Source organism: Zalophus californianus, chromosome 8 (genome assembly GCF_009762305.2).
Source record: "Zalophus californianus isolate mZalCal1 chromosome 8, mZalCal1.pri.v2, whole genome shotgun sequence".
Classification (NCBI taxonomy): Eukaryota; Metazoa; Chordata; class Mammalia; order Carnivora; family Otariidae; genus Zalophus; species Zalophus californianus.
The window spans coordinates 87,218,363-87,362,541 of record NC_045602.1 but is presented as its reverse complement, the minus strand read 5'-3'; the positions used below and the strand labels follow the sequence as shown (position 1 = coordinate 87,362,541).

Here is a 144,179-nt window from a genome sequence, read left to right as displayed (position 1 = left end):
AGAGAGTGACACAGTGAGAGAGGGAACACAAGCAGGGCGAGTGGGAGAGGGAGAAGCAGGCTTCCCACTGAGCAGGGAGCCCGATGTGGGACTAGATCCCAGGACTCTGGGATCATGACCTGAGCCAAAGGCAGACGCTTAACGACTGAGCCACCCAGGCGCCCACCAGCTAGTATCTTTATAATCGTCATTCTGAACTCTAGTTCTGACATCTTACTAATGTCTGTACTGATTAGTCCCTGGCAGTTGGTACTGCCTCTTGTTATTTTTTTTTTTTGAAGTGAGTTTTTCCATCTTGTCATTTTGTCCAGAGGAGAAGAGATGAATGAGAGAACAAAATGCTAACAGGGTAACAATGACTCCAGAAAAATATTCACTAAACAAATCAGAAGAAACCCGAAACTGCGGGGCAGTGTTGGGGGGGGGGGGAAGAAAGGGAAAGAAAAAAAAAAAAAGAATATGTCAGGCTGTTGAATAGATCAGAGCCACACACTAGATTTTGGGCATGTTTTGGTCAGTTAGAAGAAACTGCCTCCCAAATTTTAAAGAAAGAAAAACTTATATATGTACAAAAATAAGGGTAAATTCGATGAAGGGATGGAATATGACTTAAAGATGAAAATTAAAAAAATATTTTTAAAAAGGCATTGATAAGGTAAGAAATTGGTTGAAAAAAAGAATGAAAGGAATTTAAAAAAAAATGAGAGAATGTGATTGGGGGGAGACTAGGGCAAAGTCATACACTAGATTTAGGGTATATTTTGGTCTGTTAGAAGAAACTATATCCCAAAATTTTAATGAAAGAAAAACTTATATATATATACAAAACAATAAGTTTAACTACAAAGAAGGAATAGAATATGACTGTAAAAATGAAAGTTTAAAAAAGATTTTAAAAAGGGAATTGATAAGATAAGATGTTGGTTGATTAAGGAAAGAAGAAAAATTCCAGTAAAAAAATAGAAGTAGAAAAAAATAAAGAGAATTTAAAAAATTAACTTTGAAAGACTAATGAATCATGAATTCTATGTGCTCTATTCCCTTAGCACTGGGATTTTGCAGTTCTCATTGATCTGTAGACTTGGTCTTGTCTGGCTGTCCTTGCTGATCTTCAGGGGGAGGGACCTGTTGCAGTGGTTCTCAAATGTCTTTGCTGAGTCGGAATTGCCCTGCCCTTGTCAGGGGCCAGGCTAAGTAACCTGCTCGGGTTTGCTCTTGGTAGCTTTTGTTCCCTGAACGCTTTCTATAGAGTTTTGGAAGATGACAATGAAAATGGCAGCCTCCCAGTCTCTGCCCTGGAGTAGCCGAGAACTCAGGGCCCCACTCCTCAGTGAGCCCCCAGAGAAAAGCAGTCAATCACTCCCATCTCCCCAGTCTCTGGCTGCACTCTGTGCTCACCCGGCCTGTGACCGAGCGTTTCTATCTCTGGCATACGACCCCGTGTGGAGTCTCCAAACCCAGCAGAATCCTGTGGTGTGCTCCCATGCTGCTCCTCCTGGGGGAGGGAGGGGAGTCTCCCTGGATCTGCCGCTTGTTGGGTCCCTGCTTGAAAAGCAGTGGCCTGACCGAGCTGTGGATCACAGTTTATGGCAACCCCAAGCTGAGAGCCCACTCCTCGGCTCCATCTTTGCAGCCGGCTTCCCTGCTCCAATACCTGGGAGCTCTGGTACACTCAGGCACCCCCAGTCTTTCTGTGACCCCAAGGGTCCTGAGACCACACTGTCCCAGCAAGAGTTCCACCCCCTGCTTAGCCGCTGGGGCGACGTCCCTCATGGAGCAGACTTCTAAAAGTTCTGATTTTGTGCTCTGAGGCTCTATCACTTGCTGGGATTGGCTGACGGAGGCAGCTCCCCCTACCCCATCTTCCCAAATATCGCCTCAGATTCACTTCTTTGCACGTCCTGCCTTCCAGAAAGTGGTCACTTTTCCATTCATAGAATTGTTGCTATTCTTTTCTTTGATCTCCTGTAGAGTTTGTAGGTATTCTGAATGGTTTGATAACTATCTAGCTGAATTCCTGGGACCAGAAGAAATTTAGGTCTCCTACTCCTCCACCATCTTGCTCGTGTCCTAACTTTTTGACTGGTGCTAATATATCTAGAGGGCCAGAGCCAGGATATGTGAGACCATCTTGCTCAGGTAACTCCTGAAGAGAAAGGTGCCATTCTTGTAATGGTGCCCTCGTGCCAGTTTCCCCTTTCCCTAGTACCCTGATAATGATCCCTGGGTGCTGTCCTAAGGCTCCTCTTATAGACTAAACTCTGGTATCACATTTGCTCAGCTCCTAGTTGTTTCCTATTCTGCACTAAAACCAATTTCTCCTTCTGCCCTTCCAAAATCAGAATTAAATTCACCCTTGAAACTTTTGTTGCTTTCTTGTTAGCTTATTTTCTTAACTCCATAGTGTTTTTTTCTGCCCAATCCAGGCTGCTTTGGGATCATCAGAGAGCCCTTCTCTTCATGGACTGGCTGTTTCTTTTTCAGGACTCTTGAGGGTGGTAAAGCCTCTCAAAGGAAGTCATGGGTGCCCTCTATCTATAGACTCCAACTCTGGCCTTGGCTTTGATGTTGTAGATTCTTTGAGCATCTCAGGAATACTGGGCTCCCTCAGATGTTGGTCCAAGGCATCCAAGGGCTCCTGCCAGACTTCCTTGATTCACACTCCAGACTTACCTTTTACACATGCCCTCACACTATGATTTTAACTCACCAGTAACTACCCCCTCTAGTCCCAGGAGAGCTGAATCCCACTACTAACCCATCTCCTGGAGTCCTCACTACTGCCTTATTTCCAGTGCAGTCTGATATCTGTCCTTCCATGGACCCTACCTGCAAGCCAGAATCTTCCAAGGTATGAATGTTGACCTCAGTGGGACCTCAGCAAACGTTGACATGGCTCAAGCAAGCTGCAGCTGGAATTATGTCCTATAGCCCTATATGAAATGTTGTAAATGGAGGGATATGCCCCCTAGATTTCCTTCTGAATGAAAGGGTTTTATTCCAGCTGCTGGGGGTGCTGCTGGCAGACAATCCTCAGCTATTCATTCCTTTCTGGGACCAAGTTCCTGCCCCTTTCCTGAGGCAGCTTACATGTGGTAACTGGCTGACACCTGGTCCTCTCACCCAAAGTGGCATGGCATCAGCTGTGAAGGGCCATCTCAACTTCAGAGCATTGGATGAGGCCCTTGCTGGGACTATGTTGAAGCTCAGTTTCTCCCTCTGCTCAATTCTACCTCCTTCTAGGGAGGAAGTAATCCCAAGAGCACTCCATATTAAACAGGACACACACTTATTTCTGACTCAGAGTCTGCCTTCCAGGGAACTGGCCTATGACATGGACAGAAAAAGGGCTCCTTTGGGAGTGAGGAACATGAATTAGGATTATAATAGGGCAACTCAGGTAAGTAGCAGATGGGTACCTGAACCTTGTGTAACCTTATTTGGAGTTAGGGTCTTTACAGAAGTAATAAAGTTAAAATGATGTCATTAGTGTGGGTCCTAATCCAATATGACTGGTGTTCTTAAGAAAGGGGGAAATTAGGAGACAGATATGCATACAGGGTGAACACCATGTGAACATGAAGATGGCCATCTACAAGCCAAGGAGAGAGCCCTGGAACAGACCCTCCCCTCACAGCCCTCATAAGGAACCAATGCTGATGACCCTTGATTTCTGAGCTCTAGCCACCAGAACTGTGAAAATGAATTTCTGTTGTTTTAGTCCTCCCGTGGCATTTGGTTACAGTAGCCCTAGTAAACTAATGTACTCCCTGCATTATAAGCACACTAGTTCAGTTTCTTCATTATACTTTCCTCCATCTAAATTAGGACCCACCAATATTCTTTCATTATACCCTTCATTTTTCCTTCTTATCCCTTATCACATGTTGTAATCAAAGACTTGTGCAATAATTTGCTTAATGGTGTGCTGTCCTTCTCCAGACTGCACTGGCAATACCAGCAGGGCAGAGATAATGAACATGTTGTCTATCATTGTGTCTGGTGCTGGTCTCTGGTGTTTAAAAGATTCTTTATGAATTACTGTTGAATGAGAGAAAAAAATTATTAGTATGGATGTTTTTACCTGTAGAATCTGTTTTGGCTGGTCTAAAAGATTTTATTTATTTATTTATTTGTCAGAGACAGAGAGTGCACAAGCAGGGGAGCAACAGGCAGAGGGGAAGCAGGTTCCCTGCTGAGCAGGGAGCCCAATGAGCCCGAACTCGATTCCAGGACCCTGGGATCTTGACCCGAGCCAAAGGCAGATGCCCAACCAACTGAGCCACCCAGACGTCCCTGGTTATATATTTTTAATAAATCAGCTGTTCCATCTCTAAAAAACCCTCTTAGAGTTTGATAAAAAAATTTTAGGTCCTTTGCCATTCTGTCTGATCTATAGACAAGGACACTGCTTTCCCCACTCTGAACTTCACTGCACTGACCTAAAAAGAGCTCAGACATGATATGTCTTTTGTTTCCCCCTTCTCATGTCTGTTTACATGGCTGCTTGGGTTAGGAAGTGATGATCAAGTCATCAGGCTTGGCTTGGATGTTCTAGACTTCATCCCAGATGTTGCGTAGCTTCTTCTCTAGCACAAACTTGTCAATTTGGGAAACTTCTGGGGGGAGAAAAGCCACTCTAACTCCATTGTCTCCACCACCTTATGCTTGGCTATTCCCTTGGTCTCAGGCACCAGCAGGAGAAAGTGAAAAGTAAATGAAAGTTAGGATTCATATAGGCTTTATATTCCCAGTGCCTATATCCACAGAACTCTTTTCATTTGTTAAAGGTATGTATGTTCAGGAAAACAAAGAGAAGTAATTTGCATGACTATCCTGAGTGAAACTGGAACAAAATCCTTAATGTTGTGCCAGAATGGCCTCCTGGACACTTCCTTGATGCTGCCAGAAGGAAAAACAGTGGGAAGATAGGTCAGCCAAGGGGACTTGCCCAAATCCAGGAGGTGATTTTCTGGTTCCCATAAAGATGGGGAATTGAGAGCTGTCACTAAAGGAATGTCTGGAGCAAGTCTCCAGGAACTACCCTTCCTTCCTTCCTCTCTTCACCTGGACTTAGTAAGTCTTTCTTCTGGGTTGGGTCATCCATGGAGATTTGGAGAAACACCTTACTGAGCAGAACTGAGTTTCTCTTAACCTGCCCTGTTTTTTTTTTTTTTAAGATTTTATTTATTTATTTGAGAGAGAGACAAAGAATGAGAGACAGAGAGCAGGAGAGGGAAGAGGGTCAGAGGGAGAAGCAGACTCCCTGCCGAGCAGGGAGCCCAACGTGGGACTCGATCCCGGGACTCCAGAATCATGACCTGAGCCGAAGGCAGTAGCTTAACCAACTGAGCCACCCAGGTGCCCAAACCTGCCCTGTTTTTTAAGGCATATGTTGATGTTGCCAGCTGGGACAGTCCAGTTTGGAATTCTATCCCAACTTCCAAGGCTGAAATAGAGTTACTTAATTCTCAGGGCTCTGTTCTATTTTGTAAGTGTGAGGTTAGACTGTAATATTTGATGACTATTACCAGATAGAATTTTTGAAAAATCAAAGCATAATATATAGTAAAATGCATAAACCTTAAATTACATCTTGATGAATTTTTATTTATACATACACCCATGTAACCCATCACCTCAGGAAGTTCCCTCCTGCTTCTTTCCAGTCAGTGCCTTACCACCAACCCATGCCCAAGGCAAGCACTATTTTGACTTTGATCACCACAGATAAATATTGCTTATTTTTTTATTCAAGTATAATTAACACACAGAGTCATATTAATTTTAGGTATACAATATGATTCAACAATTCTATACATTTCTTAGTGCTCATCAGGATAAGTGCACTCTTAATACCCTTCACCTATTTCACCCATCCTCCTCCACCACCCCCCCAGTAACCACCAGTCTATTCTTTATACTTAAATATAAAAGACTTAAAAGTCTGTTTTTTGGTTTGTGTCTTTTTTTTTTGGTTTATTTGTTCATTTGTTTCTTAAATTCTATATATGAGTGAAATCATATGGTATTTGTCTTTCTCTAACTGATTTATTTCACTTAGCATAATGCACTCTAGCTCCAACCATGCTGTTGCAAATGGCAAGATTTCATTCTTTTTTACTATTTGTTTATCTACTCTTCATTTGATAGACATATGGGTTGATTATAGTTTTTGGTGATTATGAATAAAGTTTCTATGAGATTTTTGTACATTTGTGTGTGTGTGTACATAAGCCTCATTTCTCTTGGATATAAGCCTAGGATCTGAACTGCTGAGTCATAGATAATGTTTAACTCAAGTAGAAACTGCCAAACAGTTTCTCTGTGCATAGATAAGTACACAGATTAATGAGAACCACCTGACCATCTGTCTGAATGACTTCCAAAAGCCTCTGAGATTCTTTCGGGTAGCGTGGGAGGAATGGCAGCCTTTTATTTATCTCACTTAGTTGCTGGTTCAGGTGGGTAACTGCCTAGTAGGATTGTGAAGTTTCACTCACTTTGGAGTGAATCCAGCATAGTCCCCAGGTCACCCAGTGTCACTCTGTTGGAGAGTCAGGCTTCTCCAGGCATCACCTCTGCTAGAATTTCTCAGCCTCAAGATTGACAACCAAGCAAGGGGATTCTTCTCTCTATCATCTTACAGGGATTTTAGAGCCCATACTTTTCATCTATTTTGTAGTATGTTTCCTTTGGCATGCTGGGCGTTGACATTAATCAGAAATTTCAAGCAAGCCACTAAACATGCCATTCGGGAAACAGTCATTTCTCAACAGTTGTTTCTCAACTACTACTACTGCTGCTGCTGCTACAGGTTCTGTGGGAACTTCAGCAGAGAAGACCTTCCACCCAGAATCCCAGAGTGGAGGTGGAAAGAAACGAAGTGTGTGCTAACTATATCATAGCTGATTGCTTCATTTCTTTTAGATAAGTCTAGATATTTTCCCAGTCTTTTTTTTTTTTACATGAGGTATATGTATTAGTTTGAACCATCCTAACTTGCCATTTTTGAGATTTAAAAAAGTCAGATATTGGTTGGCCCAGCCTTTAAATTTCTGCCTCTCATGTCCGAGTCCACCAGTCTGTGGTATTTTTTTTTTTTTTTTTTTTTTTTTTGAGATGCAGGGGTTGGAACAATGCAGTCCAGGTTTCTGCTTGGCTGGCTGGCCCCTCTGAGTCTCTGCAATAGGGATACTGAGAGATAAGAGGAAGAACCTTGATTTGCTCCCTCTGTAAGCAGGACCCCAAGCTGAGCTCTTTCTTCCTCCCGTGTGGCAGTTCCTTCCTGCAGCAGCAGCTGCACTCCATGTGTAGGTTATGTAACCTCACTCACTAATGCCACCATCCTCATTGTGGTCTCTTCAGGGACAGGAGCTGGGCCCAGCAGTGCTTCCTCCCCAAAGGTTGGAGTATCCTCTCCAGGTGCCCCATCTCCCAGCTTCTCAGTGTTAGTAATTTCAGTCATTCTGAAGTTGCTGCTGCTGTTGGGATACTTCAGTGTTTTTTCTTGATTTTTTTTTTTTTTTTGTGTGTGTGTGTGACCAGTTTCAAATGACTCAAACAGTATATTTACTTGCACATCTGAATTTAATAGTACAGATCACTCTAACAAAGGGAGAATAATGTTCTCTTTTTCAGTGAGAAGCAGACACTTGGCACATAAAAGACTTAATGGGGCCAATGGCTGTGTAAGAAAAATGTGGAGGGGCTGTCAGAGCATGGTGCAGGACCAAACCCTGTGGAGGAGAGAGAGGGATAAAAGAAAGGCCGGGTGAAAAGTCTTAGCCTGTGGTCTAGGTCTAAGAGTTTTAATGAAGCCACTGTGGAATTCTTGAGACACAGTTGCCCACTAGAGAAGCTACTCCTACTGGGAAGGTCAGGGCCAGGTGAAGGAAAACTTGGCCAGCAGGTCTCAGGAAATTCGTACCTTGCTTTAGAGACATAACCACCAGTCTCTTAAGTTCTACAGGTGCTGTTACATCTATGCAGTCTGTGTTTGAGGACCAGCCCTTTAGTTACCATAATGTTTTTATTTTCTAGGTGCATGCAAAAAGGAAAAAATGTACATAATTTCTAGTTCTTGCCTGAACAATTTGAGAAAGATCAGAAAGTCATTTCTAAAGGAAATCAATGATAAGGAAAATAAAGAAACATGAGATAAGGTAATAACATTTCCCCTGAGTATTCTAGATTTTGTCTTCCTCTCTGCAGAGTTCTGTGTGGAAGGTTGGGGAAGTACCAGCCATTTTCCTCTCTCAGTCTTCACTGGACCTTTCATCCTGTGCACTTTGAAATAATTCTTCCAATATCCCATCATCCCTGAAAGACGATGAGGTCATATTTGAGAGACTGAGTGGGAAGTCTATTCTGAATGCTTTCTCTTTGAAGTGAAATTTTACACACAACTTAAAAGCGCTAATTTTTATTACAAAAATATATCGCAATCTATTTTCTTTCAAATAATGGCTTGAGAAAATCTCAGAATTATTGGCAGCCTAGTGACAGTTAAAAGTTTAATGAGCATATTCCTTCCCAGAATATTAGCTATGCAATTATATTGTTCTCAAAGAACTTCATGATGGCTGGAAAGTACCTTCTGTCCTAAATGGGGAGATGGAGTGGTTGATAACTTTACAAGGCAAGGTTGTGTAGCTGGTCATTGGGTTTGTCTTCATGCCTGCAAGTGAAGTGTGCTGAGCAATCCTTTGATAGTTCTTTCTGTCTTCTTCCCCATAAGTGCTATTATCTTTTCATGTTCCTGGTTCTGTGTGGGGGCAACAAGTAATCATTAGGGGATTTTGGTAAAAGAATCAAGAAAAGCAAGGAAACAAAATCTGGGAGAAGTTCTCTCAATTCACCCCATCTCAGTATTTATGATCTTGTTGGTCTTGCTCACCTAAAGAACATGAGGTGCTCTTCATCTTGAAATTCAGGGGTATTACATTATCTTGACTTCTTTCTCTCTGTATTTCTTCTGCTTTTCTTACCAGTCAACTGTCTTCTTGTAGCTTCCCTGTCAGAAACATATGATGTCTTCCAGCAAAGGACTGAATTTTCACCCTGCTTTTGTGGGCCTGTGTCTCTGTTCTATTACCCCATCCTCCCTAATTCCTGCTCCAGACATAGAGCTAAATTCTTTTCCTTGTAGTTTCACTGAACAGTTCCTGCTCTGATGTTCCCCATTCCCATCTTTTCCTCTTACCCACAAAATTTTCTTTATCCTGGATTTTGTACTAGATACCCCTTCTCAGAAAGATATTTCATTAATATTCCATTTGGAATATCTCTTAGCTTATGAGTATGTCTTTAAATATTTATTTTAGTTTCTAAGGAGCATGAATGCTATGATTAATATGAAACATATAGGAAGATGACTTTCATTTCTGAATTTTTGAAACTGGAGGAAATAAAGTAGTGAAATCATCCACTTAGGTATTTTTATAATCCAAGTATGGCTTACCCAAGTATTAGGCAATATTTGTTTGCACCAAAGATTGCCAGAACCTTTCTCCAAGGAGTTGAACAAGTTAATCAATGGCTTTGAGCCAAACAGAACATCAGTAGGAGAAAAAAAACTGTTTTATGTGATTGACATGGATCTGATAAAGCTAGAAGCCAATTATCTCTGAGAACAAAGTGAGAATACAATTTGAGAACCAAGGTGTCTATAGAAGCCAGTTGCATAATTCTTGCCTCCAAGAACCTCCCAGAGAGTGAAAACTATTTTGGACTTCCAAAGGCCATCGTGGTTCAACCAGTTGACCCAGCTGTAAGGGTCTAGGAATCCATGTCTGGTTCCTGCAGCATGGTGCAAGACAGTGCATGTGCATATTCTATCCTGGTAGTTTGCTTGCTTTGCTAATATGTATTCAGTGAATGGGGAGGTGCATTGCCTCCCCTCTTTCATTTTCTTGTAGAAGCAGTACAGGATTAGATGCATACTTGGTCTTTCTCTTTCCAGCATCCGTTTTTACATGGTCATACCAGGAACCCCTGCACACTGAAAGAAAAAAAGAAAACATGGGAGTGGGCTCCCTTGCCTAAAAGCTGGTATGTCAAGGCTCCCTAGACTGGGGCTGAGGTGTCAAGGGGGAGCACTTAGTGAAGTTGGCTTCAGAGCTGGACTGTTTTTGTTTCCTTTATTCTCACTGTAGAGTAGACATTGCTAAGATTTCATAGGACCCTATGAGATCCACTCTCCCTATTCACAGATGCTTGAGAGTACTGATTCCCTGTTTTAGGGCCAGTGGGGATATAGTCAACCTATGGCAGTAATAGCAGGACACTGTCCTTGCCATTCCTTGCCATATAGGTTATTTGTAATGGTAGGTGAACCAGGGGTGAGAGAAAGAAAATTCTTTTTTTTTTGCAAACAAGTGTTGACACAAATAATAAAAAAATTCTATTATTTGTGTCATCACTTATTTGCAAATAAAAGACTGTTCCCACAGGGAGCAAACAAATGCACAGGGTCTCTAGCAGAATTTGAGGAGCAATTTGGTTCAGGAAATCTTTCAAATGCTCTTATTCCTGGTTTGTGCAAATTTAACATTTTTCTTCTTTGTTCAGGAAATAGAATAATATTCTGTTTGTTTCTGGCTAATACTGAATCTTCTGACAAATTTCTAGGGCTCTTGCTCAAGCCTGGGTCTTTTTACTTCCATTTTCTCTGTCAGAGGATCCAAGGACTCAACCTGTTTCATTTCTTTTTGAAAACTGACATTGCCCAAATTAGCTCTCTGTGGTGGTAGTGCTAATATGACTCTCCCAACTACTAATACTAATTATAGCAAAACAAAACGAAAACCCCACAAAGCTTACTGAATGCTTACAAGCTGGCTAGCTGGAGACTGTCCCAGGGGCTTTATATGCTCAGCTCATCTATTCCTCAAATTTTATGAGATAGGTATGAGTTTGACACCAATTCATGAGTGTTTTTTCCTACACCACCAGGTAATTCTCAGCCCCAGCAGGGTGTCCTACAATTCAACTCTCTTCTGACACTATCTAAATGGAGACAGTGTCAGATCCCACAGGTTAAGGACTCAATCTCACAAGACTATCCTCCCTACCCCCTACCTGAGCTATCGATTCCAAGTCTAGGTTGTTACCCAGGCCTATTGGCTAGAGATCAGAAGTTCCCATGGCCTCCTCCTTGGGTTCAATTAATTTGCTAGAGTGGCTCACAGAACTCAGAAAAACATTTTCTTTACTAGATTACCAGTTTATGTAAAAGGAACTCAGGAACAGCTAGAGAGAAGAGATATGTAGGGCTAAGTATGTGGGAAGGAGCTTCCATGCTTTCTGGGTCTACCACTCTCACAACATCTCTTCATGTTCACCAGCTTGGAAGTTCTCTGAACCCAGCCAGTCTTTTTGTTTTTTTGTGGAGGCTTAATTACATAGGCATGATTGATTAAATCATTGGCCACTGGTGGTTGAACTCAACCTCCAGTCCCTCTCCCATCCTCAGAGGTCAGGGGTGGGGCTCAAATTTCCAACCTTCCAATCACATGGTTGTTTCCCTGGTAACCAGCTCCCCTTCCTAGATGACTTAGAGACTTTCCAAAAGTCACTTCATTAACATAACAAAAACATTTGTGCTGCTCTCATCACCTAAGAAAGTCCAGGGTTTTAGGAGCTCTCTGCCATGAATGAGATAAAGACCAAATATATATTTCTTATTATAAATCACAGTATCATAGTCAGTATGCTTATTGACCCCATTTTCCAGATGAGGAAACTAAAGCCAGAGAGGTGAGGTGACTAGCACAAGGTTGCACATCTAATAATTGAAAGAGCCAGGGCTCAAACACCTGCAGCGGGTTCCAGAGTTTGCTACACTAGACTGCTTGTCCAGGATGACAGGGTCATTAGCATGCCCCTTTCACATGACCCTGAAGCTAAGCACATGGACACTTTTTATTTGAGAGTTTTATTGGTATTCACTGTGGGGAAGTAGTCATGGGACATCAATAAAACAACTTAAAAATTTCAAAAATTTAAGAAGTCCTAGCAAGTTCTGGCCGTATTTATGGCTAAAGTTGCAGATTCCCTTTCTTGGTGTGGAGCTTATGCAAACCTCCCCTGCTTCAGCTCCAGCCCTTCACTAGGTGTGATGTTCTCATCAGCTCCTCCTGCACTGGCCTGAGGGCAGGCACATCACAAGCCGCACTACGAGAATGAACTAGACTCCTAGCACCCACTCACTGTGAATTTCTGGGGACTTCCAGAATGAGTGATGCCCATCTCCTTGCTAAACTCAAAGGAAACTTTTTTCTTTCTTTTCTCTTATTCTCTCTATAAGTTGGCCACTATTGATCACTCCCTTCTTGATTTGTTCCCCCCTGTTAGTTTCCCACATTCATTTATTCATTCATCAAATATTTATCCAGCACCTGTTAGACACTGGGTATATAATACAGAATAAAACAGACATGATCCCTGCCCTGAGCGCACATAAATTCTAATAAGGAAGTCAAAGAATAAACAATTATTCAAATAATTAATTGAGTATGCTGTGTTTTGTAAAAATGGGAGAATTTTTGAAAGCTCCTTGGAGACACCCCTCCCTCACAAGCCATTAGAGAAATGAGAAAAAGGATCATTGACAGGACATCAAGGAAGTTGTGGAGTGGGTGTGAGCTGAACGAAACACAGATGACATGGTCAGCCTTAGGTGGGAAGGGGGTCCTATCTGTCCCAGAGACCAGAAGGAAGATCCAGATAGTCACTAGGGGACTTGGGGGTTCAGGCTTTGAGAAGTCAGAATAAAGTTTCACATAGAGACAGAAGGACATGGGGAAGCAGTGACTGTTCTGGCTGAGGAGAGACACTGGAATTTGCAGTGATTTCTGTAGCATTCTTACACAATTTTTGTCTAGCAGATCTGCAGTTTGAAAGGGAGAAAACTAAAGGTGAATGGACTCAGACCCGGGCATTTACAAGTTGAAGACAACAATTAAAAAACAGAGTAATTGGGGGACACCTGGGTGGCTCAGTTGGTTAAGCATGTGCCTTAGGCTCAGGTCATGATCCCAGGGCCCTGGTACTGAGTTCCACATTGGGCTCCCTGCGCAGTGGGGTGCCTGTGTTTCCCTCTCCTGCTCCCCCTGCCTGTGCTCTCGCTCTCTCTCTGACAAATAAATAGATTAAAAATCTTTAAAAATAAGCAGAGTAATTGGAAGTGATGGTGACTGAGCTAGAAAGAAGGGATTCCAATTCAGACAGGAGATTATTGATATTTAAAATGTTTGAGGCATAGCAATTAGTTGTTTCTCTTTAATTACCCCTTGCATTAAATGCAGAAAGGGCTAGTCTGTCTGTAAGCCATGGAAGAATTTCTAAGAGCCATTCTAAAGAATTTCTAAGGACTCAGATTCTTGAAAGTTGTGAATTTTTTTTTGTTTTATCTTAATTCAAGTTAGTTAACATATAGTATATTATTACTTTTGGGGTAGAATTTAGTTTCATATAAAAGCCAGTGCTCATCAGTTGCTTCAGTTGCATATAAAACCCAGTGTTCATTACATCAAGTACCCTCCTTAAGCCCATTGTCCAATTATCCCAACCCCCCACATACCCTGAATGCTGTGAATTGACATTGCCCTGGGACCTTAGGGTTGCCTATTGGTGTAATGGTCAAGGAGTTTATTCCATTGCAAACTATGATATGCTTTGGGGTATAAGTAGCCAGCAACATGGTACCCAAGGCCATTCCTAGAGCTCCTTTAAGAGACCTGATAACAACTGGGAATAACTCACAAATGTGAACTAGTGGAGAGGGAAGACATGCAAGTTAAAGGACAAGCTTAATTTCAGAATTACTTCAAAACAATAATGATGTATTACATTAAATTACATTTGATGAGTTAGGATAACCACTGATCAATCTTTTCAAGAAGAGGTCTTAACCAATTTTACTTAATAGCGTTTCAGTGTTCTCTATAATTAGCGACAGGGCATTAACTGTGCACATCACAGTTTATTAGTAAACATATGGAGAGGTTGATTTGTGTAGGAATAATGAACATATAAGAGTACTTCAGAACCATTTAATTCTGTAAATTGTAACTGGGTTATAACATTCCTTCTGAAATCTTGTTTATACAATTAATAGTTTAGCAAAACATTTTTCTTAAAAAGCAAACAAGCTCAGCCTAAATTTCTACAAATCCAGAATCCTTTAAATTAAATGGGCTTTTAATTTTCATAAAACAGCACTTTTTTTCCTGCTTCTTACCTTGCAGTTTTTCCCCCCAAATGGAAGGTGCCATCAATTGGAAGATAAGTTTTAATGATCTGTGGGAAGGCATTCCATTGGCCTTTTCTAAACTTGTGAACTGATTTTACTTTATTTATGTCTGTTTAAGAAACTTAATTTGAAGATGTTTCTATTTAGATGGTTTTGTTTGCTGGATGATGAAGGAGAATACTCTATCACTGACTACATTACCCCTGCATGTCCTGGGAGCTATGGTCACAGAGAGATACTCTTCTCTAACAGCCTGCCCTCCACAAGTCAGTGCTCTGGCCAGTCGATCGCACTTTCTTCACTTCATCAAAACACATCACTGCCATAAGTTCCCTTTATCACCACTCTTTCTCCCAATCTGTCCCTCCTTTCTGCCTTCATCCCTGCAGCTACTCTTGCCAGTGCTCTCAATGCCCTTGCTTTTTTTGTCCTTCCCTTTAATTAGGAGCTTGGATCAATATTGATCAATGTACTCTGCTTCCACAGGAGGGCCTTTTCCTCAATCAACATGCTCTCCATGGTCAATCGCAGCCTCTTTCATGGCTTCACTTCCTGGCCAAGTTCTGGTGACTCTCCTGTTTACTTCTCTAGTCCAGTGGTCTCTTTGGGTCCTGTCTCCACTAACACATTTCATGGGTGCCTCCTAATTCCCCAGGGAAGACTAAACCCACCATCCTCCCAGATGCTCAAGCTGGGGACCTGGGTAACATGGGAGGCCCAGAGAGGTTAATTAATTTGTCACACAGTTTATAAGTGGAAGAGTCTGAGGCTGAAGGACTTTCTCTTTCCACTGATCCACATCTTAGCCTCTCTTATACTTAGGAGTAAGGACTATTTTTCTACGCATCTTCAGGTCTCTAGTCATACATAGCCCAGTGCTTAGCACACTATAAAATTCAGTAAATTTTTATTAAAACAAAGAATGAAAGTATCTTAGAACATTCTCTTCCACTTCCTCACTATGTATGTAAGGAAATGAAAACCAGAGGAATTAGAGCATTTTCTCAAGCGTGTGAGGCAGGCTCACTCTTATCACTTCATATATATCACCAACTGACTGGGAATTGGATTGATTTCTCTTCTGCCTGTTCCATAATCAAGAGCTAATGGAAGAAGTAAGAAGATATGAGGAGAAAATGTAAAATAAAATAAGATTATAAGGAAACAGAGCTGAGGGAATGCTCAGAGTCAGGAAGTAGGAGGTTTAGGAAAATTTACTTCCACATGTACTTACCTCACTCCTGGGCAGGGATAGATGACACTGCTGCCTGACTCTGTATGGGTTTGTATGTGTATGCATGCATGTGTATATGTGTGTGCATATGTGCCAGTACTTTGTGTTTTGTTGCATATTGCCTAGCACTATTCAACTGCTGCTTGCTCTGCCAATAGGAATAACCAGAAGATTGGAGGTGACGTGTGAATATTAACCCTATGTTACACATGAGGGTATGTGCTTGAAAAGTCTTGGCTCTTTGACATGCTCTTTGGCTTCCCACAACCTGCCTTCCTATTTTCCTGAGCAATTTTGCACACCTACTTTAGGATAGGTGGCAATAAGATCATTAGGTCCAGCCTGGAAGTACTGGATTTTATCCCAAAAGGCGTACATGGCTTTGGTCAACAAAATTCCCTGTACATCATCCATTTTGGGGTGCTGAATTTGGCCTTTCTGCTCTGTGGCCATTGGGAAAAAGTATTCATATTTTTTTTGTAAGATTTTATTTATTTATTTGACATAGAGAGTGAGTGAGAGAGCAGGAGCAGGGGAGCAGAGGGAGAGGGAGAAGCAGGCTCCCCACTGAGCAGGGAGCCTGACACGGGGCTCCATCCAAGGACCCTGGGATCATGACCTGAGGCAAAGGGAGATGCTTAACCGACTGAGCCACCCAGGCGCCCTGTGGAAAAAACAAACAAAACAAACAAAAATAACAAAGAGAGCAAAATATTTTATTTTAGACAATGTAGGTTGTCTCACTAGAGATGTTCAGAAACGTACAAGCTTGTAGCAAGGTGCATGCAAGCTTGTCTGATTTGGGGGTGGTTCTAGCAGCCAGCTGGCTGGGAAGAAAGTGCCTCACTGGAAAGAGAGGATGGGGGGGGTATGATTTCACTTGCAGTGCTGTTGATTGTAGCTATTGATTGTAACTGCAATTTCTATTTTATCACATCATGACTAAGCACAATGGGAGATATTGTGTGTTAACTCCTGGCATGCTCTGAAATGGTTCACGAGAAGACCTAAGAACACATCTCATTGTGACTGGGCTGAGTAGCATTCTGGCTTTCTTTGTAAGTGATCAAGGGCCTGAAGCAATTTAAACTGGTCATGTGGGGTTAGGTAGCTTGTCCTTTCTTTTTGTTCTTTCTTTCCTTTTTATCTTTCCTTTTTCCTTCCTTTCTTCTCTTCTCCCTTCTTCTTTATAAATTAATCTTCATTGGAATCCTGCACAGTTTTACCATAGTTTTCTTTTGTTGAAAATTTCTATAAGTATTCTTTTGGTGGGGTGGGGGGCAGGGAAGAAGTGTTTTGCCTAAAGATGACCTACAGTTCCTGTACAGTTCAATTACTATATCATACCACTGATGTAATGTTTCATTTTCTTGATTCACTCTTGAGTTTTAAAACCATTACTAACAATTAGAGAAAAGAGTAAGTTTCCATTTTAAATTTAAAAATTTAAATTTCCATATTTTTCAAAATCAGCAAACTGTTTCCTACAACAACAAAACTTTGCACTTACTAAACAAAAATTTTATATCTTGCAGTTCACACTTCTTTAAATTTCACTATTTTAAATTGTGAATAAAAACAAAAACTCCGAGAAGTCACAAAGAATGACAGAATTGAAGAAATTCAAATTTTGCTTTTTTGTTCTTACAATCACTATGCTATCATTGTTCTGAATCTACTTCTGTTTAAACATAGGGATATTCATATGCAGCAGAGACACAAATTGTACCTGAAGTGAACTTGAAGGATCCTGAACTGTAATGAATTTAACCCTGAAAGGAAGCAGACCTAGCTGCATCTGTGTGTTAGTTACAGAGGCTGGCTCTATGCCTGGGTGTTCTCTGAATTAACTTCCATACAGAGTTAAATAGACATGAAACCAAACAGCAAAAAATATTAATCTAAAATTGCCAGTTGTGGGAGATATAGACAACTTTTTTACCCAATAAAAAGGTGTTAATTTGAAGTTACACAGATATGACTAAAACTTGGTAGTAACAAAGCAATTGTTTAGAATTTAGGGCTAATAGGGGCACCTGGGTGGCTCAGTCAGTTAGGCATCTGACTCTTGATTTTAGCTCAGGTCAAGATCTCAGGGTTGTGAGACTGAGCCCCACATGGGGCTCCTTGCTGGGTGTGGAGCCTGCTTGGGATTCTCTCTGTTCCTCTCCCTCTGTGCCCCCATCTCAAATAAATAAACAAACAAACAAACAAATAAATAAATAAAATAAATAGAATTTAGAGCTAATAGAAGATCTTCCCCCTTCACCCCAGAGTATTTTATCACTCACATTGTTTAGAATTGCCAGAGAAGGGTGATAATAAAAAGCAGTCAGAATTTTAGTTGGCTTAATTCAGCCTCTTATTGCCTTCTCCTGAGGCAAATTGCTTCTACTGCCCTCAGCTTTGGAATGCCACTAGTTGGAACTCAAAGTTGGGAATGTGTGATCTGAAATGTGCACGCCTTCCTGTAATTATTCATCTATGCATTCATTTGCTTATTTACCAAGGTGTCCCTTTCATGGTAATCAGGTGGAACCCCAGAACCTAGCACAGCTGGAGCTTTCTTTGAATGGCCAGGACAGATGTCAGAGATTTCATATTATCAATATAGATATAACCTAATATTTGCATATTTGTACCCAAGGTATTTTATATTACAGACTTAAAAAGGAGGATGCACTTTCCAGAATAATGGAGACCTAAAAAATCCTTGCAGTATTCAAGTCTTTTACTTTATTAAGCCACTTTATTTCTTACTTTGGAAAGAATGGTTGAGAAAATAGCATTAAACATGATCAGTCTAAAAAATAAAACTCGGGGTGCCTGGGTGGCTCAGTTGGTTAAGTGACTGCCTTCGGCTCAGGTCATGATCCCGGAGTCCTGGGATCGAGTCCTGCATTGGGCTCCCAGCTCAGCGGAGAGCCTGCTTCTCCCTCTGACCCTCTCCCCTCTCATGTTGTTTTTTTCTCTCTCTCTCTCTCAAACAAATAAATAAATAAAATCTTTAAAAAAAAATAAAACTTGTACATACTGTTAATAATCACAGAGACAGTGGTACCATAATTGTATACTTTTACAAAATGCTTTCAGAGATTCTTTGGGCTGGGCTGAAGGACTGAAGATCGCTTCCCCATTTTTGTCATCCACTTTCTATGTACGTCTTGCTCAGAGTTCTGTGAAGAAATTTGTTGATGTTCCTTCCATCTTTTGCCTATAGATTTCATCAAATCTCTCATTTTGAGCCACAGTGAAGTGGTTTTTCTAATCCCCCACAGTACCTAGAAGAGGAAAACCAAGATGGGGTTGTCACTCTGATTGAAAGTTTCTGTGGCCCAACAACATGCCTGCCTCGCTCTACCTTCCCTTCAATGCACACCTATCCTCTGCAGCTCTCTGCTCTGAGAAGGGCCCTGGGGTGCTCTGTGCAGGGAGTGGGCTCCTAGCTCAGGCAGACAATTCACACAAAGGCACTACTGCTTTGGCCCCACCTGTGGTATATTCACATAATGGACTACTGCACAGAAATGAAAAGGAATGAACTATAGACACAGCCCTATGGAGGAATCTCAAAGCATTACATTGAGTGACAGACAGCAGACATAAGAAGGTACATACTGTATGATTTCATCTATATGAAGTCCAAGAACAGACAAAATCAATCTATATTGACAGAAATAAGAAGGGTGGTTGTATCTGAGGGTAGAGATAGACAGGAAAGGGCATGCTAAAGAACTTTTGAGACATGAGAATGTTTCATATCTTGATTGGGGTGCTGGTATAACGTGTATACATTTTTCAACACATTCAACTGTATACTTCAGAGCTGTGCATTTTTTTGTATGTAAGTTACATCTCAACAAAAGAAAACTTTTGGGAAAAATGAGAATGAGATAGTACTGTATATGTATGAGCTTTTTCACTAAGCAGTAACTATTAAAATAATGTTAAAAAGGGGAAATACTCTGTCCTCCCTCTGCCTCTTCTGGAAAGTTGTGCAACAGAAATAAAAGCATTGGGACATAAGAACATACATACAAAGATGTTTACTGTAGCATTATTCATTAGGACAAAAAAAAGTAACTGTAGTGCCCTTCACTAGGGAAATAGTTGGATGAGTTATGATATATCTATCCATACTCTGGTACAACATGAGACCACTAAAAACAGTGAGCTACATGGACCTACATGCCTTGCCCTGGAGGGATGTCTGATATTCTGGTAAGTGAAGGAGTATATTATGACCACATTTAGCTTTCATCATGGTATATATCTTTGTTTGCACATGTATGAACCTGAGGGAATGAGGGTGTATAGAAAGATAGGTATGTATGGATCTAAAGAAGGGCTTCTTGCTAAATCATTGCCTTTGATTATCTGAAGAGAAAAGGAATGGCACTGTTTGGTTTGCTTAACTAGCATGGGATGCTGTTGTAGATTCTAAAATGCAACAAAATTCTTCTCCCTCTGTGCTCTCTCTCTCTCAAATAATAAAATCTTTTAAAAAATTAAATGCAACAAAATAAACTAATAAATTAAAAAAAGAAGACAAGTTGCAAAGCAGTAGCACACATGGTTCCCCTGGTGTGAAAAAGAAGTCCCTGTTTTTGTTTGTTTGTTTGTTTGTTTTTAGAGAGGGAGAGAGAAGGGGGAGGGGCAGAAGGAGAGAGAATTTTGAGCAGGCTCCACGCCCAGCATGAACCCACTGTGGGCCTTGATCTTACAACCCTGAGATCATGATCTGAACAGAAATCAAGAGTTGGATGCTTAACTGACTGAGTCACCCAGATGTCCCAGAAATCTGTGTTTTTAAACAGAGAGGGACTTCCATACTGTTGGTGGTCTCTTCTGGGGAACAGGGTTTTGGTGAAGAAAACTTTTTAAAATATAATTCCATGTTGATCTAATTTTTTACAGTGACATGTATTACTTTTTAAGTTAAAAAATGATAAAGCCCTTTTTTCCCCTCAAAAAGTATTAGCTGGGGCACTTAGAATTCCTCTTTTGGGAACTGGAACTAAAAAATATTAAGGGAACAAGGCAGTGCTCAACAGTAGTTATAGTTGAAGTCATGATGTAGAGCAGGTCTGACCCATGATCCGGACCAAGCTATGAGCAGAAGCTGAGTGAGCAGAAGCTATAAAGTAGGAAAAAGGTGTAATGGGCAGAGACAGGAAGCTAATCACTGGAGGAAGGCACTCATAGCAGACATATGGAGGGCAGCTGAGTCCTGTAAGTGGTGGAGCCTTCGAGCAAGGAGCTGTACCCTTCTGCTCCTGAGGTCCTAATCCTGAGATCCAGGGATGCCCATGAGGTCTGGACCAATGGTTGCTCCTGCTCTTAACTAGCTGTGAGAATACATTAGCCTTACACCAGCACATGACCCCTCCTAAAAAGCTCCTCGTATTGGGGCTGGCCAGAAGGACTCTCTGTTTCTTGCAACCAGATACCCCAGAGAGCTCTCTTCTGTAACAAGATCAAATCCCCATCTTATTAGCAGCAGATTATTTTTAATAGGCTAAATGTGCTGTCTTGAAACTAGTAAAACCTAACATCTTCTTGCTAAGAAGCAGACAGTATATTACTAGACAGTGTTTGATTGATATTTATATTTACATAGTATTTGAAGCCACACAAACTTTTTCTCATGAAGAGGGAAATGGACTGGTCCAGGATAGATTTAGGAACTATGGAACAATTTGTCATGGGATTTTCTTTCATTTTCTCAAATGATGTCTCCTGGACAATTTTATCTAGCACTGTTTCATCCAAGTTCTTTCCCATGAACTGCATCACTTTCTGAATTTCATGCTTTGGGTCCTGTGGTGACAGTAACATTGCATTAGAATGGAAGAAGGTATCAGGACATTCTTAAATTCTTCAGGCTGTCCCTCCCAGAAGCGCAGCCCTGAAATAGCTTGGAGTGGTTCTTCCAAAGGGCTTTTACTCACCCGTTTTATGTCCGCATAGAAGAGGAAGAGAATCTGGTATCTGTCTTTTATCTCCCACCATCCATTCACATGGTTATACCAGGAACCCCAGCCCACTATAATAGACACAGGAAACAGAAGAGTCTACAAAAGGATCACCCAAAGCCTCAGATATGTCCTGAGTCCTGATGTGTTTGAGTTGGAGGGTGATGTGGTATGGTACAGCCTTGGGGTAATTTATCCCAACATGCTACCTAAAGTGGCTTCATATTTATTGTGTATAATCATATATGCCCTGATATTGGGACAAGGATACCCTTTGGAATGCAGGTGACTCTACAGGTCAAATGACCCAGCATAAAGGCTTTCAAATCAGGTGAGAGGTTTTTGCTGGGACTGTGGGTATTCACTCTGAGCTCAGTCAGCCTGCTCCTCCCAGTCCCAGTCTGAGGTAGGACATGCCTAAGGAGGAACACAACCTTCTAAGGCATCAAAATGTTATGCTTGATTCCTAGACTGAACCTACCTGGAGTGGGCATGCAAAGATGTGAAGGATTATTCTTTATCTTTTCCACTGATGGTTTCAAAATACTCTTCCCAGGTACCAGGGTCAGGAAGAATTTGATTCATCCTTTGGAAATGGTAGTAGGAAACCATGCAGTCTTTGGCATTTCGAGCTACATAAAGGAACTTCGGGATAAGGAGAGAGGTGGGTAAAAGATGGTATGAAAAGTGAATTTTCACAGAATTCACTCAGGTGAATTCCATGCCAAGAGCAGCTTTGTACACCTGGCTCAGCTCTTCTGAGCTGGCAGTTCGACTTGGCTGGTGAACCCCTCCTCCTCTGGCTGTCTTTGCTTCTCTGCTGATTTTCCTCTATTCCAAACTCAGTCCTAGTAAGTAACCTGACTCCTGAGTGCCACTTTAGTTGTCAGGTTCCAATCATTCTGTAGCAACTACGGCATCAGACAGCAACTCCCACATGCATGTTGATGATCCTCCTAATACCTTCATCTCCATTTCCTGGAAAAGCAGGATGCTTCATGGTCTTATTTTTTCCCCTGTTGTCATCAACTCTATTATTTTCATCTCAGATCACTTCAACTCTTGCTCTACAAAGCATCCTGTTAGGTTTCATTTTGACAACAACCTTGTATCCTCCTACCCTCCCAGCCTTTCACTTTATCCAAATCTGACCTTTAATCTCATCATGACTGCTAAGTACTTGACTCACATTCGGACAGCATCATCCTGAGCTGGCCTCATTGACTAGCTACCTCAGATCTGTGACTAATCATTTCATGGTGATGCTGGTTTTTTACCATAAAACAGTTCTCAACTGGGAATGATTTTGCCTGCTAGGGGACATTTGGCAATGCCTGGAGGTATTTTTGCTTGTCACAATTTTGGGTGATAGTGCTACTTGCATCTAATGAGTAGAGGCCAGAGATGCTGCTCAATATTCTACAATACTCAGGGTAGCCCCTTGCCCCATCCCACCAAAAAGAATTATCTGGCCCAAAATGTCAATAATGCCATTTTCCATATTCTGATGCTTTGAATCAGAAGCGTTGCTGACCTTGCTGGGGCCTGGCCGACCCTGGATGGTCTGCCCCTAACAGTTATAGCTGGTTACTATAGATAGTAACAACTCACTATCAAGCTCACTTTTTACATGCAAGCCAACCAGTCCCGAGCCTATGCCTCCCCTATTGGGTTCTCACACTCTGGGCCACTGTCCACTTGCTCTAATCACCTTCCTCAGTCCCCGGGGGAGAGCCACCTGATGCTGGCAAACCAGAGACCTATCGTTGAATTTTTATAGCAAATGTTATATATTGTTTCAGTTACAGAAATCCTATTTAATTTAATAAGAAATTCTGTTTTAAAAATAGCATCTTTTATTTTTGATTCAATCTTTCATTTTCTTACACAACTTCAGATATTTTAATATCTGAAATCCTTGAGGTGTAACCCTGCTGTTTGTGCTTTTTGCACACTGTCTTTCTCGTGCTGGCTTGTTTCTTTGTGTATTTTGTAATGTGAGGCTTGAACTCAAGCAGGAACTCTGGCTGCCCAAGCTAAAGCTGTGTCCTCCCCATGTTTGTTTCTGCGGGTCATCCTGGGGGTGCTGGCAATGGTAACCACCTTATGCTGGTTTCTCAGCTTGGGGCTTCTTGGACAATGTAAGAATTACAACGTTGAATCTCCTCCCTGAGAGAGGAGGCCTATGGCCACACATTTTCAGAGCAGCTGAGAGCCCAGGTCAAGACAAAGAGGTTTCCTGGCGTCTGCCTTGGCCCCCTCCACCTATCCATTGAGGATGAAGCCCTTCAGCTGTCCCACCTTTGGTTCCTCACTTTTCTAGTTCCTTCTGCTCTGGGCTTGGACTCCATGCAGTCACTGAAACTCCAGATCATCCAGATCATTAAAGAACCCACAGCGCAGCTCCAATCTCAGTGACCTCTTCTCTAGTTTCAGCTCCCTTTATTGTGGAACTTAGGGATTTCCTTTACTCTCTGGATCTCAGTTACACATTTACAAAGGCAACTTGTTATGTGTTATGTGTTATTGCTAGATGTTTCATACAGAAGGTTTCAGGGCACTTGGTCATAATCCGGAAATGGAGGTTCTTGTTCCCTTATACAACTTTACTGAAAGGACTCCCATAATTGGTATTGTTCCCTAGAAATACGCCCTTCTAAGCCCTTTGTTCCCTTCATTCCCACCTTTGAGAAAACTTTCTTACCAATGCTCACTGACACCTCAGTTTCTTCCCTTGCCTCCATTCACTCTACAGCTGCTCACTTGTTATTCATTCAGCAAACACATTTTGAATATCCTCTATGTGCCAGGAACTGATTAGGCACAAGAGTGCAGAATAAATAAAGTCCCAGGATAAATAAAGTGAAGAGCCCAGAGTTTACCAGAGGCTGAGGTCAAGTGTTCCCCTTAAGAAATATTGCTCCATCTATTTACCCTTTTAAACGATCTTCAGGGCTTTTTTCTTTCCCCTCAGTTTTTCTTCTCTGCTCTATTATAAGTCTTAATCGCCCACACCCTTGGGTCACTGCGGACACTATCTCTAGTTCTTTCCAAAAATTCAGTCTGGCTTTTGCCTCCGTATTTTGCTTGCAATCGTTCAGGTAAATATCCTGTTGAGTATAGATAGAACTTTACATTTTCTCTTATTTGCTGATCAACAGTCAACATTTCCTTCAGAGATGGTGGAGGAGTAAATATGATGACACTGTAGGGACTAGAGCATTTCCTCCCAGGAGACCTAGTCTCCCACCTGTCTCCAGGGAAGCCGTTGCTGTCTTACCTTGCAGTTGTTTTCCCAGAAAGACAGAGGCAAGAGCTGAGTTGGAAGGTGAGTCCTTAGTATCTGTGGAGAGGGCATTGCTTTGGCTTTTTCCACCCCTTTAAGTAAATCAAGAGGAAACATCTGCATAGTATAGGTATTGCATGGGGGAACTTATATTCCAGGATCTGTCCAGAATGTCCCATCACCTCCCATCTTTCTCTTTATCTCTTGACTTTCCTTTGGGATTTTGAGATTACCATCACTTCTGTAGACTCCTACAGCTTGAGAGCTAGAAGGGAGCTTATATTAATCTGTCACTTTTAGGATGAGGAGATGGAAGCTGAGAATGGACAAGCTAGGTGTTGTGGAAGAGCGGGGGGAGGGGGTGCAGAGCACAGGCCTTTCTCACCTCCTAGCCAGTGCCCATCCCTGCGTGCCTGCAGCAGGCTGCCCATGTACCTGGCCTATGTGCTAGTCGCTTGTTTCATCTCTAAAAATATATATACTTGATGGCATGTGAGTCATGATTTCCACTCTGTACTCTAAAACATTGGGCACCTGCTTTGTGCAATCGTTGTGTTAGACTGAGGTTAGGGGATGTGAGATAATAGAAAGTTTATATTTGTCTCTGCCGCTGCTTCTTGGCATAGAGGTCCTGAAACCCCTGTTGATAGGGGTGATTAGGGGTGTCTTGTTCTTTTTTTTTTTAAAAAAAGATTTATTTATTTATTTGAGAGAACGATCGAGTGAGAGAGAGAGAGAGCAGGGGGAGGGGCAGAGGGCAAAGGAGAAACAGAATTCCAAGCAGACTCCCCGTTCACTGGGGAGCCTGATGTGGGGTTTGATCTCACGACCCCAAGATCAAGACCTGAGCTGAAATCAAGAGTTGGATGCTGGGGGCACCTGGGTGGCTCAGTCGTTAAGCATTTGCCTTCAGCTTGGGGCATGATCTCGGCGTCCTGGGATTAAGCCACCTGTCAGGCTCCCTGCTCAGTGGGAAGCCTGCTTCTCCCTGTGCCTGCCACTCCCCCTGCTTGTGTTCCCTCTCTCACTGTCTCTGTCTGTCAAATAAATAAATAAAATCTTAAAAAAAAAAGAGTTGGACGCTCAACTGACTGAACCACCCAGGTGCCCCAGGGGTGTCCTGTTCTAATGAGGTGACTCCAGGGAGTGCTCCTGGATGGGGGCTGGTCACCAGCAAGACCAGCCATGATTAGAAGCTTAGAATTTTCAGCCCTGCCCCCCATTCTCCAGAGAGGGGAGAGGGCTGAAAATGGAGTATATGATGGATCATGCCTGCCTGATGAAGCCCCCAAAGTCCAGGGTTTGGAGAGCTTCCCAGTTGGTGAACACATGGAGATTGAAGGGAGTGGTGCCTGCAGAAGGCATGGAAGCTTCTCATCCTCTCCCTATACTTTGTCTGGGGCATCTCTCCCGTCTGGCCAAGGAAGGGGTTGTGGCAATCCCTGATTGGTAGTCAAGTTGGACAGAAGTTGTGGGTAACCTGGGGACCTACTACTTGCAGTTGGCACCTGAAGTGCAGGGAGAGCAGTTTCGTGGGACTGAGTCCTTAACCTGTGGGATCTGATGCTATCAGCAGGTAGGTAGTGTCAGAATGGGGTTGAATTGTAGGACATCTGGCTGGTGTCAGAGAGAATCTGTTGTGTGTGAAGGACATCCCCTCCCCAGCCCACACCCACAAACTGGAATTGGGGCCTGAACCTAGTGCAGGGTAAAAGGCAACAAAGTTAAAGAAGACACGCTCCTTCTCTCTAAGAAGCTTCCATTCTAGTGGAATTAGAGGCTTATGCAAAGTGAGCAGAGTTAGTGCTGAGAAATGAGTCAGCATCAAAAGTTAGGCTCTGAAGCAGCCTTGCACACTGGCCTTCCACATGTCTTCTCCCCTGAGTACTGAGCCTCCAGTCAGTGCTTGGTTTTCCAAAGATGGGGGTGGGGTAGAAAGGAAGGTGTGGAGGAGATGCCTCTCTTAGCCCCTGACAGACATCCTGGGAATGCTGTTTGACTTTTAAAAATCTGGATCCCAGGGAAGGTCACTGTCAGTGCAAACTGCCCTCTGGCTGATATAAATTGTACATGTGGTCTGTCTGAGCATATGGCTTTGGTTATTCTCCCAGGCCTGGCAAGGAGGAAGAGTCTCTGCAGGTCCCAGTAAAGAGGAGGAAGACAGGGTCCTTCACCCTGGGAAGGAGTAGGTCTGGAACTGGTCTTGTTCCCTATACCTTAAAATGTAAATGTTCCCTGGTGCCTTCAAATTTTTGCTGCTTTTGAGCAGCTCAGACCCTGTGTCTCTTCTGTTTGGAAGCCTTCTATACTCAAGGTGATTTTTCACACTTGCTCCCCAAGCTGTATGTTTGAGGGGGCGGGATTCAGGGTGGTATTGAAAGGATGTGCTTCATTCTGGTCATCTTTGAGTTTGCTTACTTTGTGTGTTGAGAATCCTTAATAGTTTTTAAAAATTGTGGTAAAATACATATAAAGTAAAATTTTCCATCTTAATCCTTTTAAAGAGTACAGTTTAGTAGTGCTAAGTACATTCACGTTGTTGTGCAACAAATCTCCAGAACTCTCCATGTTGCAAAACTGAAACTCTGTACCCTTTAAACACTCACTCCCCATTGCACCCTCCCCCAGCCGCTGGCAGTCACCCTTCTTTCTGATTCTGTGGTTCTATGAATTTGACTACTCTGGATACCTCTGGATACCTCATATAAGTGGAATCATACAGTGTCTTTTTTTGTGACTGACTTATTCCACTTAGCATAATATCCTTAAGGTTCATCCATGGTGTAGCAGGTGTCAGAATTTCCTTCCTTTTTAAGGCTGAATAATCTTTCACTGCATGTATGTATCACATTTTACTTATCCATTCATCTGTCCGTGGACACTTGGGTTGCTTCCATCCTTGGCTGTTGTGAATACAGCTGCTATGAACATGAGTGTGCAAGTTATCTTTTCCAGTCTCTGTTTTTAATTCTTTTGGGCATATATTCAGAGGTTGAATTGTTGGATCATAGGGCCCAATAATTTTTTTTTAATAAAAAAATCCTGGTACTGAAAAGAAAAATTGGAAAACCACTGGTCTGTACTTAAAGTCCATATTCCTTATCAAGACCTATAAAACTGTCCTGTCTCTAGCAGCTTCCTGCTCACACGTTACCTTTCAGAGCTCTTTACATTTGTCCTGCTGTTCCAGGCCCCTCATCTTTCTTGTCTACATCTCTGGGCACCTGGTTGTTAACACTCGCTCTTTAGGAGTCTCTCCAGACACTTCCACTGTTAGCAATATGGTGGCCCAGACACTATGAAGACCTCTCCTGTTATAAAACACCTGCAAAATCTGACTAAAACATCACAAATATCCTTTAAGTGCATAACCATCCTTTAAATGCAAGAAACCAGGGGTCCAGGTGAGAAGGAAGAAGAAGAGAGAGGAAGGTTGTGATGACCTGAGCGTGTTTGCCCCTCAATTCCGGGGCCCAGTGACCCCTATGTGGGAAGGAGGTTGGTAGACTTGGGTTTTCCTCCTCTACATGCAGTCCTCCTGGCAGGCTTGACTGGCCTGCAGCTTCAAAATTTGCTGCCAAAGAACCCCTAGAGCAGAGAGAGATTCTGCGGGTTTAGGGCTTTACATAGAGCATTCCACCAATGTTTTCTTTCACAGGTTCAGGTATACTATACATTTTTTCTTCTCTCTCTCTCACTCTCTTCTCTTTCTGTCTCATATCAGTACCCAGAAGAGCTGGTTGGGATGGTCTCATTCCCTTGTCACTCTGCCATGAGTGCTCAGCCTCAGGGTTGAGAAGTGCAGGAGAGAGTGTCCATGAAAACACCTGAGGTTACAAAGTCTATTCCCGAGCCTGACCTGTGGAAGAAGGGGGCCAATGGAGTCATTTCCAGACCTCCTCATCTGCACAAGGAGCTTGCGGTCTGGCAGGAGAGACACAGCAACAGCAGTAGTTGCTTGTAACTGCAGGTGTCACCTTCTCCAGGCATGGGTCTTCCAGCACATTCTTCACCCTGACCATGGTGTCCTATGTTAACCTCCACCCAACATACTCACTGCTTGTCACCATATAGTCTGCATTTGCCTCCTCTGTTGGACCATGAATTATTGAGGGCAAGTGGAGGTGTGGAGTCTTAGAAGTGCAGCCCAGGGCATGTATTATAAATACTTGTTGAGCTGAGGGGGGTTATAACCTGTATACAGTTAGTTCACACACACACACACACACACACACACACACACACACACACACACACACATCTTTTAAAAATTTTCCCAGCCCTGCTCTCATTAGGTCACATATGCAATACCTTTGATGTCAAACAGCTGTGTAGCTGGGAGTTGGAGCAGGGGGTGTGGAAGGAGGCCTGGGAGGGAGACTGGCCATGTGGGACACAAGTTCACACTACATCCAGCAGTGTCCACCCACTCTTGAACCCTCTGAGGGTGGTTGGTATACTTGACCAATAACCATTAGTCTATTTCAGCAACCACCTTGCCCTCCTAATGGTAGTCCTTACCTCTGGTGGCAGGGACCATCTACCCTGAAATAAAACCACTGCCCAGCTGAGTCTCCACCTGGCCGCTGTTTGTAGCTGGAAAGACCATAAAGCCTGTAACTGTCACCTTTTTGGAAATGGGGCACCTTGGTTTTTAAAGAACCATCTTGTTTTGTATATGATGTGCCATGCTGGGCTATTGGTTATCATCCTTTCTTGAATTCTGCAGCTGCTGGCATTGCCTTGAGAGAAGTTCTATCCTGTTTCTTATGCTAACTTAGTGGCTGCACACTCTGCCCCCCACTGCCAAGGATGCCTCACTAGAAATCATGCTTAGGCTTTTTGTTCTCTTTTTAATGTCCCAAATTGTCAGAGGTAAGACAATGGTGGCAGCAGTGGGATGTAGAAGAGAGATCAAAAGCTGGGCATGGATGACCTAGGGAACATATGCCCTTGTGGGGCAAAGGATTTAGCCTAAGAAGTGGTCAGTAATACATAACACTTAAATAGGATCTACTCTGTGCCAGGCACTGCTCTAAGCTTTCTACACACATTAACTCATTTAATCCTCACAATGACTTTTCGAGGTAGGCACTAATTCTACTGACACCTTGCATCTGAGGAAACTGTAACAGAGAGAGGGTAAGTAACTTGTTAAAGGTCACTGAGCAGGTGGTGGCATCAGGACTTAAACCCTGGTTTAAGGGTTAAGGACTACCGTCCTTAACCATTATGCCATCCTGCTGCTCAAGGGATCAGAAGACCAGACACCAACAAAAATGGAAGGCCCTGACTACACACAGAGTGGGATCACAGTTAAGCAGGCGGAGAGGGCCCTGTGTGGGGTGGTCAGAGCCCCACGGGTAGTTCAGAGAAGGGGTCAGACCGGGCACTGGATTGCTAGGCTAGTGGTCAACCAGACAGACAGGAACTGAGGACCAGAGGAGTCTGAGCAGCTAAGTAGAACTATAAGGACAAGCAAATGCCTCAAGGCTGTTTTAACTTGGATGCACCCTTGTGCTGGTTTAAGGTATTATGGGTGTCAGATCAAGAACTTCTTTATCTTAAGGCATTCATAGATTTATCAGACTTTTATCCACAATTGCTCCAAGTTAGACTTCAACACTAGAGTTGTATTGCCTCTAATTTTGTAGCTCTAGCTAAGTGTGTTTCCACCTGAAACAGAGAAGTAGGCCTTCCTCCTATCCTTGTTCTGCAAAATGCTTCCAGCAGCTGCCAGTTACCTGGAATGGCTTTTTTCCCTTCTGGTTGTCTTTTGTCATTTTTTTGGTTTGAAGAAAAAAATTTCTAGGTTGAGTATTACCCTAAAAACTTTTCCCTACAGAGAGAAATAGTTGGCTGCAAATGCATTATGTTTGCTAGTTATCTGGCACTTCCTTGACTGCACTGAGCATTTGTATGGGTGGAGTAAGGAGAAGAGTGAATTGTTCCATAAATAGCTCTCCAACCTCTCTGTGTGTTCTACAGCAGAGGGAGCATTTAAGAAGAAAATAAGGCAGATTCCTTTTTACTTGGTGATTCACTTTTGGCAAATAACCTTAGGTTATTAGAATAACCTAATAGGTAGAAAGAATCAAAGAGGAAGAAAGGAGGAGAAAACACATGGTGACAGAAATGAGAGTGAGAGTGAGAGCAAGAGAGAGAGGAGAAGAAAGAGACAAAACAGAGGGGAGAAGACAGAGACAGGAGAGAGAAGAAGAGAAAGGAAGAAGGAGAGCCACCAGGAAGCCCTTCAGTAGGTGAATGGGTAAATAAACTGTGGCACATCTAAGCAATGCAATAGTAATCAGCACTGAAAAGAAATGAGCTCTCAAGCCATGAAAAGACATGGAGGAAACTGAAATGCACATTACTAAGTGAGAGAAGCCAGTCTGAAAAGGCCACATACAATATGATTCCAACTATATGACATTCTGGAAAAGGTAAAACTGTGGAGACATCTGTGGCTGTCAGGGATCGGGGAGTAGGGAGGGTGAACAGGTAGCACACAGAGGATTTTTAGGGCAGTGAAACTACTCTCTATGGTAGTGCAGAGCTGGATCCAGGTCATTGTACATTAGTCCAAACCCATAGAATATACAACATCCAGGACAAATCCTAATGTGAACTATGGGCTTTGGGTGATTATGACATGTCCGTGTAGGCTCATCAATTGTAACAAATGCACCACCTGGGGGAGGGGTGGAATATCGATAATGGAGAAGGCTGTGCATGTGTGGGAAATCTCTGTGCCTCTACTTTGTTGTAAAACTAACACTGCTCTAAAAAATAAAGTCTTAAAAGAAGAGAGAGAAAGGAGCCAGGACAGGAAGGGAGGAGCTCTCACGAGAGGGCTGGGGCGGCCGAGCCCACTCAATGAAAAGATGGCGGTGTTGAATGATGGCTCTCTGACATTTCTCCAAGTCTCCATTCTGCTCAATCATGTCCATAATTTCCTGAATCCATGTGGTCCCTGAGGCCCAAGTGGAAAGGATGAGAAGAAGAAACCAGTTAGACAATCAGTCTTAAGTGTTCTGGGGAGAAAAGGGGACATGTAGACTGATGGCTTTTGGTTCAACTTCCCCTCAGGTCGGGATCCTGTCAGCTACAATAGATGGATGTTCATGTGGGAAAAACCCACAAGGTCTCTATGGAGAGAAGGAGCAGCAGAGGCAAAGCACATGACACTGTCACCCAAGAGCAGCCCATGACAGAGCCCAGCAGGCTGGGTCCTCTAACCAGGGACAATTATGCTTGACCTTGGATAAACCCAGGACACGATCATCCCGAGATCACCTTGTCATGGTACAGAGAGAAGGAGCAGCTCTCCTTGAATGAGTGCAAACACTGTATGAAGGGGAATTCTAACTGTTGTGAGCTACCTTTGCTGACTCCACAAGCCGGAGTCTGGTTGTCCCCCTGGCCCCACTGTCACCTGATTTAGGGCAGGTACAGATGAGGAAATCATCCGGCTTGGCCTCAAAGTTCTGGATCTGGCTCCAGTTGTCCACAGTGCTAGGCTGCAGGGGAACCCCCGCAACCTCTCTCAGTTGTAGCTGTCCCTCCAACGCTGTAGCCAGGGCCATACTGTCTTGCAATGGGAGGGGGAGTCCCTGCGGGCAGAGGATAGAAAGGACTTTTAAAACAATTGTGGTAAAATACACATAACATAAAATTCACCATTTTAACCATTTTTAAGTACACATTTCAGTGCCATTAAGTGCATTTCCACTGTTATGCAGCCATCACCAACATCCATGTCCAGAACTTTTTCATCTTCCCAAAATGAAATTATGCCATTAAACACTAACTCCCCATTGCCCCTTTCCCCCCATCCCCTTCTACTTTCTGTCTCTATGAATTTGTCTAGGTCCTGCATATAAAGAGAATCATACATTATTTGTCCTTCTGTGATTGGCTTATTTCACTCAGCATAATGTCTCCAGAGTTCATCCATGTTGTAGCATGGGTCAGAATTTCCTTCCTTTTTGAGGCTGAATAATGTTCCATTGTGTGTATATGCCACATTTTGCTTGTCCATTCATCCATACATAGACACTTGGACTGCTTCTAACTTTTGGATTTTATAAATAATGCTGCTATAAAATGGGTATGCCAATATCTCTTTGAGATCCTACTTTCAATTCTTTGGAATTGGAATTGCTGGATCATATGGTAATTTTACATTTAAGTTTTTGAGAAATTGCCATGCTGTTTTCCACAGTAGCTACATCATTTAACATTCCCACCAGAAAGGCATGGGTGTTCCAATTTTTTCAGATCCTTGCCAACACCTGTTATTTTCTGTTTATTACCTATTTTATTTATTAAGTACATGTTTTCAAATTTTTTAATTTCTATGATAGCCATCCTTATATAGGTATGAGATGATATTCCACTGTGGTTTTGATTTTCATTTCCCTAATGATTAGTGATGCTGAGCATCTTTTCACGTGCCTATTTGTAATTCATATATCTCTTTTGGAGAAATGTTCATTTAAATTTTCTGCCTATTTTTAGAATCAGGTTTTTTGCTTTAAATGCAGAAAATGAGGAAGCCAGGAGAAGTGGGCCATATTACTCCAGAATAATGGGCTATTGAGATAGCAATGTGCTAGGCTTAGTGCCCAAATTCATTTTAACTATTGCATAAAATGAGTGCCAGGACTTTAGAGCTGAAAGGATCCTTACAGGAGATGTAATAGTGCATACTTATTGGAAATTGAATAATTTCCAATTATTGGCCCAGCCTTTCCAAGGAGTGGGTGAGAGGGAGTTAGTGCCATGTCGTGAGGTCTGTTTTCAAGGTGGCTTCTACTTTCAGAGTGAGTCAAGTCCCTTAGAATGGAGACTAAGTTTTCAGAAAATGAAAGATGAACCATTTCTGAAAAAAAATTTCAAGTGTAAGAAGCAGCTGTGTTGACAATATGTCAAAGAAAGTAGATTGGGTGATACCAAAAATATTGTGTGATCAACTTTGAGAGGAGGGAAGAGAACTAACACTCCTTAAAGCCCTCCTATGTTAGATCTAAAAAGCTTTTCTTTTTTAATTCATATTACGATTTTACTAGGAGGAATAATTAACACTCATAAATATGAGGGAGATAGGAGTCACATGATCAATGACTTGTCCAGGGTTGTAGCCAGTGTCTTTCTGCAAATGCCACTTTCTTTTTTAAAAAAACTACCCCTCCCGTTTTTTATTGTGAGCATATATAGATACCAGAAAATTTGGAATAAGCCCAAATATATGAAAATTCATCACCTAGGAATTATTATTTTGATGTATTTCTATCTTTTTCAAATATATATTGAGATATATGTATCTCTCAATATATATATTAATATATAGTATATATAATATAATATATAATATATATTATATATTATATTATATACTATATTATATATATTATTTTATATATAATTATATATATTATATATTTTATTATATATATTATATAAATATAAATATATAAAATATATAATATATTATATATTTTATTATATATAATATATAATACATATATTATATATTATATATTGTGTATATTATATATAAAATATATATAACATATTTTATTATATATAATATGTATATTTTATTATATATATAATAAAGAAAGGAGAAAGGAGAACCCTCCTACACTGTTGGTGGGAATGCAAGCTGGTGCAGCCACTCTGGAAAACAGTATGGAGTTTCCTCAAAAAGTTGAAAATAGAGCTACCATATGATCCAGCAATTGCACTACTGGGTATTTACCCCAAAGATACAAATGTAGGGATCCGAAGGGGTACATGCACCCCAATGTTTATAGCAGCAATGTCTACAATATCCAAACTGGAAAGAGCCAAGAGGTCCATTGACAGATGAATGGATAAAGAAGAAGTGGTATATATATACAATGGAATATTATGCAGTCATCAAAAGGAATGAAATCCTGCCATTTGCAACGACGTGGATGGAACTGGAGGGTATTATGCTGAGCGAAATAAGTCAATCAGGGAAAGACATGTATCATATGACCTCACTGATATGAGGAATTCTTAATCTCAGGAAACAAACTGAGGGTTGCTGGAGTGGTGGGGGGTGGGAGGTTTGGGGTGGCTAGGTGATAGACTTTGGGGAGGGTATGTGATATGGTGAATGCTGTGAATTGTGCAAGACTGTTGAATCACAGATCTGTCCCTCTGAAGCAAATAATAGATTATATGTTAAAAGGAGAAGAAGAAGATAGCAGGAGGGGAAGAATGAAGGGGGGAAATCGGAGGGGGAAACAAACCATGAGACACGATGGACTGTGAAAAACAAACTGAGGGTTCTGGATGGGAGGATGTGTTAGCCTGGTGATGGGTATTAAAGAGGGCACGTTCTGCATGGAACACTGGGTGTTATATGCAAACAATGAATCATGGAACACTACATCAAAAACTAATGATGTAATGTATGGTGATTAACATAACATAATAAAAAAAGTTAAAAGAAAAAATAGATTAGAACAGAAATCAGTGATATAGAAGTCAAAAAAAAGTATTACAGATCAATGAAACTACAAGCTTGTTCTTTGAAAGAATTAACAAGATGATAAGCCCCTAGCCAGACTTATCAAAAAGAAAAAAGAAAGGACCCAAATAAATAAAATTATGATTGAAATAGGAGAGATCAAAACCAACACTGCAGAAATACAAACAATTACAAGAGGTAATTATGAGAAATTATATGCCAAGAAATTAAGCAATCTGGAAGAAATGGATAAATTCCTATAAACGTATAAACTACCAAAACTGAAACAGGAAGAAATAGAAAACCCAAACAGACCCATAAGCAGCAAAGAAATTGAAGCAGTAATCAAAAATCTCTCAACTAACGAGAGTCCAGGGCTGGATAGCTTCCCAGGGAATCCTACCAAACATTTAAAGAAGAATTAATACCTATTCTTCTGAAACTGTTCCAAAAATAGAAGTAGAAGGAAAACTTCCAAACGCATTCTAAGAGACCAAAATTACCTTGATCCCAAAACCAAAGACCCCACTAAAAATTAAAGACCAATATCCCTGATGAATATGGATACAAAAACCCTCAACAAGATACTACCTAATTGGATCCAAAAGTACATTAAAAGGATTATTAACCATGAATAAGTGGGATTTATTCCTGGGCTGCAGGGATGGTTCAACATCTGGAAATCAATCAATATGGTACACCACATTAATAAAAGAAAGGATAAGAACCATATGTTCCTCTCAATAGATGCAGAAAAAGCATTTGACAAAATACAGCACACTTTCTGGATAAAAATCCTTCACAGTGTAGGGATAGAAGGAACTTATTTCAACATAGTAAAGACCATATATGAAAGACCCACAGCTAATATCTTCCTCAATGGGGAAAAACTGAGGGCTTTTCCCATCAGGTCAGGAACATGACAGGGATGGCCCCTCTCACCACTGTTCAACATAGTACTGAAAGTCCTCACCTCAGCAATCAGGCAACAAAAAGGAATAAAAGTCATCCAAATCAGCAAAGAAGTCAAACTCTCACTCTTTGCAGATGACATGATACTCTAGGTGGAAAACCCAAAAGACTCCACACCAAAATTGCTAGAGCTCATACAGGAATTCAGTAAAGTGTCAGGATATAAAATCAATGCACAGAAATCAGTTGCATTTCTATACACTAACAATGAGACAGAAGAAGGAGAAATTAAGGAATTGATCCCATTTACAATTGCACCCCAAACCATAAGATACCTAGGAATAAATCTAACCAAAGAGGCAAAGAATCTGTACTCAGAAAACTATAGAACACTTATGAAAGAAATTGAGGAAGACACAGAGAAATGGAAAAACATCCCATACTCATGGATTGGAAGAACAAATATTGTTAAAATGTCTGTGCTTCTCAGAGCAATCTATACATTCAATGCAATCCCTATCAAAATACCATCAACTTTTTTCACAGAGCTGGAACAAATAATCCTAAAATTTGTATAGAACCAGAAAGACCCCAAATAGCCAAAGAAATGTTGAAAAAGAAAACCAAAACTGGTGGCATCACAATACCAAATTTCAAGTTGTATTTCAAAGCTGTAATAATCCTCAAGACAGTATGGCAACTGGCACAAAAACAGACACATAGATCACTGGAACGTAATAGAGAACCCAGAAATGGACCCGCAACTCTATGGTCAACTTAATCTTTGACAAAGCAGGAAAGAATATCCAATGGAAAAAAGACAGTCTCTTCAATAAATGGTGCTGGGTAAACTAGACAGCCACATGCAGAACAATGAAACTGGATCACTTTCTTACACCACACACAAAAATAAATTCAAAATGGATGAAAGGTCTAAATGTGAGACAGGAATCCATCAAAATCCTAGAGGAGAACACAGGCAGCAACCTCTTTGACCTCGGCCATAACAACTTCTTGCTAGACACGTTTACAGAGGCAAAGGAAACAAAAGCAAAAATGAACTATTGGGACTTCATCAAGATAACAAGCTTTTGGCAATCAAGAGCTTTTGTATCAAGAGGCTGAAAAACGCATCTTCTCCTTCTTCCTGTTGAATCCAATTCTAGGGGTCGATTCCAAGGAAATCAAGTTTTAGGTGCTAAAATGTAAAGCTTACTTTTACAAAAATGTGCATCGCGGCATAGGGTTTAGGAATCCCTTGTGGCAGACCGACAACCATGTGTCCCTTATGTCCCGGCACGTGTGCACCCTCACGTCCTATGACTTCGATGCTCCTGCTATCCAGAGGTAAGCTTGATTGCTCTGTCCCTTGATTTTGGACCGGGTCTTGGGGCTTGTCTTGACCCAAAGAATAGAGCAGAAGTGACACTTTACTGGTTTCACAAGCCTACACCTGAAGAGGTGGTTCGCCAGCGTTCTCGACCCTCTTGGCATGCCGTCCTGAGACCTCCACGTAAGAAAACCAGTCTAGCTGACTGGAGCATGAGAAAACCAGTCTAGCTGACTGGAGAACAGAGGCAGCCCGGTGCTCAGCCGGCACCAATTGCCTGACGTGTGAAAGTTGACCCTCCGGCTGAAAGCCACTGCTTGAGTGAGCCCGGGGTAAACCAGCAGAACCCAAGGGGCCACCCAGGGCAAGCACCAGGAAATTATCAATAAAGAAATGATGTTTTGAGCCAAAAAATAAACAAAAACAAAAGGATAACAAGCTTTTGCACAGCATCAACAAACTAAAAGGCAACCTACAGAATGGGAGAAGATATTTGCAAATGACATATCAAATAAAGGGCTAGTATCCAAGATCTATAAAGAACTTATCAAAACTTATCAGAATTTATAACACCCAAAAAACAAAACAAAACAAAACAAAAATCCAATCAAGAAATGGGCAGAAGACATGAACAGACATTTCTCCAAAGAAGACATACAAATGGCTAACAGACACATGAAAAAATGCTCAACATCACTGAGCATCATGGAAATACAAATGAAAACCACAATGAGATACCACCTCACACCCGTCAGAATGGCTAAAATTAACAACTCGAGAAAAACAGATGTTGGTGAGGATGTGGAGAAAGGGGAACACTCTTACACTGTTGGTGGGAATGGAAACTGGTAGATCCACTCTGGAAAACAGTATGAAAGTTCCTCAAAAAGTTAAAAATAGAACTACTCTAGGACCCAGCAATTGTACTACTAGGTATTTATCCAAAGGATACATAGTGATTCAAAGGGGCACATACACCCCAGTGTTTATAGTAGCAATGTCCACAATAGCCAAAATATGGAAAGAGCCCAGATGTCCATGGACAGATGAATGGATAAAGAAGAGGTTATATATGTGTGTGTGTGTACACACACACACACACACACACACACACACACACACACACAATGGAATATTACTCAATCATCAAAAAGAATGAAATCTTGCTATTTGCAATGACATAGATGGAACTAGAGTGTATATGCTAAGCGAAATAAGTCAGTCAGAGAAAGACAAATACCATATGATTTCACTCATATGTGGAATTTAAGTAACAAAACAGAAGAACATGGGGGAAGGGAATGGAAATTAAAATAAGATAAAAACAGAGAGGGAGGCAAACCATAGGAGACTCTTAAGTATAGGAAACAAACTGAGGCTTGCTGGAGAGGAGATGGGTGGGGAATGGGGTAATTTGGGTGATGGGCATTAAGGAGGGCATTTGATGTAGTGAGCACTGGGTGTTATATGATAAATTCTACCCCTGAAACTGATAATACACTATGTATTAACTAAATTGAATTTAAATTTAAATTTTAAAAAAATATTGAGAACTCCAAATAGATTTCATTTATGTGGGTTATATCTAGCAATATTTTCCATATTAGAAATTAAAACTGAGAAATAAAATAATAAAATAAAATAAAACCGAGAAATGTTTAAAACACAGGCATACCTAATACTCATTCCATCATCCCATTTGTCATCAAAAGAATGGCATAGTCACAGATAATATAACTCCAGAAAACCACACCATACACTCCTAAAGAGAATGAGTATGTAAAACGCAAACATCATGTATTATTATAAAAACAGTTTTGATCTCACACACTCCCTAAACAGTCTCAGGGATCACCAAGGATTCCCAGAGCATATGTTGGGAAATTGCTGCTCACTGTTAAAGTCAAATAGGATTAGTCTCTGTTCCCCCAAATAGACCTCACACCTCCCAAGCTCCTCCTCTTCGATGAGGCTGTTTCCTTAGTCTGAGTCCTATCTGCCCCACTACCTCTAATCCACATCACACAACTTCTCTTTTGAAAAAGGAACTTCCATGTTATCTCCTTTGTGCAATTTTTCAAGATGGGCCACCACCGTGTGTGTGTGTGTGTGTGTGTGTGTGTGTGTGTGTGTGTGTGTGTTTCCTTCTTCACACTCTTCAAAGTATTTTATTTATGTCTCTTCTATGGTACTTATAACATGTTCCCTTCCATTATTGCTGCTTATGTATTTATCTTATTCTTTCCTTGTACATACCTGTTGTTCTCACCTTTCCAACACTAATTCCCCCTTCTACTATCACCATCCCAATTTTGCTTTAACAAACTGCCCCTCCCCAAGCGTATACAATTTCATGGGATTAACCATCAAAGAACCCCTCCTTTCTATGGACAAAGGGTAAAAACATGAGCCAAACTAGGCCAGTCAGATACTTAGCGCTAGAATTTTAAGTATGAGCAGATACTGGATTTATTTGGTGCTCACTCAACTTGAGAGAAGTGCCTTAAAGAGAGATTTTTCTTTAGGTATTCTACCTAGATTCCTAGAGCTGCTTCACTTCCTGCCTTAGTTCTCCCTCTTTTCTTTTGGTTTTGTGAGCTAACCTGTATCTTTCAAATAAAATATTTTTCTGTCTAACTTAACTGTAATCAGTTGCTGTTCCTTACAAACAAGCTCCTCTTCAGATTGCCCCCAGAGTTCTTCCCCCATCACACCTCCCCTAGTACAGCCCCCCACACCAGTAGCTAGACCCATCACAGCATGGTAAGACTGCCCCAGTCATCCAATCCACAAAATGAAGTCCAGGGGCTGTCTCCACCTACCACCTCCTCCTCTGCCTCCTCCTGGCATTTGACCATCATCACTTGTCATGGTTGGAGCTCTTGCTCATCTTCCCTCTAGGCTACATCCAATGTCACCTACCTTTGCCCCAAGTCCTTATGTTCCATTAATGCCTCCCTACCCTGCCACTGCAATTTATACCTGTTTCTGAGCCAAAGTATCACTGATCAATCGTACCCATAATCTGTAACACTAAGAATATAATTCTGGAAGCAATACAAAAAGGTATCCAGCATGTAAAGTAAAAGAGCTGTCTGAACCAGTTGCTAGACATGAACACATTGAAAATCATGTTGCCACCATCCTATCCTGTTGTACTGCTGTGGAATATAGTGATTCAGAAGATGATTCAGAATTTGTTGGAGTAGACTACTTGGAGTAAGAAAAATGCATTGGTGAATATTACAGAACAAAATGCAAGCATCCTTTGTGGTGCTTGTTCTTTGAAAATTCTTGGTCATTCTAGTGTTTTGCTTTCTTTCCCTTGTGATAACCCCTTTCCTCCATAAATTTTTATGTCTAAGAAAATATTAAAATACATTTCAAACTAAATGTTTTACATTGGCTTACCTTTTTTTTCCCCCTAAAAAGACCTAATTTGGTCAAATAAGCCACTAAGTATTAAGCATGGAAACCTCTTACTAGAGTAATAGGTTTAGTTTTGTGGTATACCTTAATTATGCACTCTGTGAGTTTTAATTTAAAGAAAATCAATGAGATTGAAATCTTAAGGGCAACTGCATTTATTTATAAGCCTTAGTGCATTTCCTGATATTTTAAAAGAAGAAGCACTGCTTTGATGATATGGACAATTCAGAAAGTACATTCAGCTTGTAGTGTTGAATTCTCTTAAGGAAATACTTGAAATTTTAAAAAGTATTATTTTATTGTTTTTTTAAATACTTACCTTATTTGAATGTTTAGCATTATCCCCTCCCCACTTATATACTTTTATGTAAACACCCAAAAGAAATAAAAAGGATCTGTTCACACAAGAACTTGCTCATGAATGTTCATAGGAGCATTATTTATAAGAGTCAAAATATTAGAAAGAACCCAAGTGTCCATCAACTGCTGAATGGATAAAGAAAATGTGGTATATACATAAAATGAAATAATATTCAGCCATAAAAAGGAATAAAGTTCCCACACATGCTATAGCCTGGATAAGCCTTGAAAAGATGACTAAATTGAAATCATAAGATTAAGAATATTATGAAAGAAGTCAGTCATAAAAGCCCACATATTGTATGATTCCATTTGTATGAAATGTCCAGAATAGACAAATTTTCAGAGACATAAAGGAGATCAGTGGTCACCTATAACTGGGGTGGGTGGGAAGACTGGAGGAGGTATCTAAATGGTACAGGATCTCTTTGGAGGTGATGAAAATGCTCTAAAATTGATTGTGGCACAAATGTGTGGACACTAAAGCCCCTAAATTGTACATTTTAAGTGGGTCAATTTGTGGTGTGTGGGTTACATGCAAATAAAACTGTTACATAAAGGAACCAAAAAGAACGGTGATATTACCTTGAAGGTGATGGCTGGCCAACTATATAGTGAGGAAGAAGGACAACAAAGAACCCAAAGCTACAAGTAGGAGGAAGTTTATCAAAAGTGGCTTTAATTCTAAATTCAAGAATTTTCTTTATTGTATATACCAGAGTGAGCAAACTATGGCTTACCATCTGTTTTTGTAAATAAATTTTACTGGAACAACCGTGTCTGCAATGACAGAGCTGATTGGTTGTAATCACCACTATATGATCAGAGAGACGATGGACTCTGAAAAACAAACTAAGGGTTCTAGAAGGAAAGGGGGTGGGAGGAGGGTTAGCTTGGTGATGGGTATTAAGAGGGCACGTTCTGCATGGAGCACTGGGTGTTATACGCAAACAATGAATCATGGAACGCCACATAAAAAAAGAAAAAAAAAAAAAAAGCAGTAGCAACATACAGGCTACAGCATTGCGAAGAATGTGGCCACCATTCCTCCATGGTGGGATCAGTGGTGATTGGACCTCCATGCTGCCAGTTTATCCTGGGTCAAGATGCTCAAACAGCCTGAAGGTGAAGACTGGTAAAAGTTTCTAAGGAAAATCTAGATCTGGTCCCCGACTTCCTTGCCTGAAGATACACTGCTTGCCTTTAAACACCAACTGTAAGTAATCATAAAAACGGAGGGAGAATGTATTTGTAGCTCTTCCTTTACTTAGTCCTTTAAATGAAATGGATTAAAACATTGAAAATGAAATATTTTATTAATTTTAAAAGGGGGGTAGGATTGTTAGCCGCTTAAAAAACAAGAATAAAGTTCAAGTGGACTTGACTACCGAAAAAAATGTTTTTTTTTTTACTTCTTTTATATTTTATTATTTTCCACCTTTATTGACATATAATTGACATATTACATTGTATAAGTGTAAGGCATATAGCATGTCGATTTGATACACTTATATGTTTCAAAATGATTACCACCATAGCATTAGCTACCACCTCCATCATGTGACATAACTACCATTACTTTTTGGAGGAGAGAAAATTTAAGGTGTACTCTCTTAACTTTCAAATTTATAATACATTATTGTTCACTATAATCACAATGCTGTACATTAGATTCCCAGAACTTATTCATCTTATAATTGGAAATTTATACCCTTTGACATTTTCTCTACCCTGCAGCCCCTGGTAACCACCATTCCACTCCGTTTCTAGGAGTTCAGCTTTTTTAGACTTCACATATATGTGAGATCATTCAGTAGTTGTCTTCATCTGACTTATTTCACTTAGCACAATGTCCTCAAGGTCAATCCATGTTGTCACAAATGGCAGCATTTCCTTCTTTTCTCATGACTGAATAATATTCAAGTGTGTCTCCCATCTTCTTTATCCATTCATCTGTTGATGGACACTTAGGTCATTTCCATGTCGTGGCTATTGTGAATAATGCTACAAAAAACATGGACTACAGATACCACTTCAATATTCTTTTTTCATTTTCTTTGGATGTATATCCAGAAGTGGAATTACTAAATCATAGGGTAGTTCTATCGTTAATGTTTTGAGGAAACTCCATATTGTCTTTCACAGTAGCTGCACCAATTTACGTTCCCACCAACAATGCACAAGGGTTCCTTTTTTTTTACATCCTTGCCAACACTTGCTATTCCTTGTCTCTTTGATAATAGCCATTCTAATAGGTATGAGGTGATACCTAATTGTGGCTTTGATTTGTATTTCCCTGACGATTAGTGATATTGAGCATCTTTTTGTGTACGTGCTGGCCATTTATAGGTCTTATTTAGAAAAATGTCTCTTCAGTTCTTCTGGGAAAGAAGTGTTCTTAAAAAGTGATATTGCTCCACACTCTGAACTATCAGAGTATCCTTTGCACTTAACACATAAGGCCACAAAGATGAGCAAACAATTCCTTTGGAGGATAAGATGAATTATAAGTGATTTAGAAATGTGGCCCAGAGAACATATGGGTAAGGGAGTCAGGAGTAGGCTGTTCCGTGAGAAAGTATCTGAGACGCTTTGTGTCCAAAAATTGAGCCTGGAGCTCTGACCTCAAAAAAAGTGTCCCAACCTGCAATATTCCTCATGTTGTACCAGTACTGCTACTCTACATTCACCAGGAATCTAAGCTTAGAAGATGGACTTAAAACATGGTGTAGTGTGTTTAAAAGCCTGCACTAGGGATACAGCCTGCTAGGGTTCAAATTGTGGCTCTGTTGCTGTGATCCAGAGTGGGGTATTTACCCCTCAAGTGCCTCAGTGTCATCATGCTGTGACACAACAGTAGCAGCTGTTTAGAGGTCTAAATTAAATAGTCTGCCTTAGGCTCAGGTCATGATCCTGGGGTCTCAGGATTTAGCCCTGCATCAGGCTCCCTGCTCAGCAGGGAGTCTGCTTCTACCTCTGACCCTCCCCTCTCTTGTGCCCTCTCTCTCTCAAATAAATAAATAAAAATCTTTCTTAAAAATTAATTAAATAGTAAAAAATGTGAAATTCTTAGAACGGTGCCATTTATATGGTAAGTCTTATATTATTATGCCATCATCACTTAATGTCATAAAAAGATTTCAATTTAAAGAAAGGAAGTTGCTAAACAATGAACTAAGGTGGTTTATTCAAGTTTGTTTAACAAAACACAAACACCTTGAAGAGCTGTAACTATAATGTCAAAACAAAACAAGAAACAACAACTCTACTCATATTGGCTGACATCCAGAGATAAAATACCAGCCTAGGTAAGTCTGCTGTGTACTTGGGACAGCCAATGACTATAACAATTTCTGGAGAGAAGTATATCAGAGTAGGAAGTCCTAGAAGAACTGAGGCTGGAGAAACAGCAGCAGTGACCAAGACCCTGTCACTGACCCTATAAACTGTTAGACTGAGAGGGACAATGACCCACCACCATGGGAGTCATCCACATTCTACCTGTTGTGAGGCACCAACCCAAAACATGTTCCTGAAGTTCTTCCTTCAGAAGTCAAAAATTCCGCCCTCCAGTTTACTCTCCACAACCTGTTTCTATGACATTACCCCATGTACTCTGAGGAACCAAAGTAAACCCACCATATTTATTTACAGAGATCCCTTAGTTCTGCTGGTAACTTTGGTTTCAGATGCAGAGCTGAGAAGCATTAAAAAATTTAAAAAAGAGTATGCTCTGGAGAAAAATATCATTATATTCTGATTACAAAAGAACATAAAATCAGTAGAAAATTTGGAAAATACAGAACAGCAGAAAGAAAAGGCAACTGTAATTGGATCCTAGTTACTCATGATCCCCAAAACATGATAAATCCTGTCTTTTTACTTTTACACATTCTGGTGGCTGGGTGGTTGCGTTTGTGATTTAATTTTTTATTTAATTTATTTTAAATCTTTATTAATTTATTGATTTGATCTATTTCTCCAGTAATTACCGATGTTAGTATCTTTTCATGTATTTCTTGGCCATGTCATTTTTGTGAAGTATCTGTTCAAAACTTTTGCCCATTTTTCTCTTGTATTGTTAGTCTTTTTCTCATGGACTTGAAGGAGTTCTGTGTATAACCTGGATATGAGTCTTTTGACAAATACCTTCTCCTACTTTGTAGATTGCCTTTTTAATCTCTTAACGTGTTTTTGACAAACATAGTTCTTCATTTTAATACAATTTTGTAATTGTTTTCCTTTATGGTATATATTTGTTTTAGTCTATTTAATAAAGTTTGGCTTTTACAAAGGTCATAAAAATGTCCTTTCATGTTTCCTTCTAAAAGCTTTATTGTTTTACTTCTCACATTTAGATCTACAATCCACCTAGAATTGATTTTCATGTATGGTATACGATGAGGTGAGAATTAAGCTTCTTCCAGCTGGATATCCAATTTCCAACACTATTTATTGGAAAGGTCATACTTTCCTCTTCTCCATTGCAGTGACACATTCTTCGTAAACCTGACGGCTGCCTCTATGCGGTTTTGTTTGTGGACTCTCTCTGCTGTCTCATCGGACTATTTGTCCTTGCACAAATACCACACTGCCTTAATTAATATGCTCTTATAATAAATCTTGATATCAGGTAGTTTACGTTAAAAGCATTCAGACTTTGGGCCATAAACAACCAGGGGATAACTTGATCTGAACTCATAAAACTTAATTTATATGCTAAGGGCATGGGAGACCAGACAAAAAGAGGCCAGAAGTGAACAGATCTGCCAGAAGCTTCTGCAATGTTACACTTCATCTGCTGTGGATGTGGAAGAAGCAGTCATGCACAGTAGTTTCTAACTAAAAATTCTTTGATTTAAAGATTGTAAGCAGTTTATTCACTGCTTACATTTGCATTCAGTAACTGTAGGTTAAATTAATAACTGACATTGTTAAGTAGGGTGCCTTCCCCATCCTTAGTCCAAGGTGATGCTTCAGTTGTGGATGATGGTGCTACCACAACCAGCAGAGAGCGTGGGGCAGGCAAAGCGTGCAGTGCCGGGCAGCCCTCATATTGGCAGAACGTTAGCAGGTGGTTGGAAATGAGGGACTTCACAGAGAAAGATTGTGAGTTAGTGCTGAGAACTTATGAGTCAGCCAAGGTTCCAAGATTAAAAGCACTGGAGTAAGTGAGGTTGTCAAAGAGAAGAGAGCAGAATGAAGCAAAATGGGTTGAGATTATAGAAAGAAAAAAAAAACTTTGGAAAACAGGAGGAAGAGGTGTCAGTGAAGAAGCATCCTGAGATTCAGAGTCAAAGAAGACAAGAAGACATTAGCAGGAGGGGTGGTTAGGGTGCCTGGTTATACTTAAATTCCAGAAAGAAAAGCATTGTGTCATAAATAAGGTTGGGAGTTGGCAGAACTATAGCATTTCAGAGATTATTTAATGCAGGGATTCAATTTCCAGATAGCCAAAGACACAAGGGAATATAATCTGCCTCCATGAAAGTATGCCCTCTGTAGGACAAGGCCAAGTATAAATAAATACACACTTAGCTAGGCTCTAGACTTTGGTTCTGTCCTCTATGCATTTAGGTTTGGTTGAATACAGTTTGGGAAGAAAGGCAAGATGAACCAGCATTTTAAAGTACTTACTATGTACAAGGCAATGTGTTTTCATTAACACTGCTGTTTTTAATCTTAAAACATTTGTTGGAGACAGGAATTGTCACCCACATGCAGGAAAGTGAGTCAGGCTAAGAAGCCAAACAAAGGAAGAACACTAAAGGAGAAAGTCTATTTGGAGCTGGATGCTTTTGCTCCTGAAGCCAAGTTCCCACTTTCCCAGAGGTCCAGGTGTTTTAGATTCCCTGCCAGACAGAGTCGCTACAGCAGCAGGAAATCCAGGTTCTCCTGCCAAGCTCAGTTACCGACAGGCGTGCACAGATGCTGGGCAGTGAACTCAGAGGAAGGAATAGTATGTTTGTCCAAACATCCCTCAAGTTTGCATAAACTCAAGGGGACTGAGATTTGCAGAGAGGGCAAAGCCACATTTGACCTTGTTTACATTTCTTCCACCTCAGGCGGGGTCACAGGTCCTGTTCCTGTTTAGTACCAGAACTGGTACTATACCTAAGTATAAACCAGTACTATAGTTAGTTTAGTAGTTAGGTTTAGTACTATACCAGTACTAAACCATAAGAACTGGTACTAAACAGGAACTGATGGCCAGAGCACCACCAAAAGGGCCCTTACCTGCTGAAGGCCCCGCGTGCCTCAGACACAGCAGTAATTTGAGCCTCTGCAATTGCCATACCCAGGGAATGCTGCCCTGCTTCCTTGGAATGCACTTTATGTGCCCACTGACCCTTCCTTGATCAGGCCTTTGGGCTGCTGATTTTCAGCTGGAACTTGAAGGTAAGAATATGGCTTAAAAAAAATCCCTAACTTACCGATTTTTTTATTTTTACTATGGTAATGTAGGTACTGCTGTACAGATAGAAGTGATTAACTAAAGCCAGAGACTATATTAAGGAACCTGAAAAATAAAAGGTAACACTACATCAAAAACTAATGATGTAATGTATGGTGATTAACATAAAATAAAATTAAAAAAAATAATAATAAAAGGTAGTTATAACCAACAGACAACAACCTAACAGTGTAAAGCCTAGAAACTCAGGACCCAGAGGCAAAAATCTCCAAAATCCCTGCCCTATAATCCCATCTCTCCGTCCCACCCAGATCTTCCCCTACACGCTGAGCTTGTAGGGGATTGGAGAGGGGATTGGACCAGGTCTCTGAGCTCCAGGAGGAGTAATCCTAGGACAAGTGGCAATTTTTGTGCCTTTGCGTCTGTAAGGGAAAAACTCATCCTGTGTTCTCCTTTATGCTACTTAAATAGCATACTTTATACTTCTGTGACCAGATATGGGTCGGGGAGGAAAGGGTTCCCCACACCAAGCAATCCTCAGATTCTCTGGATACTGGCAGGTCTACAGTTTAACTCAGTTCTGACACTCTTTATCTGGAGACAGCATCAGATCCCACAGGTTAAGGGCTCAGTCCCACAAGACTGCCCTCCAACCCTGACTTCAGATACCAATCACAAGTTCAGGTTATAGCATGTGTTTCTGACCAGCTGCCTTTAGATTGAAGGTTCTGATGACCTCTTCCTTGAATTTGAGTAATTTGCTAGAGTGGTTCACAGAACTTAGGAAAACACTTTACTTACTAGATTACAATACAATATATTATATTGATTACAATACAATATATATTATATTGAAATTATATATGATATATATATCATATATAATATATAAATATTATATATTATATATACTATATATATTAATATATATATCAATATATATTTGAAAAAGACAGATAGAAATACATCAAAAGAATAATTCCTAGGTAATGAATTTTCTTTATATATTTGGGCTTATTCCAAATTTTCTGGTACATATATTATAATATATATTATAATATATTATATATAATCTCAGTATTTATATATTATATATTTATATATTATGTATATATACTAAGGGGAACCCACAAATATAATCTATACTATACTATCTATACTATAAATATGCCACAAAAAGTTGGGGCTCGGAGAGCTTCCAGGCTGATGAACACGTGGAGCTGCTGGGAGGGTGGTGTCCCTGGAGAGAGCATGGAAACTCTGTACCCCTTCCCAGAAACCTTGCCCTATGCATCTCTTCCATCTGGCTGTTCCTGAGTTATATCTTTTATAATAGTCCAGTAATCTAGTAAGTAAAGTGTTTTCCTAAGTTCTGTGAACCACTCTAGCAAATTACTCAAATTCAAGGAAGAGGTCATCAGAACCTTCAATCTAAAGGCAGCTGGTCAGAAACACATGCTATAACCTGAACTTGTGATTGGTATCTGAAGTCAGGGTTGGAGGGCAGTCTTGTGGGACTGAGCCCTTAACCTGTGGGATCTGATGCTGTCTCCAGATAAAGAGTGTCAGAACTGAGTTAAACTGTAGACCTGCCAGTATCCAGAGAATCTGAGGATTGCTTGGTGTGGGGAACCCTTTCCTCCCCGACCCATATCTGGTCACAGAAGTATAAAGTATGCTATTTAAGTAGCATAAAGGAGAACACAGGATGAGTTTTTCCCTTACAGACGCAAAGGCACAAAAATTGCCACTTGTCCTAGGATTACTCCTCCTGGAGCTCAGAGACCTGGTCCAATCCCCTCTCCAATCCCCTACAAGCTCAGCGTGTAGGGGAAGATCTGGGTGGGACGGAGAGATGGGATTATAGGGCAGGGATTTTGGAGATTTTTGCCTCTGGGTCCTGAGTTTCTAGGCTTTACACTGTTAGGTTGTTGTCTGTTGGTTATAACTACCTTTTATTATTATTTTTTTTAATTTTATTTTATGTTAATCACCATACATTACATCATTAGTTTTTGATGTAGTGTTACCTTTTATTTTTCAGGTTCCTTAATATAGTCTCTGGCTTTAGTTAATCACTTCTATCTGTACAGCAGTACCTACATTACCATAGTAAAAATAAAAAAATCGGTAAGTTAGGGATTTTTTTTAAGCCATATTCTTACCTTCAAGTTCCAGCTGAAAATCAGCAGCCCAAAGGCCTGATCAAGGAAGGGTCAGTGGGCACATAAAGTGCATTCCAAGGAAGCAGGGCAGCATTCCCTGGGTATGGCAATTGCAGAGGCTCAAATTACTGCTGTGTCTGAGGCACGCGGGGCCTTCAGCAGGTAAGGGCCCTTTTGGTGGTGCTCTGGCCATCAGTTCCTGTTTAGTACCAGTTCTTATGGTTTAGTACTGGTATAGTACTAAACCTAACTACTAAACTAACTATAGTACTGGTTTATACTTAGGTATAGTACCAGTTCTGGTACTAAACAGGAACAGGACCTGTGACCCCGCCTGAGGTGGAAGAAATGTAAACAAGGTCAAATGTGGCTTTGCCCTCTCTGCAAATCTCAGTCCCCTTGAGTTTATGCAAACTTGAGGGATGTTTGGACAAACATACTATTCCTTCCTCTGAGTTCACTGCCCAGCATCTGTGCACGCCTGTCGGTAACTGAGCTTGGCAGGAGAACCTGGATTTCCTGCTGCTGTAGCGACTCTGTCTGGCAGGGAATCTAAAACACCTGGACCTCTGGGAAAGTGGGAACTTGGCTTCAGGAGCAAAAGCATCCAGCTCCAAATAGACTTTCTCCTTTAGTGTTCTTCCTTTGTTTGGCTTCTTAGCCTGACTCACTTTCCTGCATGTGGGTGACAATTCCTGTCTCCAACAAATGTTTTAAGATTAAAAACAGCAGTGTTAATGAAAACACATTGCCTTGTACATAGTAAGTACTTTAAAATGCTGGTTCATCTTGCCTTTCTTCCCAAACTGTATTCAACCAAACCTAAATGCATAGAGGACAGAACCAAAGTCTAGAGCCTAGCTAAGTGTGTATTTATTTATACTTGGCCTTGTCCTACAGAGGGCATACTTTCATGGAGGCAGATTATATTCCCTTGTGTCTTTGGCTATCTGGAAATTGAATCCCTGCATTAAATAATCTCTGAAATGCTATAGTTCTGCCAACTCCCAACCTTATTTATGACACAATGCTTTTCTTTCTGGAATTTAAGTATAACCAGGCACCCTAACCACCCCTCCTGCTAATGTCTTCTTGTCTTCTTTGACTCTGAATCTCAGGATGCTTCTTCACTGACACCTCTTCCTCCTGTTTTCCAAAGTTTTTTTTTTCTTTCTATAATCTCAACCCATTTTGCTTCATTCTGCTCTCTTCTCTTTGACAACCTCACTTACTCCAGTGCTTTTAATCTTGGAACCTTGGCTGACTCATAAGTTCTCAGCACTAACTCACAATCTTTCTCTGTGAAGTCCCTCATTTCCAACCACCTGCTAACGTTCTGCCAATATGAGGGCTGCCCGGCACTGCACGCTTTGCCTGCCCCACGCTCTCTGCTGGTTGTGGTAGCACCATCATCCACAACTGAAGCATCACCTTGGACTAAGGATGGGGAAGGCACCCTACTTAACAATGTCAGTTATTAATTTAACCTACAGTTACTGAATGCAAATGTAAGCAGTGAATAAACTGCTTACAATCTTTAAATCAAAGAATTTTTAGTTAGAAACTACTGTGCATGACTGCTTCTTCCACATCCACAGCAGATGAAGTGTAACATTGCAGAAGCTTCTGGCAGATCTGTTCACTTCTGGCCTCTTTTTGTCTGGTCTCCCATGCCCTTAGCATATAAATTAAGTTTTATGAGTTCAGATCAAGTTATCCCCTGGTTGTTTATGGCCCAAAGTCTGAATGCTTTTAACGTAAACTACCTGATATCAAGATTTATTATAAGAGCATATTAATTAAGGCAGTGTGGTATTTGTGCAAGGACAAATAGTCCGATGAGACAGCAGAGAGAGTCCACAAACAAAACCGCATAGAGGCAGCCGTCAGGTTTACGAAGAATGTGTCACTGCAATGGAGAAGAGGAAAGTATGACCTTTCCAATAAATAGTGTTGGAAATTGGATATCCAGCTGGAAGAAGCTTAATTCTCACCTCATCGTATACCATACATGAAAATCAATTCTAGGTGGATTGTAGATCTAAATGTGAGAAGTAAAACAATAAAGCTTTTAGAAGGAAACATGAAAGGACATTTTTATGACCTTTGTAAAAGCCAAACTTTATTAAATAGACTAAAACAAATATATACCATAAAGGAAAACAATTACAAAATTGTATTAAAATGAAGAACTATGTTTGTCAAAAACACGTTAAGAGATTAAAAAGGCAATCTACAAAGTAGGAGAAGGTATTTGTCAAAAGACTCATATCCAGGTTATACACAGAACTCCTTCAAGTCCATGAGAAAAAGACTAACAATACAAGAGAAAAATGGGCAAAAGTTTTGAACAGATACTTCACAAAAATGACATGGCCAAGAAATACATGAAAAGATACTAACATCGGTAATTACTGGAGAAATAGATCAAATCAATAAATTAATAAAGATTTAAAATAAATTAAATAAAAAATTAAATCACAAACGCAACCACCCAGCCACCAGAATGTGTAAAAGTAAAAAGACAGGATTTATCATGTTTTGGGGATCATGAGTAACTAGGATCCAATTACAGTTGCCTTTTCTTTCTGCTGTTCTGTATTTTCCAAATTTTCTACTGATTTTATGTTCTTTTGTAATCAGAATATAATGATATTTTTCTCCAGAGCATACTCTTTTTTAAATTTTTTAATGCTTCTCAGCTCTGCATCTGAAACCAAAGTTACCAGCAGAACTAAGGGATCTCTGTAAATAAATATGGTGGGTTTACTTTGGTTCCTCAGAGTACATGGGGTAATGTCATAGAAACAGGTTGTGGAGAGTAAACTGGAGGGCGGAATTTTTGACTTCTGAAGGAAGAACTTCAGGAACATGTTTTGGGTTGGTGCCTCACAACAGGTAGAATGTGGATGACTCCCATGGTGGTGGGTCATTGTCCCTCTCAGTCTAACAGTTTATAGGGTCAGTGACAGGGTCTTGGTCACTGCTGCTGTTTCTCCAGCCTCAGTTCTTCTAGGACTTCCTACTCTGATATACTTCTCTCCAGAAATTGTTATAGTCATTGGCTGTCCCAAGTACACAGCAGACTTACCTAGGCTGGTATTTTATCTCTGGATGTCAGCCAATATGAGTAGAGTTGTTGTTTCTTGTTTTGTTTTGACATTATAGTTACAGCTCTTCAAGGTGTTTGTGTTTTGTTAAACAAACTTGAATAAACCACCTTAGTTCATTGTTTAGCAACTTCCTTTCTTTAAATTGAAATCTTTTTATGACATTAAGTGATGATGGCATAATAATATAAGACTTACCATATAAATGGCACCGTTCTAAGAATTTCACATTTTTTACTATTTAATTAATTTTTAAGAAAGATTTTTATTTATTTATTTGAGAGAGAGAGGGCACAAGAGAGGGGAGGGTCAGAGGTAGAAGCAGACTCCCTGCTGAGCAGGGAGCCTGATGCAGGGCTAAATCCTGAGACCCCAGGATCATGACCTGAGCCTAAGGCAGACTATTTAATTTAGACCTCTAAACAGCTGCTACTGTTGTGTCACAGCATGATGACACTGAGGCACTTGAGGGGTAAATACCCCACTCTGGATCACAGCAACAGAGCCACAATTTGAACCCTAGCAGGCTGTATCCCTAGTGCAGGCTTTTAAACACACTACACCATGTTTTAAGTCCATCTTCTAAGCTTAGATTCCTGGTGAATGTAGAGTAGCAGTACTGGTACAACATGAGGAATATTGCAGGTTGGGACACTTTTTTTGAGGTCAGAGCTCCAGGCTCAATTTTTGGACACAAAGCGTCTCAGATACTTTCTCACGGAACAGCCTACTCCTGACTCCCTTACCCATATGTTCTCTGGGCCACATTTCTAAATCACTTATAATTCATCTTATCCTCCAAAGGAATTGTTTGCTCATCTTTGTGGCCTTATGTGTTAAGTGCAAAGGATACTCTGATAGTTCAGAGTGTGGAGCAATATCACTTTTTAAGAACACTTCTTTCCCAGAAGAACTGAAGAGACATTTTTCTAAATAAGACCTATAAATGGCCAGCACGTACACAAAAAGATGCTCAATATCACTAATCGTCAGGGAAATACAAATCAAAACCACAATTAGGTATCACCTCATACCTATTAGAATGGCTATTATCAAAGAGACAAGGAATAGCAAGTGTTGGCAAGGATGTAAAAAAAAAGGAACCCTTGTGCATTGTTGGTGGGAACGTAAATTGGTGCAGCTACTGTGAAAGACAATATGGAGTTTCCTCAAAACATTAACGATAGAACTACCCTATGATTTAGTAATTCCACTTCTGGATATACATCCAAAGAAAATGAAAAAAGAATATTGAAGTGGTATCTGTAGTCCATGTTTTTTGTAGCATTATTCACAATAGCCACGACATGGAAATGACCTAAGTGTCCATCAACAGATGAATGGATAAAGAAGATGGGAGACACACTTGAATATTATTCAGTCATGAGAAAAGAAGGAAATGCTGCCATTTGTGACAACATGGATTGACCTTGAGGACATTGTGCTAAGTGAAATAAGTCAGATGAAGACAACTACTGAATGATCTCACATATATGTGAAGTCTAAAAAAGCTGAACTCCTAGAAACGGAGTGGAATGGTGGTTACCAGGGGCTGCAGGGTAGAGAAAATGTCAAAGGGTATAAATTTCCAATTATAAGATGAATAAGTTCTGGGAATCTAATGTACAGCATTGTGATTATAGTGAACAATAATGTATTATAAATTTGAAAGTTAAGAGAGTACACCTTAAATTTTCTCTCCTCCAAAAAGTAATGGTAGTTATGTCACATGATGGAGGTGGTAGCTAATGCTATGGTGGTAATCATTTTGAAACATATAAGTGTATCAAATCGACATGCTATATGCCTTACACTTATACAATGTAATATGTCAATTATATGTCAATAAAGGTGGAAAATAATAAAATATAAAAGAAGTAAAAAAAAAACATTTCTTTCGGTAGTCAAGTCCACTTGAACTTTATTCTTGTTTTTTAAGCGGCTAACAATCCTACCCCCCTTTTAAAATTAATAAAATATTTCATTTTCAATGTTTTAATCCATTTCATTTAAAGGACTAAGTAAAGGAAGAGCTACAAATACATTCTCCCTCCGTTTTTATGATTACTTACAGTTGGTGTTTAAAGGCAAGCAGTGTATCTTCAGGCAAGGAAGTCGGGGACCAGATCTAGATTTTCCTTAGAAACTTTTACCAGTCTTCACCTTCAGGCTGTTTGAGCATCTTGACCCAGGATAAACTGGCAGCATGGAGGTCCAATCACCACTGATCCCACCATGGAGGAATGGTGGCCACATTCTTCGCAATGCTGTAGCCTGTATGTTGCTACTGCTTTTTTTTTTTTTCTTTTTTTATGTGGCGTTCCATGATTCATTGTTTGCGTATAACACCCAGTGCTCCATGCAGAACGTGCCCTCTTAATACCCATCACCAAGCTAACCCTCCTCCCACCCCCTTTCCTTCTAGAACCCTTAGTTTGTTTTTCAGAGTCCATCGTCTCTCTGATCATATAGTGGTGATTACAACCAATCAGCTCTGTCATTGCAGACACGGTTGTTCCAGTAAAATTTATTTACAAAAACAGATGGTAAGCCATAGTTTGCTCACTCTGGTATATACAATAAAGAAAATTCTTGAATTTAGAATTAAAGCCACTTTTGATAAACTTCCTCCTACTTGTAGCTTTGGGTTCTTTGTTGTCCTTCTTCCTCACTATATAGTTGGCCAGCCATCACCTTCAAGGTAATATCACCGTTCTTTTTGGTTCCTTTATGTAACAGTTTTATTTGCATGTAACCCACACACCACAAATTGACCCACTTAAAATGTACAATTTAGGGGCTTTAGTGTCCACACATTTGTGCCACAATCAATTTTAGAGCATTTTCATCACCTCCAAAGAGATCCTGTACCATTTAGATACCTCCTCCAGTCTTCCCACCCACCCCAGTTATAGGTGACCACTGATCTCCTTTATGTCTCTGAAAATTTGTCTATTCTGGACATTTCATACAAATGGAATCATACAATATGTGGGCTTTTATGACTGACTTCTTTCATAATATTCTTAATCTTATGATTTCAATTTAGTCATCTTTTCAAGGCTTATCCAGGCTATAGCATGTGTGGGAACTTTATTCCTTTTTATGGCTGAATATTATTTCATTTTATGTATATACCACATTTTCTTTATCCATTCAGCAGTTGATGGACACTTGGGTTCTTTCTAATATTTTGACTCTTATAAATAATGCTCCTATGAACATTCATGAGCAAGTTCTTGTGTGAACAGATCCTTTTTATTTCTTTTGGGTGTTTACATAAAAGTATATAAGTGGGGAGGGGATAATGCTAAACATTCAAATAAGGTAAGTATTTAAAAAAACAATAAAATAATACTTTTTAAAATTTCAAGTATTTCCTTAAGAGAATTCAACACTACAAGCTGAATGTACTTTCTGAATTGTCCATATCATCAAAGCAGTGCTTCTTCTTTTAAAATATCAGGAAATGCACTAAGGCTTATAAATAAATGCAGTTGCCCTTAAGATTTCAATCTCATTGATTTTCTTTAAATTAAAACTCACAGAGTGCATAATTAAGGTATACCACAAAACTAAACCTATTACTCTAGTAAGAGGTTTCCATGCTTAATACTTAGTGGCTTATTTGACCAAATTAGGTCTTTTTAGGGGGAAAAAAAAGGTAAGCCAATGTAAAACATTTAGTTTGAAATGTATTTTAATATTTTCTTAGACATAAAAATTTATGGAGGAAAGGGGTTATCACAAGGGAAAGAAAGCAAAACACTAGAATGACCAAGAATTTTCAAAGAACAAGCACCACAAAGGATGCTTGCATTTTGTTCTGTAATATTCACCAATGCATTTTTCTTACTCCAAGTAGTCTACTCCAACAAATTCTGAATCATCTTCTGAATCACTATATTCCACAGCAGTACAACAGGATAGGATGGTGGCAACATGATTTTCAATGTGTTCATGTCTAGCAACTGGTTCAGACAGCTCTTTTACTTTACATGCTGGATACCTTTTTGTATTGCTTCCAGAATTATATTCTTAGTGTTACAGATTATGGGTACGATTGATCAGTGATACTTTGGCTCAGAAACAGGTATAAATTGCAGTGGCAGGGTAGGGAGGCATTAATGGAACATAAGGACTTGGGGCAAAGGTAGGTGACATTGGATGTAGCCTAGAGGGAAGATGAGCAAGAGCTCCAACCATGACAAGTGATGATGGTCAAATGCCAGGAGGAGGCAGAGGAGGAGGTGGTAGGTGGAGACAGCCCCTGGACTTCATTTTGTGGATTGGATGACTGGGGCAGTCTTACCATGCTGTGATGGGTCTAGCTACTGGTGTGGGGGGCTGTACTAGGGGAGGTGTGATGGGGGAAGAACTCTGGGGGCAATCTGAAGAGGAGCTTGTTTGTAAGGAACAGCAACTGATTACAGTTAAGTTAGACAGAAAAATATTTTATTTGAAAGATACAGGTTAGCTCACAAAACCAAAAGAAAAGAGGGAGAACTAAGGCAGGAAGTGAAGCAGCTCTAGGAATCTAGGTAGAATACCTAAAGAAAAATCTCTCTTTAAGGCACTTCTCTCAAGTTGAGTGAGCACCAAATAAATCCAGTATCTGCTCATACTTAAAATTCTAGCGCTAAGTATCTGACTGGCCTAGTTTGGCTCATGTTTTTACCCTTTGTCCATAGAAAGGAGGGGTTCTTTGATGGTTAATCCCATGAAATTGTATACGCTTGGGGAGGGGCAGTTTGTTAAAGCAAAATTGGGATGGTGATAGTAGAAGGGGGAATTAGTGTTGGAAAGGTGAGAACAACAGGTATGTACAAGGAAAGAATAAGATAAATACATAAGCAGCAATAATGGAAGGGAACATGTTATAAGTACCATAGAAGAGACATAAATAAAATACTTTGAAGAGTGTGAAGAAGGAAACACACACACACACACACACACACACACACACACACACACACACGGTGGTGGCCCATCATGAAAAATTGCACAAAGGAGATAACATGGAAGTTCCTTTTTCAAAAGAGAAGTTGTGTGATGTGGATTAGAGGTAGTGGGGCAGATAGGACTCAGACTAAGGAAACAGCCTCATCGAAGAGGAGGAGCTTGGGAGGTGTGAGGTCTATTTGGGGGAACAGAGACTAATCCTATTTGACTTTAACAGTGAGCAGCAATTTCCCAACATATGCTCTGGGAATCCTTGGTGATCCCTGAGACTGTTTAGGGAGTGTGTGAGATCAAAACTGTTTTTATAATAATACATGATGTTTGCGTTTTACATACTCATTCTCTTTAGGAGTGTATGGTGTGGTTTTCTGGAGTTATATTATCTGTGACTATGCCATTCTTTTGATGACAAATGGGATGATGGAATGAGTATTAGGTATGCCTGTGTTTTAAACATTTCTCGGTTTTATTTTATTTTATTATTTTATTTCTCAGTTTTAATTTCTAATATGGAAAATATTGCTAGATATAACCCACATAAATGAAATCTATTTGGAGTTCTCAATATTTTTTTAAAATTTAAATTTAAATTCAATTTAGTTAATACATAGTGTATTATCAGTTTCAGGGGTAGAATTTATCATATAACACCCAGTGCTCACTACATCAAATGCCCTCCTTAATGCCCATCACCCAAATTACCCCATTCCCCACCCATCTCCTCTCCAGCAAGCCTCAGTTTGTTTCCTATACTTAAGAGTCTCCTATGGTTTGCCTCCCTCTCTGTTTTTATCTTATTTTAATTTCCATTCCCTTCCCCCATGTTCTTCTGTTTTGTTACTTAAATTCCACATATGAGTGAAATCATATGGTATTTGTCTTTCTCTGACTGACTTATTTCGCTTAGCATATACACTCTAGTTCCATCTATGTCATTGCAAATAGCAAGATTTCATTCTTTTTGATGATTGAGTAATATTCCATTGTGTGTGTGTGTGTGTGTGTGTGTGTGTGTGTGTGTGTGTGTGTGTGTACACACACACACATATATAACCTCTTCTTTATCCATTCATCTGTCCATGGACATCTGGGCTCTTTCCATATTTTGGCTATTGTGGACATTGCTACTATAAACACTGGGGTGTATGTGCCCCTTTGAATCACTATGTATCCTTTGGATAAATACCTAGTAGTACAATTGCTGGGTCCTAGAGTAGTTCTATTTTTAACTTTTTGAGGAACTTTCATACTGTTTTCCAGAGTGGATCTACCAGTTTCCATTCCCACCAACAGTGTAAGAGTGTTCCCCTTTCTCCACATCCTCACCAACATCTGTTTTTCTCGAGTTGTTAATTTTAGCCATTCTGACGGGTGTGAGGTGGTATCTCATTGTGGTTTTCATTTGTATTTCCATGATGCTCAGTGATGTTGAGCATTTTTTCATGTGTCTGTTAGCCATTTGTATGTCTTCTTTGGAGAAATGTCTGTTCATGTCTTCTGCCCATTTCTTGATTGGATTTTTGTTTTGTTTTGTTTTGTTTTTTGGGTGTTATAAATTCTGATAAGTTTTGATAAGTTCTTTATAGATCTTGGATACTAGCCCTTTATTTGATATGTCATTTGCAAATATCTTCTCCCATTCTGTAGGTTGCCTTTTAGTTTGTTGATGCTGTGCAAAAGCTTGTTATCCTTTTGTTTTTGTTTATTTTTTGGCTCAAAACATCATTTCTTTATTGATAATTTCCTGGTGCTTGCCCTGGGTGGCCCCTTGGGTTCTGCTGGTTTACCCCGGGCTCACTCAAGCAGTGGCTTTCAGCCGGAGGGTCAACTTTCACACGTCAGGCAATTGGTGCCGGCTGAGCACCGGGCTGCCTCTGTTCTCCAGTCAGCTAGACTGGTTTTCTCATGCTCCAGTCAGCTAGACTGGTTTTCTTACGTGGAGGTCTCAGGACGGCATGCCAAGAGGGTCGAGAACGCTGGCGAACCACCTCTTCAGGTGTAGGCTTGTGAAACCAGTAAAGTGTCACTTCTGCTCTATTCTTTGGGTCAAGACAAGCCCCAAGACCCGGTCCAAAATCAAGGGACAGAGCAATCAAGCTTACCTCTGGATAGCAGGAGCATCGAAGTCATAGGACGTGAGGGTGCACACGTGCCGGGACATAAGGGACACATGGTTGTCGGTCTGCCACAAGGGATTCCTAAACCCTATGCCGCGATGCACATTTTTGTAAAAGTAAGCTTTACATTTTAGCACCTAAAACTTGATTTCCTTGGAATCGACCCCTAGAATTGGATTCAACAGGAAGAAGGAGAAGATGCGTTTTTCAGCCTCTTGATACAAAAGCTCTTGATTGCCAAAAGCTTGTTATCTTGATGAAGTCCCAATAGTTCATTTTTGCTTTTGTTTCCTTTGCCTCTGTAAACGTGTCTAGCAAGAAGTTGTTATGGCCGAGGTCAAAGAGGTTGCTGCCTGTGTTCTCCTCTAGGATTTTGATGGATTCCTGTCTCACATTTAGACCTTTCATCCATTTTGAATTTATTTTTGTGTGTGGTGTAAGAAAGTGGTCCAGTTTCATTGTTCTGCATGTGTCCATCCAATTTTCCCAACACCATTCGTTGAAGAGACTTTTTTCCATTGGACATTCTTTCCTGCTTTGTCATACATTAGTTGACTATAGAGCTGAGGGTCTATTTCTGGGTTCTTTTTTATGTTCCATTGATCTATGTGTCTGTTTTTGTGCCAGTGCCATACTGTCTTAAGGATTATTAGCTTTGTAGTAGAGCTTGAAGTCTGGTATTGTGATGCCACCAGTTTTGGTTTTCTTTTTCAACATTTCTTTGGCTATTTGGGGTCTTTTCTGGTTCCATACAAATTTTAGGATTATTTGTTCTAGCTCTGTGAAAAATGCTTGTGTTATTTTGATGGGATTGCATTGAATGTGTAGATTGCTTTGGGCAGTATAGACATTTTAACAATATTTGTTCTTCCAACATATGAGCATGGGATTTTTTTCCATTTCTTTGTGTCTTCCTCAATTTCTTTCTTTTTATTTAATGAAATTAATTAATTAATTTATTTGAGAGAGAGAGCACAAGCAGGGGAAGGGGCAAAAGGAGAGGGAGAAGCAGGCTCCCTGCCCCGTGTGGGGCTCGATCCCAGGACCCTGGGATTATGACCTGAGCTGAAGGCAGATACTTAACTGACTGAGCCACCCAGGTGACCTCAATTTCTTTCTTAAGTGTTCTATAGTTTTCCAAGTACACATCTTTTACCTCTTTGGTTAGATTTATTCCTAGGTATCTTATGGTTTTGGGTGCAATTGTAAATGGGATCTATTTCTTGATTTCTCTTTCTTCTGTTTCATTTTTTTGTGTATAGAAATGCAACTGGTTTTTGTGCATTGATTTTATAACCTGTGATATTGCTGAATTCCTGTACCAGTTCTAGCAATTTTTGGGTAGAGTCTTTTGGGTTTTCTACATAAAGTATGATGTCATTTGGGAAGAGTGAGGGTTTGACTTCTTCTTTGCTGATTTGGATGTCTTTTATTTATTTTTGTTGTCTGATTGCTGAGGCTAGGACTTCCAGTACTATGTTGAACAATAGTGGTGAGAGGGGACATCCCTGTTGTCTTCCTGACCTTAGGGGAAAAGCCCTCAGTTTTTCCCTATTGAGGATGATATTAACTGTGGGCCTTTCATTTATGGCCTTTACGATGTTGAGGTATGTCCCTCTATCCCTACACTGTGAAGGATTTTTATCCAGAAAGTATGCTGTATTTTTGTCAAATGCTTTTTCTGCATCTATTAAGAGGATCATACGGTTCTTATCCTTTCTTTTATTAATGTGGTGTATCACATTGATTGATTTCCAGATGTTGAACCACCCCTGCAGCCCAGGAATAAATCCTATTTGGTCATGGTGAATAATCCTTTTAATGTACTATTGGATCCAATTAGCTAGTATATTGTTGAGAATTTTTGTATCCATATTCATCAGGAATACTGATCTGTAATTCTCCTTTTTAGTGGGGTCTTTGGTTTTGGGATCAAGGTAATGCCCAGCTCCTTTTGGTGTAAGGTTAGGTGTAATGTGGGAACCACTGGTGTATACCAAATGGGTAGAGAAATGGAAATATGCTGTGGTGGCTTTTCTAGTAAGGTGAGACTTTTCTTGCTTCTTGAGGAAGGCCTGTGTTGTTATATACTTCCCTCTTAGGACCACCTTGGCTGCATCCCAAAGGTTTTGAACTGTAGTGTTTTCATTTTCCTTTGCTTCCATGTATTTTAAAAATTCTTCTTTAATTTCCTGGTTGACCCATTCATTCTTTAGTAGGATGTTCTTTAACCTCCATGTATTTGTGGTCCTTACAAGTTTTTCTTGTGGTTGACTTCAAGTTTCATAGCATTGTGGTCTGAAATTGTGCATAGTATGATCTCAATCCTTTTGTACCAGTTGAGTGATGATTTGTGATCCAGTATGTGATCTATTCTCGAGAATGTTCCATGTGCACTTGAAAAGAAGGTGTATTCTGCTGCTTTAGGATGAAATGCTCTGAATATATCTAAGTCCACCTGATAGACCAGTGTTATTCAAAACCTTTGTTTCCTTGTTGATCTTCTGCTCAGATGATCTGTCCATTGCTGTGAGTGGGGTATTAAAGTCCCCTAGTATTATTGTATTATTATCAATGAGTTTCTTTAAGTTTGTTATTAATTGATTTATATATTTGGCTGTTCCCAAATAAGGGACATAAATATTTACAATTGTTAGATCTTCTTGTTGGATAGACCCCTTTATTATGATATAGTGTTCTTCTTCATCTCTTATTACAGTCTTTGGTTTAAAATCTAGTTTGTCTGATAAAAGAATGGCCACTCCAGCTTTCTTTTGATTTCCATTGACATGATAAATGGTTCTCCAACCCCTCACTTTCAGTCTGGAGGTGTTTTGAGTCTAAAATGAGCTTCTTGTAAGCAGCACATTGAGGGATCTTTTTTTTTTTTTAATGATTTTATTTATTTATTTGAGAGAGAGAATGAGATAGAGAGAGAGAGAGAGCACGAGAGGGAAGAGGGTCAGAGGGAGAAGCAGACTCCCTGCTGAGTAGGGAGCCCGATGTGGGACTCGATCCTGGGACTCCAGGATCATGACCTGAGCTGAAGGCAGTTGCTTAACCAACTGAGCCACCCAGGCACCCGGGATCTTTTTTTTTTTTTTTTTAAATCCATTCTGATACCCTGTGTCTTTTGACTGGAAACTTTAGTCCAATTACATTCAGAGTAATTATTGAAAGATATGAATTGAGTGCCATCGTATGACCTGTAAAGTCACTGTTCTTGTAGTTTGTCTTTGTTCCTTCCTAGTCTTTGTTAGTTTTGGTGTCTCTTTCTGCTCAAAGAGTCCCCTTCAATATTTCTTGCAGGGCTGGTTTAGTATTCATGAATTCCTTTAAATTTTGTCTTGGAAACTTGTTATCTCTCTTTGTATTCTGAATGATAGCCTTGCTGGTTAAGGTATTCTTGGCTGCATATTTTTCCCATTTAGCACATTGAATATATTATGCCAGTCCTTTCTGGCTTTCCAGGTCTCTGTGGACAGGTCTGCTGCCAGCCTTACGTGTCTACCCTTGTAGGTTAAGAACCTCCTCTTCAGAGCTGCTTCAGAATTTTCTGTTTATCTTTGTAATTTGCAAGTTTCACTATAATATGTCATGGTGTTGACCTATTTTTGTTGATTATTTTAAAAGATTTTATTTATTTATTTTGACAGACAGAGAGAGCACACATGCATACAAGAAAGCACAAGTGGGGGAGGAGCAGAGGGAGAATCGGGCTCCCTGCTGAGCAGGGAGCCCAGTGTGGGGCTCCAATCCCAGGACCCTGGTATCATGACCTGAGCCAAAGGCAGACACTTAATCGACTGAGCCACCCAGGTGCCTCTATTTTTGTTGACTTTGGTGGGAGTTCTTTGTGCCTCTTGGACTTGAATGCCTGTTTCCGTCCCCAGATTAGGGAAGTTCTCAGGTATAATTTGTTCACATAAACCTTCAGCGCTTTTTCCCTGCTCTTCTTCCAGGACTCCAATAACACAGATATTATTTTGCTTTATGGAATTGCTGAGTTCCCTAAGTCTAGTTTGTGATGTGATAGTTTTCTTTCCCTCTTCTTTTTAGCTTCATTATTTTCCATAATTTTATCTTGTATATCACTGAATCATTCTTCTGATTAATTCATCCTCATTTTTATGGCCTGCACTTGAGACTATATCTTGGTTATAGCATTTTTAATTTTGGCCAGACTAGATTTTAGTTGTTTTATCTCGACAGTAAGGGATTCTCTATTGTCTTCTATGCTTTTTTCAAGCCCAGCTAGTATCCTTATAATTGTTGTTTTAAATTCTATTTCAGATATCTTACTTATATCCATATTGATCAAATCCCTGCCTGTGAGTACTACCTCCTGTTTTTTTCTTTTGGGGTGAATCTTCCCATCTCATCATTTTGTCCAGAAAAGAAAAGAAGAAAGAAAAAGAAAAACAATAACAACAACAACAAAAACTAGATCCTGGTGTGTTTTGGTCTGCTTGTTAAAAGAAATTAGATATCAAAAGAAAGAAAGAAAAATATACATGTAAATAAAATACAATACAATGAAAGGAAACAAAAATAAAAATATATAAAGTATATATAAAAATAAAAATTAAAAAAGAATTGAGGGGTGCCTGGGTGGCTCAGTTGTTAAGCATCTGCCTTTGGCTCAGGTCATGATCCCAGGGTCCTGGGATCGAGCCCCGCGATGGGCTCCCTGCTCTGCAGGAAGCCTGCTTCTCCCTCTCCCACTCTCCCTGCTTCCCTCTCTCATTGTGTCTATCTTTGTCAAATAAATAAATAAAATCTTTAAAAAAATAATTGAAAAAAGAAAATAACTGAAATATAATAATTAAAAAATGAAGAATAAAAGTACAGAGAATGCTACATACTGTTTTCCCCAGAGCAGAAGTTTTGCAGCCATCTGTGATCGGTAAACTTGGTAGGAGTGAGTTGTTTGTGCTGATCTTCTGGGGGAAGGGCCTGTTGGGCTGATTCTCAGGTGGATTTGCCCTAGTGGAAAAGGGCCTCCAGTGCGCAGAGGCAGGGCTCAGTGTAATGTGGCTCTGGATTCCACTAGGTGGCACTGTTTAGTTCCCTGAATGCTTTTAGCATTGATTGGAGGGATGAATACGGCGGTGCCCTGCTCTCTAGCCCAGGAGCTGAAAATTTGGGCCCCCACCCCCACTCTTCAGTGAGCCCTCACAGAAGAGCCATCAACCACTCTTGTCACCCAGTTTCCGTCAGAATTCTGTGTTCATCCTGGTTGTCTGAGCTTTTTGATCTTAGGCACGAGACTGAGTTTAAAAACTCCAAATTTTAAGGACTCCTGAGGTGCAGACCCATGCTGCTCCTCCTAGGGAGGGGAGGCATCTGGCCATGCTTCTGCCTTTTGCTGGACCCCTCCTGGGAAAGTGGTGGCAGGACCATGCAGCAAGTCGCAGTTTATGGCAACACAGAGCAGAAAGCCAGCACCTAGCCGGCTTCCCTGCTTCTAAGCCTGGGAACAATGCTGCACTTAAGCATCACCCGTTCTTCTTGTGACCCCGGGGATCCTCTGACTATGCTGTCACACCTGGGATTCCACCCCACTTCACCCACCTGAGCACCTTTAAGCCAGGCACTTCCCTGGCTGTAGCAGACTTCTAAAAGTTCCAATTTTGCACTCCGCTGCGAATAATACTTTACGGTAGCCTCCTTGAGCAGGCTCCCTTCCCTCCACTGTATCCTCAGATATATCACCCTGGATTCGAGTCTCCACACCTCTTACCTTCTAAAAGGTGGTTGCTTTTCTACTCGTAGACTTGCAGTATTTGTTTTCTCAGAACTCCAATTGATTTCTCATGTGTTCAGAATTACTTGATAACATTCTAGTTGTATTTGAGGGATGAGTCAAACTTAGGGTCCCCCTCCTCCTCCACCATTGTAATTCCTACCCACCTGGAATTGGGTTCTCAATAATCTTTGAGTGTGTGGGGATCCTGAAATCAGAAAATGTGGGAACCACTGGTATAGACTAAATGGGTAGAGAAATGGAAATATGTTATTGTGGCTTTTTTAGTTTCTCAAGACAGACTGTGTGATTAGTTTGGTAGTCAGTGGATTACTGCTGAAGGGTTTGAGGAGGAGAATGACATACTTGGAGCTACTTTTTAAGAATAATATGAAATAGACTATAAAATGGGTTGGAGAAACCAGAGTAAAGGCTGGAATTACAAGGCTGTCCTAAGAGTCCAGGCAAGAGGTATGTGCTACTGAAGCAGGAGTGAGAGTGGAAAAGAGAAGACCAACAGAGGTGAACATTACTGGACCCAGCATGTGACTAACATGGGGATTGCTAAAGAGTGAGATATTAAGAATATATGACTTCAGATGCTTATGATGGTTAATTTTATGTGTCAACTTGCTTGAACCATAAAGTGCCCAGACATTTGGTCAAATATTATTCTGGATGATTCAGTCAGGTGTTTTTTGGATGGGATTAATATTTAAGTTGATAGACGGAGTAAAGTAGATTGCCTTCAGTCATGTGAGTGGACCTCATCCAATCAGTTCAAGGTCTGAATAGAACAAAAGGCTGACTTCCCCTGATTAAGAAATAATTCTCCTGCCTGAGGGGATTTGAACTGGGACACTGGCTCTGCAAGCCTCTGTAATTGCATGAACCAATTCTTTAATACATATACTGGTTCTGTTTCTCCAGAGAATTCTGACTAATAAGATTTTGATACAAAGAATAGTTCTGGAGGAATAGAATCTTTTTAAAAAATATTTTATTTATTTATTTGAGAGAGAGTGAGCGAGAGAGAGAGAGAGAGAGCATGAGCAGGGGGAGGGGCAGAGAGAAGGAGAAGCAGATTCCCCACTGAGCAGTAAGCCCAACATGGGACTCTGTCCCAGGAGTCTGGGATCATAACTTGAGCTGAAGGCAGATGCTTAACCAACAGAGCCACCCAGGTGCCCCTGGAGGAATAGAATCTTAACAATGAATTTTCCAAATTTGTTCTGGGAGTTTCTGGAATTAGCTTTCCAATCTGATAAGATTTAAAGACACTAATGATTCTGTTTCCAGTAGTAAAGAGAAGATTGACAGCCCATGGCAATATTTAGCAGTAGAGATTTACAAAATATCACCAATTGGATACTCCTAATCAAACACTTGGAAGAAACAAAGATCTGAGCAATCATGCATGCGGTATGTTCAAACAGTTGTTATTATAAACTGGTGAGTATAATGAGATTGTCTGGTTGCTTGCAATGCCACTGGACAAGGCTGTTGCTGGATGAAGTGGGGAATGAAAATGAGAAGTTCAGGAGCCTGAATTCCCAGCTCAAGTGCCACATACCTGACCTGAAAGCTTCTATGTCTTCCTTGAAAGAGACTTTTATCTCCTATAGCTGCAGGGCTAAGATGCTGAAAACCAAACCCAGAATCTCATCCTGCAAGTTTCTGGATTACAATGCAACCCAATGTAATTAGTATGATGCAAGTTGAATACCCAGCTTCGTAGTACCGGTATCTACTGTTAAAGTGAGGGTATTGATGGGAAGGAATGGGACTCTGAAAATTGGGAAGAGTATGTGTGAGGAGATCCTGGTGGAGCTGGAGACTTTGAGCCTAAATTCTGAGGAATCTTCTTTCTCAGTTGAATGGTCTCTCCACTTCCATTTGAGGGGATTGACCCTGCATTGCTTAAGGAAACTGCACTGGCTTCCCCTGGGGCAGTTGTCTTGCAAGACACTGCCGCTTCTCCTCAGGACTCACCTTAGCTCCCTCTGTGCTTCTAGACCTATGATTAGACTCAAGTCCCAGCAGGGCCCTTAAGGTGAGGTACAGTGTGACCCATGAGGGGGTACATTATACTCTCAAAGAACTACTTGAATTTTTTAGTTTATAAAAACTGAAATCTGGGGAATATGTGTAGGAATGGTTGTAAGGGTGAGGAGTAATGGTGGAAGGAACATAAAGTTTAATTAAGCCAAATTCACGCATGAGGGCCCACTAAGCAGAGATTCTGCATTTACTGCTGCAACTCTCGGGGTTAGGGAGGACTGCAACTGTCTGGATGGTTGCCTGAAGCATGCCCCAAGAAGTGACCCACTCTGAGAGAACGGGAAATGCTGGACCTGCATTGGTGTAATGTGTTAGAGTGGATTTGTCATTTAAGACCTATTCAGTCATACTGGGAGGGTCCAGAAGGCATCCCTTCCACCACAACTGTGAGGAATAAATTTATGAGGAGAGACCTGGCATCAGAGCTTGGTGACTGTAGGCCCCACATCACTGTGGGAACTGTAGTCTGTGAACTGGGGGCCAGCCTAATGCAAGGGGAATAATTGGATTCTGGAGTGGCAGGGCCAAGTGGTGGCACTCAACCACCAGAGACAAGGTGGGTATGGTTGTTACCAATCAATCTATTCCAATCACTAACTCAGGAAACAAATGGGTGAGCCCTGGTGCCCTGCTGCGGCCAACTGCTCTGACTTGGGGTATCTTGAGGGGGCTGGAGAAATGGAAAACACAGCTCCTGGCTGGGTTTGCCAACAATGTTGCTGAACAAACTCGGATAAGCTCATACCAAGAGAAAGCAATAACTCAGGAGATGAGGGCTTGGAAAAAAGAAAGGGAGAAATTTATTTTGGGTGCCAGCAGTTGGGAGAGGTGGCGGGTTCAACCCTGAACAACTAACCTCTCCAGCAGCAAGATGGACACCTACAGATTGTGCAGAGAATGCATGATCCACAGTGGGGGTTGGTATGTGTTCAGCACATGATCATGGGCAGGGAAGCGGACATGTCATATGTGGTCTTCTAGGCATTCTGTTGCTATCAGGGCTTTCCTGGGTCCAGTCATTGCAAAACGTCTTTGTCAATGTCTGAAGAAAGTGTGATAAGAAATAAGCACAATGGGTTTCAGTTAGAGATGAGTTAAGCGGTCTACTCTATTTCTGCCTTTAGCTGTTGGGGGCTATAGTTGAGCAAGATGGCTCACTGACACAGTTACCATAAAGGACAGCTGAGTCAAAGCAGAGCTCAGAATACTCTGATGTGTACAGACTTATGGCATTGGCTAGTGATTGTGGTGTCCCTAGAAGTGAAACAGACTGGAAACCTGCTAAATTCTGATCTGTATAAGAAGTTAAGTTCTAGGTCAAGTGAACAAAGTCTAACTTCACTTGTCAGAACAGGAAGTCAAGGCTCCTCAGTCAATTCTGAGACATGCATCAGTTTGCAGACCTAGAATCCCATGGAATGAAGGAAGGCCAGGTCCCCTTGAGGAGGGACTCTGGTAAACTATCAAAAATATACCATTGATCTTTCTTCCAGCCTTCCCCAAAGGGCCCTACAGCCATTTATTTATCAGGGTAACCATGCATTGGGGAAAAGGAAATAATCAGACCTGCTAGGGACTATTGGACACTGTCCCTAAACTGACACTGGTTCCAGGAGACCCCGAATATCACCATGGTCCCCCAGTCAGAGTAGGGGCTTACGGAGGTCAGGTGTTTGATGGAGTCTGTCTCAAATTGGTTCCATGGATCCTCAAACCCAAACTGTGGTTATTCTTCTAAACTCTGGAACGCACAATAGGCATACTTGGAAGCTGGATTCTCTTGGCAGAGAATCCATCCTCATGTTCTCCTGACCTGTGGAGTGAGGGCTATTGTGGTAGGAAAGGCCAAGTGGAAGCCACTAGAACTGACTCCACCCAGGAAAATAGTAAACCTAAAGCAATACCGCATTCCTGGAGACGTTGCGGAGATTAATGCTATCATCAAGGACTGGAAGGATGCAGGGGTGGAGATTCCCACCACATCCCCTTTCAGGTCTCCTATTTGGCCTGTGCTGAAGACCCCTGAGCTTGGAGCATGCCAGTGGATTTCTGTAAGTTTAACCAAGTATTAATTCTAATTGCAGCTGCTGTACCAGATGTGGCCTTCTTGCTTGAGCAAATTAACACATTGCCTGGTACCTGATATACAGTTATTGACCATGCAAATGCTTTTATCTCCATCCTTTATCTTCATAAAAACCACCAGAACATTTGCTTTCAGCTGGCAAGACTGGCAATACACCTTCACTGTCCTACTTCTGGGGTATATCAGCTCTCCAGCCCTATGTCATAATTTAGCCCATGTGGACCTTGATCACCTTTCTCTTCCACAAGATATCACATTGATCAATTACACTGGTGATATGCTGATAGGAACTATTGAGCAAGAATAACAACTCTTCTAGGCATATTGGTAAGACATTTGCATATAAGAGGGTGGGAAATAGATCCAACAAAAATTCAGTGGCTTTCTATGGCAGTGAAATTTCTAGAGGCCCAGTGGTGCAGGGCATGTCAAGAATTCCTTCTAAGGTGAAGGATAAGTTGTTGCCTCTGGCCCTTTCCACAACCAAAACAATACCTGGTGTGCCTCTTTGGATTTGTAGGCAACATATTCCCCATTTGAGTGTGCTACTCCAGCCCCATTCACTGAGTGACCCGACAAAGCTGCTAGTTTTGGGTGGGGCCCAGAATAAGAGAAGGCTCTGCTATAGGACCAGGCTGTTGTGCAAGCTGTTCTGCCACTTGGACCATGTGATCTGATAGATCCAATGGTGCTTGGAGTGGCAGTGGCGGAGAAGGATGCTGTTTGGAACATTTGATGGACTCTTACAGGTGAACTGCAACCATTAGGATTTTGGAGCAAATCCTTGCCAATAAATCTCTCTAAATAATTACTCATCTTTTCTTTATTTTTAGAGGGGGTGGGGAGAGGCAGAGGGAGAGGGAGATAATTTTTTTTAGGTTTTTTATTGATCTATTTGACAGAGAGAGAGAGCACAAGCAGAGGGAGAGGCAGAGGGAGAGGGAGAAGCAGGCTCCCCGCTGAGCAGGGAGTTGGATGCAGGGATCAATTCCAGGACTCCAGGATCACAACCTGAGCTGAAAGTCAGATGCTTAACCAACTGAGACACCCAGGCACCCCCGGAGAGAGAGAATCTTAATTAGGCTCCATGCCCAGCATGGAGCCCGACTCTGGCTTGTACTTGAGAGACAGGTAATGGTGGGAAAGCAAAAGTTGATTTATTTGGGAAGCTGGCAACCTGGGAAGATGGTAAATTAACATCCCAAAGACTGTCTTCCCTGTGCAATGGAACCAGTGGAAAGTGTGAGAAGTGGGGGAGGGGGCTACATGCAGAAGAAGTTGATGCTCAGCAGTTAATAATTTGCATTTGCAAGGCTTCCAGATTCCTCTGCTCTGCCAATAATCAAGTCTGCCAGGTGTCTCTCAGTAAAGGATACCCCTGCAGCTCAAAGAGCTGTGTCCTGGCAAGGCAGTCCAGACTCCTCCCCTTATACCAGGAATCAAGATTCCCAGGTGTCTCTTACTGAGGACCCCATGATCATGGTGGCTGTTTTGAGTGCAGTAAGGCCTTATCTTCTGGAAAGTCTGGTCCTTTGTTCCTCAAGGCCAGGGGTCTGTAGGATCTCAAGGGAAATATGTTAGTTCTGCTACAAACTATGGGGTTTAGGTTAGCATGCAAGGAGTGCATAACTTGAAGCAAGTTAATGCTTAAGACTGGTTGGAGTGCTGTTACAATATGATTTGCCTTCCCTGGATGCGTTTCTGCCAAAACTATTATCTGTGGACTTACAGAATGCCTTATCCATCACCAAGGCATTCCACACAGCATTGCTTCTGATCAAGGGAATCGTTTCTTGGAAAGTGGAGTGAATCGATTTGCTGCTCTTACCATTCCCACCATCTTGAAGCAGCTGGCTTGATAGAACTGTGGAATGACCTTTTGAAGACTCAGTTACAGTGCTAACTGGGTGGTAATACCTTTCAAAGGCTGGGGCAAGATTCCTCAGGAGGCTGTACATTCTCTGAATCAGCGTTCAATAGATGGTGCTGTTTCTCCCATAGCCAGGATTCATGGGTCCAGGAATCAGGGAGTGGGGATGGGAATAATGGCACCACTTGCTGTTACACCTAGAGACCCATTAGCAAAAGTTTTGCTTCCTGTTCCTGTAAGTTTGTGTTCTACTGGTTCCTAGAGACCTTAGTTCCAAAGGGAGGGATGATTCACCATCCCTCACCATCATCAAAAGTGATACCATTGAACAGGAAGTTAAGATTGCTGCCAGGCTATTGGGTTCCTCATGCCTCTGAGTCAACAGGTAAATAAAGTAGTTGCTTTGCTACCAAGGGGACTGTATGAAGGTGAGGAAGAGTCTGGAACACGGCACATCCCTTAGGACATCTTTTACTATTCCCACGCCCTGTGATTAAGGTCTTTGAAAAACTACAACAACCCAATCCAGGCAGGATGACTAATGGTCCAGACCCTTCAGGAATGGAGGTTTGGGTCACCCCACCAAGAACCACAACCTGTTGAAGATCCTGCTGAGGGCAAAGGGAATACGGAGTGGAAGAAGGTAGTTAGGAATACCAGCTATGACCACATTACCAGTTACAGAAATGAGGGTGGTAATTTTCATGAGAATTTCCTTCTTATCTTGTTATGAATGTTTGTGTTTATGTACACATATAATATTTATTTCTTCCCTCTCTCATCCCCTTATCATGTAGTGTAAGATGTATTGACTTTACACCATATTATTTAAGTATTAGCTTTATATAATAGTATTTAAGTTATTGGATATCAAGGAGAAAAATGACCAAGAAAATAGTGCTCTCATGAACAGCAACTGGAAATCAGGAGCAGTCAGTAGTTTATGAGGGGGAGGGAGCAGGGAAAGGGGAAGGGAATGAGTTAGGTTTTAAACATTTTTAGGACTGAAGTGCCATAGATACTGTAGGTGGGAATATCTACCCAGCAGTTGAAAATATAACAATCCTGGGGGTGGGGTGGGGTTTGAGACTGGAGATTTAAATGTGGGAGTGAATCACACAGAAGCACCATTTGGAAGTTTTTGAAGGGAGCAGAATATATTCAGATCTGAATTTTAAATCACAGATGCTAGACTGGAAGGAGCCTTGGTTGATTCTCTTGTTTAGTCCTCCAACCCAGATGGAAGCATGTGGTCTTTGGTCTCTCTCTTACAAAGAACCCCCAGTCTCCTAATAAGAAATATATGTACAGGGATTAGTTGACAGAGGTGTAAGCCTACTCTCTTAAGTTTGAGTGAAAAGCATGAGTCAGGTGTCTAAGAAATGGAGGACTTGCACTTCTGTCGATTGCCGACTTAGATTCATGACAACATTCCAGAAACAAAGCTGCAATCCAAGGTCTTTTATCATTCACCTTGCCAGGCTTGCTGTATGAAGCTTTGTGTACAGATTGCTTTATGATTTCAAAGTATTTGTTTTTCAGCTTGAGATCTTCTTTGACATAACTGCACATCAGCCCAAAGTCTATTTGTAAAGGCAAATCTTTGGAAGATAGGAACATCTTCCTGGGGTTGATGTGCCAGGCAAACGCTATCGTGAAATCTCATGGCCTGCAGGCATTAAGATATGCCCATGCAATCAAATACACTTTAAAACAGTTTCAGTTTTTTTCTCTCTAGCTCTATCTACCATCTATGTATGTATGCATCTATCTCAATAATAGGTTTCATTATAAAATTCAGTGTTAAGTGGGAAAGTATAAAAGTTTTAAAATTTTCAGCTTTCTCTTAGAAATTAAATATTTAATAAGTATGTAATATATCCAGAAAATAAAGCAGCATTTTGCCCCTTTAGTTTAAGGGGTGCTCATCTCTTGGTGAATTTTGCCATCAGCATACTTCAAGATTCTGGTATTTGCCCCCAGATCCTTTCTGGTGCTCACTTTCCCCACCCCTCCTGTCCCCTCTCCCTATCCCTGTGCTTCTTCAGCTTTGTATTTCAGTTGTGACCCACACTTGCGCCCTCTCTAGGACATCTTCTCTGGCCATCTTGTCTTAGTCCCCCGCTTCAGACTTAACTCTTGACTCTGTTCTCTTGATCATAGTAGGACTTGTATAGTAGGGGACATGCTTTCCAAGGACCCCCATTGGCTGGGACCCCCTACCCTCTGCCCCATGGAAGGGGATTAGAGTGTGTGTCTCAGGTTCCAGGTGGTTTCCACCTGAGTGGCCACACACTATGTGTGAGGGAGCAGGGTGTGGTGGGAAAGAAGGGGGACTTGCACCTGCAGCTGAAGGCCCTGCCTGCTTGGGTGGCAAAAATGCTGAACTGGCAGACCAATCCCACGCATGCACCCACTGCTATTCCTCATGCTGAACAGCCCCTCCTCACCCTGTGTTCACTTGACTACCTGGTTCCCAGCTTCACAATGAAGCGTTCCAATTATGTAGAACTCAAGGTTCTTGGTGGTACTGCTCCAGTGGTGTGCTTTTCACATGGGACTCAGAGGTGGGTTCCTCCCCACTAAAGTTCTCTGGAAATGGAGCAGTGCTTCTGGTGCCCTGCCCAGATGCCTTTGGATTGGCACCACCAACCTCTGCCTCATGTTACAGCTGTATGCTTCTTTCCTACAGGCCTTGGCCTGCTTCCTTCAGAGAAGGAAATCTGCCCTTGGGCACTGGGGTGGCTTCGCCCAGAAGCTCTGAGAGCACAGGAGTCTGGGAGCTGATATATCCCAGGGCAGCCACAGGGAGGGTTGAAGGCAGGAAAGGAAAGCCCAGCTCCCTGCCCTGCCTCTTGGAGGGACTCTCACAGGAGCCCCCTGAGAATGAGGTTGAGGCTGGGACTGTGCAGAATCCCTCCCCATCTTCCTTCCTCACTCTCTGATGATTCTCTCCTGGAAACACTTTTGAAATGTTACTTGCACAGGAATCCTCATCCAGAGTCTGCTTCCGGAAACCAACCATAAACAGGGGATGCCACAGGCTTCTGGAGAGCCCTGAGAACATTCTGCCTTGCGAGGCAGCCTGTGGTCAATTGCAGCAGGAAATTGCAGCTTCCTGCTGCTTCTTGAAGCAGTGTGGTGACCTGACGTTCCATCAAATCCCATCTCCCTGGGACCTGAGGGGTGCAGTGCTGGGACATGTTTCATGCTACTGTCTTGGGCTCAGAGCACAGGTTGCTGGGAAGGACACTTGAGCTTACATTTGGGTGTCACAGCCAACCCTGTGCACAGAGCTTCATGTGGGAAACTTGCCTGGCCCAACTTTCTGCATACCCCCTCTCTTCCCTGCTCTGCATTGCTGATCCTGGTAGCGGTCAGGGATGTTCTTCACCTTCCTGAAGCTCAGGGAGGAGCCAGTGGCCTTCTGGTTAAGGCCATGATGGATTGTGAAGTTTTAAGCACGGTGTGAACCAAGCCCTAGCCAGTCAGTCCAGCTTTTCCTGCCAAACTTTGGACCTGAGCCTTACCCCACCAATTACAGTTCCTGGGGGACTGGTTACCCATAAGACCCTGGCAATGCAGGGGTTCACTGGGGTGACCTAATACATGGAGAGCTATCCATTAGCCACCCGCAGACCTTCCTGGTCTTTGTCTTCTTCTGGCTGGGACCCTGTTCCTGCTACTGCCTGAAATCTGTTCCCTGTACTTACTTTAGAATCCCTGCCAGCCTGGTCCACATCCACCATGGATCTCGGCTATGCCCACCTGCTTACTCCTAGAACCCACAACATGTGTACTGCTTCTCAGGGGTATGCTCAGATGGCGTTGGTGGAGCAGACCCCACCTCAGGACCTGGACATCCCTGCTGACCTGGGCCCTCCCTGGGCCTACATGTCTGGAAGTACTACCCTCACAACTCTCAAATGAAGGTAGCCCCCCACCCCAAGTGCACACACTCTTATCGGTGGAGGTGCCCTTCGCTGTTTGTTGGGCAGCAGAAGCAGAAGCTCTGGCAATATATAGATTTCTGGGGCTTCAGTGTGATCCCATCCAGCACCTCTGCTCTCAGGTTCCAAATATGGGAGCGTGAGTCTTCACAAATATGGATCTTCAGGATGCCTCCAGACTCATTCACATAAGGTCCTGGCCCAGCTAAAGCAGACCCAGAAACTCAGCTCAGAGACTGGATAGTAGATGATATTTCAGGCTTTGTGGGTCATTCTTCTTTGTTGATGTTGTTTTTGCAACAACCTTTTTAAAATAAGAAAACCCTTCCTAGCTTCTGGGCATACCAAATGAATATGAATTTGGCTCAGGGGCCATAGTTTCCTAACCCCCCCACCCCCATGACCCTAGACCAACAAACCAGAAGGAAGAGATAAGGGGAAGGCACTGACAATGAAAGGATGGGTGCTTTTCCACTTAAAAGTAAACCTCTCAGAAGAAAGCTGGTCATTGGATTTTACCAGTAAAAACTTGAATTCCTCCAAGCCAAAAAAAAAAAAAAAAAAGAGTAGATACCTAGAAATGTTTAAGAGTTTTTATTCCCATGCCTTGACTTCCTTTCTCCATCGTTTGTCATTAGCATTTCACATATTTGAATTCAGGATATTCCAGCTTATATGGACTAAATTTGCCATGGACGTTTTGAAGTTCCATTATCAGCAAACCCTGCACAGGTTTATTATGAATGAGAAGGGGAAGGGACAGAAGATACGCAGATGCAGGATAGGGAATGAGATCCTCTCCTCTGAGGGCAGGCAATGGGCTTGTACATGTCGGGCTGGGGGACCCACAGAATACCTAAGAGCAAAAGAAGGGCCCAGAAGCCTGCAACAACAGATGGCTCTGAGGGGCGGATGGGCCTGGCAGGTTACACTCAACTTTGGGAAGGGTCAGCTTCTGCCCAGAGCTACCTCCCACTCACAGACTTTTCCATCACAATGACACTCTGATCCAGGGTCCTCCCAGGGAAGAACTGCCTTTCTAAAGCATATTTCCACCAAGGCTTGTTGTTTTTCTTTTTCTAAACATGCCAGTTAGGAAGGTTTTGAGATTTGTTAAAAAATCAGACAGGATTCCTGGAACCTCAAGTTGTGATGACACCAATCTGAGTGTCCAGAGGAACATTGCAAGCACCAGCTGCAGCCCAGGAGGAGGTGTGGGCCATGAGCAGGGTTCTAGGAGTATGCTGGGGAAAGGGGGCTGCCAGGGTGGGGACCCAAGTCCACCAGCTCTGCTGGCACTGGCCTGTGGAGTTGAGTCTTAGTCTCATCCCAAATGAGATCATTGGATGGTGTGACCTGATTCTCCGATTTCTCATTCTGAAGTTTCAGGATTCCAAGGTCGTCCCATTTCCCACTGTTGTGTATTTCTCTCCTTCTAAATGCATGGCTTCAAAGTCCCTTAACCATGAACATTTACAATGTGATCTTGCATGACTATGGTGTATAGAGGAATGTGTGTGTGTAAATGTGTAACACGTGATTAGAATAAAACTTATTTTAAATGTATCCATGTGGTTCACCTCATTACATCTTTCCTTAGAGCAGCTAAGCACTCTGCACAAATCCTGTAATGGATTATTTGTCACTGTGGTTAATGATTTTCATGCTTACCTTAGAAAGTAGAACCATGATAGAATGCAAACAGGACTTCTTTTGTTCCTGGGTGGGGTTGCTGTTTTCCTGTATCTGATGATTTAGTGGCACAGGAAAGCACCACTCCCACAAGCTGCACCTTCCTAACATTCTTTTAAAATAATACTTCTTAATACTTAAATACTTAATACTTAAAATAATACTGATCTTCTCACTACTTGTGTAAATGATGCTAGACACTTTCTTGAGAGGTTTTAATGACAAAAAAAAAAAGGAGCAGAACATGATTACATGTGTAGCTGAATAATTTGGCAATCCTGACAATTTTGCTAAGAGCCTCTTTTTATGAGGCATGAAATGTGATCCTTCCAGAAATGTGATAGTCAAGATTTTCTTAAAGTGCATGTGGTGCTGGTATTTTATTTTATTTGCGAGAGGGGAAACTGATTTCAGGACTTTTTCCCCCCTTTCTAAGAAGCTCATCTGAAATATAAGTTGTTTCCTGTCTTCCAGCCTTGTGTTGGCGTCAGAAGTGAACTGTTTCTTGTTTATCGTGTGCTGCTCATCAGTCATTCCCACTCCAGCCTTTCTCTTTGGTCTTGAGACCATATCCAGCTTGAGATTGTCTGAATCAGGCACAGCTCACTAGCACCATCTGTGCCTTACAACTTAATACTTCCAAGAGCTGGGCCATCCTCTCTGTCTCATTCTTAATGGTTAAGGATAAACCCTGGTTCCTTTACATATTCTCCCTGGTGTTCAATTCTCCTTTGCGTTTTGTTCACTTTCTCTTATGTTGAAGTTCTACTCTTATTTATTTCTCTCTTTTCATGAATTCTGCATCTGGGCAGCCAGGCTATTGTGAGCTAGTGATGGGGTATGTCATGTGTCTTTTGCATCCCACCATCCCTTCACATGGTCATACCAGGAACCCCACAGCACTGGAGGGAACAAGAGAGAAGGGGGGGCATCACTATCAACTTGAAACTTCCAAAATGAGCATGGATGTCTCAAATAAAAGGGACAAAGACAACGAAGACAAAGACCCTGGCCAGAATTCTTATTACACATCTCTTACCACATGAGATAACTCTGTAGTGGCCAGAGATCATAATCTTTCTTTCCCCAGCATCACTGCATAGTGCCTAGAATGTGTTACACAAGAGATAGGTGTCTATGTGAATGATCATGTAATTTAATTTTAAACTTCTATGCAGGATTTGATTACATTTGGATGAAATATATCATAGTGGCATAGAATCTATGGATAGTGTAGGAAAGGTCAGGATTAGAGGATGGGTATGGTAGTTTTAAGTATTCTTGATTATGAGGCTCAAATGTCTAAAATCTAGGAAGGAGGTTCTGACTGATGTATTACCCTGTTGTCCTCAGATCTCTGTGCGGAAAGTCAGGGTGCTCCCTGCCATCTTCTTCTGGTAGTCCTTGTCAAATTCTTCATTCTGAGCCACAGTGAAATAGTTCTTCCAATCTCCAGGCATCCCTGAAACAAGTCAAAGTCTCAGAGGTTGCCACAGGAGTACAGGGAGGAGGGAGCATGCATCCTTGGAGCCAGCACAAGAACGGGGTGGAGAAAAAAGTTTGCCTCTGAAAATTATGCAGTAGTGTCATTGATAGGAATGAATAATGGGGCATGAAACATTACTGGAAAATCTAAGCAGATCATGGGTACTACAGAGTCCAATCTGGTATTTAAGAATATAAATTTACATACCTTTCCTCATAAAAGGGGAGACAGATTGGTTCATGAGGACAGTAGGCACAGTGGTGTAGTTGGCCATTGGGTTTTGCTTCATTACATCGAAGGAGGTGTGATAGATGATTTTATTCAGGACTTCTTCGGGCATTTCTTTCTCTAGGAACTTCAATATCTTCTGAATTTCCCGCTTTGGGTCCTATATGTGGAAGAGTTACACAAAGCAAATAAATTTGGGTTTTCTTTTAGGGATGACATTCTGCTTGGACAAACAGTATTTGGGAGGAATTGAGTTAAGCGATCAGTTCAAATATATTCAACAACTATCCCTTAGGTGATGACTATGTGCAAGGCACTGTACCATCTCAGGTGCTGCCATGACACAAAGATGAGAGCCGTTCTTGCCACCAGGAGGCTCACCTTGCAATAGGGGGATAAATGTAGACATAACTAACTGGGCAAAACGTTGCCCAGAAAACATGCTGCTCGCACACAGACAGTATTATGAGATTTGTTGACAGGAACAATTATGTCTCCTGGTAGAGATTAGGAAGGTTGTATAAAGGAGGGGAAATGTTGCAGGTGAAGCACAGTATGACATACTCTAGTATTTGAGCAATAGAAGATGGCAAAAGAGCCTGTGAGTTTAATAGAAGGTTAGTAAGGGGATGAATACAGGGGATCTCAAGTTGACCCAGAAATGTAAATTCTTGTGCACTGGTTCTTTCTGATCAAAGAGTTGCAGAAAAGGAGCTATAGCTTCTTTTTTAAAAAAAAAGATTTGTTTTTTCATTTGAGAGAGAGAGAGGGCAGGGGGAAAGGCAGAGGGGGAGAATCCTCAAGCAGATGACCCGCTGAGCGCGGAGCTGGACACAGGGCTCATTCCCATGACCCATGAGATCATGACCTGAGCTGAAATCAAGAGTTAGACACTCAGTTGACTGAGCCACCCGGGTGCCCCAGGGAGCTATAGTTTTTGATTGGATTTCTCAGCGCTGGCATAATAAGTAGTTTGTAATTCTAGGATACTAATCCCTGGGGTCATGAGAGTGAATTTGTCATGCTTCTCATACACAGTGACTTGAAAAGGAGAAATCCGTTCTCTGTCACAATATGTGGGACCAATCCTGCCAACGTTTATATGGATTAAACTTCATTTGTGATGTGGGTCTGGGGTGTGGAACAGGGAGAAGGAAACTCTCCCTGATCATTCACTGAACACAACTAGGCACTTTACAAATGTGATCTAAAAAATCCTTATAATAATTTCATGAGATACAAAATGAGATGATACCCATTCTGTAGGTGAAGACACATGGTTCATGAGTGTCAGGATTAATTCAACCATAAAGGCATGTGATATTTCCTGAGGAGGAAGGATCTTCTGGAAATTGTGAACTGAAGCAAATAAAATTGAGAAGAGCAGAAAAGTAGTTAGAACTTCTGAGGATAAAACTGAGTTGGGAAAAATGTCATGGAGAGAAAGGACTTGCACTGAAGGCTCTTCTGTGGGCAAGCTCAAATGCCAGGGTCCCAAATGTGGTTTGCTGCACTGGAGAACATGGTGGGTCTAATGGAGATTGCACTGCCTTTTACCTCTTTCATGTCCTCATAGAAGAGGTAGAGAATAGGGTGCTGGTCTTTTGCATCCCACCATCCCTTCACGTGGTCATACCAGGAACCCCACAGCACTGGAGGGAACAAGAGAGAAGGGGGGGCATCAATATCAACTTGAAACTTACAAAATGAGAATGGTTGTCTCAACTAAAAGGGACAAAGACAAAGAAGAAAAAGACCCTGGCCAGAATTCTTATTTGCAGAAGACAGGGACTTTTTAATATTTAAGGAGATGATAAAAAGTATTCTGGATTCCTTGGTTTATATTTTTGCTCTTGAATTTACTACCACATGAGTTACTGTGTAGTGGCCAGAGATCATAATCTTTCTTTCCCCCAGCGTCACTGCATGGTGCCTAGATTAGTGTTATGCAACAGATCCTGTCCCTTAGTGGGCTGATTTTCATTCTGAAAAATCTATAATTACCAAATATTTGGGCACCTTTGCTCTCTCTCTCATGGTGACTGGGAGGAGGAGAGGTGCACTGGGTGTCTTTTGTTGGCCCTGCCAAATCCATTCTGTACCTTCCTCTACCCTGCAAGATTGACCTCTATGGACTGTGTCAATGGACTCCTTTGTCCTCAGGCTTCCACCTGGGATTTGCCAGCAAAAGGCACTGAAAGGCTTTTGGAGGCAGGAGGAGAGTGAGAAGGGTGTGGTTTATTTCCCTGATGCCCTTCCTGTTGGCTCACTGTGGTGGACTCTTTCCCCTATTAAGGGGCCTTGTCCTTTTTCCAGTAGACAATAGCTCCCTGCTGGTGTTCACGCCAAAACACTGCACTATCACCTGTTGGTTTCTTTAAACTCTGCCTGTAGCTTTCTAAATAGTCTCTTAGCTAAATTATCCCCAAATGACCCAGTTTCAATGTGCCATCCACATCCTCCCATGACCTTGGTGACCACAATCATTCAATGAAAAACTTTCCTTTCTGATGTCAATAGTGAACAAGGAAATGTGAAGAATGAATGAGGAAACATGAACCCATAATTTCCTTTTACTCACCTTTTCCAGCTTTGAATGCCTCAATATACTCCTCCCATGTACCAGGGTCAGGCATCATTTTATTCATTCTTGAGAAATGGTAGTAGGACACCAGAGAGTCCTTTGGATTTCTAGCCACATAGATAATCTGAAATCAACCAGCAAGGGAATTGAGACAGACAGCAAACAAAACAGAGAAATATTATTGCTCAGTGCAGAGGACCATGTTATTAGAATCTTAGACTATTCTGTGCTCGCTTCGGCAGCACATATACTAAAATTAGAATCTTAGACTATTCTATTTGAGTAACTGAACGTGCATGCATTTTCTGTAAGCAGGATGACCACATCTTCCAGTATGCCCAGACAGAGTTCCAGTGTATATCTGTGGTCTTAGATAATGATTAGGAGCATGCACGTATGCTCCTCTCTCTCAAGAGTATCCTGGTTTGCAGGATAAATACTACAGTCACCCTAACTATGATATTTCTGAAGACTAATGAGGCCACTGTGGTATTTTCCAGTGTGTTTGAAAGGTAGGTCCTCCTTGGCTTGCACTAAGCAAGAACTCTAACTAGGTTTTTGCACAGGGGGTAGCTAAAGCACTCAGTTGTCTAGTCTAGTCTCCTCTGTACATGATGAGCTGCAGCCTTACAGATGAATGATCACTCTTAACTTTTCATTTGTGGTAAGATTTCAGGACCTTTGAGGGCAGTGCTAAGTCTCCCTTTGGAACTGCTTGTGATGATTCTTCTCATTGGAAAAACAGGGTTGTGGTGTGGCTTGGGAGAGCTGACCTCTTGGCTTCTTGTCCTGTGGTTCCATGCCCACCTGGCCTCTGTGTGCATTCTCAGCAGAGCCAGGGAGGAGGAGCACATTAATGGTTTCTCAAGCATTTTCCCATGTCTCATTTACTGAACAGAATTCCTGTGTCCAACAGAACCACTCACCCAGTGACATTTCCCTTTCAGACAATTGGCCCAGGCTCTTGCTTTCTCTACTGCCTTTCCATAGACTGCTGCATTACAGGAACATGGACCAGGCCTATTTCTCTGCCTCTTTTCGTACCACTCAATTTTTCTCTGATATTTATGAGAGCAGGTAGGGAAACAAAAACTGTGACACAGCTGCACCATCTTGTCATAATGTAAATGTCTTTCTTTCTTTTCTTTCTCTCTCTCACTCTCTCTCTCTCTCTTTTTTTTTTGGTTTTATTTATTTGAGAGAGAGAGAGAGAGAGCAGAAGCAGGGGGAGGAAGAGGCAGAGTGAGAAGCAGACTACCTGCTGATCAGGGAGCCGGATGTGGGGCTTGATCCCAGGACCTGAGATCATGACCTGAACTGAAGGTAGACACTTAACCAACTGAGCCACCCAGGTGCCCCTGTAAATGTATTTCTTAATGCTTGTGTTGGTTATTGCCTTTCTGTAAGCCTGAGTAATTGTGAAAGGGCAGTCTGGGCTAGGCAGGGAACATATTCAGTGTGCTTGCGGCGAGAGTCAGATGACTGGGAGTGACCTAATGTCCAATACATTTTCTGCTGATCCAGCTGTGTGAGTCCCCTGTGGTGGCTGTAACAAATTCCCACAGATGTAGTGCCTGAAAACAATAAGAAAATTATTCTTATATGGTTCTGGAGGCTAGATTTCACTAGGCTCAGGTCAAGCTGTTGGCAGGGCTGGTCCCTTTTGGTGATGTTAGGGGAGAATCCCTTCCCTTGCTGTTGTTAGCATCTCAAGGCCACCTGCATTCCTCGGCTCTTGACCCAATCCCTGGCTTCACTTATCACATCTCCTACTTCTTCCTCTGATCTTCTTGCCTCCCTCTTATAAGGATCCTTGTGATGATATTTAGGGTCCACCTAGATAATCCAGGATAATCTTCCATCTCAAGATCCCCAATTTAATCACATCTGCAAAGCCCATTTTACTATGTAAGGTAGCATTCAGTTTTTGGTTATTAGGACATGGATATCTTTAGGGGATGATTATTTAGCTTATCACTGCATCATAAAATGCAAATCTTGGGCTAAGCTCTTTAAGGTCCTTTCCTACTCAAATAATCCACAATTTTGAGCAGATAAAGGGAGGTGCTGTCATTGAGATTTTTACATTTTACAAGGCCTGATTTTACAAAAAGAAGGTGCTAGTATGATGACTAACAAGATGTTATTTTGTCTTCTGACATTGAGTCTACAATAGCATTTGGAAATAATATTGCTTCTTGAGCAGCAACAGTCACATATGAGTGAAGTTATTTATCTGTGCGTATAAAGCAGGAAGTTTTCAAAAATGAAGGTGACCTAGATGTAATCCCAGGGAAGCAGATCAGGAATGGGATAGCATTTTGATATATGGAATCCTATTCAATTGTACTGTACCTTATTCAGAGATGGTCAAGACGAAGTGCTGGTGACTCAGAGAAGCCCAGAAAAATTAGAGTAAAAAACAATTACTTGCACTGTGTATCTGAGCACTGCACGGAGGAGAGAGTGTTTTGGCTAACAGACTTGACCCCTATGGTTTCCTTGGTAAGGGTTCAGTCTGGATTTCTAAAGCAGCTTGCTCACAGAGAGAAGACATGTTGGTCTAGCTGATATAAGCATTTGATTCTGCTGGATGGCTACACTTTTCATGGCAAATTTGTAAGTCAATATTTGACTTTAAGGCTCACTGATTAAGCATACATCAAAAAGAAACACCAGTATATTTGATGTACATTGCACATTGAACCTGAATTTGGAAGAGTCAAAATAAATGAAAAATTTTGGAAATGGAGGACATAGAGGTGTAATAGTTCCTGGGTGCTTGCTCCATGAAATATGCTCTAAGGGTGGCCAATGTAGTATCACCCTCCTTTGCCTTGCTCTACCTTTCTCTCCACAGGTTTTCCCTAAATAAATTCCTTTTATGTCTTCCTTGGCCGTGGCTTTTGTTTCTTAGATGATTTGAACTAAGATAATAGCCTTCTTCAGGAAATATGTGCTTTGTTTCACCAATTGCTCTCTTTGGATATGGCTTAATTGGCAACCAACCAGAATGATTTTGTCTGAAAACTTCCTAGTATGTACCCAGAAATAATATTTTGAAGGAAAGCTGGATACAGCATGGAGTATGTGGGAATGTGGGAGTAATGCCATCTGCCTTATACCTCCATTGATTATTTATTTTTCAATATCTTTGATTTTTTCTATTTAGATGGATACATTATCTACCCATACTGACCAAAACTGGGTTTGAAAAGTTGGCTTTTCCTACCTTTGAATTTTCTTTCCAGAAGGAAGTTGGCAGCAACTGAACAGGCAGGTGAGTCTTCATAGTTCTAGGAGAAGGCATTTTGCTGGCCAGATCCAGACCTGGGAAAGAAGGCTACACCATTTAGCGGAACACTTCTCATCAGCTCCATGAATTCAATATTATTGTTTTGTCAGATATCTGAAATGAGGTTTACCAAATAGCTGGCTCTGCCTAAAATTATGGTTTTTACATGTCTAAATGATTCCCTCCTAATGACACTTTTACCATCCATTCAGGTAAAGGAAAGCACTAATGAGATACTGGAAACCACTGAGGCAACATTACTCTCCTTATTTGCTGGGTATTGGTTATACTTGTGTGGGAAGATGAAGACGTTTTGGGAGGTGAGGTTGGTGCAACTATGTCCCCAACAAGCACTTGAATATTTTGTCCTTTGGGGTGTTCTATTACTGCAATGGGGAGTAGATTAAGGCAGCTGGAGAAGAGCTGGCTTCCCTCTTAAGGGAGGTGGGTTATTGGCCAACTCTACAAGGCTAGCAGTTCCATGTAAATAGCTTCATGCTTTCTTTTAACCTTTACTTTCCAGGCCAAGAACTGCAACAGCCACCAAACACCAGCACTGTGCTCTGTGCTGGGATGTATTTTCAGATGAAAATTTGAGCCTTACTGTGGTCAAGTAATTTCTCCAAGTTAGTAAATGTGACCGCCACGACTGGAAATCAGTTAGTCTGTGGGTGTGGAAAGCCATAGAGGGGGAGGCCTAAGAGACATTGTGGAAAGCAGCAGACAGACAAGGAACAACTAGATGAATCTCAGAAAAAATCCTCCTTGGAAACAGAATGTCCAATGCTGAGTGTTAAAATACCAAGTACAGGGGGCACCTGGGTGGCTCAGTCAGTGAAGCATCTGCCTTCGGCTCAGCTCTGATTCCAGGGTCCTGGGATTGAGCCCTATGTTGACCTCCCTGCTCAATGGGGTATCTGGTTCTCCCTCTCCCTTTGCCCCTCTGCCCCCCCTTGCTTGTGCTCTCTCTCTCTCAAATAAATAAAATCTTAAAAACAAACAAACAACCAACCAAATACAGACTGGGATTTGGCCACATGCAGCATGAAACTCAGGGGAAGGGGCTTGAAATTGCAGAGTAGCAGCCTTGGTTGGAGAAGCACAGCTTCTGGTGGAGAATCAGATATATAGAGAAGGGGAGGCACCCCCTGGAGACCTGGCAGTGATGGGAAATAAGGAAGTAAGAGGAAGAAAATTAAAAATCCTGCACAAGCAAAAGAAATAGCCTACTAATTCCTCACTGCCAACCACCAAGACCTAGGAGTAGTAAACCTCTCTATTTCGATTCCTTATAGTTTTTTCTTAAACTGAGGCTCACCAGCCTACCTGGGGCTCTACTAACAAATGTTATTTTAACAAAGTCACAAATGGCTTCACAATCAGGATGGATTGAGTCAGTTTGCCTTTGATAGTGAGGAATGTATTTTAGCTGCAAATGGCTTTCTCAGGTGGGTAATCCATTGGGGAGGAGTCCAACTGCGTGCTGTCTATTTAGAAGTCTGCCCCAAGTTCTCATCCCAAAAGTGAAAGCTCCAAAAAAAGCAACCAGAATTCTCTGAAACTTTAAGGGTATTGCTAATTGCAGCTGGTTTGAGGGGCTATAGATGCGTTTTCCATTTATTAATGTCCAGGGGGTACCTGCAGTGGGTGTTAGACTTTGAGTGTGAGTCTCAGCTTTTAGCACAGACCCCGCTACTGACTGTTAGGGACAACTGGCCAAGATTTTGGCAAGGTCTTATTGTCTTTAGTTAACAGAGGGGAACATATGAGTTGCACAAGTTGCCCAAGTGTGGGACCAGAGAAAGGTGCATTGCCCCTAAGAGGAGAGGGATACTCTCCTGACCTGATTGGCTTTGCTTGTGGGAGGCACTAGGACTCTGAATTCTAACCTGGATGATAGGGATGCCCACACTGAGGAAGTCATGGCCCCTCAAAAAGGCAAGAGTGACTGGGGCCTGTGGTCCCTCTGTCACTGCATACCTTGCTGCTGTGGCATCTTGTCCCCTGACACTATGGGGTATCATGGGTCCCACTCCTGGTGTGTAGTGGCACAAAATCTAATGGCCTAATACAAATGACCTGAACACCTGCTGTCTGCACCAATGAAAATGTCCAAGGAAATTAGCAAGCTCCCCACTACATGTGAAACACTCATAAAAGTGGCGTGGGCACTGATCAGTGTCGAGGTGTACCAACATGCCAAGGCACTGATTCTATACTGTTGGGCCTAGGGGCTAGCCCTGATCCTGCCACCACTGGGCTAGTGGAGGATGACCCCAAACCCAGTGAGGTGGATTGGGACACCCTGGAGAGGGAAGCAGCTGGTACTGGCCACTGGGGACATCTGCCAGAGTGACAATTCACAGGGTCAAATCCGTGGGGGGTAATAGAGAATTAGAAACAGAAATTTGAAACTTTACATGCCTTAAGATTAAAAATATTTTAAAAGACTGTAGGGCAGGAGGGAGGAAAAGGGGCTGGCTGGCTGTTGAGAGTGTTTAATACTGGCTCTGAGCTATTATGCAACCTATGGATGTGAGTCAACTAGCCGGTATTTACAAGAATCCCCAAATGCTTAACATTTTAAAAGACCCGCAACAAGCCGTGGGTGTTATACACAACCAATGAGTCGTTGAACACTACATCAAAAACTAATGATGTACTATATGCTGGCTAATTGAACATAATAATAAAAAATTAAAAAAAATAAAAAAAAATTTAGCAAATACAAAAACAAACACACAAACAAACAAAAAATAAAAGACCCACCCGCAAAGCCTGAAAGTGGAATTCTGGAGAGAGGCAGGTGACACACACAACCTCCAACCCATGACTAATTCAACCAGAGTTAAAGCAAAAGCTGCAGCTGCGGATGATCTCAGTGTCATAATTGGGATTTCTAATCACAAGGGAGAATCCAAACCCAAAGACACAAGCCCTAAAGATATAGAGGGAAAATCCTGTCTTCTGCTTACTTGGATTTTTATGGCTTGGCATGGAGCCTACCCTTCTATCATAGTTATTTTTTTTAAATTTTTTAAATTTTATTATGTTATGTTAGTCACCATACAATACATCATTAGTTTTTGATGTGGTGATCCATTGTTTTCATATAACACCCAGTGCTCCATGCAGTATGTGCCCTCCTTAATACCCATCACCGGGCTAACCCATCCCCCTCCCGCCCTCCCCTCTAAAACCCTGTTTGTTTCTCAGAGTCCATAGTCTTTCATGGTTCATCTCTCCCTCCGATTCCCCCCCTTCATTTTTCCCTTCCTTCTCCTAATGTCCTCCATGCTATTCCTTACGATCCACAAATAAGTGAAACCATATGGTAATTGACTTTCTCTGCTTGACTTATTTCACTTAGCGTAATCTCCTCCAGTCCCATCCATGTCGATGCAAATGGTAGGTATTCATCCTTTCTGATGGCTGAGTAATATTCCGTTGTATATATGGACCACATCTTCTTTATCCATTCATCTGTTGAAGGGCATCTCGGCTCTTTCCACAGTTTGCTATTGCGGACATTGCTGCTATGAACATTGGGGTGCATATGGCCCTTCTTTTCACTACATCTGTCTCTTTGGGGTAAATACCCAGGAGTGCAATTGCTGGGTCATAGGGTAGCTCTATTTTTAATTTTTTGAGGAACCTCCACACTGTTTTCCAAAGTGGCTATACCAACTTGCATTCCCACCAACAGTGTAAGAGGGTTCTCTTTTCTCCACAAGCTCTCCAACATTTGTTGTTTCTTGCCTTGTCAATTTTTGCCATTCTAACTGGTGTAAGGTGGTATCTCAATGTGGTTTTGATTTGAATTTCCCTGGTGGATAATGATGATGAACATTTTTTCATGTGTCTGTTAGCCATTGGTATGTCTTCTTCAGAGAAGTCTCTTTTCATGTCTTCGGCCCATTTTTTGACTTGATTATTTGTTTTTTGGGTGTTGAGTTTGACAAGTTCTTTATAGATCTTGGATACCAGCCCTTTATCTGTAGTGTCATTTGCAAATATCTTCTCCCATTCTGTGGGTTGCCTCTTTGTTTTGTTGACTGTTTCCCTTGCTGTGCAGAAGCTTTTTATCTTGATGAAGTCCCAAAAGTTCATTTTTGCTTTTGTTTCACTAGCTCTGGAGATGTATCTTAAAAGAAGTTGCTGTGGCTGATGTCAAAGAGGTGACAGCCTATGCACTCCTCTAGGATTTTGATGGATTCCTGTCTTACATTGAGGTCTTTCATCCATTTTGAGTTTATCTTTGTGTATGGTGTCAGAGAATGGTCGAGCTTCATTCTTCTGCATGTGGCTGTCCAATGTTCCCATCACCATTTATTGAAGAGACTGTCTTTTTCCCATTGTATATTTTTTCCTGCTTTGTCGAAGATTATTTGACCATAAAGTTGAAGGTCCATATCTGGGCTCTCTATTCTGTTCCATTGGTCTATATGTCTGTTTTTGTGCCAGTACCATGCTGTCTTGGTGATCACTGCTTTGTAATATAGCTTGAAATCGGGCAACGTGATGCCCCCAGCTTTGTTTTTCTTTTTCAACATTTCCTTGGCGATTTGGGATCATTTCTATTCCATACAAATTTTAGGATTGCTTGTTCCAGCACTTTGAAAAATGTCATTGGAATTTTGATTGGGATGGCATTGAAGGTATAGATTGCTCTGGGTAGCATAGATATTTTAACAATGTTTATTCTTCTGATCCATGAGCATGGAATGTTTTTCCATCTTTTTGTGTCTTCTTCAATTTCTTTCATGAGTATTTTGAGGTTCCTAGAGTATAGATTGTTTACCTCTTGGGTGAGGTTTACTCCAAGGTATCTTATAGTTTTTGGTGCTATTGTAAATGGAATTGATTCCCTAATTTCTCTTTCTACAGTTGCATTGTTAGTGTATAAGAAAGCAACTGATTTCTGTGCATTGATTTTGTATCCTGCCACATTACTGAATTGCTGTATGAGTTCTAGTAATTTGGGGGTGGAGTCTTTTGGGTTTTCCACATAAAATATCATGTCATCTGTGAAAAGAGAGTTTGACTTCTTTGTCAATTTGAATACCTTTTATTTCTTTTTGTTGTCTGATTGCTGAGGCTAGGACTTCTAGTACTATGTTGAACAATAGTGGCGAGAGTGGGCATCCTTGACGTATTCCTGATCTTAAGGGAGATCCTCTCAGCTTTTCCCCATTGAGGATGATATTCACTGTGGGGTTTTCATAGATGGATTTTATGAACTTGAGGAGTGTTCCCTCTATCCGTATACTCTGAAGAGTTTTAATCAGGAAAGGATGCTGTATTTTGTCAAATGCTTTTTCTGCATCAATTGAGAGGACCAAATGATTCTTCTCTTTCCTCTTATTAATGTGTTCTATCACATTGATTGATTTGCGAATGTTGAACCACCCTTGCATCCCGGGGATAAATCCCACTTTGTTGTGGTGGATGATCCTTTTAATGTATTGTTGGATCCTATTACCTAGGATTTTGTTGAGGATTTTGGAATCCATATTTACCAGGGATATCGGTCTGAAATTCTCCTTTTTGATGGGGTCTTTGCCTGGTTTGGGGATTAAGGTAATGCTGGCCTCATAGAAGGAGTCTGGAAGTTTTCCTTCTGCTTCTATTTTTTTGAAACAGCTTCAGGAGAATAGGTATTATTTCTTATTTGAATGTTTGGTAGAATTCCTCAGGGAATCCATCAGGCACTGGACTCTTGTTTTTTGGGAGGTTTTTGATCACTGCTTCAATCTCATTACTGGTTATTGGCCTATTTAGGTTGTCAATTTCTTCCTGTTTCAGTCTTGGCAGCTTACAGGTTTCCAGGAAGGCATCCAATTCATCCAGATTGCTCAGTTTATTGGCATATAGTTGTTGATAATAATTTCTAATAATTGTTTCTATTTCCTTGGTGTTAGTCATGATCTCTCCCCTTTCATTCATAATTTTATTAGTTTGGGTCCTTTCTCTTTTCTTTTTGATAAGTCTGGCCAGTGGTTTATCCATCATATTAATTCTTTCAAAGAACCAACTTCTAGATTCATTGATCTGATCTCTGTGTTTCTGGTTTCTAATTCATTGATCTCCACTCTAATCTTAATTATTTCCCTTCTAATGCGTGGCTTAGGCATCATTTGTTGATTTTTCTCTAGTTCTTTAAGGTGTAGGGTTAGTTGGTGAATTCGGGATTTTTCTATTTTTTGAATGAGGCTTGGATGGCTATGTATTTCCCCCTTAGGACCGTCTTTGCAGTATCCCATATGTTTTGGACCGATGTGTTTTCATTCTCATTGGTTTCCATGAATTGTTTAAGTTCTTCTTTGATTTCCTGGTTGACCCAAACATTCTTGAGCAGAGTGGTCTTTAGCTTCCAAGCGTTTGAATTTCTGCCAAATTTTTTCTTGTGATTGAGTTCCAGTTTTAAAGCATTATGGTCTGAGAATATGCAGGGAATAATCTCAATCTTTTGGTATCGGTTGAGACCTGATTTGTCACCCAGTATGTGGTCTATTCTGGAGAAAGTTCCATGTGCGCTTGAGAAGAACGAGTATTCTGTTGTTTTAGGGTGGAATATTCTGTATATTTCTTTTTTTTTAAATTTTTTTATTGTTATGTTAATCACCATATATTACATCATTAGTTTTTGGTGCAGTGTTCCATGATTCATTGTTTGTTCATAACACCCAGTGCTCCATGCAGAACGTGCCCTCCTCAATACCCATCACCAGGCTAACCCATCCCCCTACCCCCTCCCCTCTAGAACCCTCAGTTTGTTTTTCAGAGTCCATCATCCCTCATGGTTCGTCTCCCCCTCTGACATACTCCCCTTTTCTTCCTCTCCTGTTATCTTCTTCTTTTTCTTTTTTCTTAAAATATGTTGCGTTATTTGTTTCAGAAGTACAGAACTGTGATTCAACAGTCTTGCACAATTCACAGCGCTCACCATAGCACATACCCTCCCCAATGTCTATCACCCAGCCACCCCATCCCTCCCACCCCCAACCACTCCAGTAACACTCAGTTTCTTTCCTGAGATTAAGAATTCCTCATATCAGTGAGGTCATGTGATACATGTCTTTCTCTGATTGACTTATTTCACTCAGCATAACACCCTCCAGTTCCATCCACATCGTTGCAAATGGCAAGATCTCATTCCTTTTGATGGCTGCATAATATTCCATTGTGTATATATACCACCTCTTCTTTATCCATTCATCTGTCGATGGGCATCTTGGCTCTTTCCATGGTTTGGCTATGGTGGACATTGCTGCTATAAACATTGGGGTACACGTACCCCTTCGGGTCCCTACATTTGTATCTTTGTGGTAAATACCCAGTAGTGCAATTGCTGGATCGAACGGTAGCTCTAATTTCAACTGTTTCAGGAACCTCCATACTGTTTTCCAGAGGGGTTGCATCAGCTTGCATTCCCACCAACAGTGTAGGAGGGTTCCCCTTTCTCCACATCCCCGCCAACATCTGTCGTTCCCTGACTTGTTAATTTTAGCCATTCTGACGGGTGTGAGGTGGTATCTCATTGAGGTTTTGATTTGGATTTCCCTGATGCTGAGTGATGTTGAGCACTTTTTCATGTGTCTCTTGGCCATTTGGATGTCTTCTTTGGAGAAATGTCTGTTCATGTCTTCTGCCCATTTCTTGATTGGATTATTTGTTCTTTGGGTGTTGAGTTTGATAAGTTCTTTATAGATTTTGGATACTAGCCCTTTATCTGATATGTCATTTGCAAATATTTTCTCCCATTCTGTCAGTTGTCTTTTGGTTTTGTGGACTGTTTCTTTTGCTGTGCAAAAGCTTTTTATCTTGATGAAATCCCAATAGTTCATTTTTGCCCTGGCTTCTCGTGCCTTTGGCGATGTTTCTAGGAAGAAGTTGCTGCGGCTAAGGTCGAAAAGGTTGCTACCTGTGTTCTCCTTTAGGATTTGGATGGACTCCTGTCTCACGTTTAGGTCTTTCAACCATTTGGAGTCGATTTTTGTGTGTGGTGTAAGGAAATGGTCCAGTTTCATTCTTCTGCATGTGGCTGTCCAATTTTCCCAACACCATTTGTTGAAGAGACTGTCTTTTCTCCATTGGGCATTCTTTCCTGCTTTGTCGAAGATGAGTTGACCATAGAGTTGAGGGTCCATTTCTGGGCTCTCGATTCTGTTCCATTGATCTATGTGTCTGTTTTTGTGCCAGTACCATACTGTCTTGATGATGACAGCTTTGTAATAGAGCTGGAAGTCCGGAATGGTGATGCCGCCAGCTTTGCTTTTCTTTTTCAACATTCCTCTGGCTATTAAAGGTCTCTTCTGGTTCCATACAAATTTTAGGATTATTTGTTCCATTTCTTTGAAAAAAGTGGATGGTATTTTGATGGGGATTGCATTGAATGTGTAGATTGCTCTAGGTAGCATTGACATCTTCACAATGTTGATTCTCCCAATCCATGAGCATGGAACGTTTTTCCATTTCTTTGTGTCTTCTTCAATTTCTTTCATGAGTATTTTAGAGTTTTCTGAGTACAGATCCTTTGCCTCTTTGGTTAGATTTATTCCTAGGTATCTAATGGTTTTGGGTGCAATAGTAAATGGGATCGACTCCTTGATTTGTCTCTCTTCTGTCTTGTTGTTGGTGTATAGGAATGCCACTGATTTCTGTGCATTGATTTTATATCCTGCTACTTTACTGAATTCCTGTATGAGTTCTAGCAGTTTTGGGGTGGAGTCTTTTGGGTTTTCCACATAAAGTATCATATCATCTGCAAAGAGTGAGAGTTTGACTTCCTCTTTGCCGATTTGGATGCCTTTGATTTCTTTTTGTTGTCTGATTGCTGTGGCTAGGACTTCTAATACTATGTTGAATAGCAGTGGTGAGAGTGGACATCCCTGCCGCGTTCCTGACCTTAGGGGAAAAGCTCTCAGCCTTTCCCCATTGAGAATGATATTCGCTGTAGGTTTTTCATAGATGGCTTTTATGATCTTGAGGTATGTACCCTCTATCCCTATACTCTGAAGAGTTTTGATCAAGAAAGGATGCTGTACTTTGTCAAATGCTTTTTCTGCATCTATTAAGAGGATCATATGATTCTTGTTCTTTCTTTTGTTAATGTATTGTATCACGTTGATTGATTTGCGGATGTTGAACCAGTCTTGCAGCCCAGGGATAAATCCCACTTGGTCGTGGTGAATAATCCTTTTAATGTACTGTTGGATCCTATTGGCTAGTATTTTGGTGAGAATTTTTGCATCCATGTTCATCAAGGATATTGGTCTGTAATTCTCTTTTTTGATGGGGTCTTTGTCTGGTTTTGGGATCAAGGTAATGCTGGCCTCATAAAATGAGTTTGGAAGTTTCCCTTCCATTTCTATTTTTTGAAACAGTTTCAGGAGAATAGGTATTAATTCTTCTTGAAATGTCTGATAGAATTCCCCTGGGAAGCCATCTGGCCCTGGGCTTTTGTTTCTTGGGAGATTTTTGATGACTGTTTCAATTTCCTTAGTGGTTATAGGTCTGTTCAGGTTTTCTATTTCTTCCTGGTTCAATTTTGGTAGTTGATACATCTCTAGGAATGCACCCGTTCCTCCAGGTTATCTAATTTGCTGGCATAGAGTTGCTCATAATATGTTCTTATAATTGTTTGTATTTCTTTGGTGTTGGTTGTGATCTCTCCTCTTTCATTCATGATTTTGTTGATTTGGGTCATTTCTCTTTTCTTTTTGATCAGTCTGGCCAGGGGTTTATCAATCTTGTTAATTCTTTCAAAGAACAGCTCCTAGTTTCGTTGATCTGTTCTACTGTTCTTTTGGTTTCTAGTTCATTGATTTCTGCTCTGATCTTTATGATTTCTCTTCTCCTGCTGGGTTTAGGCTTTATTTGCTGTTCTTTCTCTAGCTTCTTTAGGTGTAGGGTTAGGTTGTGTATTTGAGACCTTTCTTGTTTCTTGAGAAAGGCTTGTATTGCTATATACTTTCCTCTCAGGACTGCCTTTGCTGTATCCCAAAGATTTTGAACAGTTGTGTTTTCATTTTCATTGGTTTCCATGAATTTTTTTAATTCTTCTTTAATTTCCTGGTTGACCCATTCATTCTTTAGTAGGATGCTCTTTAGCTTCCATGTATTTGAGTTCTTTCCTACTTTCCTCTTGTGGTTGAGTTCTAGTTTCAAAGCATTGTGGTCTGAAAATATGCAGGGAATGATCCCAATCTTTTGGTACCGATTGAGACCTGATTTGTGACCTAGGATGTGATCAATTCTGGAGAATGTTCCATGGGCACTAGAGAAGAATGTGTATTCCGTTGCTTTGGGATGGAATGTTCTGAATATGTCTGTGAAGTCCATTTGGTCCAGTGTGTCATTTAAAGTCTTTATTTCCTTGTTGATCTTTTGCTTAGATGATCTGTCCATTTCAGTCAGGGGGGTGTTAAAGTCCCCCACTATTATTGTATTTTTGTCAATGTGTTTCTTTGCTTTTGTTATTAATTGCCTTATATAATTGGCTGCTCCCATGTTCGGGGCATAGATATTTACAATTGTTAGATCTTCTTGTTGGATAGACCCTTTAAGTAGGATATAGTGTCCTTCCTCATCTCTTATTACAGTCTTTGTTTTAAAATCTAGTTTGTCTGATATAAGGATTGCCACCCCAGCTTTCTTTCGGTGTCCATTAGCATGGTAAATGGTTTTCCACCCCCTCATTTTCAATCTGGGGTTGTCTTTGGGTCTAAAATGAGTCTCTTGCAGACAGCATATTGATGGGTCTTGTTTTTTAATCCAATCTGATAGCCTGTGTCTTTTGATTGGGGCATTTAGCCCATTTACATTCAGGGTAACTATTGAAAGGTATGAATTTAGTGCCATTGTATGGCCTGTAAGGTGACTGTTAACTGTCTGTTGTCTGTGTTCGTTTCTGCTCTTTGCTGCTTTTAGGTTCTCTCTTTGCTTAGAGGACCCCTCTCAATATTTCTTGGAGGGCTGGTTTTGTGTTTGCAAATTCCTTTAGTTTTTGTTTGTTCTGGAAGCTTTTTATCTCTCCTATTTTCAATGATAGCCTAGCTGGATATAGTATTCTTGGCTGCATATTTTTCTCGTTTAGTGCTCTGAAGATATCTTGCCAGTCCTTTCTGGCCTGCCAGGTCTCTGTGGATAGGTCTGTTGCCAATCTAATGTTTCTACCATTGTAGGTTACATATCTCTTCTCCCGAGCTGCTTTCAGGATTTTCTCTTTGTCTCTGAGACTCGTAAGTTTTACTATTAGATGTCGGGGTGTTGACCTATTATTATTGATTTTGAGAGGGGTTCTCTGTGCCTCCTGGATTTTAATGCCTGTTTCCTTCCTCACATTAGGGAAGTTCTCTGCTATAATTTGCTCCAATATACCTTCTGCCCCTCTCTCTCTCTCTTCTTCTTCTGGGATCCCAATTATTCTAATGTTGTTTCATCTTATCATATCACTTATCTCTCGAATTCTGCCCTCGTGATCCTATAGTTGTTTCTCTCTCTTTTTTTCAGCCTCTTTATTTTCCATCATTTGGTCTTCTATATCGCTGATTCTCTCTTCTGCCTCATTTATCCTAGCATTTAGTGCCCCCATTTTTTATTGCACCTCATCAATAGCCTTTTTGATTTCGATTTGGTTAGAGTTTAGTTGTTTTATTTCTCCAGAAAGGGTTTCTCTAATAACTTCCACGCTTTTTTCAAGCCCAGCTAGTATCTTTAAAGTCATGATTCTGAACTCTAGGTCCGACATCGTACTAATGTCCGTATTGAGTAGGTCCCTGGCTGACGGTACTACCTCTTGTTCTTTTTGCTGAGGTGATTTCTTTCGTCTTGTCATTTTGTCCAGAGGAGAATAGATGAATGAGAGAACAAAATGCTAACAGGCTTACAACGTCCCCAGCAAATATACTGTATACAAATCAGAAAAGACCTGAAACCAGGGGAAAAGAAAGGCAAAGAAAGAAAAAAGAAAGAGAAAAAGAAAAAAAAAAGATAAAAACAAAAACAAAACAATACAAAAAAGGCAGAATATGCTCAAATATGATCAGGCTAGTGCATAGATCAGTGCCACACACTAGATTTTGGGTGTATTTTGGTCTGTTAGAAAAAAGTGCCTCCTAAAATTTTAAAGGAAGAAAGACATATATGTACAAAATAAGGGTTGCTACAATGAAGGGATGGAAGATGACTGTAAAGATGAAAATTATAAAAGATTTTATAAAAGGACTTGGTAAGATAAGTTGTTTGAAAAAAGAAAGAAGATTTAAGAAAAAAAAAAGGAAAAAGGGAGAGAATGTGATCAGGCAGGAGACTAGAACAAAGCCATACACTAGTGATTTAGGGTATATTTTGATCTGTTAGAAGAAACTGTACCTCAAAATTTTAAAGAGAGAACAACTTATATATATATGCCAAAAATAATGGTAACTACTATGAAGGGATAAAATATGACTCTAAAAATGAAAAATAAAAAGGTTTTTTTTTTTTAAAAAAAGGGATTTATAAGATGTTGGTTGAAAAAGGGAAAAAGAAAAATAAAAAAAAACAGTCAACAAAAATTAACTTTGATGAAATAATGAATCATGGTAAAAAAAAAAAAAAGCCATGAATCTATGTGCAGTATTCCCCTAGCGCTGGAGTTCTCCTATTCTCCTTGATCGATCAACTTGGTCTTGGCTTGCTGGCTGTTTGTGCTGATCTTCTGGGGGAGGGGCCTGTTGCTGTGGTTTCCAAATGTCTTTGCCGCAGGCGGAATTGCCCCGCCCTTGTCGGTCCGGGCTAAGGAAGCTGCTCCGGTTTGCTCTCAGGAGCTTTTGTTCCCTGCAAGCTCTCGGTACAGCTTTGGAGGACCAGGGCAGAAATGGTGGCCTCCCAATCTCCACTCGGAGGAGCTGAGAACTCGGGGCCCTGCTCCTCAGTGTGCCCCCAGAGAAAAGCAGTCACTTCCGTGTCCCCGGTCTCCGGCCGCACTCCGTGCTCACCCGGCCTGTGATCGAGCATTGCTATCTCTGGCACCCGACCCCGCGCGGAGTCTCCAAACCCAGCAGATCCCTGCAGTGCGTTCCCGCACCGCTCCTCCCCGGGAAGGAAGGGGAGTCTCCCCGGATCTGCTGCTTGTTGGGTCCCTGCTGGGGGAGCCGTGCCCCGACTGGGCCGCAGATCACAGTTTATGGCAACCCCGAGCTGAGAGCCCGCGACTCTGCTCCGTATCTGCAGCCGGCTTCCCTGCTCTGATACCTGGGAGCTCTGGAGCACTCAGGCACCCCCGGTCTCTCTGTGACCCCAAGGGTCCTGAGACCACACTGTCCCGGGAGGATTCCACCCCCCGCTTAGCCACTGCAGCGACGTCCCTCCACCGTGGCAACTTCTAAAAGGTCCGATTTTGTGCTCCGCGGCTCTATCACTTGCCAGAAGCGGCCGGCGGAGGCCCCTCCCCCGCCGTCTATCCTCCCGAATATCGCCTCGGATTCACTTCTCCGCACGCCCTACCTTCCAGTAAGTGGTCGCTTCTCTGTTCAGAGAGTTGTTGCTACTCTCCTGTTCGATCTCCTGTTGAGTTCGTAGGTGTTCAGAATGGTTTGATCCCTATTCAGCTGAATTCCTGAGACCAGACGAAATCTAGGTCTCCTACTCCTCCGCCATCTTGCTCCGCCTCCTATTCTGTATATTTCTATGAGGTCCTTCTGGTCCAGTGTATCATCAAAGCTCTTGTTTCCTTGTTGATTTTCGGCTTAGATGATCTGTCTATTGCTGAGAGTGGAGTATTGAGGTCTCCTACAATTAACGTATTGTTATCAATATGACCCTTTATTTTGGCTAACGGCTTATTTGGATGGCTGCTTCCATATTGGGGGCATAGATATTTACAACTGCTAGATCCTCTTGTTGGATAGACCCTTTAAGAATGATATAGTGTCCTTCTGTTTCTCTAACTACAGACTGTAGTTTAAAATCTAATTTGTCTGATATCAGAATTGCTACCCCAGCTTTCTTTTGAGGCCCGCTGGCATGGAAGATGGATCTCCATCCCTTCACCTCAGTCTGGATGTATCTTTAGGTTCAAAATGAGTCTCTTGTAGACAGCATATGGATGGGTCCTGTCTCTTTATCCAATCTGCAACCCTGTGCCATTTTATGGGAGCATTTAGGCCGTTCACATTGAGAGTGATTATTGAAAGATATGAATTAATTGTCATCATGTTGCCTGTGAAGATGTTGTTTTATACATTGTCCCTGTAAATTTCTGTTGTATATCACTCTTGGGGTTTTCTCCTTTTATAGAACCCCCCTTAATATTTCTTGCAGGGCCGGCTTAGTGGTCACATATTCCTTCAGTTTCTGCTGGTCTTGGAAACTCTGCATCTCTCCATCCATTCTAAATGATAGCCTTGCCAGATAAAGTATTCTTGGCTGCATGTTTTCTCATTTAGTACCCTGAATATGTCTTGCCAGGCCTTTCTGGCTTGCCAGGTCTCTGTGGATAGGTCTGACGTTATTCTGATGTTCCTCCCTCTGTACGTAAGGAATCTCTTCCCCCTAACTGCCCTTAAGATGGTTTCCTTGGTTCTAAGATTTGCCAGTTTTATTATTACATGCCAAGGTGTTGGACTGTTTTCCTTGATCTTGGGAGGGGTCCTCTCTGCCTCTAGGATGTGAATGTTTGTTTCATTCCCCAGATTAGGGAAGTTCTCAGCTACGATTTGCTCAAATATATCTTTTAGTCTTCTCTCTCTCTCTCCACCCCCTCCACGATTCTAATCATTCTGACATTGGAATGCTTCATGGTGTCACTTATTTCTCTGATTCTATTTTCATGGATTCTGAGTTGTTTTTCCCTGGCCTCCTCTTTTGCTTTTTTATCTATTAAATTGTCTTCTAGGTCACTGATTCGTTCTTCTGCCTCACTTACCCTAGCTGTTAGATTATCTAGATTAGATTGGATCTCACTGATAGCATTTTTAAGTTCTGCTAATTCAGTTTTCATTTCTGCCCTTAGAGACTCTATGTTGCCATTAATTGATTTCTCCATTCTAGCTATTGTCTTCACAATTGCTAGCCTGAATTCCATCTCCGACATCTTGGTTATATCTGCATCCATTTGTAAATCTCCAGCATAAATCATAATCTCTGAGTCTTTCCTATTTTGGGGGTTCCTCCTCCTAGTTATTCTGTTGATGGGTGGTTGAGGGAATGTATAGAGTCCAAATTATTGACCACAACCAAAGCAAGATGCACCTATTTTCTAGGGAACTTAGGGTTTCTGGCTTCTTGTTCCCCCAGCTTGACTTCTGGGGGAGGTGCTTGTAGCACTGTTACTCAAGGAACCCTGTTTGGGCAGAGTTGCCCTGTCCCCTGTGGTGGGGGATGGGCTCAGTGGGAACCGGTTTTTTTGGCTTTGTTGAGGATATGCCAATTATGGCCACTCATGTCTATAGACACATGCCAACAAACATCAGAAGCACATTATAATAACATTGTAGACTCCTTAACCAAATTACACTCTTGTTATGAAGGCTTGCATGAGCCACCTCCCAGAATACCAGACACAGCCCCCAGGTAGCTATTCCCCCAGAGATGCCATGCCACTGGCCCATCTTGCATCAGGCCACAGGGGAGTGACAGCACTTGTCTTCCACATGTTGGCAACCTGATCAAGGGTCGGTTGTGCAATATAAACCTCTCCTAATAGTCCAGTGGGACAAACCTTACCAAATTACTTAGGAGATCATGATTATAGAAATTTCATTGGCTCAGAGGACTGTCCAGTATCAGCCACAAAGCTAAGGCCACTGGCTTTGCTCGCTATTCTGGTTATAAAGGCTATTTCATTAAATTAAATTCATAAAAAGTTTAGTAGGAGATTGATATTATACCTCCAGGGTCAACTAGTGGAACTGTGGATCTGAGAGAGAGGAAAAGAGGTGTTCTGCCTAGTGGATGCCAGTCACATTAGGAAATGAAATCCACAAAGGAATCCCAGAACCCAGTGGTCACTCTCTGTGGACGCAGGCCAAATCCCTACCCCAGCATAGATGAAGAGGTTTATGAGCTCTTGCTTCAAAGCAACTGCGTGCCTCCTTTAGTCGGTATCCAGATTGCTTGCCTTGAAGAAAACCCACAAGCTAGCCAAATGCAAATGCTCTCCTTTATTGTGGCCAGCCTGGATAATAGGGTTGTTGGTAGATCACTCCAGTCTTTCTTTCCAACAAAGTAGAAAGAATGCAACTTAAAATTTAGAGTAAGATTATTGGTAGTTTTATATGTAACAGGGAGAGTAAAAAAATTCCTTTGAAACTGGCAGATCAGGTAGTAAAAGTGTAAGTAAGAGAAAAGAGGATTAAGTACTTATAAAAAGTGATAATAATACACAGGCAACCAAACACTAGGAAAAAAATAAAAAAATTCTTAAAAACAACAACAAAAAAACCCCTCAAAATAAAACAAAATAGAAAAGTCCTACACAAAGGCATCCAGATTGGTAAGGAAGAAATAAAACTTTCACTATTTGCAGATGACATGATACTGTATATAGAAAACCCTAAGGACTCCATCAAGAAAATACTTGAACTGATAAATGAATTCAGTAAGGTCACAGGATACAAAATCAATATACAGAAATCTGTTGCATTTCTATATACTAATAATGAAGCAACAGAAAGAGAAATTAAGAAAGCAATCTGGTTTGCAACTGCACCAAAAAAATAAAATATCTAGGAATAAACAACTAAGGAGGTGAAAGATCTGTACTCTGAAAACTACAAAACATTGATGAAAGAAATTGAAGACAACAAAGAGAAACCAGAAAGCTATTCCATGCTCATGGGTTAGAAGAACAAATATTGTTAAAATGTCCAAACTATCCCCCAAATCTACAGATTTAATGCAAGCCTTATCAAAATACCAACTGCATTTTTCTCAGAAACAAAACAAATAATCCTAAAATTTGTATGGAACCACAAAAGACCGTGAATAGCCAAAGCAATTTTGGGAAAAAGAAGAACAAACCTGGAGGTATCACAATTCTAGATTTCAAGTTACACTACAAAGCTGTAGTGATCAATACAGTATGGTACTGGCACAAAAATAGACACATAGATTAATGAAACAGGATGGAAAGCCCAGGAACAAACCCACAAATATATGGTCAATTAATCTTCAATAAAGCAGGAAAGAATATCCAGTGGGAAAAGGACTGTCTTTTCAACAAATGGTGTTGGGAAAACTAGACAGTTATATGCAAAAGAATGAAATTGGGCCACTTTCTTACACCACACACAAAAATAAATTCAAAATGGATTAGGAACCCAAATGTGAGACCTGAAACAATAAAAATCCTAGAATAGAGCACAGGCAGTATTCTCTCTGATATCAGCTATATCAACATTTTTCTAGATATGTCTTGTGAGGCAAGGGAAACAAAAGCAAAAATAAACTATTGGGACTACATCAAAACAAAAAGCTTCTGCACAGCCTAGGAAACAATCAGCAAAACTAAAAGACATCCTACCAAATAGGAGAAGATATTTGCAAATGACATATCCAATAAAAGGTTAGTATCCAAAATATGTAAAGAAGATATGAAACTGAACACCCCAACCAACAAACAAACTGACTAAAATGGGCAGAAGACATGAACAGACATTTCCCCAGAGAAGACATCCAGATGGCCAACAGACACATAAAAAGATGCTCAATATCACTGATCATCAGGGAAATGCAAAAACTACAATAAGACATGAGATATCACCTCATACCTGTCAGAACGGCTAAAATCAACAGCCCAAGAAACAACAGGAGTTGACAGGGATGTGGAGAGAAAGGAACCCTCTTGCACTGCTGGTGGGAATGCAAACTGGTGTAGCCAATGTGAAAAACAGTATGGAAGTTCCTCAAAAAATTAAGAACAGAACTACTCTACAATCCTGTAATTACACTACTGAGTATTTACCCAAAGAATACAAAAACACTAATTCAAAAGGATATATGCACTCCTATATTTATTGAAGCAGTATTTACAAAGCCAAATTATGGGAGCAGCCCAAGTGTCCATCAAGAGATGAATGGATAAAGAACTTGTGGTATATATACACGATGGAATATTACTCAGCCATAGAAAAGAATGAAATCTTGCCATTTGTAATGACATGGATGGAACTAGAGAGTATTATGCTAAGTGAAATAAGTCAGTTAGAGAAAGACAAATACTATATGATCTCACTAATATGTGGAACTTAAGAAACAAAATGAACAAAGGAAAAATAAAAAAGAGAGAGACAAATTGGGAAATAGACTCAACTATAGAGAAGAAACTGATGGTTACCGGAGGGGAGGTGGATGAGGGGCTGGGTTAAATAGGTGAAGGGGATTAAGAGCACACTTATCATGGTGAGTACGGAGTAACATACAGAATTGTTGAATTACTATATTGTATACCTGAAACTAATATGACTCTGTATGTTAACTATATTAGCATTTAAAAACTTAAAAAAAGAACAAAACTCCCACACATTTTTTTAAAAATGAGAAACGAAAAGGAAATACCAAATAGGGAAACAGTAAATATTACTTATTGCACATGATATTATTTTCACCAGCTAGACTCAAGGACCTGACCTTTACTGCCCACTTGCTTGTACCCACCAACCTTTGTCCCACATTTCTCTTTAAACTCTTCTTTTCAGCTTATATCTTAACTCAGGCAAAAGATCTAATGAACATAGCATCCTGGTGATGGAAAACAAAACTACCCCTCAAGCAATAATGACTGCCCGGTTGATGAGCTCCAACTGGCCCAAACCACCCGGACCAGCGTGAGCTAAACCCCCAACTGACATCTGTGCAGATGGACGATGCAGTGACCCATGGAGTGACCAACAGTTACCTTTACCTCATTATAATATTAAAACCTCGACCCAAGGAGAAGCACAGGCCTCATTAACATAATATGCAATGTATGTATAGGCATGCTTCCTTAAGGCGCATGTGTGACCTTACGTCTCCTCCTTTACATACATGACAAAACTCTCTTTCTGAATATTTATCCTAACCCTAAGTAAAATAAACCCATTTATCCTTGTTCTGAGAGTCATGGCTTTGAAAATTATTCCCCATGACTTCCTTATTTGCTGCAAATAAAGTTTCTTTTGTGTGACAACTCTACCTGGTGTAATTTCTATCTGCAACTCACTAAGGAGTAAACTCATGTTAGTTTGGTTTCAATATGATATAATTGTGACCAAATGTATCAGTCATATCAACAAACGTGAGTGGGATTGAATCACCTATTAAAAATGTTTAAGGGGCAACTGGCTGGCTCAGTCAGAAAAGCATGTGACTCTTGATCTCAGGGTTGTGAGTTTGAGCCCTAATTTGGGTATAGAGATGACTTAAATGAATAAAAAAAAATTGTTCAAATTGGCTCATAAGGGAAAAGGCAACCATATGCAGCATGGAAGATACACCTAAAACACAGAAAGAGTAAAAGTAAAAGGGTGGATAGAGATATAAAATGCATTTGGTAACTATAAAAAAGTATGGATTGTGATGCTATCAGACAAAGTAGGATTCAACCCCAAAAGCATTATGGACGACAAAGAAGGAACTTTATATTGCTAAAGACTCCATTCTATCAATGAAATATAAAAATCATAAATATGTATGTACCAAATAACAGAATAACTGCTTATATAAGACAGAAACCACAGTAGATGTAAGGAGAACTAGAAACACACTAAAAACTGTACACTTAATTTTCTGTATAAGCTAAGAGGACAAAAAGAAAAAAAAGATATAAAAGATTTAAACAAAATAAAGAATATATTAGATCTTTCAGATAATAGAGAATATATCTTCTCAAGTGCACATGGAAAATTCATAAAAGTTGATAATAGGGCAAAAATAAAAGAGTAGTTTTAAAAAATGTGGAACACTACAAACAATACTCTTTGATCACAAGTTCAACACAAAGTAAAAAAGAAAAAGGGATGCTTGGGTGGCTCAGTTGGTTACATGTCTGCCTTTGGCTCAGGTCATGATCCAGGGTCCTGGGATCGAGCCCCACATTGGGCTCCTTGCTCAGCGGGGAGCCTACTTCTCCCTCTGCTTGCCGCTCCTCCTGCTTGTCCTCTCTCTCTCTCTCTCTGTCTCTCTGACAAATAAAAAAATAAAATAAAATAAATCCTCCCATCTGGAAATTAAAAATATCTACTAAATATCTCTGGTGTAAAATTACAGAAATTCTGAAAAATGTGGTAAAATGAAATGTAAAGAAAACACTACATATCAAAACCAAGAACACTTAAAATAGCTTTCAGAGAAAAATGTATAGCCATAAAGAGAAAATGGCTGAAAATGAATGAAATGAATGAAAATGAATCCCCAGCTCAAATAACATTGACAAAATTCAACAATGATTTACGATTAAAAACTCTGAGAAAATAAGGAACCGAAGGGAACTTCTTTGCCCTGATAAGAACATCTACAAAAAAACTGCAGCTAGCATCATACTTGATGGTAAGACCTGAATGCTTTTCCCTTAGGTTCAGGAACAAGACAAGGATGTCTGCACTCATGATTTCTGTTTGACATTGCACTGGAAGTTCCAGGGAGTGCAACAAAGTAAGAAAAACAAATAACAGATAACCAGACTAGAGAGGAAGAATTAAAACTTTATTCACAGAACACATGATGGTTCATGTAGAAAACCCAATAGAAAGTACAAAAAAGTTACTAGAACCAATAAGCTAGGCTGCAGGGTACAAAGTCAAAATCAAATATCAATCATATTTCAGTATACCAGCCACAAATAATTAAAAATTAAAATACAAAAATACCATTTATAATAGCATAAAATAAAACTATTTATGGTTAAATTTGATTGAAGATGTGCCAGACTTAAGTGATGGAAGGTATAAAACACTGTTGAGGGAAATTAAACAAGGCCTAAATAATTGAAGAAATAAACCACACTCACAGATCAGAAAACCTGATTTTGTTAGGGTAATAGTCCTCCCCAAATAGATCAATAGATTCAATGCAATCCCAGCCAAATACCAGATTTTTTTTTCTGTAGAAAGTTACAGCCTGATTCTAGAATTTACAAAGATCCTAAAATAGATAAAGCAAGTTTTAAAAAGAAGAAAAAAATTGGAGAATTTATGCTACCTAATTTCCTAACTTCAAAACTTATAAATCTACAGTAATCCAAAGGTGTGGTGTTGGCATAAAGATAGACACACAATGGAAAGGAACAGAATAGAAAGTACAGAATATACCCATGTATATGTAGTTAGTCAATTTTGGAAAAGGAGCCAAGGTTATTCAATGGGGAAAAAAAAAGATTTTTTTTTCAACTAAAGGTGCTAGAATAGATGACTCAATCAATAATGGGTTTTCAATAGGTATTACTTTATAAATGAATATAACATTAGGTTTTGAGAGTTAATCATTTGCTCAATGTCACCCGGATAAAATATTTGAAGCTGAATTGTTTGATTCCAAAATCTGCGGCTTTTCACCACTGGGTTGTCTCTTATTACAAAAGCTACTGTTTGCCACTATTTACTTTATAAAAACATGCCCTTTATTCCTAATTGATTTCAAGCTCTTCAAGCGTTCTGTATCTTGTATTTCTTAGTATCTTTGTTGTGAAGTGTAATTGTTGATGGTAATGCTATTATATATGTTAGTTTGATTTTGTGGTAGACAGGTTATAGATAAAATATATACAAAGACAATCCTCTGTGAGAAGGAGCACAATGACAGAGGAATATGGTTCTTAACCACTGGGTGCTAGGAGTCCTCTCCTTGCCTTCTCTGTGTTACACAGTCATCATCACTTTTGAATTCCCAATCACTAGTGGGAATGTGCTCTCTCATGCTCACCAAATATATATTTTAGAAGATAGATTTAAAAGCCTTGTTTCCCAGTTGAAGTGAGTACATTGACTTTTACCTCTTTCCCAGTGTCCTTTGGAAATATTTTCCAGAAGGCTAACTATAGAAACAATTCTCTTTTCAGGTGCAAACTGACCGAGCACAGTGGTCATGGGTCTTAGTTACAGCCTCATGGGTTTTTTTTGGGCCAACTTACCTGAGTTGAGGGGTGGGGGTAGAGCCCACTCGATGAAAGGATGCCGGTCAAAGGTGTTGGCCCTCTGGCACTTCTGCACATCTCCGTCATTTTGGATCATGTCCACAATCTCTTGTGTCCAGGTTGTGCCTAGAGCATTAGTTATTATCAATTTCATCCACTCACTGCACAATTTAATTCATTTCCTTGATTATTTATGTATTCAGTAAAATTCACATATGCTGAGTGTTAAGCGGAATCAGCTCACTTATCACCTCCTCTTTAATCCCCAGTGCCTCACATAAGGGCTTTGCACCTAGTAAATGTAGTTTCAGCAAATGCGTATTGAGTGAAATGAATGTAGGGAGATACAAAGATGAATTAACCACTGTCCCTGTCCTAACCAGTTTACAATCTTTTTGGAGGAGATAAGTTAGGACAGAGACTACCTCTTGCCTAGCTTATATCCATTCTTCCCTTCTTTCTCAAATTAATAAATTTTTAGCTGAACATACAGCTACTTGCCTCAAAGGTAATGTTTACCAGTCTTTCTTACATGATGGGGCCATGCCATTTTGGGAAGTTGTCTTTCAAGAGAAGGAACACAACCTATTCCTCCCTTCCTACCTTCTTTCTGCTTTTTGGAATGTGTGCAGAAAGTTAGAAAGAGCCAGGGTCTTTGATGATCAACGTAGCCACCACTTCAGCCCTGACTGCTAATCTCCAGACTGCTTTTTCTTTTGGGTTTTCTGACACTTGTAGCCAAATTAAATCCTAATGGATACAGAAGAGAAGTGCAAATAGGCATATAGGTCAGTAAAGAGCTAGATTCTGCTCACTGTCCACCAGATATCCATTTTCCTTTTTCCACCAAAAGTATTTGGTGTTTCTCTGGCTCATAGTCAAACCTGCTGCTCACTGATAAATATGACATATACACAGATAACTAGAAGATGAACAGTGTACAGTTAGAGACAAAAAGGATGTGCAAAGGGCTACAGGAGTTCAGAGGAGGAGGGCCATCTTGGTGCAGAAGGGGTCAGTAAGGCTGAGTTCAGATGGTGGTTTTGGAGTGAAGAGTTGAAACAGTACCGGAATGTTCATCTGCATTAAGAAGCCAGGGCATCCCAGGCTCCCAGGTGGGGGGGGGGCCTCAGGAACCAGGATAAAGACAAGTCACATTTCTGAATTGGTAAGTGTAAGTGGGCTCACAGCAGGTAAGAGGTGGTGGGAGAGGTGAGGGAATAAGGCTGGAAACTTGGGGACCATCCTGAGCGGCCTTGAGATTGACTGCATAATTTCAAAGGTGAGCTGAAAAATTCCTTCTCTGAGGTGCAATGCAAATTCAAGTTCAGTTCTAACCAGAAGTGTCCAGTACAAACCAGACAGAAAAGGAGATACTTGAAGAATTGAACCCTGCTGACAGGAAGTGCCTGCCCTAGTTTTAAGTAATGCTAAGTCCTGAGAAGAGAGTGAGGCTAAGGAGCGACTTCCCAAACACAGAGGACAGAAACAGTCCAAGGAAGGTTGGGAGAATGTGGTGAACTGATTCTTTTCTGAAATCTTTCTGGTTATGAATACCGAGAGTTCCTCTTACGGAGTTAAATGGCCGGTGAGAGACCTTCCCAAACTGGTTACAGCTTCAAGTTTATCACCTCACTTGGTCACATGGCTTGATGTTACAAATGCAGGTATTGCAGGGAGATTGTCATTCTATTGGCCTCCCCGGTTAGGATATTCTTTGTTCCTCCACCCCTGCACAAGCCTCGAAACCCCTTGCACTTGCAGACCCTCACTTTTGTCACAGCCTCCTCTTCATTTTATAAGATCCTGGTAAGTGTCACCTCCCCTTTCCCAGATCCTTCCGACTGTACTTGTGTGGGTGTTGGACCCGAAGCTATTAGAACGTTTCATATTGGGGTGAAAGCCTTTTTTCCACATTGGTGTCCCCCCACTAAGAGATGCTTCTTATGGGCAAGGGTTGTGCTCACTTCCTAGATTGCTTGGCTGATGGGAACCAGGAGTGGCTGGGTTGGCAAGATTACTGTGAGAACCTCTGTATAATTTTTTAGACTCTGCATTTAAATAATCTTGTAATTCATTAAGTCCTTTGAGGATCTGGGATTCTACCTAAGTAAACAGGAGGACCTTGGATCCTGAGGGATTGGAGCTCAGAAGCAAGTCTGGTTTCATTTCTCCCAGGGTCAGGCCTGGTGAAAATCTGCATTTTTATATTTTTATTTTTTTAATTTTTTATTGTTATGTTAATCAACACACATGACATCATTAGTTTTTGATGTAGTGTTCCATGATTCATTGTTTGTGCGTAACACCCAGTGCTCCACGCAGAACGTGCCCTCCTTAATACCCATCACCAGGCTAACCCATCCCCCCACCCCCCTCCCCTCTAGAACCCTCAGTTTGTTTTTCAGAGTACATCGTCTCTCATGGTTCTTCTCCCCCTCCGATTTACTCCCCTTCATTCTTCCCCTCCTGCTATCTTCTTCTTTTTTTTTTTTTACTTAACATATATTGCATTATTTGATTCAGAGGTACAGATCTGTGATTCAACAGTCTTCCACAATTCACAGCTATCACCATAGCACATAGCCTCCCCAATGTCTATCACCCAGCCACCCCCTCCATCCCACCCCCCACCACTCCAGCAACCCTCAGTTTGTTTCCTGAGATTAAGAATTCCTCATATCAGTGAGGTCATATGATACATGTCTTTCTCTGATTGACTTATTTCACTCAGCATAACACCCTCCAGTTCCACCCACGTCATTGCAAATGACAAGATCTCATTCCTTTGATGGCTGCATAATATTCCTTTGTGTGTATATACCACATCTTCTTTATCCATTCATCTGTTGATGGACATCTTGGTTCTTTCCACAGTTTGGCTATTGTGGACATTGCTGCTATAAACATTGGGGTGCACGTACCCCTTCAGATCCCTACATTTGTATATTTGGGGGAAATATCCAGTAGTGCAATTGCTGGATCATATGGTAGCTCTATTTTCGACTGTTTGAGGAAACTCCATACTGTTTTCTAGAGTGGTTGCACCAGCTTGCATTCCCACCAACAGTGTAGGAGGGTTCCCCTTTCTCCGCATCCCCGCCAACATCTGTCATTTCCTGATTGTTAATTTTAGCCACTCTGACTGGTGTGAAGTGGTATCTCATTGAGGTTTTGATTTGGATTTCCCTGATGCCGAGCAATGTTGAGGACATTTTCATGTGTCTGTTGGCCATTTGGATGTCTTCTTTGGAAAAATGTCTGTTCATATATTCTGCCCATTTCTTGATTGGATCATTTGTTCTGTGGGTGTTGAGTTTGATAAGTTCTTTATAGATTTTGGATACTAGCCCTTTATCTGATATGTCATTTGCAAATATTTTCTCCCATTCTGTCGGTTGTCTTTTGGTTGTGTGGACTGTTTCTTTTGCTGTGCAAAAGGTTTTTATCTTGATGAAATCCCAATAGTTCATTTTTGCCCTTGCTTCCCTTGCCTTTGGTGATGTTTCTAGGAAGAAGTTGCTGCGCTGAGGTCGAAGAGGTTGCTGCCTCCTTTAGGAGAACCTGCTGTTCTCCTTTAGGATTTTGATGGACTCCTGTCTCACATTGAGGTCTTTCAACCATTTAGAGTCTATTTTTGTGTGTGGTGTAAGGAAATGGTCCAGTTTCATTCTTCTGCATGTGGCTGTCCAATTTTCCCAACACCATTTGTTGAAGAGACTGTCTTTTTTCCATTGGACATTCTTTCCTGCTTTGTCAAAGATTAGTTGACCATAGAGTTGAGGGTCCATTTCTGGGATCTCTATTTTGTTCCATTGATCTATGTGTCTGTTTTTGTGCCAATACCATACTGTCCTGATGATGACAGCTTTGTAATAGTGCTGGAAGTCCGGAATTGTGATGCCGCCAGCTTTGCTTTTCTTTTCCAACATTCCTCTGGCTATTCAGGGTCTCTTCTGGTTCCATACAAATTTTAGGATGATTTGTTCCATTTCTTTGAACAAAGTGGATGGTATTTTGATGGGGATTGCAGTGAATGTGTAGATTGCTCTAGGTAGCATTGACATCTTCACAATGTTTGTTCTTCCAAACCATGAGCATGGAACGTTTTTCCATTTCTTTGTGTCTTCCTAAATTTCTTTCATGAGTATTTTAGAGTTTTCTGTGTACAGATCCTTTGCCTCTTTGGTAAGATTTATTCCTAGATATCTTATTGTTTTGGGTGCAATTGTAAATGGGATTGACTCCTTAATTTGTCTCTCTTCTGTCTTGTTGTTGGTGTATAGGAATGCCACTGATTTCTGTGCATTGATTTTTATATCCTGCCACTTGACTGAATTCCTGTATGAGTTCTAGCAGTTTTGGGGTGGAGTCTTTTGGGTTTTCCACATACAGTATCATATCATCTGCAAAGAGTGAGAGTTTGACTTCCTCTTTGCCGATTTGGATGCCTTTGCTTTCTTTTTGTTGTCTGATTGCTGCGGCTAGAATTTCTAATACTATGTTGAATAGCAGTGGTGATAGTGGACATCCCTGCTGTGTTCCTGACCTTAGGGGGAAAGCTCTCAGTATTTCCCCATTGAGAATGATATTCTCTGTAGGTTTTTCAAAGATGGCTTTTATGATAATGAGGTATGTACCCTCTATGCCTATACTTTGAAGAGTTTTGATCAAGAAAGAATACTGTACTTTGTCAAATGCTTTTTCTGCATCTATTGAGAGGATCGTATGATTGTTGTTCTTTCTTTTGCTAATGTATTGTCTCACGTTGATTGATTTGTGGTTGTTGTAACAACCTTGCAGCCTTGGGATAAATCCCACTTGGTCTTGGTGAATAATCCCTTTTTTTTTAAGTTTATTTATTTATTTATTTGAGAGAGAGAATGAGAGAGAGAGAGAGAGCATGAGGGGGGGAGGGTCAGAGGGAGAGGCAGACTCCCCGCTGAGCAGGGAGCCCGATGTGGGACTTGATCCTTGGACTCCAGGATCATGACCTGAGCCGAAGGGAGTCGCTTAACCAACTGAGCCACCCAGGTGCCCCGGTGAATAATCCTTTTAATGTACTTTTGGATCCTACTGGCTAGTATTTTGGTGAGAATTTTTGCATCCATGTTCATCAAGGATATTGGTCTGTAATTCTCCTTTTTGATGGGGTCTTTGTCTGGTTTTGGGATCAAGGTAATGGTGGCCTCATAAAATGAGTTTGGAAGTTTTCCTTCCATTTCTATTTTTTGGAACAGCTTCACGAGAATAGGTATTAATTCGTCTTTAAATGTTTAGTAGAACTCCTCTGGGAAGACATCTGGCCCTGGGCTTTTTTTGTTTGGAGATTTTTGATGACTGCTTCAATTTCCTTAGTGGTTATAGGTATTTTCAGGTTTTCTATTTCTTCCTGGTTCAATTTTGGTAGTTGATACATCTCTAGGAATGCACCCATTTCTTCCAGGTTATCTAATTTGCTGGCATAGAGTTGTTCATAATATGTTCTTATAATTGTTTGTATTTCTTTGGTGTTGGTTGTGATCTCTCCTCTTTCATTCATGATTTTGTTGATTTGAGTCATTTCTCTTTTCTTTTTGATAAGTCTGGCCAGGGGTTTATCAATCTTGTTAATTCTTCCAAGATCCAACTCCTAGTTTCGTTGATCTGTTCCACTGTTCTTTTGGTTTCTATTTCATTGATTTCTGCTCTGGTCTTTATTATTTCTCTTCTCCTGCTGGGTTTAGGCTTTATTTGCTGTTCTTTCTCTAGCTCCTTTAGGTGTAGGGTTAGGTTGTGTATTTGAGACCTTTCTTGTTTCTTGAGAAAGGCTTGTATTGCTATATACTTTCCTCTCAGGACTGCCTTTGCTGCATCCCAAAGATTTTGGACAGTTGTGTTTTCATTTTCATTGGTTTCCATGAATTTTTTTTAATTCTTGTTTAATTTCCTGGTTGAACCATTCATTCCTTTGTAGAATGCTCTTTAGCCTCTATGTATTTGTGTTCTTTCCCAGTTTCCTCTTGGGAGTGAGTTTAGTTTCAAAGCATTGTGGTCTGAAAATATGCAGGGGATGATCTCAATCTTTTGGTACTGGTTGAGACCTGATTTGTGACCTAGGATGTGTTCTATTCTGGAGAATGTTCCATGGGCACTAGAGAAGAATGTGTATTCCGTTGCTTTGGGATGGAATGTTCTGAATATGTCTGTGAAGTCTTTTTGGTCGACTTTACTTTAAATGTAAAGTCTTTATTTCCTTGTTGATCTTTTGCTTAGATGATCTGTCCATTATTATTGTATTTTTGTTGATGTGTTTCTTTGCTTTTGTTATTAATTGGCTTATATAATTGGCTGCTCCCATTTAGGGGCATATTTACAATTGTTAGATACTGTTGTTGGATAGAACCTTTAAGTAGGATATAGTGTCCTTCCTCATCTCTTATTACAGTCTTTGTTTTAAAATCTAATTTGTCAGGGGCGCCTGGGTGGCGCGGTTGGTTAAGCAATTGCCTTCGGCTCAGGTCATGATCCTGGAGTCCCCGGATCGAGTCCCGCATTGGGCTCCTTCTCCCTCTGACCCTCCCCCCTCTCATGTGCTCTCTCTCTCTCATTCTTTCTTTCTCAAATAAATAAATAAAATCTTAAAAAAAATAAAATCTAATTTGTCTGATATAAGGATTGCCACCGCAGCTTTCTTTTGATGTCCATTAGCATGGTAAATGGTTTTCCACCCCCTCACTTTCAATGTGGGGGTGTCTTTGGGTGTAAAATGAGTCTCTAGCAGACAGCATATTGATGGGTCTTGTTTTTTAATCCAATCTGATAGCCTGTGTCTTTTGATTGGGGCATTTAGCCCATTTACATTCAGGGTAACTATTGAAAGATATGATTTTAGTGCCATTGTATTGCCTGTAAGGTGACTGTTACTGTATATTGTCTGTGTTCCTTTCTGGTCTATGCTGCTTTTAGGCTTTCTCTTTGCTTAGAGGACCCCTTTCAATATTTCTTGGAGGGCTGGTTTCGTGTTTGCAAATCCTTTAGTTTTTGTTTGTCCTGGAAGCTTTTTATCTCTCCTAATTTCAATGACAGAGTAGCTGGATATAGTATTCTTGGCTGCATATTTTTCTCGTTTAGTGCTCTGAAAATATCATGCCAGTCCTTTCTGCCCTGCCAGGTCTCTGTGGATAGGTCTGTTGCCAATCTAATATTTCTACCATTATAGGTTACATATCTCTTCTCCTGAGCTGCTTTCAAGATTTTCTCTTTGTCTCCGAGGCTCGTAAGTTTTACTATTAGATGTCGGGGTGTTGACCTATTTTTATTGATTTTGATGGGGGTTCTCTGTGCCTCCTGGATTTTGATGCCTGTTTCCTTCCCCACATTAGGGAAGTTCTCTGTTATAATTTGCTCCAATATACCTTCTGCCCCTCTCTCTCTTTCTTTTTCTTCTGGGATCCCAATTATTCCAATATTGTTTCATCTTATGGTATCACTTATCTCTCGAATTCTGCTCTTGTGATCCAGTAGTTGTTTATCTCTCTTTTTCTCAGCTTCTTTATTTTCCATCATTTGGTCTTCTTTATCGCTGATTCTCTCTTCTGCCTCATTTATCCTAGCAGTTAGTGACCTCATTTTTGATTGCATCTCATTAATAGCCTTTTTGATTTTGATTTGGTTAGATTTTAGTTCTTTTATTTCTCCAGGAAGTGTTTCTCTAATAACTTCCATGCTTTTTTCAAGCCCGGCTAGTATCTTTAAAATCATGATTCTGAACTCTAGGTCCGACATCGTACTAATGTCCGTATTGAATGGTCCCTGGCAGGTGATACTACCTCTTGTCCTTTTTGCTGAGGTGATTTTTTTCATTTTGTCATTTTGTCCAGAGGAGAATAGATCAATGAGAGAACAAAATGCTAACAGGTTAACAACGTCCCCAGAAAATATACTCTCAACAAATCAGAAAAGATCTGAAACCAGGGGAAAAGAATTGGAAAGAAAGAAAAAAGAAAGAGAAAAAAAAGAATCAGAAAAAGATAAAAAAGAACAAAAACAGAACAAAAAAAACCCCAGAATATGATTAATTATGATCAGGCTAGTGCATAGATCATGCCATATACTAGATTTTGGGTGTATTTTGGTCTGTTAGAAGAAAGTGTCTCCTAAAATTTTAAGGAAAGAAAGACTATATATGTACAAAATAAGGGTTGATACAATGAAGAGATGGAAGATGACTGTAAAGATGAAAATTATAAAAGATTTTATAAAAGGAATTGATAAGATAAGAAGTTGTTTGAAAAAAGAAAGAAGATTTAAAAAAACAAAGGGAGAGAATGTGATCAGGCAGGAGATTAGAACCAAGCCATACACTCCTGATTTAGGGTATATTTTGATCTGTTAGAAGAAACTGTATCTCAAAATTTTAAAGAGACCAACTTATATATATATGCCAAAAATAAGGGTAACTACTATGAAGGGATAGAATATGACTCTAAAAATGAAAAATAAAAATTTTTTTTTCAAAAAGGGATTGATAAGATGTTGGTTGAAAAAGGGAAAGAGAAAAATTAAAAAAAAAACAGTTAAAAAATTAACTTTGAAAGACTAATGAATCATGGTAAAAAAGCCATGTATTCTGTGTGCAGTATTCGCTTAGTACTGGTGTTCTCCCATTCTCCTTGATCGGTAAAGTTGGTCTTGGCTGGCCGTTCATGCGGATCTTCTGGGGAAGGGGCCTGTTGCCATGGTTCCCAAATGTCTTTGCTGGAGGCGGAATTGCCCTGCCCTTGTCAGTCCGGGCTAAGAAATCTGCTCGGGTTTGCTCTCAGGCGCTTTTGTTCCCTGCAAGCTTTCGGTACAGCTTTGGAGAATGAGAGTGAAAATGGTGGCCTCCCAATCTCTGCCCAGAGGAGCCAAGAACTCAGGACCCTGATTCTCAGTGTGCCCCTAGAGAAAAGCAGTCAGTCACTCCCATCTCCCTGGTCTCGGCTGCATTCCATGCTCACCTGGCCTGTGAGCCAGTGTTTCTATCTCTGGCACCTGACCCCGTGTGGAGTCTCCAAACCCAGAGATCCCTGCGGTGCGCTTCCGCGCCGCTCCTCCCAGGGCAAGAAGGGGAGTCTCCTCGGCTCTGCCGCTTGTTGTGTCCCTGCTGGGGGAGCAGTGGCCTGACTGGGCCGCGGATCACAGGTTATGGCAACCCTGAGCTGAAAGCCCGCGCCTCGGCTCTGGCTTACCCACTCCGATACCTGGGAGCTCTGTTGCACTCAGGCACCCCCGGTCTTTCTGTGACCCCAAGGGTCCTGAGACCACACTGTCCCACGAGGGTTCCACCCCCAGCTTAGCTACTGGAGCGATGTCTCTCAGCGGAGCCGACTTCTAAAAGTTCTGATTTTGTGCTCCACGGCTCTATCACTTGCCAGAAGCGGCCAAGGGAGGCCCCTCCCCCACCGCCTATCCTCCCGAATATCGCCTCAGATTCACTCCTCCGCACGTCCTACCTTCCAGTAAGTGGTCGCTTTTCTGTTCAGAGAGTTGTTGCTATTCTTTTCTTCGATCTCCTGTTGAGTTTGTAGGTGTTCAGGATGGTTTGATTCCCTATTCAGCTGAATTCCCGAGACCAGATGAAATCCAGGTCTCCTACTCCTCCACCATCTTGCTCCACCCCCCGAAAATCTGCATTTTTAAAATAGGGGTGCCCTTCCAGACATCACCACTCCTCTACAGCTGGCTTCTCCACTGCCAGTTTCCCAAACCTACCTGCCTTTGCATAGGTTGCAATGAGGAGATCATCAGGTTTTGCTTGAAAATTCCAGATTTTGTCCCAATTATTACTCATTATCTTGGTCATAAGGACTCCATTCACTTCCTTGGTTTCTGGTTGTATGTATTTTCCCACCAGCTGGAGATCATTTATTTCTTCACGGGGCATCTTTGCCATAGGCTCACCAGACAGATCCTTAAAAGAAAAGTATGCTTGTGTCAATGCTCAAAACAGTCATTCCTGTCAAGAAAAATATTCTCTGAGAAAGTTAGGAGAGGTGTAGTGGCCATTCATTACTGTGCTCAATGTTAATTTAAGTGAGAGAGTCAAAACAGGGAGAGCCAGAAGCATTTTCAATAGCTTCATTTCAGGGTGTCAGGATGGTAAAGACAGGAACGTATTTCAGAGGAAGGCACACTGGGAGATGTGCTAGACGAGATGGGTTTTGATGGGACTTTTAGAGATGGCCTGAGGACTGAGTGACAGGGGGGGACCAGGTCAAACGACTAAGCTCACAGGTCCTTGTCAAGTCTGAGCAGTGAGAGAGGACAAGAATGGAATCAGCACTTAGGCTGGCCATCTACAAAGCAGCATTGAAGCAGGCTGCAGGTGGGTTGGCGAAATCACATGTGACCTAGACAACTCTAGAGCTAACACAAGTCACTGATGGGGGCAGAAGTCAAGACATATTAGGGTTCCCTTTCCACACAATGACATCAAAACGTTTCAGTGTGGCAGATCTAGATTACATGAAAGTCTCTCTGTGCATCCATAGCTCCAGGTCTCACTCCCTGCTCCAAATCCCTGGCTGGAGAGCAACATATGCTAGCTGAGGAGGTAACACCAATTTGCTTGGGGGAGTAACCCTCACTGGCTTGGGATACCATAGCTGTTCCCTTTGTAGATAATTGTGTTTCAGTTTCTTGAAATCTTACATTTATTATAGAAACATAGCACACTAAATCCAACCACTGCATTACTAGTTTTAAGAGTAATCCTGGGGGGGAGGAGCAAGACGGCAGAGGAGTAGGAGACCTTAATTTCATCTGGTCCTAGGAATTCAGCCAGATAGTTATCAAACCACTCTGAACACTGACAAACTCAACAGGAGATCAAAGAAAAGAACAGCAGCAACTCTATGAACAGAAAAGCGACCACATTCTGGAAGGTAGGATGTGCAAAGTGAATCTGAGGCGATATTCAGGAAGATAGATGACAGGGGAGGGGGCCTCTCTCAGCCACTACTGGCAAATGATAGAGCCACGGAGCACAAAATCGGAACTTTTAGAAGTCGGCTCCACTGAGGGGTGCTGCTCCAGTGGCTGAGCAGGGAGTGGAACCCTCGCTGGGACAGTGTGGTCTCAGGACCCTCGGGGTCACAGAAAGAGCAGGGGTGCCTGAGTGCGGCAGAGCTCCCAGGTATCAGAACGGGGAAACCAGCTGCAGAGACAGAGCAGAGGAGTGGGCTCTGAGCTCAGGGTTGCCATAAACCGAGATCTGCTAGGCAGTCGGGCCAGTGCTCTTCCGGCAGGGACCCAACAAGTGGCAGATCCGGGGAGACTCCCCTCCTCCCCCGGGAGTTGCAACATGGGAGCACACCACAGGACTCTGCTGGGTTTGGAGTCTCCACACGGGGTCGGGTGCCCAGAGATAGAAACGCTCAGTCACAGGCCGGGTGAGCACGGAGTGTGGCAGGAGACCAGGGAGATGGGAGTGATTGACTGCTTTTCTCTGGGGGCTCACTGAGGAGAGGGGCCCCAAGTTCTCGGCTCCTCCGGGGCAGAGATTGGGAGGCTGGCATTTTCAGTCTCCTCCTCCAAAGCTGTACGGAAAGCTTGCAGGGAACAAAAGCTGCTGAGAGCAAACCCAAGCGGATTGCTTAGCCCAACCCGGCAAGGGCAGGGCAATTCTGCCTCCGGCAAAGACATTTGGGAACCATGGCAACAGGCCCCTTCCCCCAGAAGATCAGCAAGATCAACCAGCCAAGACCAAATTTACCAATCAATGAGAACAGCAGAACTCCAGCACTAGGGGAATACTACACATAGAATTCATGGCTTTTTCCCCCATGACTCAATAGTCTTTCAAAGTTAATTTTTTAAATTTTCTTTATTTTTTTTACTATTTTTTAAAATTGTTCTTCTTTCCTTTTTCAACCAACATAGTATTTTATCAATTCAATTTTTAAAATCTTTTTTAATTTTCACTTTTCCAGTCATATTCTATCCCTCCTTTGTAGTTAACCTTATTTTTTGTATATATATAATTTTTTCTTTCTTTAAAATTTGGGATACAGTTTCTTCTAGCAGAACAAAATATACCTTAAATCTCTAGTGTATGGCTTTATTATAGTCTCCTGCCTGATCATATTCTCCCCCCCTTTTTTCTTCTTTCTTTTTTCAACCAACTTCTTATCAATTCCTTTTATAAAATCTTTTATAATTTTCATCTTTAAAATCATACTCCATCCCTTCATTATATTTACCTTTATTTTTGTACATATATAAGTTCTTCTTTCTTTAAAATTTTGGGAGGCAGTTTCTTCTAACAGACAAAAATACACCCAAACTCTAGTGTGTGGCTCTGATCTATTACCAGCCTGATCATATTCCTTTTCTTTTTTTCTTTCCCTTTCTTTTTCCCCTGGTTTTTGGTCTCTTCTGATTTGTTTAGTGACTAATTTTCTGGGGTCATTTTTACCCTGTTAGCATTTTTTTCTCTCATTCATCTATTCTCCTCGGGACAAAATGACAAGATGGAAAAACTCACCTCAAAAAAAAAAAAAAAGGGTGCCTGGGTGGCTCAGTTGGTTAAGCGACTGCCTTCGGCTCAGGTCATGATCCTGGAGTCCCGGGATCGAGTCCCACATCGGGCTCCCTGCTCGGCAGGGAGTCTGCTTCTCCCTCTGACCCTCTTCCCTCTCGTGCTCTCTATCTCTCAGTCTCTCTCAAATAAATAAATAAAATCTTTAAAAAAAAAAAAAAAAGAACAAACAGCAATACGAACTGTAAGGGACCTAATCAGTACGCACATTAGTAGGATGTCAGACTTAGAGTTCAGAATGACGATTATAAACATACTAACTGGACTTGAAAAAAGCATGGAAGATACTAGAGTATCCCTTTCTGGAGAAATAAAAGAACTAAAATCTAAGTTGAAATTAAAAAGGCTATTAGTGAGGTGCAATAAAAAATGGAGACTCTAACTACTAGGATAAATGAGACAGAAGAAAGAATTAGTGATATAGAAGGCCAAATGATGGAGAATAAAGAAGCTGAGAAAAAGAGAGATTAACAACTACTGGATCACAAGGGCAGAATTTGAGAGATAAGTGATACCATAAGATGAAACAATATTAGAATAATTGGGATCCCAGAAGAAGAAGAAAGAGAGAGAGAGGGCCAGAAGGTATATGGCAGCAAATTATAGCTGAGAACTTCCTGAATTTGGGGAAAGAAACGGACATCAAATTCCAGGAGGCACAGAGAACCCCTCTCAAAATCAATAAAAATAGGTCAACACTCCGACATCTAATAGTAAAACCTACAAGTCTCAGAGAAAAAGAAAATCCTGAAAGCAGCTCCGACAAGAAGTCTGTAACCTACAAAAGTAGAAACATTAGACTGGGAGCAGACCTATCCACAGAGACCTGGCAGGCCAGAAAGGACTGGCGTGATATATTCAAAGCACTAAATGAGAAAAATATGCAGCCAAGAAAACTATATGCAGCTAAGCTGTCATTGAAAATAGAAGAGATAAAAGCTTCCAGGAAAAACAAAAACTAAAAGAATTTGCAAACACCAAACCAGCCCGAAAAGAAATGTTGAAAGGGGTCCTCTAAGCAAAGAGAGCGCCTAAAAGTAATATAGACCAGAAAGGAATAGAAACAATATACAGTAACAGTCACCTTACAGGCAATACAATGGCACTAAATTCATATTTTTCAATAGTTACCCTGAATGTAAATGGGCTAAAAGACACAAGGCATTAGATTGGATAGAAAAACAAGACCCATTGATATGATGCCGACAAGAGACTCATTTTAGACCCAAAGACACCCCAAGATTGAAAGTGAGGAGGTGGAAAACCATTTACCATGCTAATGGACATCAAGAGAAAGCTGGGGTGGCAATCCTTATATCAGACAAATTAGATTTTAAAACAAAGACTGTAATAGGGATGAGGAAGGACACTCTATCCTACCTAAAGGGTCTATCCAACAAGAAGATCTAACAATTGTAAATACCTATGCCCCTACTATGGGAGCAGCCACTTATATAAGGCAATTAATAACAAAAGCAAAGAAACACATCAACAACAACACAATAATAGTGGGGGACTTTAACACCCACCTCACTGAAATGGACAGATCATCTAAGCAAAAGATCAACAAGGAAATAAAGATTTTAAATGACACACTGGACAAAATGGAGTTCACAGAAATGTTCAGAATATTCCATCCCAAAGCAAAGGAATACACATTCTTCTCTAGTGCCCATGGAACATTCTCCAGAATAGATCACATCCTAGGTCACAAATGAGATCTCAACCGGTACCAAAAGATTGCGATCATTCCTTGCACATTTTCAGACCACAACGCTTTGAAACTAGAACTCAATCACAAGAGGAAAGTCGGGAAGAACTCAAATACATGGAGGCTAAAGAGCATCCTACTAAAGAGTGAATGGGTCAACCAGGAAACTAAAGAAGAATTTTAAAAATTCATGGAAACCAATGAAAATGAAAACACAACTGTTCAAAATCTTTGGGAGGCAGCAAAGGCAGTCCTAAGAGGAAAGTATATAGCAATACAAGCCTTTCTCAAGAAACAAGAAAGGTCTCAAATATACAACCTAACTGTACACCTAAAGGAGCTGGAGAAAGAACAGCATATAAAGCCTAAACCCAGGAGGAGAAGAGAAATAATAAAGATCAGAGCTGAAATCAATGAAATAGAAAGCAAAAGAACAGTAGAACAGATCAACGAAACTCGGAACTGGTTCTTTGAAAGAATTAATCAGATTGATAAACCCCTGGCCAGATTTATCAAAAAGAAAAGAGAAATGACCCAAATAAATAAAATCATGAATGAAAGAGGAGAGATCACAACCAACACCAAAGAAATACAAACAAGTATAAGACATATTAGGAGCGACTCTGTGGCAGCAAATTAGATAATCTGGAAGAAATGGATACATTTCTAGACATGTTTCAACTACCAAAACTGAACCAGGAAGAAATAGAAAACCTGAACGGACCTATAACCACTAAGGAAATTGAAGCAGTCATCAAAAATCTCCCAACAAACAAAAGCCCAGGGCCAGATGGCTTCCCAGGGGAATTCTACCAAACACTGAAGGAAGAATTAATACCTATTCTTCTGAAACTTTCCAAAAAATGGAAATGGAAGAAAAACTCGTTTTATGAGGCCACCATTACCTCGATCCCCAAACCAGACAAAGATCCCATCAAAAAGGAGAATTACAGACCAATATCCTTGATGAACATGGATGCAAAAATTCTCACCAAAATACTAGCCAGTAGGATACAACAGTACATTAAAAGGATTATTCACCATGATCAAGTGGGATTTTTCCCTGGGCCACAAGTTTGGTTCAACATCTGCAAATCAATCAATGTGATACAATACATTAAAAAAAGAAAGAACATGAACCATATGATCCTCTCAATAGATGCAGAAAAAGCATTTGACAAAGTACAGCATCCTACCTTGATCAAAACTCTTCAGAGTATAGGCATAGAGGGTACATACCTCAATATCATAAAAGCCATCTATGAAAGCCTACAGCAAATATCATTCTCAATGGGGAAATACCGAGAGCTTTATCCCTAAGGTCAGGAACATGGCAGGAATGTCCACTATCACCACTGTTATTCAACATAGTATTAGAAGTCCTAGCCACAGCAATCAGACAACAAAAAGAAATCAAAGGCATCTGAATCGGCAAAGAGGAAGTCAAACTCTCACTGTTTGCAGATGACATGATACTGTATGTGGAAAACCCAAAGGACTCCACCCCAGAACTGCTAGAACTCATAACAGGAATTCAGTCAAGTGGCAGGATATAAAATCAATGCACAGAAATCAGTGGCATTCCTATCCACCAGCAAGACAGAAGAAAGAGAAATATAGGAATCAATCCCATTTACAATTGCACCCAAAACCATAAGGTACCTTGAAATAAATATAACCAACGAGGCAAAGAATCTGTACTCAGAAAACTATAAAGTACTCATGAAAGTAATTGAGGAAGACACAAAGAAATGGAAAAACGTTCCATGCTCATGCATTGGAAGAACAAATATTGTGAAGATGTCAATGCTACCTAGAGCAATCTACACATTCCATGCAATCCCTATCAAAATACAATAAACTTTTTTCAAAGAAATGGAACAAATCATCCTAAAATTTGTATGGAACCAGAAGAGACCCCGAATAGCCAGAGGAATGTTGAAAAAAAAAAAGCAAAGCTGGCGGCATCACAATTCTGACTTCAAGCTCTATTACAAAGCTGTCATCATCAAGACAGTATGGTATTGGCACAAAAACAGACAATGGAATAGAATAGAGAGCCCAGAATTGGACCCTCAACTCTATGGTCAACTGATCTCGACAAAGCAGGAAAGAATATCCAATGGAAAAAAGTCAGTCTCTTCAACAAATGGTGTTGGGAAAATTGGACAGCCACATGCAGAAGAATGAAACTGGACCATTTCCTTACACCACACACAAAAATCGACTCAAAATGGTTGAAAGACCTAGATGTGAGACAGGAGTCCATCAAAATCCTAAAGGAGAACACAGGCAGCAACCTCTACGACCTCAGCCACAGCAACTTCTTCCTAGAAACATGGCCAAAGGCAAGGGAAGCCAGGGCAAAAATGAACTATTGGGATTTCATCAAGACAAAAACCTTTTGCACAGCAAAAGAAACAGTCCACAAAACCAAAAGGCAAATGACAGAATGGGAGATGATATTTGCAAATGACATATCAGATAAAGGGCTAGTATCCAAAATCTATAAAGTACTTCTTAAACTCAACACCCAAAGAACAAATGACCCAACCAAGAAATGGGCAGAAGACATGAACAGACATCTTTCCAAGGAAGACATCCAAATGGCCAATAGACACATGAAAAAGTGCTCAACATCGCTTGGCATCAGGGAAATCCAAATCAAAACCTCAATGAGATACCACCTCACACCAGTCAGAATGGCTAAATTTAACAAGTCAGAAAATGACAGATGTTGGCAGGGATGCAGAGAAAGGGGAACCCTCCTACACTGTTGGTGGGAATACAAGCTGGTGCAGCCACTCTGGAAAACAGTATGGAGGTTCCTCAAAAAATTGAAAATAGAGCTACCCTATGACCCAGCAATTGCACTACTGGGTATTTACCCAAAGATACAAATGTAGGAATCCGAAGGTGTACGTGCACCCAGGTGTTTATAGATGCAATGTCCATAATAGCCAAACTGTGGAAAAAGCCAAGATGTCCATCAACAGATGAATGGATAAAGGAGATGTTATATACCCCCCCCCACACCCCCACACAGATACACACACAATGGAATATTAGGCAGCCATAAAATAAGAATGAGGGTCACCTGGTTAGCTCAGTCTGTAAAGCATGTGACTTTTGATCTCAGGCTTGTGAGTTCTAGCCCCACATTGGGTGTAGGGATTACTTAAAAAAAGGGGGGGGGAATAAAAGAATGAAATCTTGCCATTTACAACAACATGGATGGACTTCAAGGGCATTATGCTAACTGAAATAAATTGGACAGAGAAAGACAAATACTATATGATCTCTCTTATATGTTGAATCTAGAAAAAAATATGTATTTTAAAAACTAGGCTCATAGCTAGTATCCAAAATCTATAAAGAAATTATCAAACTCAACACCAAAAGAACAAATAATCCAATCAAGAAATGGGCAGAAGACATGAATAGATATTTTTCCAAAGAAGACATCCAAATGGCCAACAGACACATGAAAAAGTGCTCAACATTGCTTGGCATCAGGAAAATCCAAATCAAAACCTCAATGAGATACCACCTCACACCAGTCAGAATGGCTAAAATTAACAAATCAGGAAACAACAGATTTTGGCAGGGATGCAGAGAAAGGGGAACCCTCCTACACTGTTGGTGGGAATGCAAGTTGGTGCAACCCCTCTGGAAAACAGTATGGAGGTTCCTCAAAAAGTTGAAACTAGAGCTACCCTATGACCCGGCAATTGCACTACTGGGTATTTACCCCAAAGATACAAATGTAGGGATCCGAAGGGGTATGTGCACCCCAATATTTATAGCAGCAATGTCCACAATAGCCAAACTGTGGAAAGAGCCCAGATGTCCATCGACCGATGAATGGATAAAGAAGAAGTGGTATATATACACAAAAGAATATTATGCAGCCATCAAAAGGAATGAGATCTTGCCATTTGCAACGACGTGGATGGAACTGGAGGGTGTTTAATTTGTCTGATATAAGGATAGCCACCCCAGCTTTCTTTTGGTGCCCATTAGCATGGTAAATTGTTTTCCACCCCCTCACTTTCAATCTAGGGGTGTCTTTGGGTCTAAAATGAGTCTCTTGCAGACAGCATATCAATGGGTCTTGTTTATTTTATCTCAATTAAAAAAAACTGTAAAAGAAGATATTCTTGGGACAGTTGGGGAACTTTGACTATGGACTATTTAATGATGTTATGCTTATGCAGAAGAGCATTTGAGTAGCTCTTGCTGACTTATTCTCATCACTGTATTGTGGGTCAATATTCAATGAAGTCTGCTCATTTATTCATTTATCTGCTCATGTGTGATATCTGTATTATTAATAATCTTCAATAGCTTTACTCTACTTTGTCTGATTCAACATTTATGGAATAGATAGCCACTAAGATTATAAAATTTGCCAATTTCTTCTTGTATTTCTCTCAATTTTTACTCTTTATACTTTGAATCTGCTAATGAGTGCATTCTAGTTCAAAAGTTTAACCTTCTGAGTAAATTTTTCCTCTTATTATTATGAAATGCCACCTTTATCTCTGATATTGCTTTTTTCTTAAAGTTTTGTGTGTCTGATACCAATGATCACAATAGTAGCCACTTTTTAGATAGTATTTTCCTGATATACATTTTCCTAACCTTTTATTTTCAACTTTACTCATTTTATTGTTTTCTGGTTTCTTTCTGCTACCAAGAAATCTTGGTATTTTAAATAATTCTTTTTTCCCCCTCCTAATATGTCTTTCTTCCCTACTTTGTAGAATATTGTTTTATCTGGTGTTCTCAAATTTCTGGGACAATATATAAACTTATATTTATTCTTATTTATCTTTCCTGGAACTTGTACATTCGATATCAAGGATTTGTAAGTTTCATAGATTTTGGAACATTTTCAGCTCTTCACATATTGTCTTTCTCCCACTGTTTTTGTTCTTACCGTGTGGAACTAACATGCCTTTATGTCTGACCTTCTGATTCTGTCTTCACATCTCTTAGCCTCTCCTTCACCTTTTCCTTTGCTTTGCTTCTCTGGCTCCAGTCTATGTGATTTCCCCAGCCCTACCTTTTATTTTATGAATTTCCTTTTCAGTTGGAGAGCAGCAGTGTGCCATCTGGCTGGTAGCACTGGTTACCAAGGATGGCTTGCTGAGCTCTGGTGGTACAAATGGCCATGCAGAGTGGGTTGCCCATGACAGGCCTCTTCTCTAGTGTTTTTGTGACTCATGGGCAGTTGCTAACGGTCTCTGGTTTGGTCAGGCCAGTGGCAGCTGCACGTTTTTCACATTCAAGGCTGTCCTATTTAGGGTGCCTTAATTTGGAGGGACATTGCTCAGGGACCAGTCACAGTGAAGATTACCCATGTTTCAGCACATACAAATGACCACACCAGAGGCTGTACTTAACCACAAGGCAGATGCCTAATCCAGGTCACCAGCCTTTTGGGGCTCTCAACTTCTGACTCTACCAACAACTCTGCAGGCTCCACCCTCCACCACAAAACTATAGCTTACCAGCGTCCCCCCATCAATCCGGGGGGGCTCCTTAGCTCCACCATGCCAGCCTGTCATAGTTTCCCTTCCCACATTCCTTATTGCTCCCATGTCTCTGCAGGTCATGGGCAGCTGCAGCCACAGTGGTTTGGGCCCACTGCAGGGCACTATACTTATGGCAGCCCTTACAAAATGCATTGTTTTGAATTGCAAATTACACTCCTAAACCAAACACTGGAAATGGTCTGGTCATGCTTCCATTCAGGGAGGGGACCACCCTTTCAGCCACTGGTAATCTGATTTCATAGGACCATTGCCTCTGTCATAATATTGAAGCACTACCTGCTTCAATATTATGTATATGGATGCTTTTACCAGTCTACTGCTTGCTATACCCACCAGGCACATCACTGCAGAGCAGATAATCTTGCTTTTCTAAGTATGTCGTGCCCCCATTCAGCCCTCCTGACACCACTCAGATCAAGGATCTCATCTTATTGCCCAAATAACACATCCCTGGGCTCTCCTACAGGACAACCAATGGAACTTTTACCTCCCGTACCACCACAGAGCTCTGGCATTACTGAATGCCTCAGTGGTCTTTTAAAATCTTTGCTCCTTAAGTTACAGGGCAGTACATGGACTCCTAAATGGACTTCCTTCCTGCAGTGACACTTTAAACTCTTGGCCATATGGCCACCACTCTCTTTACACGAACTGGGCTTGCCTGGCTGTGCTGCCTGATTATTATCAGAAGGGAATCTTGTCTTCATCTTATGGGAGGACATTATTTACAAGCTTCCCAACAATTTTGATTCCCCTTACCAACTTAAAATGTCAATCATGGGGCGCCTGCATGGCTCAGTTGGTTAAGCATTTGACTCTTGGTTTAGGCTCAGGTCATGATCTCAGGGTTGTGAGATTGAGCCCTGTATCAGGCTCCAAGCTCAGCATGGAGTCTACTTGAAATTCTTTCTCCCTCTCCCCCTCCCCCTTCTTGTGCATACTCCCTCTCAAAATAAATAAATAATAATAAAATAAAATAAAATATCCATTATCTCTCCTTCCAATACTCATTGGTGACCCAGTGGGGGATGCATGGTTAGTGATGACCCCCTGGGTGTAGAAAGTCCTAGCCCATTAGAAAAAGTAAGACCACTCTGCTGTTGGACCACACCTACCCACTTGATATGCAAATTCCAGCTGAAATTCCAAAGTTTAGTAGACTTAGTGGATGGCTCGTTTCTCCTAGCCACACCTCCCCACAGGAAGTGGAGGCAACTGCACCTGGACCCACTAAGGAAATAGTGTGGATCCCTAAAACGGGGAAAGAGGCCCTCAGGTTGGTCGACACCAGCAACATTAGAAGATGATGGCATGGTGCAACAGTCACAGCAGTTGGCCCTACCCCACTTTGGAGGAGACCACCAGCCGGCTGCTGACACACAATGGCCCCATAGTAAATCTCCACATGGGGCAGTCAGTGTGCAGGCGCGAAGCTATAAAATGCAGATATTCGCTGCTGCTGGCCTTATTCTCTGCCTCGTGTGCCACGTCATTTAGGTTGTGGGGATTCTCCTGGACCCCAGAGAGGCAACACTAGAAAGTTGCTGAAACTGCATAGCCACTCGCCCACAATTGCGCCGAGGGTGGGGGGCAGCTAGTGTTGGAAGTCAGCCCTCCAGGGGCTAAGCCTGAGATGACACCAGATGTGGATACTAGCTGGTGATTCAAGCTCTCTCTCTTAAATGGGATGAATGGCACAAATGCTTAAAGACCACCAGCCCTGCCCAAACAGTCACCAGCATCCTGACCTCCAGGAACAGGCTATTACACTGCCCTAATTTTAATCCTAACTGGCTGATGGGTTTATGCAGTTGAGGCCCATCTCTGGTACTACTGAGCCACACAATTAAACTGCTGGGAGCATATCACTAAATTTTCTTTAAACCAAGGCTCTACATGTGCTTCCAATGGTTCTGTTCAATGATGGGAGCTCATGCCTTGGAGGGAAGCACTGTCCAATTGTTTGTGAGGTGCATCTGCGGGGACCCCCAAGATTTACTGAGAATTTGTGATACCAATAAATGCTCCTGGTAGTGCAAGCAAACCTGATCAGGGCATCTTAAATCCATGAGACCCTGTTAAGACCTCTTGGCCCCTTGGTTCCCTTCCTGAGTGGCTCCCTGGGAAGGTCACCTTACCCACCTGTGGCAATACTGGACATGACAATGCTCAGGCCCACAACGGCATGACAATCTGAGACATGCCACATTGGCAGCGTGGACATGAGGATGCAAGACATAGCAGTGCCCTCACCACCCTCATCCTGAATGTTGCCTCTGCAACCTTCCCCTGGAGCACAGATGACACCCAGGAATACGTGGCGGCTGATGATGGTGAACACTCCCCAGACATGGTTGTGGACTGAACGCTTACCTATCGGAATTCCCTGCTGATAACCCCCTTGAGTGGCATGTTGCACGTAGCTATGTTTACCCCAGGCCCCCCTTGCTTACTGCTTGACTGTGAGGCAGGCCGCTCTCTGCTGTGACTTTAAGCTTTGGATAGCCAAGGTATGTGTCCAGTCTTACAAACTTCTGGGGGCCCTTTAAACACTTCACTCAATTGCTTGCCCTCACCACATCTGTTAGTTTGGTCCACATCATGCATCCTACTAGGAGTTAATGAATTTAATTACTGTTGAGAGGACCCTTCCCTGGTTGCAGATGCTACCACCACCACAGCACCTCTTTCGGGAACAAAGCTGCAGGGTCACCCTCCTACACAACCCCAAGGGGACCCTTCCCCACAGTCACCATTCTGGGCTCCATAATCTCCCTGTTAATCCCTCTAATAGACTTGTCAGGGCATTCCTTAGTGATTTCTTAGTACAGATGGTTTTAGATAACCATTTAGCTTTAGATTACTTAATTGGCCATGCAAGGAGGTGTATGTGCTATAAAGGTCGCCACCTGCTACATATATATCAGTGATTCTGGACAAATTCAGACAACCCAACTGGTACAAGTATTCTGCAATCTCATCCTAATTATCAAATACCTATCTTAACCTTATCCAAGGGCTTTGATTTATTTTCTTGGCTGGACTCCAATAAATGAAAGGAATGGGTTTGTCAGGATTTCAAACTGTCGTTTGTTTAATGAGATTATTGATTGACATTTATGCTTTGCTCACATGTTTCATATGCTGGGTGACCAATCCCTGTTAGCAGTTTTTAATATCTCTGCTGCCCGGACAGTGCCCATGGTTTTCCCTAAAGACTAGGCATCACAGGGTCAGCTGTGATGAGAAAACAGGTATTTTGAGTTGCTCTGCAGGCATTTTATAGTGTAACAACCCTGCTCACTCCCAGGGTCTGTAATTCAGATAAGGACCTGAGTTTAGGATGCCTACCATAAGTTCCTGCTTCGTTTTCCCCCAGGACATCTTCTAAAATAACTGCTTAGAGTTAAGCCCACAAAAAGTCAATTACCTCCATCCCGAATGCCTTGTAAGTAAGACACACTTGCTACCCTGCTCTTGATCTACTGCTTGCTGGTGACCTGGGACCAGAAGACTGCCCTTCCCCCAGCTCATTGCATCACCTCCCTTCTGGGATCTCTAAATAATAAATCTTGTGGCTTTACTTTCTTTGTGTGGGTGTAACTGAAACTGCATCTTTACTCAAAATGACTCCAGGGTTTTCACTTCTCCAAAGTGGGAGCTTAGATGCTGAGAAAGATACCTGTTGCCTCTATGTGGGTGGCTTGTGCCTCCTCATTCAGCAGGTCATATTTCAATACACTTGCTCTGGCTTTTCAGCACAATTCAGGATCAGTAACACTTTATATGTGGGACTTCTTTAGCTCTGTTTTGAAGGTAGGCTCTTTCAGAAAACAGTTTTGTTTGCTCTGCTGGGCTGTGTGGCTGCTTTTTAAGGATTTCAGCTGATCTTCTTTATGGAATAATGCAGCTAATAAATGTAAAAGGAATGGTAGGTATATAGGTTTAGCATTAGTAGATGCTAAACACCCTTGGATACAATGTTGAGAGAAATGGGATATTCACACAGTTTCATAATATCCACTCAGCAAATTACAGAGGGGAAAATGTGCCTTCTAATGATGAGCTCTGGAGGGGATCACCTCCCCCAAGTGTAAATTAGCATCCCCGCTAGCAGAATGACCTGTGTTATATGCCAACTATGATGCAGCGGGGTATCAGGAGCATGGCTTGGGGAATTTTCTGGTAATAGTGTTTAACCTGCTTTTAATCATGAAGAAATATTGGATACAACCACAATGTGAGAGGTTCTGTGAGACAACTGTCCTGAATTTTTCAAAAGAATCAACATTAGGGAAATAGACAACAAAAGAAACCAAAAGGGTTTGGGCCAGGGGTACTGTTCCAGACTACAAGAGACGAAGGAGACATAACAAAATGCAATGCAAGGAACTTAACTGAATTCTGAATAGAAAATAGCAGCGTGAGAGGACATTATTGGGACAGTTGGGGAAATTTGCACAGACTGCATGTTTAGTAGTGTTATGATAAGAGAGGAGAATGTCCTTACTTTTAGGAAATATCAGCTGCACTATGTAGGGGGTGAAGTGTCACCGTGACCTCAACTTACATTCTGATGTTTCTTTAAAATAGTATACATTTATTTGTATATATGGGTATGTGTACCTCTATACGTATACATATATGTAGAGGGCAAGGGGCGGGGAACAGGTGCAGCAAAATCTCATTAGTTGGTGAATCTAGGTGAATATTTACAGGTATTCTTTGCATTATTTTAAAAATTTCTATGTAGTTTTAAAATTAAAAGAAATATGAGAGAAAAACAAGTCTCATTTGTTTTTCTGACACCTAGATAGTATGAGTGTGGGCTTCTAACACAGGTGACTTGTGGTTTTTCATGAGCAGGGAGATTTCTCCTCCTCCTTCCCAATCCCTAAGCCAAGACCATGGAGTTCTCTTGCTGTACCTCTTCTCAGGGTAGGCTTTTCCTGGAGTTCTGCCTCTTGTCAGACTCCCTACCTTGTGTGGGGCTGGGCTTTCTTTCCTAGCTCCCCACCACCCCCTTGCCTGTCAGAATCAGAGCTCAACATCAGATGCCTTCCCCCCAACCCACCCCTATCTTCCCGGGGAGCTTTCACAGTTATGGATTTTCCTTACAGTTTTGCTGGTTCAATAATACATTTTAAAATATATATTTAAAAAAGTATTTTGTCTCTCTTTTTAAAAAGATGTTCTGCCATTATAGCCTTGTTCCAGGTATTTACTTCTCTAAACATACAATTCTATCTTAGGCTATGCCTAATGTATACTTTAAAGTATTGATGGCTTTCTATTTCTATGTTTCTATTTTACCTGAAGTTCTAAGAAGTCTTCATATGCTGTTTGCCCTTTCTGCTGGTTCTTTCTAAATGAGTTTTTAGTTTTGGGTTGTGAGTTCATTTTCTGTGGGGACACATGTCAAAGTCTTCTGTGGTCTGGTCCAGGTTTTGGATGTGCCCCGGCCAGGTGGCCCAGGGGTATTACTAATTTGTGATTTATTTTTATATTAAGTTATTGTGTTGGGGGTTCCTGGGCCAAGTGGGTTGTAGAATTTGATCTGTAGCACAGACCCATGCTTACAAATTCTAAGGGGATACTTCTTTTTCATCCACAATGCAGAATGACATAGTTAAGTTTCCTCACTATCTCCTGGTACAGAGACCAGTTTTCTCCAGAGCACTTTGAAGAATCCAAGTTCACAATAGAGCTGTATTTCAGGCTCCCTGAGGTCTCCACTCCTGACCTCCATAGGCATTAACATGGAGATGGGCATTTTACCCACCACACCCAGAGCCCGTGCCCTGCTATGCCAAACTTTTTTTCCGGGTATGTTCAAATGTTCTTTTCTTCCTCCAAGCTCAGTTCCACATTTAAAAGAATGTTTGTTGTATGTAACAGAATTTCCTGGTGTTTGCATTGGCAGGATTTCCAAGTAATCTTGTCTATTTTGTTATTGGAACATGAAGTTCCTTAATTTATTATTTTTGGCTTAAGTAAAAAAAAACTATTATTCTGTAAACCAGCACATGTGAAACTTTTTAAGCTTCTTACATTGAGTCAAAAAATAAATAACATTTATTTAAAAACCAAATTTTTTGGTTTTTCATAAATTAAAAGATCACCTAAACATAGTAAGTTTGGTGAAAATTTCCATGACATAGGAAAACAGTGACACTTAAGCAAACTTTGCCCTGGAAATCTATTAACAAACTCATTTCAGCTTTCCAGTCTCAGGAAACATTCTATTCATCTAGGTGCATCCAGTGTTGGTCTGATAACTGGCACAGGGTGGGAGCCTGATTTTTGTTACTGTCATTAAATGACTTTGAACAAGTTTAGCCACCCACCAAATTGGAAGATGCATCTTTTTCTTCTTGAATCACTGCTTGCCTTCTGCCCAATCCTAACGCCAACTGTACATCATCATTGCTGCTACTTACAGACAAAGCTCCAGCCTGTGGATTTCCTTGTGGGAAAATGGAATTGGCATGTGGCCAGCTCTCCTGTACCCTGTGAAGGTGGGAGTTGCATCCTGGTTCCCAGGGGAATTTCAGGTCTTCTGGGTACAACCTCGATCACAGGTAAGCCAATGGAGGCATGTGTAAGACAGGACTGGCCCAGGACACTAGCCCATGGGTGCTGCCCACAGACCCCTAGTTCTGGTTCCCCATCCTGGTGGAATGTGAATGTGTCCCTTTGGGCCAGAGATGTATCTTGCTTCCCCATCCATCTATTTACTGCATTTCCATGCAACTTTGTTGGGCTCCAAGGTAAGGTGAAGGGCTCAGGAGCCCACACTGCCCTGTAGAGCAGCCTTTAGGAGGTTACTGGGGGAAAGGTCCCTCCAGGACACTACCAGTGCACACTTGAGGGGAAGGATTCAGCTCTGGAAGGTGACAGGGCAGTTTGCTGACTTGATCATGCTGGCCACACAGGGATTATCTCTACCACCCACATTCTGGCATCTTGGGGTGGGTGTGGGAGGCTTTAGTAACAGGTCAACTGTGACAAAGGGTGAATATTTCAAGAACATCGGAGCCTGGTTTATGCAAGATATATGTTATGCACTACCTCAGACTCCTCAGCCTCAGACTCCTGTTTCTCCTGTGGCTTTGGAATGTCACGACTACCTGGGCTGAGGCTTCAAGATGCCTGGGACCCTCTTCCTGCCTATTGCCCTTCCACTCCCCTGATAAAGAACTTTGCCAGAACTTCTGTGATTCCAGAAGGTCAGAGCTAAGTGTCTGTGGTTGCCTGTCCTGAATCTTTTCTGAAGATGGTAAGTTAGGAGGAGGGAATCCTTTCTGCAGCCATAGAAAAGCAAAGAAGGCCTGTGGTCAGCCCTGCAGGCTGCTTACTTGGGTTCCTGAATCTGCTGTCACTTTGCCCTTTGATTTTTTCAAAACAACTTTCAGTGAATAGGCAGGGAAATCTGGCTCAGTGGTGATACCCTTGGCAGAGAACCCAGGATCCAACTGTCCTTGGTTGGTCTGACCCCTGTTTTAGGATGGCTGCAGTTATCTACAGACACAGGTTGGGAGCCTTACTCCATGGAGGTGGACCAGCAGTGTCTCCCACCTGCAGGGAGGGGAAGGACCTGGCAATAGTGTGCTCAGGGGGAATTTAACTTAACTCTGAGGAAAGAGTTATAGTTTTGTTTTCTTTTTCCCTTTAAATTTTTTATTGTTATGTTAATCACCATAGATTACATCATTAGTTTTGGATGTAGTGTTCCATGATTCATTGTTTGTGCAGAACACCCAGTGCTCCACGCAGAACGTGCCCTCTTTAATACCCATCACCAGGCTAACCCATCCCCCCACCCCCTCCCCTCTAGAACCCTCAGTTTGTTTTTGAGAGTCCAGTGTCTCTCATGGTTCGTCTCCCCCTCCAGTTTCCCCCCCTTCATTCTTCCCCTCCTGCTATCTTCTTCTTCTTCTTTTTTTAACATATAATGTATTATTTGTTTCAGAGGTACAGATCTGTGATTCAACAAGTCTTGCACAATTCACAGCGCTCACCATAGCACATACCCTCCCCAACGTCTATCACCCAGCCACCCCATCCCTCCCACCCCCACCACTCCAGCAACTCTCAGTTTGTTTCCTGAGATTAAGAATTCCTCATATCAGTGAGGTCATATGATATATGTCTTTCTCTGATTGACTTATTTCACTCAGCATAACACCCTCCAGTTCCACCCACGTCGTTGCAAATGGCGAGATCTCATTCCTTTTGATGGCTGCATGATATCCCATTGTGTATATATACCACATCTGGAAAGAGTTATAGTTTAATCCCATAAGGCCACCGTAGGACCAATGGACAGAGGCCTTGGGAAATTTGGGACTGGGCCTTTTTCTTCCCCCTTCAGATATTTGAAAAGCACATTTTTCCTTTATGAGCTGGAGAAAATGATCGACTTTTCTCCCATCTTTCTGACCTTGCTCTCTATTCTCTTAGAAGGAAAACTAATCTGATGATTCCATGTAAGGACTGTCAGGCAGTACTTACAAGATTCCAGGTGAGTGGTTTTATGAGATCTTGATCTTTGCTTTCTATTTGTTGACACTCTGTGACTGTCTTTTTTAGGCTTTTCCTCCACGATGTTTTGTGATTCTAAAGCCTCAGACGAGTGCCACAGATTAGGAGAGCTGGTGGAGCAGGACTTATCAACGACACTGTTCCTTCATTCCCTCGATATAGGAACTGCTTAGCAGGTCAAGGATCAGCCTACATTTAAGTGCTGACAATGGAAAAGAGGAGGGGAAGGAAATAACTGATGAAATCCCAGGTGATTATCTCCAGCAGATCTCACGGACAACACAGACAGATTTTTTTAAAATTTTTTTACTGTTATGTTAATCACCATAGATTACATCATTAGTTTTGGATGTAGTGTTCCATGATTCATTGTTTGTGCAGAACACCCAGTGCTCCTTGCAGAAGGTGCCCTCTTTAATACCCATCACCAGGCTAACCCATCCCCCTACCCTCCTCCCCTCTAGAACCCTCAGTTTGTTTTTCAGAGTCCATCATCTCTCATGGTTCGTCCCCCCTCCGACTTACTCCTCTTCATTCTTCCCCTACTGCTATCTTCTTCTTTTTCTTTTTCTTTTTCTTAACATATATTGTATTATTTGTTTCAGAGGTACAGATCTGTGATTCAACAGAACACAGACAGACTTTTGGTTCCAAACTGGTTTTGCTTATTTTCTGGTGCTGGCAAACTATTTTGGAATTGCAAATTTGGAATTACAAGGAGTAATTATGTGGCATGCACAGTGTCACTTTCCCTCCTGTACCTGTAATGTACTTTGATAATTGATCGGGGAATTCTTTCCAATGAACCCAGATGTGTCCTCAGACTCCTCCTTTAACAATTTTCCAGAGAGTCACTTCCAGTTGATAATAGTTGGCTAAAAGAGGAAGCCTGTTTGCCATCCTGGTTTATAGAGTACATAATGCTCTGAAAGAATATAAGTCAAAGATTAAAAATGCAATGGATTTTCTTTGTTTAGAATTCCATTTATTGATAATTGCAAACTAAGCATTTTTATTTTGTTTTGCTTATTTAATTGAACTACCTGGGTACCTCACATAATTCTACCATTGTAAAATGTCCTTGTGGACACACTGTGTGGTTATCTTGCACATTTTCTAAAATCTGTTTGCTTTTATTTATTTCACAAAGTGATAGCTACATTTGCTTATGATTTTATTCCACTCACAGTTTAATTGCATTTTTTCCTGATTTTTTCTGATATTTTCAAAACTTACATGTTAATATTTGCCCACTTATGGAAATTACCATGCAAGGAAACTGTGAGCCCCCAAATGAATTAAATCAAACAACAAGCAGCTAACATTTATTAAAGGCTGATATATATTGGGCTCAATATCTAAGTGCTTTACTTGTATTACTATAATTTTAAAGTTCTGACCATAGTCATGTCAGAGAGATACTATCATTTTTTTCCTATTTTACAGATAAGGAATCTAAGTCCAAGAAAGCTTAAATAACCCCCCACCCCCAGAGTCCCACCTTTGGTCAGGGATTGGCCCCTGTCAGCTGAGGTTTGAAGCCTCTTAACCACCATACTGTTTTTCCCACAGTGGAAAGAGAGGTTGCAAGTGCAAAGGTGATTAGTGCGGTTCAATGCCAGGATGCTCACTTTGAACAGACAGAATCAGAACTATTAGATCTATTGGATTCTCCATATTTTGAAGCAATGACTTTAGATTATGAAATTAAATTAGATTATGAAATTAAAGTAGTAGTAAATTAGATTAGATTATGAAATTAGAGCATAAACATTTGTTTAAGTCTAAATAAACCATACTTTAACATTCTATATGTTAAACTAATCATCTTACCTACCAAGTTATATATACAAAATATAAAAATGCGCATTACTACCTTTAAAAAACATTAAGCCAAGTGTTTACTGAAGACACTTGCCCTGAACTACAAAACAAAATTCTATAATACTAAGTGTTTGATTTCAGTTTATGAGATCTGTTTGTTTCTGTTTGTTCTGGGAGGAAAAGAGTGAGATGGGAAAAACAGTATATTTCTCTTTACAAGGATTGGCAATTTCTGATAATTTTATGTTCTGGACTTTAAATGACATTGTTAATATTCATCAACTCTTTAGGCCCACACCCAGAATTTACATCACAGTTATTTGAATGATGTGTTTAATTGTGAATCACAAATAAAATTTTTAATAATTGTTTCTGTTACCCATGTAGAAATGCCTCAGGACTTCTAACTGAACTAACCAATGGGGAGGATGGCTGAATCCTAAGGGGGAAGTGACCAAAGAAGGCCGGACTGCTGTTCCCATCTGGACCATGATAATTTAAATGATAAGTGGGTTTGGGGTGCCTGGGTGGCTCAGTTGTTAAGCATCTGCCTTTGGCTCAGGTCATGATCCCAGGGTCCTGGGATCAAGCCCCGCATCGGGCTCCCTGCTCGGTGGGAAGCCTGCTTCTCCCTCTCCCACTCCCACTGCTTGTGTTCCCTCTCTCACTCTGTCTCTCTCTATCAAATAAATAAAATCTTTTAAAAAATGGTAAGTGGGTTTGTGGGTACCATGGAGAAAATAGAGAATATAGGCACTTAGACAGTTCAGAGCTAGATAACTATGGAATTTTTTGTTTGAACCCTATAGGCAGATAAGTGATCCTATTTGTCCATCCATTGTCCAACAGATGGGTACCGGGTACTTCCCATGTGCCAGGCACTTCCTGACTGTTGGTGTGATGGGATGAAGCTTCATATCTGGTACAGGGAGACAGATAACAAAATGATAAACAAGATTGTAGCAGGTGCTATGCTATGAAGAAATAAGGAAAGCTAGTGTTGGAGAGCAATGGGGTCACGGCCAAGAAGATAAGAGTCATGGAAGTGCTCTCGGAGGTGGTGGAATTCAGGCCTGAAGGAGGCCAGGCTGGCAAACAGCCTTGATAAGACAATACCAGGTCGATAGAACTGCAAGTCCTAAGACTCAGGGCTTAACTGATCCTGAGCCAATAGAAGGCCTGAGTCTCCAGGGCACTGACCAGGAGCAAGATCAGAAAGGTAGATGTAGATGGGGATCAGGTAAAGTAGACTTTGGGACTGAAAGCAAGTGTGGGTTTTATTCTAAATTGAGAGGACCCCTTTGAAGAGTTTGAGTCCCTTGCTTAAAATCAGGACTGTGTTGAGAGGACCCCTTTGAAGAGTTTGAGTCCCTTGCTTAAAATCAGGACTGTGATTTATGCCAGACAGGGAACATGCTGGCAGCTGTTGGAAAATGGTTGGTAGAAGACAAGAATGCCAACAGCAAGAGCATCTCAGAACCTCTTCTGCAGTCAAATAATTTTATTCATTGGAATTTGTTCAGCCTTGGAGTAATGCTATAAAGGCATTCACTATATAGACTCATTCTGGAGGACAAGTTTTGGCAACAGTTATGGGAACATGTACTCTGGCTAATGGTATTACAGACCTGTGGTGTTCATGGGGAAAGAACCAGTAACTGATCCCAGCTGCCTTACCTGTTGGCTCCTTTTCAGTGAATACACCTGTTGGGGTGTATTGACTTACCATTTGGACACCAGCAGGGATCATTAATTTCTCTCCACAATAGAAGTGTTTTCATAGAAATTCAGACTCACTACTCATTACTTGAGGGACTTCACATGATTTCGTCATTGGTGGAAGTAAGCTCAATCCTATGCAACAACAGAAGGATTAAAGAATCCTGAGGAAATAGAAAGCATGTGGGAGCTTGTGAACACATATATGGGCTGTGGGGAGTGGGCTGCTGGGGCTGCCCACTGACTTCCCCCTTCTTTACAGGTGAAGAGGAAAAAGGCAGTTGAGAGAAACTCGTCTCTCAGAAAGGGACAGGACTATAATTTTAGGTAAGTTTGTATTTGAAACCAAAATGAAACAAAACAAAAGACTTTTTAGGGGAGAAAAGTAAACTTTTCTTAGAGATGGAGTCCCATTCCCAGGAAACTCATTACCCCAATGTATATTTCCTTAATAGATTCTTCTGTAATTACTGAACTTCCTGAGATAGGGGCCCTGTCCTATCTGCATGTCTCTAATGCCCGTTATTTGTCCTAGCTTGGAGGGGAGGTTTAGGACAGTGGATAAGAGAGGGAGTCAGTGGTGCTGGGTCCTGGAGATGTTCTAAGGTACCTTGGGATTTTAGAAGGGTTCATGTGCCTTCAAGGGGAGACTCATGATTGCCAAGTTGGGAGGCTGGGTAGGGCAAAAGAACCTGGATCTGGCTCCAGAGTTGAACTGGAACCAAATCAGCCTTGGCTGGTTGGATGCTCCTGATGATGACATGGAGACTTTCTCCAGCAATGCTATAGGTAGGACTCTCTCTCCTAACAAAGCAGGAAAAGCACAACGAGTCTCTCCTGGATGGCTTGGAAGTGCCTGGCCCTCAGCTTGTAACTGCTCTTGGCATGTGTACCTGGGCACTAGTCAGCTTGAAAGAGAGTCTAGAAATAAATTCAGACACATTTGCTAAGGTCAAGAGAAATTGGTACTTCCATTGCAATCTTTAGCAAGATACTCTTGCCTCTACTTGGACCACCACCAACTTAGTTTCTGGCCAGGATCTTATTATGGGTTGAATTGTGTCTTCCCAAATTCACATGTTGAAATGCTAACCCTCATTACTTCAAAATGTATATTTGGAGATGAGGCCTTTAATTAGTTAAAATGAAGTCATTAGGGTGGACTGTAATCCAATCTGACTGGTGTCCTTATAAGGGAGTTGATTAGGGCAGAGAGCACACAGAGGGAAGAACATGTGAGGACATAACAAGATGGCGGCCATCTGCAAGCCAAGGAGAGAGGCCAGGGGCGAAAAGAAATCTGGTAACACCTTGATCGTGGATTTCTAACCTCTAGAACTGTGAGAAAATGAATTATGTTGTTTGAATCACTCAGTGTACAGTATTTTGTGTATTAGCCCTAGCAAACCACTATAGACATTCTTCAAGACTCAGCTGAAGCTTCCCTTTCTTTGGTAGTCTTCCTTGACCTGTTTACCCTGATCTAGGCTGTTTTGTGCCCCTCCCCTCAGATGACCGTATAATTTATCACTTAGTGGAGTGAAAGGGGCTACTTTCAGCAATTTTCACAAGACAGTGGATTTAAACTTGCTATTTCCTGGGCAAACGGTGGATGTAGGGTCATCCCTTCCTCCTCTGTGCCTCCATGACACTTTGTGATGTCATCTGTGATGTCACTTAGCATGTTGTTAGTAAATCTCTTACTGAACATCTCTCCCCCACCAATAAGCTTCTCAAGAGCTGGGTTGTGCCTTGCTGACTCTGTCCCAAGTAACTGGAATAGTGACAGGCACATTGTAGCCACTCAATACAAGTTTATTGAATGAATGAATACATTTATGTACAAACTTGATGGCTTGATAGTCTTAAAACAGTAATAATATTTATTCAGTTAAAAAAATCTCCAAAGGGCAGAAAGAAAATGAAAGTTGACATAATTCCACGGTCTATAAACTTAACATTAATTGAAAACTGAGAGTAAGAAAAAATTTAAAAACACAAAGGCAATATAGGATGGAAAATAATCTTTCTCCCTTCTGTTTCTACTCTCAGCTCTTCTCTCCAAAGGTAAACAATTGTCAATGTTTTCTAGTGTATCTTTCCATTAAGAGGTTATGCATGTATGTCTGTAGGTCTACTATCTACTATCTATCATCTATCAATCACTTCTATCTGTCTCTCTCTCCCCTCTATTTTATTTTGTTTATCCAAAAGAGATCATCTTAAAAACACTGCTCTGTACCTTGCTTTTTTTTTAAAAAAAAATTTATTTATTGGGAGGGGGCGGGGCAGAGGGAGGGGGAGAAAGAATCTCCGGCAGACTTCCCTCCTAGCACAGAGCCCGACTTGGGGCTCAATCTCACAACCCTGAGATCATGACCTGAGCTGAAATCAAGAGTCAGACACTTAAGTGACTGAGCCCCCCAGGCGTCCCTGTATGTTGCTTTTTAAAAACTTACTATAGTTCATATATCTTTTGATATGAGTGCTTACAGGTGTTCCTTCTCATCCACTCTTTTGCACAAATATTCTTGATTCCATTAGAAAGATGCACTCATAGTTTATTTGAGCATTCCCATAGGCTGTAGAGGATTTTTTTTTGATATGTGTTTTGAAGAGTTTCATGATCAGGTCTGCACTGCAAATTGTAGGGCAGGGAAATGTACATTTAAAATTTTGATAGATACGGCCAAATTTCCTCCAAAAAAAGGAGTACACTCCCACTACAGGATGAGCATGTGACTGTTTCCTCATACCTCTTCAGGCACTTGGTGTTCTCCAACTTTGTGATATTTATCAGTCTCTGAGGACAAACATACCTTGTTTTAATAGAAACCATTTACTTCTAAGAAAGCAAACATCTTTCACATATATTTCAGTATTGTTTCCCCAGTTTGTCATTTGTCTTTTGCTTTGTGACATATCTATCCTGAGGTTAATATATATAAATAAATACATATTTAAATTTGTCAATATTTTCCTTTATGGCTTCTGAGTTTTGTGCTCTGCTTTGCAAGAGCTGTATTTTAAGATTCTAAATAAATTAACTCTCCAATTCTTTGATTTCTTTTTACCTTTAAATCGTTGACTCCTTAGGAATCATTAGGAATCGATTCATTTTAATAGGAAGACTGTGGTAAGATGTCAGATTTATTTGGTTCAAGTGTTAGCCCCTGATAATTTTTTAATTTAAATTCCAGTTAGTTAATATATATCACATTACTAGCTTCAAGTAGGATTCAGTAATTCATCAGTTGCTTATAACACCCAGAGCTCACCACATCAAGTGCCCTCCCTAAGGCTCCTCACCCAACAACCCCACTCCCCAGCTCACCTCCCCAACAGCAACCCTCAGTTTGTTCCCTATAGTTAAGTCTCTTATGGCTTGCCTCCCTCTCCATTTTTATCTTATTTTATTTTTCCTTCCCTTCTCCTATGTTCAAATGTTTTGTTTCTTAAATTTCAAAATGAGTGAAATCGTATAGTATTTGGCTTTCTCTAACTGACTTATTTTGCTTAGCATAATACCCTGTAGTTGCAAATGGCAAGATTTCATTCTTTTTGATGGCTGAATAATATTCCTGTGTGTGTGTGTGTGTGTTTGTGTGTGTGTGTGTGTGTGTGTGTGTGTATTTATATATATATATATACCACCTCTTCTTTATCCATTTGTTTGTCAATGGACTTCTAGGCTCTTAACATATTTTAGCAATTGTAGACATTGCTGCTATAAGCATTGGGGTGCATGTGCCCCTTTGAGTCACTATATTTGGATAAATACCTAGTGGTGCAATTGCTGGGTCATAGGGTAGCTCTATTTTCAACTTTTTGAGGAATCTCCATACTGTTTTCCAGAGTGGCTGTACCAGCTTGCATTCCCTCCAGCAACGCAAGGGGGTTTCCCTTTTCCATATCTTCACCAACATCTGCTGTTTACTGACTTGCTAATTTTAGCCATTCTGACTGCTGTGAAGTGGTATCTCATTGTGCTTTTGATTTGTATTTCCATGATGCCAAGTGATGTGGAGCATTTTTTCATGTGTCTGTTAGCCATTTGTATGTCTTCTTTGGAGAAATGTCTGTTCATGTCTTCTGCCCATTTCTTGAAGGAATTTTTTTGTTGTTTGGGTGTTGAATTTGCTAAGTTCTTTATAGATCTTGGATACTACCCCTTTATCTGGTATGTCATTTGCAAATATCTTTTCCCATTCTGTAGGTTGCCTTTTAGTTTTGTTTATTCTTTCCTTTGCTGTGCAGAAGCTTTTTATCTTGATGAAGTCCCAATAGTTCATTTTTGCTTTTGTTTCCTTTGCCTCTGGAGATGTGTCTAGCAAGAAGTTGCTATGGCTGAGGTCAAAGAGGTTGCTGCCTGTGTTTTCCACTAGGACTTTGATGGATTCTTGTCTCATATTTAGATCTTTCATCCATTTTGACTTTATTTTTGTGTATGGTGTAAGAAAGTGATCCAGTTTCATTGTTCTGCATGTGGCTGTCTAGTTTACCCAGCACCATTTATTGAAGAGACTGTCTTTTTTCCATTGGATATTCTTTCCTGCTTTGTCAAAGATTAAGTTGACCATAGAGTTGCGGGTCCATTTCTGGGTTCTCTATTACGTTCCAGTGATCTATGTGTCTGTTTTTGTGCCAGTTGCCATACTGTCTTGAGGATTATTACAGCTTTGAAATACAACTTGAAATTTGGTTTTGTGATGCCACCAGTTTTGGTTTTCTTTTTCAACATTTCTTTGGCTATTTGGGGTCTTTCTGGTTCTATACAAATTTTAGGATTATTTGTTCCAGCTCTGTGAAAAAAGTTGATGGTATTTTGATAGGGATTGCATTGAATGTATAGATTGCTCTGGGAAGCACAGACATTTTAACAATATTTGTTCTTCCAATCCATGAGTATGGGATGTTTTTCCATTTCTCTGTGTCTTCCTCAATTTCTTTCATAAGTGTTCTATAGTTTTCTGAGTACAGATTCTTTGCCTCTTTGGTTAGATTTATTCCTAGGTATCTTATGGTTTGGGGTGCAATTGTAAATGGGATCAATTCCTTAATTTCTCCTTCTTCTGTCTCATTGTTAGTGTATAGAAATGCAACTGATT

General features: G+C 41.1%; 2 protein-coding genes across 3 annotated transcripts; both read right to left on the bottom strand.

Annotated features, from left to right (window-relative positions):
* Positions 1–18,755: 18,755 nt before the first annotated feature.
* On the bottom strand, positions 18,756–32,338 carry LOC113937590 (sulfotransferase 1C2). The gene is made up of 7 exons (XM_027622119.1): positions 32,188–32,338; positions 31,600–31,725; positions 24,747–24,844; positions 21,990–22,111; positions 21,443–21,539; positions 21,131–21,311; positions 18,756–18,772 (listed from the first exon to the last, which is right to left on the bottom strand). Exons 1-7 carry the CDS (start codon positions 32,336–32,338, stop codon positions 18,756–18,758), a joined length of 792 nt encoding a protein of 263 aa, XP_027477920.1.
* Positions 32,339–75,767: 43,429 nt separating this feature from the next.
* LOC113937879 (sulfotransferase 1C1) lies at positions 75,768–117,057 on the bottom strand. 2 transcript variants are annotated; one of them, XM_027622796.1, is made up of 8 exons: positions 116,886–117,057; positions 107,148–107,276; positions 84,992–85,089; positions 81,757–81,883; positions 80,733–80,827; positions 79,155–79,335; positions 78,801–78,923; positions 75,768–76,073 (listed from the first exon to the last, which is right to left on the bottom strand). In XM_027622796.1, the coding sequence occupies exons 1-7, from the start codon at positions 117,055–117,057 to the stop codon at positions 78,811–78,813; spliced, it is 915 nt and encodes a 304-aa protein (XP_027478597.1). In that variant the 3' UTR covers positions 75,768–76,073; positions 78,801–78,810. The 2 variants fall into 2 exon arrangements, with proteins under 2 accessions (XP_027478597.1, XP_027478595.1); XM_027622794.1 differs by lacking the exon at positions 75,768–76,073 and having other exon boundaries at positions 78,642–78,923.
* Between the last annotated feature and the right edge of the window lie 27,122 nt (positions 117,058–144,179).

Excerpts from the sequence above, each read along its gene's own strand:
- LOC113937590 (XM_027622119.1), bottom strand. The coding sequence starts at position 32,338 with ATGGCCCTGGCTACAGCGTTGGAGGGACAGCTACAACTGAGAGAGGTT. Across the intron at positions 31,726-32,187 it reads CTGTACCTGCCCTAAATCAG|GGACCACATGGATTCAGGAA; the intron begins GTGACAGTGGGG and ends CTTGGGCCTCAG. Across the intron at positions 24,845-31,599 it reads TCGGCCGCCCCAGCCCTCTC|GGGTGGAAAAAGCCAAAGCA; the intron begins GTGAGAGCTCCT and ends ATTTACTTAAAG.
- LOC113937879 (XM_027622796.1), bottom strand. The coding sequence starts at position 117,057 with ATGCCCCGTGAAGAAATAAATGATCTCCAGCTGGTGGGAAAATACATA. Across the intron at positions 107,277-116,885 it reads TGCAACCTATGCAAAGGCAG|GCACAACCTGGACACAAGAG; the intron begins GTAGGTTTGGGA and ends CTAATGCTCTAG. Across the intron at positions 81,884-84,991 it reads TCTGGAAAGAAAATTCAAAG|ATTATCTATGTGGCTAGAAA; the intron begins GTAGGAAAAGCC and ends GGTTGATTTCAG.